Source organism: Mytilus trossulus, chromosome 2, assembly GCF_036588685.1.
Source record: "Mytilus trossulus isolate FHL-02 chromosome 2, PNRI_Mtr1.1.1.hap1, whole genome shotgun sequence".
NCBI classification, from domain to species: Eukaryota; Metazoa; Mollusca; class Bivalvia; order Mytilida; family Mytilidae; genus Mytilus; species Mytilus trossulus.
The window spans coordinates 48,782,842-48,927,020 of record NC_086374.1 but is presented as its reverse complement, the minus strand read 5'-3'; the positions used below and the strand labels follow the sequence as shown (position 1 = coordinate 48,927,020).

Genomic DNA, 144,179 nt, shown 5'->3' with positions numbered 1-144,179 from the left:
AATGACATGCTCCTTACATCTGTCACGATTTCCCGCGAAAAAAGCTTAACCAAAATGAAAGGAAAACTACATAAAAAAACGATGTCCATGCCACAATTTTGTACAGGAATATAGAGTAGGTTAATAAAAAACAATTTACATTTATTTTTCATAGAATTCGTTTTTCATTTGTTTTTTATTCATTATAAAAAGATCTATTTTCTGACCATCATGACTGGTGGTAAATATTCATACAAAATTCCATTGATGTCGAAAGGGATGGCAAAAAATGAGGTTTCCTGTTGAATAAAACCCCAAATTATTGCAAATTATTTTAAAGTAATATCTCACAAACAAATAACATAATTGCCGCAGACTGAAAAATCACCTAATTGACAGCAGATCAATTTGATTTACATCACATGATTTTGACACCATTGGAATTTGAATGTGAACAAAACAAGGTTAGTAGGTTCAGTATGGGACAGCATCGTACATTGAGTTTAATACTGAGAAACAATTATGAGTAACCAAGCTTGACAATGCATGGTAATAAGAAATCGAAGCTAAGTCTACAGAAAAAGTAAGAAAAAAATGTCCTTAGGTGAATGACTTATCATCATAGCTGGATATAATTTCTTACAGAATAAGATTCTGGGTGCTTCTATATTAAAAAAGTAAAAGGAGAAAATAGGGTCAGCATCTTATGACATCATTATAATGACACATGAGGATGTGATATTCAACCTCAAAATATCCTTAAAAAAACTTTACAATTCAAATCTTTTATCTCAAGGTGAAACGGAATTAACTTGAAACGAGTTAGCAAAATTTCTAAAAAAAATATGGCACCTGTTTTGAACGAAGTTGGCTAGCTTTTGGTGGTCTTTTACCAATGTAAGTTACTTCACTCCAATCAGCTTCTGCCATTGTATAGTTGTTTTGTGTATGATTTGGAATAAAATGTAGTGGATAAGGGTGTCTTTAACTGTTTTTACGCGTCACTAACAAACTGTTGTGAAAGAAATGTGATTGCAAATATGGCGTGGAATCCTACTTTTGGTGTTTTGTCGTAAAAGACAAACATAATTTTATTTCATTTCGAATACAATTTCATTGTATTTGTATGTTACTGTTTTAAAATATCAAATACTGGAATTATTCACACCTATAAATTAACACTGATCCTAATTATGTTTTACGACTTCCGGAAATTGGTCTGGAAATCCACAAAAAGAAAAAATTGTCATCGACTCAAAAAACACAAACACAGTTTTCATACAACAGACATCCTTTAAATGTACTGAGGTTATTTAAGTTAATTCACCAAATTTCAGACCCATGCAATGAATATTTATAGTACTACATCAATCTAAAAAGACGAAAGTGAAACCAAAGTTGTGAGAGAAATTTTTTATTTTCACTGAAATTATCAGTGAAATTTATAATTGTGTTGCAATAGTTACATTGTGACTTTGCCTATCCAAACCAAGTTGACAAGAGATTTTCAGTTCAGCATATTCCTTTATGTTATCATATAAAACTTGACTATAAGTATGCAAGATGAAATTTGTTATGCATATGGCAGGGAAGTAAAAATGGTATTTGATACACCTTATTGCTATTTGTCCGCCATTACCCACATCAGTTCCCTTAAAATACTGACGTCTTAATAAAAAATATCTGAAGCCACAATTGAAAAGCGATTGTTGTATGATGTCAAAAGTTCAAGTGGGAATAACAATAAGGTGTATTCATCAACCTATTTGATACACCTTATCTCTATTCCCAGCTCTCCTGAGAATCTGTTCTGCTTGAACTATTGACGTCATACAGCAAATACTACTCTGTTGTGGCGTCAGATGTTTTGTATTTTGGCGTCAAAATTGTAAGGAAACCTGTGTGATGTCTGGCCAGTAAATAATCAAGGTAATGGCGGACAAATAGCGATAAGGTGTATTCAGAAGTATGGAGCTGTTATTTCCTTTCAGTAAACATCAGGGCTCATGTTAGCTGGAAACTTGTCTCTTTTCTGACCACCACTTCACTTTACTTACCCTTCAAAAGGAATAATTATCTGCCCTGTTCACTCACTCACTTTCGTCAGGAATTTACAATTTTTTCCCAACATTGACCAAGTCAATGAATCAGCATTTTTTTTATTTTATTTATAATGAAAGCGTGAACCCTTCCAGAAAAGGAATTTAGAATACCATAATGTTTAACACTTGTACAGAAGGAGTGGTTCTATCCTAGAACAATCAGAGAGTGGAACATCTTGCCCATCTGTACTGTCTCTGCCCTGAGTTCTGAATCTTTCAAGGCTCAGCTCCGTCATTAAATTTTAAGATAACATGTTTTTATTTGCATCTGTATACAGTCAAGGTTATAACTCTATAGGGTTATTGGAGAAAAATAAAATACATTTGATATTGTGGACTGAAAAATCAAAGTACTGTGATAACATTATGTATGTTACATGTTTCAAAGGGAAAATATGCATCATAAGTTTTGTTAAAATGTATACAAATTACAATTTCTATTGATATTACTATTGTCTTTATCTATCTTAGCCATAAAAAGCAGAGATTGGGGACTTTTGAGTACTTCTGGACCAAACAAGGTTTTAGGTCTGTTATTATGAATGTAGGAAAAAATGGTCTAATCTATATAAAAACTTGAAACACTTATGAACCACATCAACAAACCACATCAACAGAACATCAAATTCCTGACTTACAAATGTAGGACAGGTGCAATCAAATGTAGTGGGTTTTAAACATTTTAATAGGTACCAACGTTAACCTTCACCCTTATAATATCTGAAACAATAGTGTAACATCATGACATAGAAAGACACTATAAAATATCAATACTAGTAGTATGCTTTGCTCAAAAACATGTGCATTCTTGTTCATCATGTTCATGTTGTATGACTTGAATGCTTGCAATTAATTTATTCTTTTTGACTTTTAGGAATTGAAGATGATGGATGTTACAATTAAAACACTTGATGGACAAAACAGAAGTTTTAGTGTACCAGAAAATGTATGTTGTATTACAGAGTGGTTGATATTTTCAAAACTTTGGAAATGGCCATATTTTGAATAACCCCATTTATAAATAAAAAAAGACCACAACATTTTTTCCGAGTTTAGAACATGCAATAGTATATATTAGGATATTTAAGTTCTGTTTGATTGTATACAGTATCAGATATAAAAAAAACAAATGTTACTCATTGCTTTACATTTTACATCTGTATCTAAATGTTTAATATGTTATAGAAACCTAATTGGAAATTGAATATAAATATTTAGTATGGAATCTAATGGACAATTGGTAATAAGTATTTATAAAAGAAATCTAATGGGCAATTGTACATTTTTTAGCGACCTTAAAACCCGATGGTCTTATTCAATAAATGTGTATTAAAGATTTCTACACAGTTCAGTATATATATATATATATATATAAATTTGATATTTTGTGATACATGTAGTGGTTTTATGTAATTTGCAAAAACTCTTTTATCTTCAGACAACAGTTAAACAGTTTAAAGAGAAGATAGCAGGATCAATAGTAAGATATTATAGCTTAATAACATCATGTTGTATACTGTAAATTCAGAAAATTATTTACTATTGCTTTTTCTTTTAAAAATGTACAAAATTGTTTGATTAATTAATATTGTGATTTGAGGAAAATCTCCATACAGATAAATGTATCACATATCAAAATGCCAGTTCTTATTTGTGATATTTACCCCGTCGCATTATTAGCATCAATGAATACCTGGTAAAAATTTCTGAATTTACAGTACATTATTTGTTCATTACTTTAACATGATGGTAAGGGTAAAAATATCTAACTAGCATGTCAACACTAAGGTTGTGAGTTAAATCCTGCATGTGGCTGGTGCATTCAACCCAACTTTTATTGACTAGGATTGTCAGTTTTCATACAGAAGGTCAGTGATTTTATCTGATCTCCTTCACCAATTAAAAATGACCATCAAGAATAAGCCAATAATGATAAAAGTGGCATTAAACTAGTTTTAATTAATCAATTCTAAAAGCTGTTTACGGGTATGCAAGTATCTAGCACAAATATAAAAAAAAGAAGATGTGGTATGATTGTCAATGAGACCACTCTCCACAAGAGACCAAAATGACACAGAAATTAACAACTATAGGTCACGGTATGGCCTTCAACAATGAGCAAACCACATACCCCATAGTCACCTATAAGAGACCCGAAATGACAATGTCAAACAATTCAAAAGAGAAAAACTAACGGCCTTATTAATGTACAAAAAATGAACGAAAAACAAATATGTAACACATAAACAAACAACAACCACTGAATTACAGGCTCCTGACTTGGGACACCCACATACACACAGAATGTGGCGGGGTTAAACATGTCAGCATAATCCCAAACCCCCCCATACCTGGGACAGTGGTACATGTATAACAGTACAACATAAGAATGAACTATAAAAATCAGTTGAAAAAGGTTTAACTCATTAGATGGACAAAGATACAAGTGGACATGGTCTGGTACTTGTACATCCCAACAACAAAAAAGACACTTGGTACAGATCTGTACAAAAGGTTCCATAGGCCCAAATATATTTTTGAGACTTGTTGTTTTATATGCTTTGAGGGAATGTTCTGGAGGATCATTTATATCTTAAATGCCTGCAATGTTGGGGATGTGGTACACCATTAAGACTGTCCAGCTCTTTCTACCTTCAAAACTAGATACTTGTTTATATACGTATTCCTGAAGCATCTGTGTAACTCACTGCTCTTATATTACACAAATGTAGCCAGATAATATGTAATAACTGTATATTAATTTTGAGATAAACACTGCTTAGGAAGAATGAAATTCAGTATTGAAAATGGACATATTGTTGATGTAGTCTTTATGATAAAATTACATGTACATCTTTTTATGTTGACAAAATTTACCCTTTCCTCCATAATCACACCTTTTGACACAACCCCCTTCACTCCATAATGACGCCTGTGTAGTGGCTTAGTTGAAATGTGTTACCAATAAAAAAAACTTTATCAGACTTAAAAAATTTGTCTCTAATATAAAAAGGATATTCACGACAAGATCTGACTGGAATTTCATTGATGAAATATTCCTTTTCGCAATGCATTAATTCTTTAAACCTTAACTTTTTTTTTAATAAGAAAAAATTCTATGCGAATCAAGTATGTAAAAAAATAAATCCATAGATACTATGAAGATAGTGTTTTAGTGATGCATAAAGTTGTAGTGACCGATTTGTTTTTGAAATTATCAGTTTATCAATTATACAAGTAAATATTAATATGGAAGGACTGGGTTAAACTGAAATTCAATTAAAGTTCATGTTAATTGCTGACAAAGACATTGTTATTGATTTATATACCAAGTCTTTATTATACCCCACGCAACAAAGTCCCCACGCAACAAAGTTGCGTAGAGTATAATGTTTTTGTTTTGACCCGTCTGTCCGTCAGTCCTGTTTTTTGTCATCCCAACTCCTCTCAAACCACACAACAGAATTTCACGAAACCTATTTAGATGAAAAGGATATATTATGTAGTTGTGCATATGGACAGGAAATTACGATTCAATTTTTTTTCTAGGAGTTACGCCCCTTTGAACTTATTTACTTCAATATACTACTGCAACAGTTTGTCATCGCAACTCCTCTGAAACTACTCAACAGAATTTCATGAAACCTTTTAAGATAATAAGGACATACTATGTGCATATCGACAGGAAATTAAGTTTCAATTTTTTTTCTAGGAGTTACACCTCTTTGAACTTATTATTATTTTTTCTTACACTTATTTAATCTTCAATGACAATGTGGGGACGTGGGGTATGTGAGCCTGCTCACTCAGGTTCTTTAATTTTTCAGAATATTGATGTAGAAACACAGAGACTAATTTTCCAGGGACGTGTGTTGCAGGATGAAAAACTGTTAAAAGATTATGGTAAGACATTGTATAGATATAATTAGATGTTTTACCACTGTGTTTAGTTTAATGGAAATGCAATGAATATACCATTTATTTATGTACATGTTGTACTATGAAATCATAATTCATTCTTTATGGGTTGTCTTTATTTAGCTGAAACTAAATGAAAATTAGGGTAAGATCCTTTTTTTTCAAAACTTATTATGCCCCACCTACGATAGTAGAGGGGCATTATGTTTTCTGGTCTGTGCGTCCGTTCGTCTGTCCATCTGTCCCGCTTCAGGTTAAAGTTTTTGGTCAAGGTAGTTTTTGATGAAGTTGAAGTCCAATCGACTTCAAACTTAGTACACATGTTCCCTATGATGTGATCTTTCTAATTTTAATGCCAAATTAGAGTTTTTACCCCAATATCAGGTTCCACACAACATTGAAAATGATAGTGCAAGTGGGGCATTAGTGTACTGAGGACACATTCTTGTTGTTATTGTAATCGTGCATAGTTCAAATTGAAATGTATATAAGATAAACACATTAATTTTCAAATATGGTGTTACATTTGTTAAAAACTGGTTTTTTTGTAGATGTTCATGGAAAAGTTATACATGTTGTTCAAAAGCCGCCGCCTAGTGCAAGACCATCTGGAGCTAGTGCCACATCAACAAGTACACCAACACCTGGTCCTACCCCAGGTCCACCCAGAGGTGATGTCAATAGCTATGTCGTTGGTTCATTCACAATACCATCAGACGTAATTGACCCTAATCAAGTACAGGTAAGTCTTAGTCATTAATTATTGCTGTTATTTTTGAAAAATATGAAATGACAGGTCATAAATTTATTGCATATAAGAGGTTTTCTGGAATTCTCAAAAACAAAAGGATTTATAAAAAACAAAAAGAGTAGAGGAAATATGGAGCAACAAATCATATCTTCTTTTCCTTAAAACACAAAAAAATCATTTTACTAGTTGTATAACTTTCTATGAAATTTCACAGTATTTGATTTTTTGACATCCTGCTTACAATAGTAGAAAGACATTTTAATTTCCAGTCTGTAAAAATAAGTAAGATGGTGGTATGATTGGGGGTGAGACAACTCTCTACTATAGACCAAATGACTTAGATGTTAACAACTATATATCACAAACAATGATTCAACAATGAGCATAACACATACTATGTCTGTCAGTTTGTTAGTCACACCTGTATCAAGTTTAAGTAGTTTACCATGAAAATGTGATCATATCAACTTGAAACTAACACATGTTCATTATGATGCCAACATTTTAAGATATATTTTTTGCCTAAGCAAAAATTGTTTATGAAATAAATATATAATTTTTTTTAATTTAAGCAAATTGTTCAGAATGCTGTTCAGAACATGGGAGATATGGGTAGGAATGCCAGAGTATCAACAAGAGCTTCAGTGAGTATTTACAATGCAATAGCATTTGAATCAAAATATGAATAAAATATTGAATCAATCATATCTATTTTTTAAAAAGAATTTAAATGCTTTCAGTATACTTTTTTTAAAGAATTTTGAAGGGCAAATCAATATTTTCAGTAAACATTATGAAACTTTACAGTTTAATATTTGTCCATGGACAAGAAATGTTGAATGTTAATGTCTATATTTATAAATTCATTAATGTCTTCTATATAATTACAGAATGATGGTTCTTCAGTTGATGTCCACATACATCTTGGTCAAGTAGGAGGTCCAGCAAGAGTGGAGAGTGAATCACAGCTCCGCATCAATAATGCCAGACGCATGTTACAGATGGCCAGGGAACAAATAACCAGACTTGAGGTCTATATTTTTTAAAAGTGCTATTTTAGTTCTGTATATAATAAATAGGACAGATCTATTTGACATTAAAATTTGAAATTATATTATATTTATCCTAAGCGACATTTTTAAGAAGTTAGTATTTTTATTTTCAAAGGAAATTTTTCAAACACCCAAAAGACCTGCTGTATAATATTCGGATTATTTGTACAGTTAATTATCCCTTCATGGTTTTGAATTACTCTTACAAATAATGATTGAGAAAAATTAATGATAGAAAATGACATTTTAGAACATATAGATAATTTGAGGATTTATAGAAAAAGGTTTTAAAAAAAATCTGATAAATCTTGATACCTGAATAGGTCAAAATTTAAGATTTTTTATATATAGATTTTTTATTTGTGTATGCTATTTTTTATGAATTGTAAATCATTCTTTGTGTCATAGTTTAACTTATAATTCAGTGGTTTCAAACTTGCAACATTAAAAAAAATATTTGAAAGATTGAACTTTTGTTTAATTTTGTTTAATTTTATATTTTTGATATCATCAAAGGATATTTTATAAAAAGGAAAATTAAGTTACAACACAAAACCAATATAACTCCAGATAGACAGAGACTAGAGTACAATTTAAAATCACAATTACTTGAACAAACAACACTTATTAGTAGAGACTAAGTAATACAAACTAAAACAAACCCATTTTTAGAAGGGTAAACATATTTTTGTCTGGATATTTTTTTAAATATTTATTTCATATTATTTATATTCGTTGATGGATAGATTTGTTTACTAATGATATAAAGTTTGAACTGATGGTAGAATAAAATTAATCATCAAAGATTTATTTTATATTTTCCCCAAAAATAGAATATAGGACGAGCTCCTGGTGCCAGTGAAGAATCTAACACAGATAGACCAGCCACTATGGAAGAATCTGAATCAGAAACACCAAGCACATCTACCCCACCAACAGACAATGATAGGGAAAGAGATTCCGAGGATATGGAAACAGAGGCAAGTACCCCATCACAGACTGCTGAAGCAACAAACAGTAGCCGGACTGAAGGAGGAACATCACAAGAAACTGGGACAACCACAACAGAGACACCTTCATCTACTGGTAGTCAAGCAACAGGAGGTCAAGGGCAAGGTCAATCTCATCCACCTGGTTTAATGTGAGTAAACTTTTATACTAATGTTTTGTATTCATTGAGGTGGTGTTAAACACTTAGTAAAGTAAAGGTGTTTTATATGGGGAAATGTGATATGATATGTGTCAGTCTAATACTGTGTCAATAAAAGAGTTAAAGATTCATTTACTTTAAATCAGAAATTATTGCGTGCCTTTGTTGTTGCAATTTTTTCATTTGAGACTAAAAAGCGACATTAATTTTTGAGATATGCAGAAAAATCTTGTTTGATTCATATAAATTATTTCAAGTTGGGAGTTTTAACTAATTATTACAATATTAATTATAACACAATCACATTTTTGGCAATAATAAAAACATTGCAATAATAACTGAATTTACAGTAGTCACATTGCAATATAAAGACTGATGAATCACACTGTATTTTCAAGAAATAAAAACTTTTTCTTCTTTAATATTTTACATATATAGAAATCATAATTAGAAAATCTTAAAACAATTCATTTCCTTGCATATTATTTTTCAGACGACCTCCGATTACTTTAGTAGCAGAAGTTTTACAGGAAGTTCTAGAGGTTAATCAGAGATTACAACCTTTCCTAGAAAGATATCAAACAATAACAAGAGAAGATAGGACCCTTGAAGGACAGGTATAACTTTTTTTTAAAGTTTTAAAGCATTATGCCCATTTAAATGATGAACAGGTACCAATTTTTTTTTAGGAGTCAGCAACATTTATTTATATAGTCAGCTATAAAAGTGACTACGTGTGATACAATAAAAAAACCAATGCCATGAATTATGACAAAACAATAAAAGAAAACAAATATGACATGCAGCAACCTCTTTTAGCAAGGATAACTGTATTGTATCTAAGATCATTGAAATTACTATCACAAATCTATGCATTGAGATATTTTCTACTTTGCCATGTATTTGGTTATATATAGATTTCATGATTTGCAACTGTAAGAATTTCAGATGACTTTGCCAAGTTTTTTAGTATGTTAAGTTTATTCTTATTCTTTTGCATTTGCTTATTCATGTCTGTTAAATTTTTATTGTAAACATTTTTTTTACTAAATAACAATGCTGAGAGCATTCCAACAGGTAAACTGTGGATTTACCTCCTCAAAACATGGCATCCTCCAATCAAAATTGTTGTTACAAGCACATTGCATTAGTATCATTATTATATTTTTACAGGCTTTAACAGAAGCACAAGAATTATGTAATTTAGTTGGAGAAATTCTTCATACCATCAGTCACAGTTACCATAGTCTGAGTGACCTTATGATTGACCTTAGTCAGCCTCCTCCTAGACACCTGTATGCTGCATTCATTTCACAGCAGGTACCAACTACAGCAGTTATTCAGCAGACTATACCAGTCAGAGTAAGCCAAAAACAAAAAAAGGACATATGCAAAATTCTAACAGTTAATAGTATTAGAGACCTGCAGTCTTGAGAGAAAAATGATTTTCAAAATTTATTTTATTTTATATTATCTTGAGAATTATTTTTTTTATGCCCCACCTACAATAAGAGACGAGCATTATGTTTTCTGGTCTGTGTGTCCTTCTGTTTGTCTGAAGTCTGTCCCGTTCAGCTTTTGATGAAGTTAAAATCCAATAAACCCAAAATTTAGAACACATGCTCCCTACGATATGATCTTTCTTATTTTAATGACAAATTCAAATTTTTACACCAATTTAACAGTTCACAGAACATAGAAAATGATAGTATGAGTGGGACATTTGTGTACTATTGACACATTTTTGTAATTTCATATTTTTACTCTCTGGAAATATCTTTGGTTAAAAAATCCATATAAAACATGGTTCCAAAAAAAAAAAAAGTAGTATATTGAAATTAAGGAAGTTTTAGTTACTAACACTAAGAAAAATAAAAAAAATGTGTATGTTTACTTGGGATGACTGGTAATAAAACAATTAACAAATTATAAGATTTAATACTTAATTTCTGACAAATACAGAGAACGTCTTGTACACAATTATTTGTTGACTCTATATTTTAGGCACAGATTAATATTGGGCCAGCAGTTCAGAGAACGTCGGGTACCCAATCCAGTGTTCCTACAAGTACAGGTGCGACACAGTCAAATCAGCCTGTAACCAGTTCAACTGGTACCCAGTCAAGTGTGCCAACAACATCAGCTGCAACATCAACAACAGCTGAATCTCAAGAACAAGTAAAAAGTTTATGACTTGTCTAAAACAAATTGTTCTATTCAATATTTGTATACTTTTTTCCTAAACTCACAGTTTTAATAGTTGCTAAATTTCAAAACACCTATTTTCCGACTGATACTTTTTCCTGGATTGAGATAACGCCACAAAGCAAATATCTTCATGTCTCAATGTTCTTTGATGCATTTTTCTTAAATGATCCAAAGTATGGGGTGATATATTAATAAAATTGTAATTAGAAACTCCACTATTCTAATCATAAAAAGCAATTTTCTAGTTAGTGCAACAGATAAAGATACATCCAACTGTATACAAAGACATTTTTAGCTCACCTGGCCCGAAGGGCCAAGTGAGCTTTTCCCATCACTTTGCGTCCGGCGTCCGTCGTCCGTCGTCGTTAACTTTTACAAAAATCTTCTCCTCTGAAACTACTGGGCCAAATTGAACCAAACTTGGCCACAATCATCATTGGGGTATCTAGTTTAAAAAATGTGTGGCGTGACCCGGTCAACCAACCAAGATGGCCGCCACGGCTAAAAATAGAACATAGGGGTAAAATGCAGTTTTTGGCTTATAACTCAAAAACCAAAGCATTTAGAGGAAATCTGACATGGGGTAAAAATGTTTATCAGGTCAAGATCTATCTGCCCTGAAATTTTCAGATGAATCAGTCAACCCGTTGTTGGGTTGCTGCCCCTGAATTGGTAATTTTAAGGAAATTTTACAGTTTTTGGTTATTATCTTGAATATTATTATAGATAGAGATAAACTGTAAACAGCAATAATGTTTAGCAAAGTAGGATTTACAAATAAGTCAACATGACCGAAATGGTCAGTTGACCCCTTTAGGAGTTATTGCCCTTTATAGTCAATTTTTAACCATTTTTCGTAAATCTTAGTTATCTTTTACAAAAATCTTCTCCTCTGAAACTACTTGGCCAAATTAATCCAAACTTGGCAACAATCATCTTTGGGGTATCTAGTTTTAAAAATGTGTCCAGTGACCGGACCATCAAATCAAGATGGCCGCCACAGCTAAAATAGAACATAGGGGTAAAATGCAGTTTTTGGCTTATAACTCAAAAACCAAAGCATTTAGAGGAAATCTGACATGGGGTAAAAATGTTTATCAGGTCAAGATCTATCTGCCCTGAAATTTTCAGATGAATCAGTCAACCCGTTGTTGGGTTGCTGCCCCTGAATTGGTAATTTTGTGGAAATTTTGCTGTTTTTGGTTATTATCTTGAATATTATTATAGATAGAGATAAACTGTAAACAGCAATAATGTTTAGCAAAGTAGGATTTACAAATAAGTCAACATGACAGAAATGGTCAGTTGACCCCTTTAGGAGTTATTGCCCTTTATAGTCAATTTTTAACCATTTTTCGTAAATCTTAGTTATCTTTTACAAAAATCTTCTCCTCTGAAACTACTTGGCCAAATTAATCCAAACTTGGCAACAATCATCTTTGGGGTATCTAGTTTTAAAAATGTGTCCAGTGACCGGACCATCAAATCAAGATGGCCGCCACAGCTAAAATAGAACATAGGGGTAAAAGGCAGTTTTTGGCTTATACCTCAAAAAACAAAACATTTAGAGCAAATCTGACAGGTGGTAAAACTGTTAATCAGATCAAGATCTATCTGCCCTGTAATTTTCAGATGAATCTGACAACCCATTGTTGGGTTGCTGCCCCTGAATTGGTAATTTTAAGGAAATTTTGCTGTTTTTGGTTATTATCTTGAATATTATTATAGATACAGATAAACTGTAAACAGCAATTATGTTCAGCAAAGTAAGATTTACAAATAAGTCAACATGACCGAAATGGTCAATTGACCCCCTAAGGAGTTATTGTCCTTTATAGTCAATTTTTAACAATTTTCATAAAATTTGTAAATTTTTATTAAAATTTTCCACTGAAACTACTTGGCCAAGTTCATTATAGATAGAGATAAATGTAAGCAGCAAGACTGTTTAGTAAAGTAAGATTTACAAACACTTCACCATCACCAAAACACAATTTTGTCATGAATCCATCTGCTTCCTTTGTTTGATATTCACATAGACCAAGGTGAGCGACACAGGCTCTTTGGAGCCTCTAGTTATTAAATACATGTAATATTTTTTTTAGTTCGATTGTAAGTTGTTTGATTTCAGAAATAATCAATTATACTTATGCTACAATTTATAATTGCTTCCTACAGGCACGTGGTCAAGAATCAGCACAACCCACTGCTGGAACAACAGGTTCACAACCAGTTAGTACAGAGAATGGCACTACACCTATGTTTATTGAAATGGGACCGGAAATTGTTTCTGTCAGCAGTGTAACAGCTCAAATAGTAACAGAATCAGAAAATCCAACAACATCATCAGGAAATACAGGTAAAAGAATGTTTTATGATGTTCTTCAAACATTTTGAGTACACACAAGAGGTAAAATGCATATATATTGTATAAAACCTGATAGGAAACAATTTTGTTAGTTTGGGGTGTCTTAATAAAACTACCACATCATATGCTTTTTATGAATGAGATTCCTGGAGGTCAATCAGTGTACATGACATCATTAAACAATCCACTGACTGTGGCGTTCGAACATAAGCATTGTACTAAAAATGTACTTAGGTGAATTGAAACAACTATAAAGGACTTCTGATGAAGTTATCCATTGTTGGATACTTTGAAAAGTCATTCAGGCCACCATGGTCAACATTGTGGTCTCTATAATTTGCAGACTTACCAAGAGGCATGATATATCCCTTTGTTAGAATTGGTTAATAAGCCACCCATATCTTCTTAGTCTGTCACTCTAAAAACATCTGGCTAAAAAGATTGAACTTTAGATTGTTAAGCTTAGCCTCATTTAGTCTGTCACTCTAGAAACATCTTGCTAAAAAGATTGAACTTTAGATTGTTAAGCTTAGCCTCATTTAGTCTGTCACTCTAAAAACATCTTGCTAAAAAGATTGAACTTTAGATTGTTAAGCTTAGCCTCATTTAGTCTGTCACTCTAAAAACATCTTGCTAAAAAGATTGAACTTTAGATTGTTAAGCTTAGCCTCATTTAGTCTGTCACTCAAAAACATCTTGCTAAAAAGATTGAATTTTAGATTGTTAAGCTTAGCCTCATTTAGTCTGTCACTCTAAAAACATCTTGCTAAAAAGATTGAACTTTAGATTGTTAAGCTTAGTCTCATTTAGTCTGTCACTCTAAAAACATCTTGCTAAAAAGATTGAATTTTAGATTGTTAAGCTTAGCCTCATTTAGTCTGTCACTCTAAAAAGCTAAAAAGATTGAACTTTACTGCTTAGATTGTTAAGCTTAGCCTAATTAATCAAGGATTTTGATTGTCTAATAATCTTTTATCACGATTGTTTCCCTTGTGGAAAAATTAGAAATTGTGAACCAACAAACTTTTCAGTGTAGATTTTCACAAAGTCTATTTAAGAGGTATTTTTAAGATGGAGGAATTGGGACAAGCAGTCAAAATCATGTTGTTCATCTATTCATTTTGACAGGAATGGAATGCAGATGTACATTCTTTTAATTTGTTGTCTGTAATATATTTCTTATAAATTGAACAATTATTGAATATATTAACAACTACTTATTCTTTATAAAATTTTATGATTTAGGCACAACTACAACACACCAGATACTACCAGAAGGTGCTGGACCTATTACTAATGATCTGATCAACAGTATTGTTAACTCAGTTCTCGGAGGAATTGCCAGGGGAGGTAATATTGTTAAAAATTCATTCAATCTCATCTCAAATTAGGCACTTAAAAAAATTCAAACATCATCAGAAATAACATTTAACTATAATTGATTTTATTGATATCAATGTTTTGAAGAATCCTTGTAGCTCAATTTTTTTTTTACTTAGTTTATGTATTATTTAATGAATATTATAGATCATTAAATGGCACCTAATGAGTAGTGAGTTTTGATCAATTACTTTTGTTTTACTCCATACTTATTACCATAAATTAAGAAGAATGGTTTGGTTCTTAGGAAAGCTGGCTTTTTAAAACTTTTAATTATTAATTCCAAATGTAATACTAATTGTAATTTAATCAACTTGCAAGATTTTTGTGGATATAATTTATGATAGTTTATCATCTTCAACAAGTTTGTTTTAAGGTTATGATATAGAAAATGTAGTAAAATAGTTAAACATGTGTTTCTGTAACATCCAATTGCATGAATTAATGAAATTAAATTATATAAGAAGAGCCAAAAGAAAAGGCCTTGCACAATTTTTAAATGTGTATGTAAAATTGAACATACCTAAAATGTTCACTTTTTAAAACAACAATTTAAAACTATCATTATTCAGGCCCAAGATTTGGTGGACCCTCTAATGCAGTACAGATAGAAATTGGTCAATCTGGTCAACCAAGAGCTCGATTTGCCAGATTTCCAAATGGTTCTGGTGTTGGTAGAATGAATGTCCCATCAGGTTTCAGTACGACAGCAACCCCATCAACAAGTGCATCAGGTACACAAACAAGTAATGCTGAATCAAACTCTTCTGGGACCCAGACTGGAACATCAAACACATCTGAAACACAGACACAAACACCAGGAAGACCCAGAACTACAGCTTTTGTTATGCCTGGTGTTCCTGGAGCTGGATTACCACCAGGCATGAGTATTGGTGGAATGCCTGGATTGCCTGGCATGCCTGGTTTGCCTGGGTTTCCTCCTTCTGTGGATCGACATCTTCCCTGTTCATCTCGGTACTTCTTCAGGCTACAAAGAGATGAAGCCAGAAGAAACAGACCATCAAATGGAGAAAATAATCAGGTGAGATGATGGAAATTTTTATATATCAATAGTCATTTGTGACAATTATAGATGCTTAACAGTCCTTTTCCCTGTATCATACATAGCAGGGTTTAAGCTAGGATTTTGAGGGATTTAGTCACTTTAGCGCGCTATTAAAATTTACCTTTTTTGTGTAACAGAAAGGAATCAAGGATGTATATTACTAGCTTCATCTTTGATTTTGTCAGATTTTAAAGGCCATTGTAGGCATGATTAGCAGTAATTGTATGGTTTGTCTGTATTGGCTCTTATTATGAAAAATTCTGACATCATGGACATGCGATCCGGAAATTTATTTCAATATTTCTCTTCATAGATATAGGAAGATGTGGTGTGAGTGCCAATTAGACAACTCTCCATCCAAATAACAATTTAAGAAAGTAAACCATTATGGGTCAATGTAAGGCTTTCAACATGGAGCCTTGGCTCACACTGAACAACAAGCTATAAAGGGCCCCAAAATTACTAGTGTAAAACCATTCAAACCGGATAACCAATGGTTTAATCTATATAAAAAACAAGAAACGAGAAACACGTATAAATTACATAAACAAACAACAACTACTGTACATCAGATTCCTGACTTAGGACAGGTGCAAACATTTGCAGCAGGATTAAAGTTTTAATGGTACCAAACCTTCTCCGTTCTCCCTTTTTCTGAAACAATAGCATAACATCACAACATAGAAAAACGCACGATAAAATATCAATTGGCAGGCTTAACTCAATCAAAAAACGTAAATTATTACACTATGAACAAATAAATTTGATCTGCGATATCTGAATGCAAATGCACAGCTAATAAAATATTAGGGACAAACATTCAAGCCAAAAAGCAAACAAATAAGTCCAAACAAAGCCAAGGCAAGACACCACTGCGAAATATTTAACCCTTTAAAATAATCACTGTTGAAAAAAAAAAACGGTTCCAGAAGACATTCCTGATCAACAAAAGATAGACTCATTTGTTTGAAACAAGGAATCACAGCAGAAATTAACTTGCAATGGTTGCAATGGTTATCTCACTGCATAATTATTATCCTTATAAAACGTCTAAATCAGTATTTAGAAATCACCTTTCACACATGCATAGCACACAGTACAGGAAGAACCTGTTTGACTTGTGAAAATATTTTCTGACCGTTTTGATTAAAGTTCTATATTTTAAATGGAATTTGTCAAAGTTTTTGATGAAAATTTATATCAAGTATTATGAAAATGAGGTCTATTTACAAATCTACAACAAACTAACTTCAATTGTGATCGTTTGAGAAATATTGAAATTTAATGCGAACTGTCCAGGGAAAAACAATTTTGATCAAACGACAAAACTGTACTCCTGGTTGATGAAATGCCAACTGACTGATCTTCCTGGTGGAAAAAATTATGATGGTCAATTATGAGGTTCAATTAACGGATTAGTGACCCATCCAATGGCGATAAGCAGATTAGTGTAATCACAACTTGTAACACCTGTTGCAAATGTTAATTACCTGGAGGTCATAAACTTGTCAAAAACATAAAGACAGGTAGATTTATAGTATTTTAATACGAAAACATTTTTACACTTTCAAAATTTAAGTGACGAAATTGATTTGAAATACTTTCATGAATGCGAAAATCGTTTCGTAAAATACATAAGTGAGGAGCGCTAGCAAAATCACTGTAAATAGACTTCAAAAGTATCTGCATGTTTGTAAATAATTTTTGTTTCTTTAATCTGTTGCTAGCTACTACTTTCAGAATTTCTCTTCAGTTCCTTGAGAAATTTAGCAAAAATTATTATTGGGAAACTAATCCACCATTCTGCCTCTGATGAAGGTCCTTTATGGACCGAAACCGGTCAGGCTATCAAACATCACCAGGCGCTGTTAATTATGTGTATTGGTATATACTATATTTTTATGCTTTTACATTTTTCTCACTGATACACATAGTTAATATGGCTTCTACTAACAAAAGCTCCATGGAGCTAATGTGTTTAGAGACTACTTATGTCAGTACACCTTTCCTATATTGCCTATTATTGGGAAACTAGTTGAATGAAACCTGTTAAATAATTTTGGAGGTTAACTAACATGGCAACCCACACATAAAGTAGTATATTAGGTAAAAATGCAAATATCGTCTAGTTTCTTGAAATCTGTTAAAGATAAAGAAAATATGACAAAAGGGGGAGGGGGGCAAAAATGTTGATAAGTTCATTATGTACATATTGTACATGTTGACCATATCGACATGATAGAAGTTATTGCCCTTAAATGATATTTTTTTTATTTTGGCTATTACCATTAATATTTTAACAAATAAAAGGAAATTGTAAATTGCAGAAATAATCACCAAGTGTATTTTTTCTCTTGTATCTTAAAAAGGATAAGAGATGCGGAAAGATTGGTCTCACATTTTGAAGAAAATGAAAAACAACACAAGATCTACAAATAAGTCAAAGGAATCAAATCATCAAGAATTTATTTATGGTGTTGCTGTAACCTTTTTTTCTAATTTTTTGTCGAGCCTGCGACTTTAGTTGCAGAAAGCTCGACATAGGGATATTGATCCGCCGGCGGCGGCTACGGGGACGGCGGTGGCGGTGTTAGCTCACTTCTTAAAAGCTTTATATTTTATTAGGTGGAATACCTGGATGCTTCATACTTTGTATATAGATGCCTCATGTTACGAAGTTTCCGTCAGTCACATGGCCAATGTCCTTGACCTCATTTTCATGGTTCAGTGACTACTTGAAAAAAAAGTTAATATTTTTTGTAATGTTTAATTCTCTCTTATTAGTAGTCATAGGATAACTATATTTGGTATGTGCGTACCTTGCAAGGTCCTCATGCCTGTCAGACAGTTTTCACTTGACATCGACCTCATTTCATGGATCAGTGAACAAGGTTAAGTTTTGGTGGTCAAGTCCATAACTCAGATACTATAAGCAATAGGTCTTGTATATTTGGTTTATGGAAGGACTGTAAGGTGAACATGTCCAACTGGCAGGTGTCATCTGACCTTGACCTCATTTTCATGGTTCAGTGGTTATAGTTAAGTTATTGAGTTTTGGTCTTTTTTTCTTATTATATATGCAATATTTAACTATATTTGGTGTATGGAAATATTTTATGATCTAATTGTCAGTTGCGCACGTTTTATTTGACCATGACCTCCTTTTCACGATTCATTGCTCATGTTGCTCAGTGTTAAGTTTTTGTGTTTTGGTCTGTTTTTCTTAATGTATAAGCAATAGGTCAACTATTTTTGTTGTATGGAAGAATTGTTAGCTGTACATGTCTGCCTGGCATTGTCCATCTGACCTTGACCTTATTTTTATATGGTTCATTGGTCAATGTTTAGTTTTCTTGGATAATGTTAAGTTTATGTGACAGTTGTAATAAAGCTTTAAATTTAGGACTATCTACAAAATATCAATGATTAGTAAAGAAGGCGAGACATTTCAGCGTGTGCACTCTTGTTTAATATTTAGCGGTACCATATGCATTTAGCCGTTATCTTGGAAAAAAATGATAGAAAGTTCAAAACTTGGTCCATTGAAATTTATTAGCTAAACAAGATTTTGGCTCAGTTTCCATTTTACATATATTTGTATTGCATCGTATCAATTTTATGTAAAAATGCCAGGTGAAAGTTAAATCTCCATGGACTTTAGATTGTGCAAAAATGGGTAAATATATTTCATGGTGACTAACATTTATTGTTAATATTTTGAACAGTGCTAGCTAGATACAATTTGAAACTGGCATTTATCAGTAAAATTCTGTTACAGACAAGTTATGTTTTGAATGCAGGTTCTAAATAGTTTTGAAACTTTAAACCAAATTTGAAGAAAAATCTTATTATTAAAAAAAATTGCTATTATTTTCAGGAAGAATACATTAATAATATGTTGAGTGGTTTTATGCAACAACTTCAACAAGAAACTAATCCTCACCTTCATCACCCAGCACCCAATGGTTCTAATCAACCACCAACAAACACAACAGCTGCCAATCAACAACCGTCAACAGCATCAAATGGTGCCACTGCTCCAAATCAACAACAGCCAACATCTAACCCTGGTTCAGGGCCAATACCTGCTATGAACAATAGTGGGTCAGCTGATCCTTTTGTACAGGTAATATATATTCTCTTGTGAGTTTACAAGTCTTAATTTCACTTTTAGCAAAAATTAATTTATTCAAGCTTTCATGCAAATTTTCTTATAAATTGTAAGTTTCGATTTAAACTTTGTATAGAGCTCTTCAAACAGTTACTTTGTATTCATTTATTTTCATAGGAACCAATGCAATTATTGTGGATTGAGGAAACTTGCATTTTCATGGATATTTAAAAACTTGTTGATTATCATTTACAAAGTCTTTTCATAAAAATTCTCTAATACTGAATTACAGTATTATAATTAATCAATATTATACAGATATATTTGAATCTATCTTAATACTACTTGGAAATGTATTTTGAATACTTTGAATGAAGAAGATTTTATGATGTCAAAATTGTGCTAAATTGTACCAAAAATTATGACTTAAATGCAGAATTTCCTGAAATCCTAAAAGATAATTGATAGAATTAAGGAAATTGATAGATACTTTGAAAACATCATTTTCAATACTGTAAATTCAGAAATGATTGCATGCATTTATTATTGCAATTTTGTCATTTTATACTTAAATGTGAATTTAATTTTTGCCATATTAAGAAAAGTCCTGTTTAATTCATATAAAAAATTTCAAAATGCTTGTTTAAATTATTGCGCTTATAACCGTTGCATTTTTCGCAATAATAAAAACATCGCAATAATTTCTGACATTTACAGTATTTTTATTATTCTGCCCATTTTAGATGTTACACCAAGCTTCATCACAGATGCCTGGTGTTATTGGTATACAGATACAAGGAATGCAGGATGGACAGCCTGCCTTCTCTACAATATTTGGCATGCCACCACCTGGACAGAGAAGGCCACCAGGAAATCAGCCACCTCAGACAGGACCATCTGCTGGACCTCCAGGAGATCAGAATTTTGCCACTATGTTGAGAGATTTCCTTCAGACAGCTTCTGCAGTAAGTATTTATTAACATAATAATCAGAATCAAGGTATCCTTGATTGACCAACTTTGTAATCATCAGTCATCTTTGTTTCAAAATTTTTAAATTTTGAATTGTTTTTAAGCAAGCATTACACAATAAACATGCTTTATTTTTGTATTAAATGTATACAGTTTTGGTACTTTTTCTCAGGTTCTTTTTTTAACATTTTTTTGTGAGAAGTGAGATAGGTTATTGCAGGCAATGCTTTATAGCCACTTTAGATTTAAATCAATAACTTATACATTTAAATTTCAGCAACAGAGACCAGCTGCACCAGCATCAAGTACAACAAACACAAGCAATAATGGTACAACTGCCTCCTCAGAACAACCTGCAATGACTGACGAGGCATTTACACGTCTTATCTCTGGTATTGGTAGTATGGTATCACAAACAGCTATGGGACAGCCACCAAGTCAGACTATTTCACAGTTTTTGTCATCCTTAGGGGAGGGCTACAATACAGGGGAGGAAGGTAATATTTTTTATACATGTTCCTGTCTGAAAAATGCTTAATTGTATCCATAGCTAATACTGTTATTAGGGATTAACCCCTTACCATATAAAAGAAAGCATCTAAAATTATATTTTGCATCTCATTTCACACTACATTTAAAAAGAAAGAAAAAAAAGAAAGTAACAGTCCTAGTCAATTAATATTGGAATCTAATGTAAATCTATTTCACTTTCCTTGGAGATATGAAGATCTGTTCACTCAAAATATGACTTTTTGAGGTAGAACTTATCTTCATATCTCCAATAAAGACAAAAGAAATCAATGTTTTATATCACTACTTTCTTTGACTTTTTAGAAAATAGAATACATTTGTCCAAGGAAGTATATTAATTATAAATTATTCATTACAATAAGGGTTGCCCGGAAAATTTATTTTTCTATCTTCAGGTGTGTTTATAAATGACCTTTTTAACTGTGTGTCAAGACACTTATCCCTGCCTGATTTACTGCAAGTCTTTTCTGGAAATGCTGCAGCATTAAACCGTTTACGAGCACCATTACAAGAATTTATAAGAGGTCGAATATTAAACGATGGTGAACCCACAAGAGAAAATATAGAAGCTGGTGTTAACAGGCTTATAGCTAATATGACAAGTGAACTGAAGAGTGCAGAGGTATGTACCTGTAGCAAGTACTTCTGTCAGATTACTTTGCTTTACATTAGATATAAAGACAATATATTTATATATATTTATGTAAAATTAAGGAGAGAAAGAAAATAGGCTGTATTTGTTAACCTTAGTTATTCAAATTTTTATGCCACACCTACGATAGTAGAGTTTTTGGTCAAGGTAATTTTTGATAAAGTTGAAGTCCAATCAACTTGAAACTTAGTACATATTCCCTATGATATGATCTTTCTAATTCTAATGCCAAATTAGAGTTTTTACACCAATTTCATGGTCCATAGAAACATAAAAAATGATAGTGCCAGTGGGGCATCCATGTACTTTGGACACATTCTTGTTATTCATAAGTTTGAATATATGCAGCCATTTGGATTTATACCTTAAAGGTTACTGATTGGAGTATGATTCTTGAGCAGTTTAATTGTATATATCTGAAAATTAGATGTAGAGAATTAGTCAAAAATGCTGGTGTGACGTTGAACTCCAACTGCAGTTGTTATTGGCTGGACTAAAAAGTCAACCAAATATTTTGAACTTTGGCATACAGAAGCTTAAGTTTATGAAAAAAGGAAAAAAAATCAAAAATTGTCTTACATGATTTAAGTGTACATGTCTGTTAAAACCTGTTGTAATTTTCACAATATATTTTACTATATGATACTCCATTACAGGAAGTGACAGAAGTAAAACCAGATATAGATTTTGCTGCCACATTAAGTAATATTTGCAGAGTACAACTGACAGCCATTTTAAGTATGATTATGCAGACACGAGGTATGTCTATCTGATTTAAAATGCTTGTAATGTTTTTAAAGTTTCTAACTGTGAACTTCAATTTATATTATAATTGCTTCCTTTTAGGAAAATTTGTTTTATTTTTGAAAATGAAACATTCGTAATTACAAAAAAACACAGTATAAGGCATAATATATAGAAATTACATAAAACTTGTAAATTTATGATTTTTTTTTTTTATATAAGAAAATATATGTTCTGTCAACTATCAACCAAATCAATTGTTTCCCTATATATTTAACAGAATTAAAAATTATTATTATTTGCTGGATTGAAAGAAGTAAGAAACCTACTTATAGTAAAATGTTGTCATCTGGGCTGATGGCTTTGCCAGCAAGTTAAAATGAAAAAAATTCACATTGTTCTTTTAATTGAAATATCAAATTCAGGCTATGTGCATGTGTGAAGTGTTGAAAACAACTAGAGCAATTAGTCAGGATATCACATTTTTGTCGAGCCTATGACTTTAGTCGAAAAAGCCAGACATAGCAATCCTACATTCCGTCGTCGTCCACATCCACAAATATTCACTCTGTGTTTAAAGTTTTTGAAATTTGAATAACTTTCTCAAGCTATACTGGATTTCTACCAAACTTGGACAGAAGCTTTTTTATGTTCATAAGATAGTATCCAGAAGTAAATTTTGTAAAAATAGAATTTTATTTTTTCTGTATTTTACTTTAATATAAATGGACTTTCTTTTCTGTCAGGAAACATTACATTCACTCTGTGGTTAAAGTTTTTAAATTTTAATAACTTTTTTAAAATATCCTGGGTATGTACCAAATTTGGACATAAGCTTGTTTATGATCATAAGATAGTTTCTAGATGTAATTTTTGTAAAAAAAAAAATCAATTTGTTTTTTTCTGCATTTTTACTTATAGATGGACTTAGTTTTTCTGCCAGGAAACAACACATTCACTCTGTGGTTAAAGATCTTAATTACTTTCTAATATATTTTGGATTTGTACCTATCTTGGACAAGCTTGTTTATGATCAAAAGCTAGTATCTAGAAGGAAATTTTGTTGAAATTTTGTACCTGTGTATCTATTTTTTACTTATTAATTGACTTAGTTTTTCTTCCAGTTAACATTACATACAGTCTGCAGTTAAAATTTTTAAAACATTTATTAGATTCATAAACTATCATGGATTTTTACCAAACTTGGACAGAAGCTTCTTACAATCATGACAATCAAGAGATAGTATCAAGAGGAATATTTTTATTGATTTTTTTCTCATTTTTGTTAAGGCTGAGATTAACAGCAAAAGTAGGCGAGACACTGATTTTCGCGGAACCCTTACAATTTGATATAAAGCTACAAATTTAAATAGTCAATTGAACATATTATTTCTTTTTAATAGGTGGAGATGTGCAGTTTGGTGCCAGATTATATGAGATGTTAAGACAAGCTTTATCTGAAAGTGTAGTCCTTGCTAGATATTGTTTAGTTGGAGGAATGCCAGCCTTGAGCAGACTTGTACAAAATAGACTTGTAAGTATAATCTTGGAGTATATAAGTATATCAAATATGCATGTTGTTCTAGCATCTTGCCTTGTTGAAATAATACTTTTCATAGACTTTCATGTTTCAACATAGCAAATTTTTACCATATGAGCGATTCAGGCTACTTGCTGTAAAATCAAATATTATGTTTCTTTAAAAGGTTGAAAATAAATCAATTATTTGAGCTTTGCAAACAGATGCACGCTTATTCAGACTTAACACAACAAATGTCATTTTGCAGGAGAACCTAACAAGGGGAGTTAATCCATTAATTCAACAGTGGATGGCCAGTACAACTACAGCACAGCTTAATTCATTTGTACCTTCAATAAGGGTGACAGAAGAGCAAATCATGCACTATGTTGTAAAGAAAGATAAAACACCTAGTCGAGAAGCTCCAATGGAAACCAGTCCAGTTGTCCAATCTCCTGGTGCTTCTGCAGTTGAATCTCCACAGGTATAGATGGTCTCTATTATGTAATGAAATCTTAAATTTGGACGGACACTAGAAAATTGATTAGGATATGTTGTGTAGGTAAAGAAATTCAGGCTTGTATCAGGTCAGTTAAGGACCTGTCATAGAGTATTTTGGAAGGGTTCTTAAAAATGTGAAAAAGGTGGTACTTTATCAATTCCATGAATGTAATTTCCACTTAAATCATAGTTCATTGACTTTGAATATTGTACATATTTTACAATTTATAATATTGCTATTGTAATTTCTACATTTGCATTCACTATCAAAGGAGTTGATTCACCAACTAAATATTTTTGCCTTCAAAATATGATAAATTTTCACTTTAATAATGAAGTGAACATTTGATTAAAACATGTCTTAAAATGTCAAATTATTCCAGTTAAAGCATGTTTTCATTAGTTGCATCATCAATGAAGTACTTGAATAACTCAAGTTTATTTGAAAAACACCTTTACAGGGCCATTTATTGGGGTTACTGGCTTTTCTCCTTACAAACAGTAATGACATATATCTGTGTCAACATTTAATTATTTTAAGTTACCTGCAACAATAGATCAATTAAATGCATGAGTTATAAAATGTAACTACTATTGTACATGACATTTCATGATAAATTATATTACCAATGCATGGGGAGCAATAAAAAGCTTAAAGATGTAAAAGTACATGGTAGGCTAATCAACCTAGTGAGAAAAAAAAATTGGTTGGGTTAAATTTGTTTTGAGGTGTTCCTTGGTTGGTAATTTTGTTTGTTTTTTCTTATCTAGTCAATGGAAGTTGAAACAAAACTTGACAGCAAATCATCACCAAGTGGTGCCGCTAACGTTGTTAAGAAGCCAGTTTCCTTGACAACATCACCAGGAGCAGCTGCTGTTGAGGAACAGGTATCGAATGGGGCCACTGGAGGGGAACCATCAACTAGTTCTGAAGGAGATACTTCTTGGCAGAAAGAGATCCCAGATGTATGTATTTATATATATTACTTATTGTATATCTTCACTTATATGTCATATTTTGAAATGTGTTTATTTAAAAATTGATGTAAATTTAGATAATTGAAAAATAAAAACTTTGGTAATTTAATATTCATACACTTTGTAGCGATGAAAACTATTTGAAAAAATTAGGACATATTTATTTTTTCTTGCATAAAAAATGGTTTGTGTTATTGCTCTGGAAGAGTGTGTCATTCATATTTTGTTCTATTATCTTTGATGGTAGGCAAATTATTAATAAAAAAAATGCATGACCATTTCTAAAACTTATGTCTTAATTTTGACCATGTATGTGTTTTAGGAATGGGTACCTATAATAAATGGTGATATAAAGAAACAGAAACAACAAAAACATCAACCTCCTTTTAGTGATGCTTATTACCAAGGAATGCCAGCTAAACGAAGGAAGGTAAGTCTTAGTAACAGTTATTATTGTTTAAGTATCTATCATATATAAGTATAACTTATGTATGGTCTTATGTAGTCTTTTTACATTTTATTTAAATTTGGCTTAACAGAGATATTTGAAGCAGCCAGTTCATAACACTTTTACAAAATAATTTCAAATCTTTGCTGAAGGTGGTACCTAACACTACAGGGAGACAACTCTGTAAAATCAGCTAAACGTTTTAATTACGTTGTACTGTTAAGGATATATTAACCTTTTCAGTAATCAAAATAAGTGTTTGTCAAACTTCTATGTAACCAGTGTATTTTTCTGATAAAACGGTTGGTTCAAATTTTTTGAAATTTTTATATTTTTGTCAAAGTAAATACTTTGTCAAAATTTTATGAAAATTAAACGAGCCAAATTAATTTTAGTTAAAGTGTTGGGTACCACCTTAATCAAGAAACTCACAGTAAAAAAGATGTACTCATATTTGAACTTGTCTTTTCACAGCTAAGATGCATTATAAAACTTCTGATTTTTCTTCCAAGTACTTAATATTTTGTATTTTAATTTATTTTATCTAGAAAGCACATGCTGATTTATCCGTATTAGGGCTGATTTGCTCATATCATTTAATAAACCATTTTATCATAATATTTTTTTTATGTTTTTAGTTAAATCAACCATTTGATGCATCAAATCCTGCATTAGATTTGACAACTTCAATAAGAAGAGCTGTGGCGTCTGCAGGTGTTGAACCAATCAGTAGTATTGAAAATCTAACTAAAGAAATTGAAGATAATCCTGAATTATTGACTGAATACGAGGAACATACAAGGAACTCAATCATTGACAGACTTCAGACAGATTCAGACTTTGCTCCCGACAGATTTCCAAAATCTCACGAATATTTTAAGGGAAATAATAAAAAGTGATAATATTGATGTGGAAATAATGACTAGTGATTTTTCATCTTTATTTATGAAATAAATTGTGTAAAAAAAAAATGTTGGTTATATAAGTACTGTGGATTCATTTATTTTAGTGGGTACTAATTTTTGTGGATTGAACAAAACTTACACTTTGGTGGACAATTATTTTCATGTTTCTGTCAAAGTCTGCATACAATCCAATTAAAAATTTGTAATTTGTTACCAATGAAATTCACAATAATTGGTATCCAACGAAAAATAATGAATACACAGTAATAGTTTTATGTACATGTATATTGTTTAAACTGGTATGAAAAAATATGAATATACTGGGTATTTTATAATTCGATATTTTGACATTGGAACATGATCGGTAATTTTTATGTTTTATTCAAGAATAATGTTTTTATGAGGTATTAAAGGTTTCATGGTTTGTAGATCCCATGTAAGATAAAGCTGATATGAGACATAACTGTTATTTGTCATTAGTCATTCATCCATTGCAACCTTTAATACAATTAATTGATGAGTTTTAACCAATGTTTACGTAATTCATGTTTTACAATGTACTGTTTTAGAATACACCTTTAAGTCCTGCCATTCAAACTGTACAGCATCATATTGTGGTATGAAATAGAGATTAATCTTTAAAGGTGTCAGGGGCCTCAATGGCCAAGTGATCTAAGTACACTCAGCTCCAACTGTAGATTGTGGTTCTCTCTGGTTACTCTGGTGTCAGGGGCCTCAATGGCCAAGTGATCCAAGTACACTCTGCTCCAACTGTAGATTGTGGTTCTCTCTGGTTACTCTGACGTCTTCCCTAATTAAAACTGACAGCACAAAATACAATCAGCAAAAAGAATTAACAAAGATAGCTTCATCAACGGAAACTAGAAAAAGTATCTATAAAAGAATTTCCTCATTTTTTTACTAATCAACTTTATGTAACACATTTAAAGGAGAAAAAAATTAAATAAAACTGAACTGCTTTTTTAAGATGCCATCATGTATATTAACTATTTATATAAATTTCATAGTTTCATAAAGTGAAAACATATAAATAGCCTAAAACCTTAGATAGCATTCATATTTGTTAATTAGTTTGTATTACTTTGTATAGATCTGCAAACTTCAACATCTTCGAATAATGCTGCTTTCAAAAATGTCAACTGGTTGATAGTTTATGCCCTTTAAGCAATGTACTCTGAAGGAACCCTCCAATTTCTCACTACCATGATGTGCTCATTTAGTTTTTGAATTAAAATTGTCTTTGCATATTTTTATATATTCCCTATATGCTAGGTTTTAGCAAAAGGTATAGCATGGTTGAGTTCGAGCATTCCATTGAGGTTTAAAGTGTGATAGAGTATTTGGTTCTGAAAATCATTATCACAATTTGAAATAAGAAACTGACCACACCTTCACCATAAGGACTTGGGTGTTAATACCAATATATAACACTGCCATGTAGTTAACATGGATATCCTTTATCTTTTAAAACATTATTGAAAAACTGTATTCATGATTTTTAATTGGATATCAAATTTTATGGATTATGTCAGTACACAGGAACTTCAAATTTAAATGTTTCAAAGAACTTCATATTTTTAAAGAAATGTATGCAGACTTGGCAAAACAACGAAACAAATATCCAGGAAAATGAGTTTTCCTTAATCCTTGAAAATAGATACCCATCAATCCATACTAGCTTATTTCAAAGGGAGAATTTGTTTATATATTTATATATATTGGCCATAATGAGAAGCTAAACTGATCAATTTAAATATCAGAAAGTTGATTTCAAGTGTAAATCGCATGTAAGAATAAGTACTGGTAAACGATTTTGTATTTTGAATTACTTCCACATTGGGAAATATGTATTATAGTAATTTAATGTGTAGCTGTCTCTGTTTATTTTTGTGTACTGATATGATAAACTCTATTTGTAATAAGAATTAGAGTGAATCAGAATTCTGAAATTGTCCTCAACAGAGCTTCAAAATGATCCCAAAGGTTTATGCCAAACCTTTTTCTTTTTTGCACCTTTGCAAGAAGCAGTTTGTTGTATTGATTTGAAAGAAAATTTCATTATAAAATTTCCTTCTTTTTACTTAAATGCTGAATAAACCCTACTAGTTGTAATTTTATGTGATATTCTAATGTAAAGATAAGACTTATCCATTTTATATATAATGCTATGTTTACAGATTAATTTCTGCTCATTTCAAAAGGAATTTAATTATAGTAGAATATGAATATAATTTTATAGTGAAACCGGTTTTGTTGCCTAAACAGAAATTTCTTACAAATATTAATAAAATAAAATTTTAACTGTTATCATGTCATTTTCGAACATATTTTAATTACTCTGGTTTCAATTATTTCGTGTACACCTATTTTTGTTGATTAAGGGGAAAAAAATTGTGGATATTAAATTTGATTGCTCTATCAAAGTCTGCATACATGCTTTTATAACTTCATTTAACATTTTAATTCATGGTTAAACTATAATCCAGAAATCCACAAACATTGGTATCCCACTTACAGTAAAGAAACCACAGTAACCCCAGTTAATTGTATGATCAAAAGTTACAAATGTAAATTGAAAGCACATTAAACAGCATTGAATCTTAATGCATATATATTTTATACAAATCCATTGTCTTACAGTAAATATCATTGATACACAGTTGACACTTCTAATGAAATGGACTCAAAAAGATTCATTTTCTTAATTTGTCAATCATATGAAAACCTCTTTAGATAGCTTGTTTTACAATCTAATTTTGTGAGATGATGTAAGCAATTAATCTTGTTTTGCATGTTTGTGCTTTAAAGTGGTCACAAAAAATAGAATTCAAAATTAAGTATTTATGTGAAATATGATATCAATTACCTGAATAAAACTTTTCTGATTAAACATCATTCACATTAATATAACATTTACCTCTTTGGCTTTATAGAATTATGACAGGAGTTACATCTATCTAAATTATGGATTTTTTTGAAGAATGGACAAAAATTCAAAAGACTATTGATTGTGATTTTGCAATAATAAAAACCTTTCAATAATTGCTAAATTTACATTATTTCAAATTTCAACTTTCAAGACCATTTTAGCTTATATTTCACTAATGTCTCACTTTGTAACATCATTCTGACACTCCCTAAGTTCCGTCTGGAAACTGCATCCCTCTAAGTTCATTTTAAATAATATTGCACTGTGTTACAACAACTCATGAACTGAATACTATACCACTTTGTAATTCATTCTGAATACTATCCTAATACTTCATAATTTCATTCTGAATAATACATCTCTTTATAAGATCATTATAGTATGTATCATTTTTTGTAAGTTTTTGGTAGTTAAGATCTTATGTTACAAGTTCGTGTATGTGTACCAATTATTTTACTTTGTAACTTTCTGCTACCATATGACTCATTTATTAGTTCATGCTAGCAAACAGATAATTTTATAAGTTCATCATTTGTTAAGTCTCATTTGTAAGCATTTGCTGACCAATAAATCACATTGTAAGATCATGCTGAGCAATATTTCTTTTGTTAATATAAGATGGTATATATCTGATTTTGTATGCTAATGCTAGACCCTAGGTTCCAGAAATACACACAGTGAAAGTATTTCTTTTGTTGTCCCAATATTAATGTATTGCATTGCATATTAAAGGCATATACATTTAATCTTTCAATTCGGTTTCTCAGTCTCAATTTCAATATTATTTAGAAGACAGAGGGAAAAAAAGATTGTTCATTCCAGCTGAGATGATATCATTGATACTAGAACTGATATAAATCAGATTTTTTATAAATGTCTGTAATTCATATGGTTAATCATGCAGGGTTTTAAGGTCAAGTCCAAAAAGATGATAGTTATCCTAGAAAATTACAATGTCTGGCATCTTGATACATCTAAGAGAGATATTTTCTGGTAAAATAGAACATTATCACAATGACTTATGGAGAACAGTTCCTCCAAAACGCTTGTTAGTTATTCTTTCAGTCTGCATGTGCATGATGTGAGTACAGTGCTCAACAGTTTCCTAAAGTAGACCTCATGGTCAATTTGTGGCATTCACCACTGAAATGCAAATGATTGTATGTAATTGACACCTGAAGACACTTATTTCAGGTTAGGAATGACTCACTGGAGTTGGCAGTATTCTTTTATCCATTGGAACTATGTGATAACTCCGGAGTGGAGATGGTGCAAAATTCTGAGATGAAATTATATGTATATATTAAATGCTTGTGCTAGTTATTTAATAAAATTTGGTACACTGTATTGACATCATTGTTGATTCCAACATATTTTCAAATGCTATTATTTGAATTCTTTCCTTGGGCAAGTAAGAGTTCTGATACAATGCCAGTATGATTGAAAAACAATAACACTCAAAGGTGGGATTATTAATTGGAACTAACTCCTCTCTAATGCAATCTTAATTGATCAATTGATCAGTCAATATTATCCCCTGTGTAACTGTGTTACATAATTGAATAGAAATTTCGTTACACAATCATTTTACGAGCATTTTGAAAAAGTTCATCTCTACATACAAATCTATAGTTGAATTAATATCTCTACATACAAAATATGCGACGATAAAATCTTAGCTATATGAAATTCGATTGGGGTGTTGAGGTGAATTTTTATCCTAGGCGTTATATAGACGTAGTAACTCATTAAAATGTGTAGTTTACTTGCTATATAACTTAGCCAAAAAAGAGGGGAGAAATATAGCTAACTCACTATAATGATTTAAAAGAAATCTACCTTCCGAAACTAACTCGGATGTGGTGAAGACTCCATAAGTCAGTAAGTCTTGTGTCTTATCTAATTTGAGTTAAACACACAAGAAAAGATATATTAGTTGATTTTGTCGGATTTTCCGGTTTGTTTTTTTTTGTCTAAAAATATGAATTATATTAATTCCCTTTAAGAAAAAAGAATTGTTTTAAAATTGGAAGATCTAATGTCCGAAATGTAGTTTGTTCACATTTTTTTGTAATTCTTTGTGCAACGTTGCTACGACACAACATTCATATAATACAGGAGTCGGGGTCAGTGGCGAATTTTTACCCATATTTTTGTTATTTTATTAACAAACTTTCAACGAACTGGCTCAAAACCTTGGTAGACGGTCGTTTTTCATACATAACTACATACAACCAGTCTACATACATATGTAATTCAACGGAGTTCACATTTTTATCATTTAAAGCATTTGACATTAATGGCATATCTGGGACTAATCTAAATTATTCACAACTCTTATAGGCTCCGTGTTATTAAGATCTTGACATACCTTCAAAAATAGTGGAATAAGTTACTTTTGGAGTGTCAAGAACTCGTTGGAAGCACTTGATAAATTGCATGCTTATATTGGTGATTTTGAATCTGTTAAGTTTTGATTTTTCTACCCTGTATACCACATTGCCTCACATTCTCATTAAGAAAACATTCACCCACCTAATTAACTGGGCATTTAAAAAGTCAGAATGTGAATATATATGTTCAAACTCTTTTAGGTCATTTTTTAGCAGCAATATAAAAAAAACTATGTCAATTGGACATGCTTTGATACTACATATGCCCTTGAAATTTTACTAGTAACATTTTTGTTCACTTTGGAGAATCCGTATATCGTCAGGTTATCGAAATTCCAATGGGGACTAACTGTGCACCACTTATTGCGGACCTGTTTTTGTATTGCTATGAGTTACAATTTATGACAAAAATCAGCAAAGACCCATCGAAACAACATCTGATAAACAAATTTAATAATACTTTTAGATATTTGGATGATATTTTGGCTCTCAATAATGACGACTCCAGTGTGTACACTAAAGAAATTTATCCTGTTGAACTTACTATAAATAAAGCTAATACTAACAATGACCACTGCCCTTTCCTCGAGCTTGATATCTATATCACTAACGGAAAGCTTAATACTAAAATTTATGATAAAAGAGATGATTTTTCATTTCCTATCGTTGATTATCCATTTTTAGATGGTGACGTTCCCTTGTCACCATCTTACGGTGTTTATATATCTCAACTTGTACGATTCGCTCGTGTGCGTAACAATGTTTTGATTTTTACAAAAGAAATTTATGTATGACTGAAAAATTATTACACCAGGGTTTTCGATATCACAAACTAGTCAAAACATTTACTAAATTTTATCATCGGTATAAGGACATCATTCGTAAATATAGCTCGAGGTATACGTCTAAAATGGGACGGATGAAGCAATGTCTGTTGGTTTTTTAATTTCTAATTCAGGAGAGTAAATCAATCCGAATTCCGAGGCACATTCAAATTCGGAAGTCCCCTATCAAGCGGCAAAACCAAAATTTTCTACTTATTACTACATCAAGATGAATAAAATGATCAAAATGAGAACCATATAAAAAGCGAAGACTTATGTTTTGGAAGAGGTATGATTGCAGTTGTAAATTATCTTTTTCAACACCTAGAAAATATATATAGTACAGAAACTAAGACATACGTAAATGCCACAACACTTTGCTTTATATAACGATCAACTAGGTATGTTGAATTTACAAGTTTGTTTAAACAGAAGAATTAATAGCCATTCCGTAGTAACTGAGTTAACCTCCTGTTCGTGTTGCTTGATCTCTAGTTTGTCGTGAGATGGTCAATAATATTGGCCTGCTTCTTTATTTTCGTTTTTTTTATTCACCATGATAACGTTTTGTTTTCTTTCACTTGTTCATTTTTCTTATTGCCGGTTGGGTTCTTTATTACCATGTTTTAAATATTCAACATAAGCATTGTCAATCAATTATGCAATGTTTAACTGTTTTGATCTGAGCGTCACTGATGAGTCTTATGTAGACGAAACGCGCGTATGGCGTATTAAATTATAATCCTGGTACCTTTGATAACTATTGAAGTTGTATAAAGACCAACAATGAAATTAACCATGATTCTTTAGATTCTGAAAGGGCGAATTGTCGATTGCTATCAGCGAGGATTACAGAGTGTTCTCTTAATGTTTGCAACATTTGTTATCGAATTTAAATAATTTAATCGAAAAGTAATTTAATAAAGTAAAAACTATTAAGGATTTATAAACTATACCAATCCTTGAAACTCTGTAGATATCGTCTTTTGATGACATAGCATAAAAAACATATATTACATTTTCCTTTAAATAAATTAACTCAACATCCTTTAATGTTTGGTGAAAGACATCAATAGTTGACCAGATGTGTTCCTTTTCTAATACTTTGCTTCGTTATGAGAATGCACACATACATAAAGTAATGGACAAATGTTACAACCCAATCCATCCTGGATAGAAATAATCCGTGTAATTCATTCTTTTCTCCAAACCTGATCCTGGTTTAGCTGGCCATTTGAAGTATGTCACTACTCCACCAGCCAACCATCCAGACCACCAACCAAAGCTTATAATTGTATGGTTGCAAGATTCCAATGTTGCCATGTCAACCTCAGCTCTGTTTTGTATGAATTCTACAGATATATCAGAAGGCATGTATTTTTTGGCCCAAGCTATTTCATTAGATGCAACTATAAATATAATATTTGTATATCTGTCCTTGAAATATTTGACAGCTCTTATCAGATATTCCGGTGAAGCAACATTCCTATCTCCTCTATTAACTAAATCACCTCTTCGTATATGGACACCTACTAATGTTGTATTATAGCTAGGTACATAGTTGAATTTATGGAGGATTTTGATTATATTTCCCCTAACGTTATTCACAATTTCTGCACGAAACGTGAGTTGCTTTTTCAATTCCTTAATAAAAGGAAAGAAATATTTCCACGATTGTAAGTAATGCCGTAATCTAAAACTTTCTTTTTGATTAAAATTTGTCAGATTTTTATCATGTGTAGCTGACATTCTTTCGCTTCTTACTTTAAAACTATTGCAAACGCTTGTATCTTTCCTCACTTCAATAGTGAGCTTGAATATTCTGTTTATTCTGTCATTTTTGTTTAGAATGACAGTCATATTTTTAGACTTTGCCTTCCGAACGTAGAAGCAAATTGAAATATATTATTTCCCAAACGCTGCTTGAAAACGGGACATAACGCTCCATTGTGTGTCAACATGTCGTTTTTACGACTTGTTGAAAGTCCTTCATTTTCGAATGTTATTTTGTGTCTTTCATAGGGCATGGTTTCTTTGTCCTTACGCATTACGTATTTCGCTATGTGCGAACTGTTCCCTGTTTCTAAGATCAATAGAATCGGAAATTTTCCACAGAGTTGTATACCACTCACAATCAATATGTTTATATGACTCCTATAGATATAGGAAGATGTGGTGTGAGTGCCAATGAGACAACTCTCCATCCAAATAACAATTTAAAAATTAAAGCATTATAGGTTAAAGTACGGCCTTCAACACGGAGCCTTGGCTCACACCGAACAACAAGCTATAAAGGGCCCCAAAATTACTAGTGTAAAACCATTCAAACGGGAAAACCAACGGTCTAATCTATATAAACAAAACGAGAAACGAGAAACACGTATATATTACATAAACAAACGACAACTACTGTACATCAGATTCCTGACTTAGGACAGGTGCAAACATTTGCAAACATTAAACCTACATAACCTGAAAAACATTATACCTACATAACCTGAAAAATATATCTTGACATGTTTTGACTTGTAAGGTTATTATACTGAGTTTCGTATCTCTTTTTCGTGAATAAAAAAATTATTACCTTTTCAATTTAAATGACTAGTGGTGTTATGCTTATGTTAACCTTTATCTTTGCCTTTATTTTTGACAGACATCAAAATCATTTAATGATAATTACAAAAATGTATGAACGACTTTTTTGGTTTAACGTCAAATGGCAAAATATTACGAACTTATATCAGGACAGGAACATAATAATTATGGTGAAGTGACAAGGAACCCTGCTTTGTATTAAACCGACATACTGAACCGAATTTTAAATTGCAAGTTTACAAAGCGACATTTCGAAAGAAGGCATCATGCACCCCTGACAAATCGTTCAAACTCTGTGCCGATACGTCATTGCATTTGCCCAATCAACCAGGTGAGATTTTCTCGTCACTTAACGTCCGTCGTCCGTCGTCGTCCGTTAACTGTTTCAAAAATCTTCTCCTCTGAAATAACTGGTCCAATTTTAACCAAACTTACAATAATCATTGATGACAACTACACCTGCCAACCAACATGGCCGCCATGGCTAAATATTTAACATAGGGGTAAAATGCAGTTTTTGACTTACATCTTTGAAGTTAATGCATTTAGAGTAAATTTGGCAGTTGGTAAAAAGGTTTATGAGGTTGAGGTCTATCATCCCTGAAATTTTTAAACGAATCAGACAAGGTGTTGTTGGTTTGCTGTCCCTGAATTGGTTATTTAAAGGATATTTGCAGTTGTTGGTTATTATCTTGAATAAACTCATCATAGATACCAGAACTAAATTTAGTTAATACGCTAGACGCGCGTTTTGTCTACAAAAGACTCATCAGTGACGCTCGAATCCAAAAAAGTTAAAAAAGCCAAATAAAGTACGAAGTTGAAGAGCATTGAATATTGTTATATATAAAGAGTTATACTGTAAGCCGGAATAGTGTTCAGCAAAGTTCGATCTAGAAATAGGTGAACATGATCAAAATTGACAATTGACCGCTAAAGGAGTTATTGACCTTGAAAGTAAATTAAAAAAAAAATCGACAATGTTTGTGATCTTTTTCAAAAATATTTCCCCGCTGAAACAACATGGACAAATTCAACCAAAGCTTGCCACTATCATTCTTAGGGTATGTAGTTTAAGAAATATTATCAATGACCCCTGCTTCCAACCAACAAGGCTGACATGGCTAAAAATTGAAAATAGGGGGGAAATGCATTTTTAACTAAATATCTATGAAACTAAGAGGTAAACTGTAAGCAGTAATAATGTTCAATAAAGTTAAATCTTCATGAAAGTCAAAATGATCAAAATTGACAATTGCCCCTTAAGGAATTACAGTCCTTTCAATTCAATTTTTAACAACTTTATGATTTTTTTTAATATTGTACAAAAAATCTTTCACTCTGAAAAAAATTCAACCAAACTTGGCCACAATCATCATAAGAATATGTATGTTAAACAATTGTGTCCGTTGACTCTGCCTGCCAACCAACATAGCTAACATGGATAAAAATAGAACATAAAGGTAAAATGAAGTGTAAAGCTTATATCTTTTAAATTAAAGCAAAGGTATGTAGTTGTATTATTTCATGAATCAATTGTAAATAAAAATATCAGGTGAGGGACACAGCCTTTATTCTATTTTTCAAAATGACACAAATTGAATGATCACAAATTGAATGATCACAAATTGCCCATGAACATGCTTGAAGGTCAAATTTTCAGAATGACCTTGACCTTTGTCTATATCATGAAAAACTCTTTTGAAAATAGTACACTGATAGAATAAAATTGAGAATGGAAATGGGGAATGTGTCAAAGGGAATACAACCCGACAAAAGAAAAGAATATAAAAAACCCAACCGGAGGCCACCAATGGGTCTTCAAATAAGAGAGCAACTTACGCATACGGAATCGGGCTTTATTTGGTCCCCAAACAATAATGTGTACTAATTCAGTGAAAATGGACTTCCTTCTAAACTCCAAAACATATAAATAAACTTCAAAAGTGGAAAATGTTCTAGTAAATAAACTCATCATAGATACCAGGACTAAATTTAGTATATATGCCAGACGCGCGTTTCGTCTACAAAAGACTCATAAAGTAACCGAGGGGCATTTGTTTAGTACATTGTACAAGTATTTTAATGGGATCAGGTTTGGATATAAGGGGATTATATCTTTCCCTTTCGAAGAAACCTCTGTTAACGGTTGTTATATACCTCTATTTCGTATTTCTGGTAACCAGAAATGTCAAACATAACTTATCCTTTATTTTGCTATTTTACGGGACTGTACACTTTTCTTATGCTTGTCGGCGATGAACAGTTAATGTTGTCTGTCATACACGTGGTTGTTTGATGGCAGAAGAATAAAATTGAAATTAGTTAAAGCGTGACTTCAATCTTATGATCCCCCCAAAAAACTATAAGGATTGAGGGAGACACCCGACATAATAAAGGACTTATAAAGGCTTTTATCTGTAGATATTTATTTTATCTGTACTATTGTTGGTGAACATAATTGCAAAACACGTGGAAGTAGATAAAATGAACAACTACTAGCCAAAATCAGCTTCACAAGTTTTCATTTTGATTACACGTCTGTAATCTTGAGGGAAAGTAAACCCAGATTTTTGAAAAATAAAGTTAGTTCAGGGACAGAAAGATAAATTATTAAGTGGTGGTTCAAAGGTTGTGCATCCTCGAACAATCAACTGCAGTACGTTAAAGACAATTTTGGACTTAAATTACAGAGACACCTTCAAATATTACTTTACGGTTGGCTATGAACGAATGATCTCAAGTCAAAAGATGATAAATTTCTTTCTTTAAAATCAAGAGATAATTCAAATGTTAATCAATTGACAAAAATTTACAAAGAGATTCATGCTTTTATATAAGATATTCCGACTGTAAAGCTTGCCTTTCTAGAATTACTGAACTATCAAATTTTTCATTGGAATGCCTATTAAATCATACTTCTCCTGCACTGTTAAAAAAATACAATAACTTATTGATTGAACAAATTGTTGCAATAAACAGCTTTATCCGTGCATCCAACAATTTCCCACGAAATTAATCACAAAATCAAAAATTGTACAAAAAGGTCGGCCTGTATTAAAGTATGAACAATTTGGGAAACTTAGAACATATACTGTATCGCCAGTACTTCCTACATGAACAGTGCTGTTTCTTTATTTGTTTTTTACACAGTAAGCCATCTCATATTTTGGTAATTTGTCCTAAATGATTAGTGATAGAATGTATCGCCAGTTTATTTTTAATTGCCTTTCAATTTAAAATGTACATATAGTAAATGTGGCATAAACCTTATTTTCTACCAGTTATGAGATTGTCGAACAGGAAATTTAGAGAATCAGTTCAATTTACTTGTTTAGGTGATGATTGCATCGCTAAACAGAAATACCAATTTGTTTAAAATTAAGCAACGATTTCTTGCTTTAAGGTGGTACCCAACACCTGAACTAAAATTAATTTGGCTCGTTTAATTTTCTAAAAATTATTTACTTTGACCCTTTGACAATATATTAAAATTTCAAAAAAAATGAAACGACCGTTTAATCAGAAAAATATAGCAGTTTGACAAACACTTATTTTGATCATGGAGAAGCTTAAGATTCCCTTTACAACACAGCGTAATTAAAACTTTTTGCTGATTTTAAAGAGTTATCTCCCTATAGTATAAGAAACCACCTTAAAGAGTGATGATTGCATCGCTAAACTGAAATTAATCTTCGTTGAAAAATTAACTTAGCTGGGTAAAGTGATGATTGCATCGCTCAACTTATATATACTCCGTAAAGCCATACCCATGTGTGGACTTTTGAGGAAGAAATATATGTTCTGCTGTTTTGGTTGATGATCACATCGATAATTTGCATAACAATCATAACGTGGATTTAGACAGTTGGATTTATGAATTGATTTCAAACTATGGACTATACAGAGGACATAATCTTCTTTTTTGACGTTTGTTTGTGATGATAGCATCTATAATTGAATTGACATTTAATTTTGGTTAGTTAAATACAGAACTAAAAAACTTTTATTTACTGTTATTTTCGTATTTTATTACGATTGATTTTTAAAATTTGTTTTAAAGGTCCCCCAAGACAATAAAAAGGATTGAGACCCACAAAACGATGAGCAAAATATATTCTAAGATATTACTCGAGCCATTTGGTCTTTTTGCAATGACATCAGGTACAAATTACTATGGCAAAGATCATAAGGTGAAAGTTCAAAGTCATGTCCTTTATAACGAAATTTGTGTTTTTCAAGCCTTTTTAGAATTTATATGTGTTTTAAAGCATTTTAATGCATTTTATGTCTATTTAAACATATATTTTACAATATGCAAAGGAAAAACATATCACAGACAAATGAAATTACATCTCGTTTCAGATTAATTATTTTTAATATCTATATCGTGTGCATTTAATTACTAGTAGCTTTGGAAAGAGTGACTTACATGCAAACTGCTTTCTATTCACGTTCAAACAAATATTCTGAAAAACATAAAGTTAAACGTAAATTAGGAAATCAAACTGTTTTCTGATGACAGTATTCCCAATATTATGGATGGCACCTTCTCATACATATCTGAGGCATGTCGTACCTTTCTTTAATAATTAAATACACTGTTATTGGACTTAATATGATGAAAACTGCCTATGCAATATAAGGTGTAGGCTCGGCCAATACAGAATAACTCGGCCAATATAGACTTTTTTCTGTATTGGCCGAGTTTTTTCTATATTGGCCGAGTTGACAAGTGCAAACGATTTTGAAGATTTTTTTTAATTCTGCCGACCGTTTTCTGTTTGAAGAAGTAGAAATAAAAATAATAACATGATAAAAGATCGGTCTTTCTTCTTCCAGTTGGAATACCCTCGGAGTGGATTCGAAAATCCCGTGCGGATCCCTGTTTAGTCAACGTTTCATCATGATCTAATGCGGTGAAAAGAAACCAGTTGAAAAACAGTTGTTTTGAAGACACAGTTGTCATTAGTCATCTTAAACATGCTGAAAATGACAGTATGGCACACATTTCAGGCTAAAGACGGTTTCATTCATTTAAAAAGTATTTTGAAAGCAGACGATAAAATTTTTGCAGGTTTGGGGAAAGAGTACATTATCACAAAGTTTATTTCTTGACGACCTCATAATTTCACGATGGTACACATTGATTTTATAATTAGTTTCTGCATAACACATGCAATGGCAGTACCTTTCCAATTACTATTTATGTGTTGCGTCTAAATTTAAGTTGTAACACTTTATAGTGACTGAAAAGGGTAGAAAATTCATCAGATGAGAAAATACTAAAGACCCCTGGAAACAGCACCAGATCATTATCTATTGCATCTGATAAAAAGAAACAAATGAGATTTGGATAGTTCCACTTCAAGGTACAAAAATATTTATCTCTTTTGAAATGAAATTAAAAAAAATATTGTAACACTGTAGTTAATTAATAAAGATACCAATATGTGCAAGCCTCGGACCAATAACAAGGCCAATACAGAAATACTTACGTAATAATATCATAGTATTATATAATTAGTGTTTAATATAGGTCAACTATATTTGTAATACGATCAATGGCAATCGTGCGTCCCGAATCAGCTATTCCATGATGATATCGATATAGTCAGGATATTATTAGTTTTTTTACAACCCTCATCTGTATGACGTCACGTTGTCGATAACAGTCACGGTTACAAAAGCGTTATCAAACCCCCATATTTTATTTTATGTCATGTCACGTGAAAAATATCTACTGGACGTATATAAAAATTATATATGACTTACATTTTTCAGCATCACACAACGTTAAAACAAATATTCTGAAATACATAAGTTAAACGTAAATTCGGAAATCAAACTGTTTTCACATGACAGTATTCCCGATATCATATGAGTGGCACTTTCCCATTCATATCTTAGGTATGCCGTACATTTCTTTATCATATAATTAGTGTTAAATTTAGGTAAACTATATTTGTAATACGATCAATGGCAATTATCCCAAATCAGCTATTCATGATGATATCGATATAGTCAGGATTGTTTTAGCTTTTTTTACAACCCTCATCTGTAAGACGTCACGGCGATAATCTGTGTTATGTCATGTCACGTGGAAAACATCTACTAGACGTATATAAAAATGTGGATATGCATTATATGATGATATAAATTTTTCAGCATCCAAAACGTATCGACCCTCATCAACCTAATCCTTCGAGCAGAGCTCTTTGGATTATATTGGTGTCTCGGGTTGATACGGATGTAGTATTTAAAAAGCCATTTGATTTTCTTTATTGATATCATTTTAGAAGATTTGGTTTATATATGTCCATCCAAACACTATGAACACTATCTGATTTATGTTAATGTTAAAGATGCAAAAACAAGTAGAAATAATATCAACAAGCCTACAAATTCTGATCTATTTTGATGAATATTCTCATTTGTTATAAAATGCAATTTATACATTATGATCATATTTTTAACCACCTCGTGGAAAGTTGAAAAAGATAGATTTGGCTATTACTGTTTGTCCTTTTTGGTAAAGGGCCCCTCGTGTGTTAATGTGATGTCATTTTAGCGATATTTTTAACATTGCCATAACATCAGGGGGTTGGCTAGATGTACAACTAGGTTCGACCTAGTATTTCTTGTAAAAAGAGCCTAACATCAGGGGGTTGGCTAGATGTACAACTAGGTTTAACCTAGCATTTCTCGTAAAAAGTTCTATACCAAGTCGCAAATAGTTCATTTCTATCTGCTTTGGCGTTTGATTTTTGTTACATGCAGTTCAGTGTTTCTTTTGCTCCGTTATCTTCCCCATTTGAAATTGAAAAAAAAAATCGTTTAAAAGAAAAATCAATAATGCTTTTCAACATAAAATTGGTAGCATACGCTATGAATTTATTACCTTGGAATACCATACGACATATTTTAGTAAAAGTGAAGAAAAAAGTAAAACATGCTTCACTGAGGAACAAGTGGTCAGTTTGCTGGAGTTTCTTATTGACACCATGCATGTATTTGATGAATTTGGAGGTAGACTTTTTAAACAAATTGTTGGCATTCCGATGGGAACGAACTGTGCGGTTCTCCCTGCCGACCTCTTCTTATTTTCATATGAATCGACGTTCCTTCCGACACTTGTCAAAAAGAAAAAAGACCAAAGAAACCAGATATTTAATTTCACTTTTATATATATTGATGATGTTTTTTCCATTTACAATTCAAACCTTTTCGAATGGATTCCATTGATATATTCCCCAGAACTTGAAATTAAAGAAATAGCAGACACGGCTACCGCTGCCGCGAATTTAACATTCATGATCATCTCAGTACCAGAATCTATGACACACAAGACGATTTGCAATTTCCCCTACCCCAGTAGCTATATATTAACTTCATATGTATATGGGGTGTACATTTCCCAACTTATTCGTTATTCATCAGAAGGCAACAAGGCCTTTTTGATGAATACCGGTACCAACTTCACAAATAATACACAATGCTCTTGAAGTATATATTCTGGGTACTGACGTTGTTTATTATCTTAATAACGTGTTATTCTATTCTTCTATTTATCGTTATAATTATTTCTTTTGCTGTTTAGTCTGGTTTTATATCCATTTGACTTGGCTTAGTAGTTGTACATCGCGTCATTATTTTATTGTTCTATGATAGTTCTCGTATGATTGTCTTTCATTTTCGCTAATGTGCTTCTTTGATACATACATGACGTGGCTCTGTACTTTTACATTATTATTCCGTTATTGTGTTATTGTGTTATGTTAAATTTGTGTATTCTTGTCTTTAATGTTTGCTTATATGCTTGATCTCTCTGCCCTTTTGTGCTTCTTCGTTACATATTTGTTTGTTGTTATAGTGATTTAGAGTATAAAACAATGTTGACTGCTGTACCCCTATTTTTGACATTTGTACCTACTATGTCTGTTTGTTTTGTTCGCACATCATTGTCAATATAATGGAATTTATTGCAACTGTCATTCAAGTGAGAGGTTGAGCTAGCTTTAAAACCAGGTTTAATCCACCGGTTTTTTTTTATAAGAAAATGCCTGTACCAAGTCAGGAATATGACAGTCGTTATCAATTCAATTGATGTGTTTGAGCTTTGGATTTAGTCATTCTTAATTCTTCATATCATATATGTCTGTTATGTTAGTACCACCATACCTTATTTTTTGTCATTTTTAATTGTTCCTGTCGCTTTTTGTGTATATTCATGTTTATTGTCTGAGAATATAAGAGAAATTATCAAATAAATCAGGTTTTTGGATAATGCTTTTTGAAATATATTTCGTAATACTAATAAAAAATAATATCTATTCACAACGTAAATAAGTTTACCCTGAGACTTCTTTGTGTTAGAACTTAGTCTCAGGTTTATCTATAATCGCAAAACATGTTTTATGAGATATCGACCATCCCCCTATATATCTAACCAATGTAGAAAACTCATACATTCATCACGACGCACACTTAAAATCAGTTAGAAAGAAATTTGAGTCCGATGTCAGAATAAGAAACAGAAAAAATGACAATTAAACATAATTTAACAAAGTAACAAACGCAGTTAGTGTCATGCGTGTTCCAGATATCAAAGAAACTGATTGATGGATTATGTTTTCGTCATTTTAAAGTGGTTTAGTATAACACCATCATAAAATATGAAAAGAATATTGCATAAAACAATTGGTAAGTGGGTGATAAAAATTCAGCTAATAGCATCTGTCTTTAATGAGGGGCCAATTCTTTATCTATAGCTATTACATAATGTGACCTGCCATGACATTTGCAGGCTTATGGAGGTAGAATATCATTGTTAGAAAAATCATAAACATGATAAATATCGAGATTCAATGAAATACGTATTGTGAAGAAGAGATAAACACTTTCCTTGGCTTCTGTTGTGCGGACGCCGAACTATACATCATATATCTGTTTTGAAGAAGTTTTAGTTTATCGTTTGAAGTGAAAAATATTTAAATCTTCAATTTAAATTGATACAAAAAAAGAAGAAATTTCTGCTCTAAAGATTTCCTTTCATAAATGAAGTCTCAAATATATCCATAATAAATGCACCGTATCAAATGCATATAAGAGAACACCTACTTATAAACTGTTACGCGTCGCATACTATGCAAAGAGACATGCATAATAAATCTTAATTGAAAAAAAAAGGAATTCTCAAAGCTTACTTTGACAAATTTTTAAATATATTTCAACAAGTTTAAGTTGCATGTTCTAAAATAGAGCTACAAACAAAACAAAAATGTTCTGCTCTAAAGACTTTCTTTCATAAATGAAGTCTGAAATATATCAATAATCAATTCATCGTATTAAATGCATATTTGCGAATAACTCATAAACTGTACGCGTCGCATACTATGTTTAAAGACATGCATAATAAATCTGAATTAAAAAAATAGGAATTCTTAAAGTTTACGCTAAATTTTAGATTTTAAACTAGTATCATTTCAACAAGTTTAAATTACATGTTCTAAAATAGAGATAAGAATTGTTTGTATTGTAGTTAATATAAGTCTTTGATATTTTATTTAAATACGCTATTGAACATCATGCACTAAGCGCCAATAAATACAATAATTTTCTGTTTTATAAATTAGTGCCTTTAATAAATAAAAGTCATCATAGAACAGTCTCATTTTCATACCGGTCTTCAAAATGAACATCATGCACTAAGCGCCAATAAATACAATAATTTTCTGTTTTATAAATTAGTGCCTTTAATAAATAAAAGTCATCATAGAACAGTCTCATTTTCATACCGGTCTTCAAAATGAGACTGTTCTATGACGACTTTTATTTATCTTCAAAATGACTTGTTGCTTTTACAACAAATATGTCATAATGACATGACTAGATCTTCTAGATAAATATACAAAACAAATTTTAGACAATGTACCCTGTGTTGAATATCCAGCTAGAAATCATTACAGAAAATGTTATACTTACTGTTTCTCATGAAAAAGGACAGCAAATAATGCAAATCCTTTCTGAATAAAATTATCATAATGGGACTCAACATTATTATTATTTCATAATTTTCTCTTCTTTTTTTTTTTTTTATCTATATAACATATCTTTATGTATAAGGCCACACCAATTTGATTTCTTGTTGGTTTTTTTTCAGAACAGATTTTTTTTTTTTTTTATATTCCCGCTTCCCGCATCCGGAAATGTAATTATGTCTATTTCCTGCACCGTTTTTTGTTGTTGTAAATATTATAAAAAAATATCAACATTTGTTTTTAAAATCACAAGTCTAATCTGTATATAACGATTTCAAACATAAAAGCACCCCACCGCACTGTGAGAATATTTGATTTAGCATGAAACCTGGAAGTGCTCCGATATAAATTTATAACAGCGGAAATACCTGTAAAGAACAACAATTGGTTGTTTTCCCCCTTACGTGTATTCCCTATCAAAAAAATGTTCGTTGTTAGAATAAAGTACAAAGAACTTCTGAAGGATTTGCCTTCAACTGCAATTATTTTGTATGCTGGCGAAACAAAACTATCCATAGCCGCTGCATGTTTATGCACTACACCTGTCCTGATTAATTCAGGGGCCTGTCGTTTAGTACTAAGACTACTATAACACATATATACTGTGTTATAGCACGTGTTGGTTTAATCTATTCATATCTTTATTTATGTTTACATTGCTTATATGGTCATCTGAGGTCACACCGATAGTTAATTAGATGGCGTCTGGACTAAAATACACACGAATAGAACCTATATATTGTCTACCCCATGCTCTGTAAACTGTTTATTTTAGACTTTTGATAGTTTGGATAAATGTTTAGATAAAAAAGAAGATAAGGTATGATTGCCAATGAGACAACTATCCACAAAAGACAAAAATGACACAAATATTAACAACTATAGGTCACCGTTTAACATTGTTATAAATCAAATATGAGAATTTGAGTCAAATCGGTGACCATGAATTTGACAGCTAGTGCCCCTTTAAACATTCCTTCATTTGTGTCATTAGTCAGAGAAATATCTTGAGATGAAGATGTGCAAAATTATTGTACCAGTGCAAACTATTAGATCAAATGATTCTTTTATAATCATATTAATAGGGCATTAAATAAGAAGTAATATGAATCGTCACGCTCAACCCCACGCGAACAGGACGGATCTAGAATAGTATTGATTCTGTCAAGATCATGATTAAAAAAATAATGCGAAAATAACAGTTAATAAAAGTACTTTAGTTCTGTATTTATTTAACATTAAAATGACAATGCAATGATAGTTCCTATCATCACAAACAAACCTCACAAACAAGAAGACTATGTCCTTCTGCAAAGTTCATAGTTTGAAATCAATTCATAAATTCAACTGTCTAATTCCCGCAATGATTATTATGCAAATTATCGATGCGATCATCAACCAAAACAGCAGAATATATATTTCTTCCTCAAAAGTCCAACCATGGGTATTGCTTTACGGAGTGTATATAAGTTAAGCATCAATCATCACTTTACCCAGCTCGCAAGTTTAGAATTTTTAAACGAAGTGTAATTTCATTATAGCGATGCGTTATTTCTGTTTGCGTAGCGATGCTATCATCACCAAAACAAGCAAATTTAACTGATTCCTTAAATTTCATCTACGACAATTGCATAGCTGGTAGAAAATAAAGTTTATGCCACATTTACTATATGTTCATTTTAAAATGAAAGGCAATTAGAAATAAACTGGTGATACTTTATCACTTATAATTGAGGACAAATTACCAAAAAATGAGATGGCATATTGTGTAAAAAATAAATAAAGAAAAAACACTGTTCATGTAGGAGGTACTGGCGATAGGTGTCCATATACGAAGAGGTAAACTGGCTTATAATAGACAAGGTTTTAATGTGGCTCCACCGGAATATCTGATAAGAGCTGGTATTTTGCAACCATACAATTAAAACTGTTGGGAGCTTTGGTTTGTGGTCTGGATGGTTGGCTGGTGGAGAAGTGACATACTTCAAATGGCCAGCTAAGCCAGGCTCAGGATTGGAGACAAGAATGAATTACACGGATTATTTCTATCCAGGATGGATTGGGTTGTAACATGTGTCCATTTATTCATCTATATGTGCATTCTTATAACACAACAAAGTATTTGAAAAGAAACACACCTGGACAACTAACGATTGCTTTCACCAACCATTAAAGGGAGTTTGAGTTCAGTTATTGAAAGGGAAAGCTCATACACGTTTTAATTATGTATTGTACCATACCAAATTTTACCAAATCACGATATCTAGATATATACATGATTTCAAGGATTTGTATAGTCCATAAGTTCCAGACCATACAAGTATTTGGACCGTACGCGTACGGTCCGGACCGTATACGTTTACTCGTACGGTCCGACCATACGCGTACGGTCGGACCGTATGAGTATTTGTGCATGATCCAGTTTGAGCTGACCATACATGTTATGGGTTATATAGGTTAAATTTAAACAAACGTTTATCACATTCTCATTTTTTAGTTTTACAAGTTTTTATTATTACAAAAAGATTGATAAAATGAACAAAGGAACAATTGAAATTAAATATTTGTTCCATTGTATATCTGAATCCTGTTTTGGTACTCTCGCTCAAGGTGACACTTGCTACCACAAGTAACGTTATATTTTTTACATTTACATGTTTTCAGTTCATGCATTTTCCTTTGCATCTGCATTATTCGTTAAGATGCTAAATATTCTAAAACAATTGTCCTCCCAAATTATGTTTACTTCCGATATCAGTGATTATAATTTAATTAATGTATTACTGATCATTATGCTAAATATCTTTAACAGATTTAATTAGCGTGAATTTTTTATAAAGTTGAAATATAAAGTTTTTATTTCAATTACAATTGAACTTTTTTATAATAATTTGAGAGTTAAGCTATATTGATCTGTTATATGGATTTGTAACTTATAAATTTGACCAACTCTTCTTGATATTAGTCAAACGTTACGCATACGGTCCGACCGTATGAGTATTTTGTAAAAGTACGCATACAGTCCAGACAGTACGCGTACGTACAAATACTCACACAGTCTGGAACACATACAAACCTTTGACGAATTTTACTCTGCTAGAAATTGTTTTTCGATTAAAATTGATTTATTCTATAACAAATGTAGCAAACAAAAATAGTTTTAAATACAATTGCTTAGTTTAGTGTAAAAATATTTTATTATTAAAAAATGACAAATGGATTAGACAAAAGTTTTTCAACTTAATAACGTCATCTCTAAACAATTTTTATCAATGGCTATATAGATTTATTATACTGTAATAAATTTGTTGGTCCTTATACAACTAAAAATGATTGCATAATAAGTAATTTTGAATATCTAAAAATTGGGAAAAAAAAAACCCAACTTGCAATACGAAAACGCATCAAGTAAAAGAGACATACTCATGTCAAATAAGAAAAATGAAGACAAGGAAGCAAGCCAACAAACCACTTCACGAAAACTAGAGATGAAGCAATACAAACAGGAGGTGAATTAAATTAATACATAATGGCTGTTTGCTCTCAAGTTAAAACAAAATTGTATATTCAACCAACTTATCTGATCGTTATTAAAAGCGAAAAATACAGGCGTTTGTGGCACTTACGTATCTCATAGTTTCTGTACTATGTTTTACGACTTTTCTAAAAAAAAACTATACGTCTTCCAAAACTTTAGTCTTTGCTTTTCAGATGATGCTAGTTTTGATAATTTTCTTTTTCTTGATACAGCGATAAGTAGAAATGTTTGGTTTAGATGATGGACTTCCGAATTTGAAAGATCCTCGAAATCGGGTTTGTTTTACTCATTTATATATCTAGAAACTATAGAACAAAAACAATAGACATTGCTTCCTCCGTCAATTTTTTAACCTATATCTCGAATTTGACTAAGCGGTCATCTCAGTACTAGAATATATGACCTACTTATTCGGTATGCAAGAGCATGTTACTGCTACTCAGACTTTATAAAACGTCATTGTTAAATGAGCAGAAAGTTGTGGAACCAGGGATGTGTTAAAGAACGTTTCAAATGTCCAGTTTACAAAAAAAAAAGATATCATAGGAAGATACCAAGATCATGTTGATAATAAATACGTATCCCCTTGTTAAAATCTTCATACATTTGTCTTTGTTCATTTCTGGAAATACTATTTTGGTGCAGGTCTTTACTTGTGCATCTCGCTAATGTGTTGTTGTATTGTATTTTGTTTTGTTTTTTTGTATCTTGTATTTCATTTTTGCTTATGTGCTTTGCCTTTTTTTTTGGACATGTTTGTTGATTCTATAGTGTAAAGCTAGATATAAAATCCACCATGTTTTTTCTTAAAATGTCCTGTACCCAGTCATAAATATTGCAGACGTAATCAAATAGTCTGTTCCTATGTATACTGACATTTTGGTTTGTTGCAGTTCAGTGTTTTTGTTGTTTCGTTAATGTGTTTTCCTCCATGTTAGCATGTAATCCGGATTTTTTTCTTTCGCTAAATAGATGTATGACTATTGAACAGCGGTATACTACTGTCGCCTTTATTGATTTTCTATATATCTTTATTGAAAACAAGTATGTTTATCCATAAAAATTTAAACCACAAATGAAGTTCGGAGATTAACAAAAATATCTGCAAATCGAATCTGATGTTATATTAGAATGTTGGGAATGTATCTGGCTTAAATCTATGTAGTAAAAAGTTACTACTTTTTTGTGTGTATTATACCGACACAAGAAGTTTTTTTTATTTCATTTGTTAATGAGACATTAACCAAACGACACAGAGCACCATATGACATCCAGAAGTCTGTTTTACCGCCACTGTAATGAACTTTTGTTTACATCTGTCAGGAACCTAATGTTAGTAATTTTCGTTTGTTGCTGTGGTTCATAAGTGCTTCTCGTTTCTCGTTTTTTATATAGATTGGACCGTTGGTTGTCCTGTTTGAAAAGTTTAACACTAGTAATTTTTTGAACCCTTTATAGATTTCTGTTCGATGTGAGCCAATGCTCGTGTTGAAGACCGTGACTTAGAGGGAAAGTTGTCGCATTAGCACTCATATCACATCCCTTTATATCTATTTTGTGTAAACTACAGCTGTTATGACATTAGGTTTGACATTTTATTTTGTTAATAAGTGCTCCTTATTCTGTTCAATCTACTTTATATCATGTAGCCAATAATATTGTTGTATTTACTTCGTTTTTTTCATGACGATACAACAATTAGTGAACAAAATAGTTCATACAGTAAATAATATATTGAGAGATTCATCACAAAGGTTTTTAAAAAAATATATTTATCTCCCTTTGAACTGTAACTAAGGCACTTATTGTCATATTTCGTGGCACATCGGAAAGTATTGGTGTAGCAGTAAGTGCATCGGACTACTAACACAAGGGTTCCTGGTTCGATTTCCGGTCCGGGGAGAAATTAATTTCGCCTCGCCCTTGACAACATTTGCGAGTATGGTCATGAGGAATCGACGATAGTCCTTCGGAAGGGGACGATAAATGACTGATCTATGTGAAGAGAAAGACATATATTTTTCACTTAGAATACACCCTTGTAGATTTCGACAAAGAGTATGCTAATGCCGCCAAAAGGCAGCACTCGAATCTGCAAAGTGGAATGTGATTCTTATAAGCTGCAATAACTTTTTTTCCCAATCCACTATACACAAATATGTTTAAACTAGACTAAACTAAACGAACGAATTTGCAGCGTAGATAAACTACTATGAAAACAAAAGCATATTATTAGTAAAACATTGTTAAGAGCTTTCCTATGTACTCAATTCATAAATAAGATATAAAACTTAGAAAACCAGACTTTGTGCATGGTGTTTCTGAAATTTGACGATACGCTCATCTGATTTCGAATCATGTAGTCTTTTTCTTCTACAGACTGAAAGTATGCCCGTTTCGGAGTATTTTTGTAATTTTTTTGTAATTTTTATAATCCTGGTACCTTTGATAACTATTGGGGAAATTGGCTGTTAACGACGGATCGTTGAGTGTCTCTGTTGAATGTTTTCATTTTTTTTCTAGACTCCGAATAATTATGTATCGACAAGTAATATGGGTCCCCGTCAATTGTCGAATGCCTATGTTGAATTATAGATGTTAATTTGGTTGATTGATAGCTTATTGACATCTCCCCATTGATCTCTCGAAATATTTTCCGATGTAATTCTATCTGATAACCTTTCATGTGTAACAGTAATCATTTTGTGTAGTGTGTTGCCTACTGGTGTGTGTTGCCTACTGGTGTGTGTCGCGCTGTTATATATACATGTGAATCTATGCTCTCTTTTTTTGTTTTAGGTATATGACGTACAGCAGTGGTCGGTCTAGTGGGCGTATAGCGTGTACCCCATTTGTTTTATAACAACAAAAATAAAAACACCCCTTCAAAATATCCATGATCTGTGTGTCACTGTCAAGTGACAGATTTTGTTACCTATTCATCGTATCCTTAAATGCTTCACTATGGATAACTAGACCATTGACCTTATTGGTACATAGACAAAACGCATTCCGATAGTATTGTATTTGCTTGCAAGGTAATATTTAACATGTCAAGCTCTATATCACACTGAGCATAGAAAAGTGTTGACAAGATATTACAGATACTATCAAAGGCCTTGGATTTGGAAAATTTCTATCGTGTCCAAATTTCATTTCTTATATTGACCTTTAAAACGGATTAATTGAAGGTAGTATCTTAACGTGGCATATTTTATCTACGCAGTTTGTTTAGAATACATAATTAACCTTTTTTTTCACATAGACGTACACTTGTACTGATACATAACAATTGAGGAACAATTCCCGATGAAAAGCGGAGAAAAAGATTATAATCAAACTCTTTCTGACATCTGATATTTGTATGTTTATATGTACCCTACATCATCTATTTTTTATTGAAGGAAGTATCTTAACGAGGCAAATTTTATCTTCGCAGGTTTTTTGAAAATACATAATTCAGATTTGTTTTAAACACAGACGTGCACTTCTACTGATATATAACAATTGAGGAACAATTCCTGATGAAAAAGCGGAGAAAAAGATCATAATTAATTTTTTTGTGCAATCTAATATCTTTATCTTTATAATGTACCCTACATCATCTATTTTTGATTTCAATATAGCCAAATATGTGAACTTATAATAAACAACTGAGGAAGTATTCCTGATCGGGAAAAGTGGAGTAAAGATTTAATCTGTGTTTATGAACTCTATTTTGCTTTTAAATGTTGGCATATTTGATTGAAGCTTATATGCTTATTGTGTGAGTATTTCTCATTTTGAGGGCTTTCACAGAGAAAAAATATCCCAAATGCTTTAGAATAAATAACCTATCAATTTGAGGACATTTTTTATATTCAAAATGATGAAGAAACATATTTTGTTTGATTAATTATAATCCTAGAAACAGTCTCAACAAAAGTTAAAAGTCAAACGTTGAGCCAAACTGCATATTTATCCGAACCAGTACGAAACATCGTAGATAATGATATTATGGCAATTGATTTTAATTAAATGAGATAATCTTATTGTTTTAACGCAAATTAGACAGCAATTGATAGTCAATGACTGAAATAATTATAAAAGACACCTAGAGGTCAATATACGGTTGACAATAATGCAAAGTGCCTATCTTTAAAATATTTATGTCAAGTTGTTTATCGCACGAGGACCTTCAATAGTTATTAATAATTAAGATAATCCCAAATATAGACCATTAATGTGAAATGCTTTCTATGATAAAAATGTGAACTTCGTTGAATAACATAATGCATGTAGACTGGTTGTATGTATTTATGTAGAAAAAGGAAAATCACTCCAAAATTTCCTTAATCAAACGGCAATATCAAAAACTCAAACACACCAAATGAATGGATAACAACTGTCATATTTCTGCTACAGGCATTTTCTTATGTAGAAAATTATGGATTAAACCTGATTGTATGGCTATCTAAACCTCTCACTTGTATGAAAGTTGCATAACATATAATTATTTTGAAAACAAACAGACAGTGTATCTACAAAGGTAGAAAGGTAAACAAACAAAGGATATTAAACAGATATATCATATCATGGAGGTGAATTTGCTACAAATACCAGTCAAGGGACTGCGAAATTACCTGAGCTGGCCGGCGAGAGAAATTTTGTCCCAAGACTGATATTTTCGCAAATAGCCCTCAATTACAGGATATATCTGTTTCATTAGGGGAGGGTTGGGATCCCGCTAACATGTTTAACCCCGCCACATTATTAATGTTTGTGCCTGTCTCAAGTCAGGGGCCTGTTATTCAGTGGTAGTCGTTAGTTTATGTGTTACATATTTGTTTTTCGTTATTTTTTTTTTATATAATCGAGGACGTAAGTTTTCTCGTGTGAATTGTTTAACATTGTCATATTGGGGCCTTTTATAACTGACTATGCAGCATAGGCATTGCTCATTGTTGAAGGCCGTACGGTGACCTATAGTTGTTAATATCTGTGTTAACTTTTTCTCTTGTGGACAGTTGTCTCATTGGCAATCATACCACACCTCCCTTTTTTTATATTTACCTCAATTTGTGTATTACATTTTACAAAAAATATCATATAAAATCTTTCTAAAAACTTAAAGAAACTATCATGATTCGTCCGCTTTATAAATTACAGCTCTCAAGTAGTCTCTTAAAGGGACACTTGCTGTCAAATTTATGTTCACTGATTCTTATCAAATTCTCATATTTGATTTATAACAATGGAAATCATTTTTCCAAAGTATTGAAAGTCAAAAGAAAACAATAAACACGGCCCAGACATGAAAATACGTAGCTTCGTTCCGTGTGTATTTGAGTCTAGACGCCATCTAATTATTTATCGAGTTCACCTTTATAGTCATCCGATGTAAACATAAATATAGATATAAATAGATTCAGCAAACACGTGCTGTTGAATTATTCTTGGTCTATTAAATTTCATATTACAGATAAAAAATGATTTACCTTTGTTTTACTTTCAATTTTGACATTCTCTTCTTTTAAATCATTTTACACATATAATTTACGTGTTATTTATCTCAAGCTAAGGTGTTTAATTAAAGTTCACATTAATACGGATTCAATAAAGTCGAATTATTCACTTGCAAGTGAAAAATACATAATCAATGTTTTTTTTCCTTTTTATTTTGACAAAATTGAACCTTATTGGCTACTAAAAGGGAATTTATTTTACAATTTGTATTTCATTATTGATATAAGCCAAAATAATATATTAGGTTTTTCATATATCTCGTAGCTAGTGCCCCTTTAAAGCTTGGTGACTATATTTGTATGAATTGAAAATGATAGAATATTTTTATTTCAGTGTATGTGTGTGATGGCATCTATCCCATTAAACATGAAATTAAGGATAACACAAATACATTTCAATAGTTGTATATCATTAACTTCGGGAATTGTATTGTAAAAAACCTCTCTGTCTTTAAATTACAAATGTTAAATTCTACCGTAATTTGATTTTATTTAGAAATAAGACACTGCTGTCCCTTTGTCCTACCAGTAAGTACGTACATTATCACATTCGCTGGAGTGTTCTATTATTTCTTCATTTTTGTTTGTATATCACCAATAAAAAAATACGGTACAAAAGGTTAATGAGATATTTCAACAAAAAATATCATTAGTTAGGACTGTTTTTTTTCTAAAACATCTTTGATATTTTAACTCGTAAAATTTGAAACCATTGTATAAAAAAAATAATAATCGTTTGGTTCGTTTGATTTCAGATTTTTCAGAATTAGTTAGAATCCGTTAATGACGTCAAATTTTTTTGATTTCCTTTGAACCTTATATTATTCACGACATGAAAAAAACGACCATGCCTGATGGACTCACGTAGAAAGGATACATCTTTTTGCAGATCATTCGAAAAGAAGGAATAAGTTTGCCTGCATTTTGATATGAAATCGTGAAAGAAACATTTTCCACCACCACATCTCGTGTAATATAATTCAATTTTATTTTTTTTAAAAACGCTTGGCGAACTTCGCATTTTAAATTTGAAAATGTAACTGTCTTCAGTAGATATATAAATATCGTATCACACTTGATGCAGTGATAGAAACTTGAATTAAGAAATACTACATAATTGTATCCTATACATTGTTGTATCAACTTCTCAAATTTTGTTTCTCCTTTTTTTTTTAAATAACTCTTAAAAAAATCAAATTCTAACACGATATGATTCTATTTAGAATAATACTGGGTTTTTTTCAACCAAAATTGCAAACAGGCAAATCCCTTCACGGAAACTTCCTACTATTTCTTCATTTTTAAAATTTCATTTTATTTAGAAATGCTAATACAACACTCGAAATGAATGAGTTATTCCTTTAAAAAAATCATGATTAAGGAAGGTTTTTTCCAAAACATCCTTCAAATTTAAAATTCCGTCTTCCTTTAAAAATAATAAATACATTTTTAAAGGTAAAAATTGTAGATTGTAAAACTGATAGGTTAATAACATTTTCGCATCAAAGCACTGATGATATATCCGTGACAGTTTTATACCCGTTAATTATAAAACCATCATAGTAACATGAGTATTACAAGTACACGATAAAACAGTAAATTATACAGTCAAATCTTAAAATTTGTTTTCCATATTATTACTTGATTATATCTATCATCGCGAAGATATATCCATACAAACCATCTTCATTGTTATATCATTTTAATTTTATTTATTTTATTTAATATTTATTAAAAGATCAGTCTACTATCTGTATTGTAGTAACATACATGTACATGCATTGATCAAAATAGTCGTATTGATAAAAATATTGCAACGCTTTCCGCCAAAAATTGATCTCATGAAAATATGGAGATATAGAAAAATTGCTATGAGGCTACTATCCACCAAAGTTCAAATGATCTTTTCTAATAGAAGAACACCCTTCCTACAGTGGGAAGTTCGTTCAGTTGTGTGGGATCAATGGAAAGCTACACGGTACGGTTTATTAGTTTATGATAATGACCAGGGGCCTGTTTATCGAAGCTCTCTTAGGATTAGGACGTGTCCTAAGACCAACTTAAGACACATCTTAGTCCTAAGTGGGTTTATCAAACATGTCTCAACTTAGGAAAATCCTAGGAATTGTCCTAACTTTAGGATACCAATTTAGTTGTCTTAAGATGGTCTTAGGATGGTCCTAACTTTAGGATATATTCAATTTCGTCTTTTATTCGTTTTCACACGTATTATTGTTTTTAGCAGTGGCAAAATAGTTGAAATTCACCGTATTTATTTGAAAAATGCACGAGATTTGCCTTTGAACTGTTTTAAATATTGAAACCTTGACACTTCGAATTCAACTTGCTCAAAAACTTGTAATGATTTTTACCGATTATATATCTTGCTTACAATTAGTTTCTTAAATTTTTATATCATACATGTACGTAGTTATTATTTTTGTCTAATGTTTTGTTTTATAAAGTTTAAATGTACATATATTATACAATAATCTTTTATTATCTTTAATGTAACATTCATAATTAGTTTCTAAATAACTATATTTTTAAAAAAAACACAATATTTTTGATAAAATATGATATCATATTTTATTTTTTCATATCTTATTTGTATTTTCTTTTCCGAAAATACTTAGGACATCGGTTAGGACGTCCTAGCGTCCTAGCGAGGTGTTTTAAGTTTACGACAAAAGTTATGATATATCGTAACTTTGGACACTTTCGAAAACATATCTTACGACTATGACATGTCATAAGACCATCATAAAACATGTCTTAGTCATAATATACTTTCAAAAATCAGGCCCCAGAGAACTTACAAAGAACAATTAAGAAAAAACGTGCAATTCAAATTCTAGTTTGTTCTGTCTGTACAGTCTCTATGATGTCAACAATATAACTAGAAACGTAGGCATGAGCGCCATATCCATGAACGCAATAACAAGTGGTGCTGGAATATTGGTACACATGAACGGGAAGTTCATTCCAAATAATTGCCAAAATCAAATAAAAAATTATCTCAACACTGATAAGTGTACAATGCAGCGAAAAAAAGTAAAATCACAAAAATACTGAACTCAGAGGAAAATCAAATCGGAAAGTCCCTAATCACTTGGCAAAATCAAATGACAAAACACGTGAAAAACGAATGGACAACAATTGTCATATTCCCGTCTTTGTGCAGGCATTTTCAAATGTAGAAAACGATGAATTCAACCTGTTTTTATAGCGATAAACCTCTCACTTTTTACGACAGTCTCATCATATTCCGTTATATTTACAATGAAAAGTGAACTAAACATATAATTGTATCATCCATAATGAAACATCTAGACATTCACGATTTACTATATCCACTGCAGCATGGTTTTAGATCAAAAGTTAGCTGTGAAACACAACTTTTAACTTTTACACAGCAAATACTCGATTATATGGCAAACGGTTAACAAACTGACGTAGTTGTCATGGATTTCTCAAAAGCGTTTGATAAGGTGGACCACCAAAGACTTATCCTAAAACTGAAACGAATGGGAATAAATAACAAAACAACAAATTGGATAGATAGTTATCAAAAGTACCAGGATTATAATTTTATACGCCAGACGCGCGTTTCGTCTACATAAAACTCATCAGTGACGCTCATATCAAAATAGTTAAAAAAGCCAAATAAATACAAAGTTGAAGAGCATTGAGGACCTAAAATTCCAAAAGGTTGTGCCAAATACGGCTAAGGTAATCTACTCCTGGGGTAAGAAAATCCTTAGTTTTTCGAACAATTCAAAGTTTTTTAAACAGAAAATTTATAAAAATGACCATAAAATTGATATTCATGTCAACACCGAAGTGCTGACTACTGGGCTGGTGATACCCTCGGGGACGAAACGTCCACCAGCAGTGGCATCGACCCAGTGGTGTAAATAGTTATCAAAAGTACCAGGATTATAATTTTATACGCCAGACGCGCGTTTCGTCTACATAAGACTCATCAGTGACGCTCATATCAAAATAGTTAAAAAGCCAAATAAATACAAAGTTGAAGAGCATTGAGGACCTAAAATTCCAAAAAGTTGTGCCAAATACGGCTAAGGTAATCTACTCCTGGGGTAAGAAAATCCTTAGTTTTTCGAAAAATTCAAAGGTTTTTAAACAGAAAATTTATAAAAATGACCACATAATTGATATTCATGTCAACACCGAAGTGCTGACTACTGGGCTGGTGATACCCTCGGGGACGAAACGTCCACCAGCAGTGGCATCGACCCAGTGGTGTAAATAGTTATCAAAAGTACCAGGATTATAATTTTATACGCCAGACGCGCGTTTCGTCTACACAAGACTCATCAGTGACGCTCATATCAAAATAGTTAAAAAAGCCAAATAAATACAAAGTTGAAGAGCATTGAGGACCTAAAATTCCAAAAAGTTGTGCCAAATACGGCTAAGGTAATCTACTCCTGGGGTAAGAAAATCCTTAGTTTTTCGAAAAATTCAAAGTTTTTTAAACAGAAAATTTATAAAAATGACCATATAATTGATATTCATGTCAACACCGAAGTGCTGACTACTGGGCTGGTGATACCCTCGGGGACGAAACGTCCACCAGCAGTGGCATCGACCCAGTGGTGTAAATAGTTATCAAAAGTACCAGGATTATAATTTTATACGCCAGACGCGCGTTTCGTCTACATAAGACTCATCAGTGACGCTCATATCAAAATAGTTAAAAAAGCCAAATAAATACAAAGTTGAAGAGCATTGAGGACCTAAAATTCCAAAAAGTTGTGCCAAATACGGCTAAGGTAATCTACTCCTGGGGTAAGAAAATCCTTAGTTTTTCGAAAAATTCAAAGTTTTTTAAACAGAAAGTTTATAAAAATGACCATATAATTGATATTCATGTCAACACCGAAGTGCTGACTACTGGGCTGGTGATACCATCGGGGACGAAACGTCCACCAGCAGTGGCATCGACCCAGTGGTGTAAATAGTTATCAAAAGTACCAGGATTATAATTGTATACGCCAGACGCGCGTTTCGTCTACATAAGACTCATCAGTGACGCTCATATCAAAATAGTTAAAAAGCCAAATAAATACAAAGTTGAAGAGCATTGAGGACCTAAAATTCCAAAAAGTTGTGCCAAATACGGCTAAGGTAATCTACTCCTGGGGTAAGAAAATCCTTAGTTTTTCGAAAAATTCAAAGGTTTTTAAACAGAAAATTTATAAAAATGACCATATAATTGATATTCATGTCAACACCGAAGTGCTGACTACTGGGCTGGTGATACCCTCGGGGACGAAACGTCCACCAGCAGTGGCATCGACCCAGTGGTGTAAATAGTTATCAAAAGTACCAGGATTATAATTTTATACGCCAGACGCGCGTTTCGTCTACATAAGACTCATCAGTGACGCTCATATCAAAATAGTTAAAAAAGCCAAATAAATACAAAGTTGAAGAGCATTGAGGACCTAAAATTCCAAAAAGTTGTGCCAAATACGGCTAAGGTAATCTACTCCTGGGGTAAGAAAATCCTTAGTTTTTCGAAAAATTCAAAGTTTTTTAAACAGAAAATTTATAAAAATGACCATATAATTGATATTCATGTCAACACCGAAGTGCTGACTACTGGGCTGGTGATACCCTCGGGGACGAAACGTCCACCAGCAGTGGCATCGACCCAGTGGTGTAAATAGTTATCAAAAGTACCAGGATTATAATTTTATACGCCAGACGCGCGTTTCGTCTACATAAGACTCATCAGTGACGCTCATATCAAAATAGTTGAAAAAGCCAAATAAATACAAAGTTGAAGAGCATTGAGGACCTAAAATTCCAAAAAGTTGTGCCAAATACGGCTAAGGTAATCTACTCCTGGGGTAAGAAAATCCTTAGTTTTTCGAAAAATTCAAAGTTTTTTAAACAGAAAATTTATAAAAATGACCATATAATTGATATTCATGTCAACACCGAAGTGCTGACTACTGGGCTGGTGATACCCTCGGGGACGAAACGTCCACCAGCAGTGGCATCGACCCAGTGGTGTAAATAGTTATCAAAAGTACCAGGATTATAATTTTATACGCCAGACGCGCGTTTCGTCTACATAAGACTCATCAGTGACGCTCATATCAAAATAGTTAAAAAAGCCAAATAAATACAAAGTTGAAGAGCATTGAGGACCTTAAATTCCAAAAAGTTGTGCCAAATACGGCTAAGGTAATCTACTCCTGGGGTAAGAAAATCCTTAGTTTTTCGAAAAATTCAAAGTTTTTTAAACAGAAAATTTATAAAAATGACCATATAATTGATATTCATGTCAACACCGAAGTGCTGACTACTGGGCTGGTGATACCCTCGGGGACGAAACGTCCACCAGCAGTGGCATCGACCCAGTGGTGTAAATAGTTATCAAAAGTACCAGGATTATAATTTTATACGCCAGACGCGCGTTTCGTCTACATAAGACTCATCAGTGACGCTCATATCAAAATAGTTTAAAAAGCCAAATAAATACAAAGTTGAAGAGCATTGAGGACCTAAAATTCCAAAAAGTTGTGCCAAATACGGCTAAGGTAATCTACTCCTGGGGTAAGAAAATCCTTAGTTTTTCGAAAAATTCAAAGTTTTTTAAACAGAAAATTTATAAAAATGACCATATAATTGATATTCATGTCAACACCGAAGTGCTGACTACTGGGCTGGTGATACCCTCGGGGACGAAACGTCCACCAGCAGTGGCATCGACCCAGTGGTGTAAATAGTTATCAAAAGTACCAGGATTATAATTGTATACGCCAGACGCGCGTTTCGTCTACATAAGACTCATCAGTGACGCTCATATCAAAATAGTTAAAAAGCCAAATAAATACAAAGTTGAAGAGCATTGAGGACCTAAAATTCCAAAAAGTTGTGCCAAATACGGCTAAGGTAATCTACTCCTGGGGTAAGAAAATCCTTAGTTTTTCGAAAAATTCAAAGGTTTTTAAACAGAAAATTTATAAAAATGACCATATAATTGATATTCATGTCAACACCGAAGTGCTGACTACTGGGCTGGTGATACCCTCGGGGACGAAACGTCCACCAGCAGTGGCATCGACCCAGTGGTGTAAATAGTTATCAAAAGTACCAGGATTATAATTTTATACGCCAGACGCGCGTTTCGTCTACATAAGACTCATCAGTGACGCTCATATCAAAATAGTTAAAAAAGCCAAATAAATACAAAGTTGAAGAGCATTGAGGACCTAAAATTCCAAAAAGTTGTGCCAAATACGGCTAAGGTAATCTACTCCTGGGGTAAGAAAATCCTTAGTTTTTCGAAAAATTCAAAGTTTTTTAAACAGAAAATTTATAAAAATGACCATATAATTGATATTCATGTCAACACCGAAGTGCTGACTACTGGGCTGGTGATACCCTCGGGGACGAAACGTCCACCAGCAGTGGCATCGACCCAGTGGTGTAAATAGTTATCAAAAGTACCAGGATTATAATTTTATACGCCAGACGCGCGTTTCGTCTACATAAGACTCATCAGTGACGCTCATATCAAAATAGTTTAAAAAGCCAAATAAATACAAAGTTGAAGAGCATTGAGGACCTAAAATTCCAAAAAGTTGTGCCAAATACGGCTAAGGTAATCTACTCCTGGGGTAAGAAAATCCTTAGTTTTTCGAAAAATTCAAAGTTTTTTAAACAGAAAATTTATAAAAATGACCATATAATTGATATTCATGTCAACACCGAAGTGCTGACTACTGGGCTGGTGATACCCTCGGGGACGAAACGTCCACCAGCAGTGGCATCGACCCAGTGGTGTAAATAGTTATCAAAAGTACCAGGATTATAATTTTATACGCCAGACGCGCGTTTCGTCTACATAAGACTCATCAGTGACGCTCATATCAAAATAGTTAAAAAAGCCAAATAAATACAAAGTTGAAGAGCATTGAGGACCTAAAATTCCAAAAAGTTGTGCCAAATACGGCTAAGGTAATCTACTCCTGGGGTAAGAAAATCCTTAGTTTTTCGAAAAATTCAAAGTTTTTTAAACAGAAAATTTATAAAAATGACCATATAATTGATATTCATGTCAACACCGAAGTGCTGACTACTGGGCTGGTGATACCCTCGGGGACGAAACGTCCACCAGCAGTGGCATCGACCCAGTGGTGTAAATAGTTATCAAAAGTACCAGGATTATAATTTTATACGCCAGACGCGCGTTTCGTCTACATAAGACTCATCAGTGACGCTCATATCAAAATAGTTGAAAAAGCCAAATAAATACAAAGTTGAAGAGCATTGAGGACCTAAAATTCCAAAAAGTTGTGCCAAATACGGCTAAGGTAATCTACTCCTGGGGTAAGAAAATCCTTAGTTTTTCGAAAAATTCAAAGTTTTTTAAACAGAAAATTTATAAAAATGACCATATAATTGATATTCATGTCAACACCGAAGTGCTGACTACTGGGCTGGTGATACCCTCGGGGACGAAACGTCAACCAGCAGTGGCATCGACCCAGTGGTGTAAATAGTTATCAAAAGTACCAGGATTATAATTTTATACGCCAGACGCGCGTTTCGTCTACATAAGACTCATCAGTGACGCTCATATCAAAATAGTTAAAAAAGCCAAATAAATACAAAGTTGAAGAGCATTGAGGACCTTAAATTCCAAAAAGTTGTGCCAAATACGGCTAAGGTAATCTACTCCTGGGGTAAGAAAATCCTTAGTTTTTCGAAAAATTCAAAGTTTTTTAAACAGAAAATTTATAAAAATGACCATATAATTGATATTCATGTCAACACCGAAGTGCTGACTACTGGGCTGGTGATACCCTCGGGGACGAAACGTCCACCAGCAGTGGCATCGACCCAGTGGTGTAAATAGTTATCAAAAGTACCAGGATTATAATTTTATACGCCAGACGCGCGTTTCGTCTACATAAGACTCATCAGTGACGCTCATATCAAAATAGTTAAAAAAGCCAAATAAATACAAAGTTGAAGAGCATTGAGGACCTAAAATTCCAAAAAGTTGTGCCAAATACGGCTAAGGTAATCTACTCCTGGGGTAAGAAAATCCTTAGTTTTTCGAAAAATTCAAAGTTTTTTAAACAGAAAATTTATAAAAATGACCATATAATTGATATTCATGTCAACACCGAAGTGCTGACTACTGGGCTGGTGATACCCTCGGGGACGAAACGTCCACCAGCAGTGGCATCGACCCAGTGGTGTAAATAGTTATCAAAAGTACCAGGATTATAATTGTATACGCCAGACGCGCGTTTCGTCTACATAAGACTCATCAGTGACGCTCATATCAAAATAGTTAAAAAGCCAAATAAATACAAAGTTGAAGAGCATTGAGGACCTAAAATTCCAAAAAGTTGTGCCAAATACGGCTAAGGTAATCTACTCCTGGGGTAAGAAAATCCTTAGTTTTTCGAAAAATTCAAAGGTTTTTAAACAGAAAATTTATAAAAATGACCATATAATTGATATTCATGTCAATACCGAAGTGCTGACTACTGGGCTGGTGATACCCTCGGGGACGAAACGTCCACCAGCAGTGGCATCGACCCAGTGGTGTAAATAGTTATCAAAAGTACCAGGATTATAATTTTATACGCCAGACGCGCGTTTCGTCTACATAAGACTCATCAGTGACGCTCATATCAAAATAGTTAAAAAAGCCAAATAAATACAAAGTTGAAGAGCATTGAGGACCTAAAATTCCAAAAAGTTGTGCCAAATACGGCTAAGGTAATCTACTCCTGGGGTAAGAAAATCCTTAGTTTTTCGAAAAATTCAAAGTTTTTTAAACAGAAAATTTATAAAAATGACCATATAATTGATATTCATGTCAACACCGAAGTGCTGACTACTGGGCTGGTGATACCCTCGGGGACGAAACGTCCACCAGCAGTGGCATCGACCCAGTGGTGTAAATAGTTATCAAAAGTACCAGGATTATAATTTTATACGCCAGACGCGCGTTTCGTCTACATAAGACTCATCAGTGACGCTCATATCAAAATAGTTAAAAAAGCCAAATAAATACAAAGTTGAAGAGCATTGAGGACCTAAAATTCCAAAAAGTTGTGCCAAATACGGCTAAGGTAATCTACTCCTGGGGTAAGAAAATCCTTAGTTTTTCGAAAAATTCAAAGTTTTTTAAACAGAAAATTTATAAAAATGACCATATAATTGATATTCATGTCAACACCGAAGTGCTGACTACTGGGCTGGTGATACCCTCGGGGACGAAACGTCCACCAGCAGTGGCATCGACCCAGTGGTGTAAATAGTTATCAAAAGTACCAGGATTATAATTTTATACGCCAGACGCGCGTTTCGTCTACATAAGACTCATCAGTGACGCTCATATCAAAATAGTTAAAAAAGCCAAATAAATACAAAGTTGAAGAGCATTGAGGACCTTAAATTCCAAAAAGTTGTGCCAAATACGGCTAAGGTAATCTACTCCTGGGGTAAGAAAATCCTTAGTTTTTCGAAAAATTCAAAGTTTTTTAAACAGAAAATTTATAAAAATGACCATATAATTGATATTCATGTCAACACCGAAGTGCTGACTACTGGGCTGGTGATACCCTCGGGGACGAAACGTCCACCAGCAGTGGCATCGACCCAGTGGTGTAAATAGTTATCAAAAGTACCAGGATTATAATTTTATACGCCAGACGCGCGTTTCGTCTACATAAGACTCATCAGTGACGCTCATATCCAAATAGTTAAAAAAGCCAAATAAATACAAAGTTGAAGAGCATTGAGGACCTAAAATTCCAAAAAGTTGTGCCAAATACGGCTAAGGTAATCTACTCCTGGGGTAAGAAAATCCTTAGTTTTTCGAAAAATTCAAAGTTTTTTAAACAGAAAATTTATAAAAATGACCATATAATTGATATTCATGTCAACACCGAAGTGCTGACTACTGGGCTGGTGATACCCTCGGGGACGAAACGTCCACCAGCAGTGGCATCGACCCAGTGGTGTAAATAGTTATCAAAAGTACCAGGATTATAATTTTATACGCCAGACGCGCGTTTCGTCTACATAAGACTCATCAGTGACGCTCATATCAAAATAGTTAAAAAAGCCAAATAAATACAAAGTTGAAGAGCATTGAGGACCTTAAATTCCAAAAAGTTGTGCCAAATACGGCTAAGGTAATCTACTCCTGGGGTAAGAAAATCCTTAGTTTTTCGAAAAATTCAAAGTTTTTTAAACAGAAAATTTATAAAAATGACCATATAATTGATATTCATGTCAACACCGAAGTGCTGACTACTGGGCTGGTGATACCCTCGGGGACGAAACGTCCACCAGCAGTGGCATCGACCCAGTGGTGTAAATAGTTATCAAAAGTACCAGGATTATAATTTTATACGCCAGACGCGCGTTTCGTCTACATAAGACTCATCAGTGACGCTCATATCAAAATAGTTAAAAAAGCCAAATAAATACAAAGTTGAAGAGCATTGAGGACCTAAAATTCCAAAAAGTTGTGCCAAATACGGCTAAGGTAATCTACTCCTGGGGTAAGAAAATCCTTAGTTTTTCGAAAAATTCAAAGTTTTTTAAACAGAAAATTTATAAAAATGACCATATAATTGATATTCATGTCAACACCGAAGTGCTGACTACTGGGCTGGTGATACCCTCGGGGACGAAACGTCCACCAGCAGTGGCATCGACCCAGTGGTGTAAATAGTTATCAAAAGTACCAGGATTATAATTTTATACGCCAGACGCGCGTTTCGTCTACATAAGACTCATCAGTGACGCTCATATCAAAATAGTTAAAAAAGCCAAATAAATACAAAGTTGAAGAGCATTGAGGACCTAAAATTCCAAAAAGTTGTGCCAAATACGGCTAAGGTAATCTACTCCTGGGGTAAGAAAATCCTTAGTTTTTCGAAAAATTCAAAGTTTTTTAAACAGAAAATTTATAAAAATGACCATATAATTGATATTCATGTCAACACCGAAGTGCTGACTACTGGGCTGGTGATACCCTCGGGGACGAAACGTCCACCAGCAGTGGCATCGACCCAGTGGTGTAAATAGTTATCAAAAGTACCAGGATTATAATTTTATACGCCAGACGCGCGTTTCGTCTACATAAGACTCATCAGTGACGCTCATATCAAAATAGTTAAAAAAGCCAAATAAATACAAAGTTGAAGAGCATTGAGGACCTTAAATTCCAAAAAGTTGTGCCAAATACGGCTAAGGTAATCTACTCCTGGGGTAAGAAAATCCTTAGTTTTTCGAAAAATTCAAAGTTTTTTAAACAGAAAATTTATAAAAATGACCATATAATTGATATTCATGTCAACACCGAAGTGCTGACTACTGGGCTGGTGATACCCTCGGGGACGAAACGTCCACCAGCAGTGGCATCGACCCAGTGGTGTAAATAGTTATCAAAAGTACCAGGATTATAATTTTATACGCCAGACGCGCGTTTCGTCTACATAAGACTCATCAGTGACGCTCATATCAAAATAGTTAAAAAAGCCAAATAAATACAAAGTTGAAGAGCATTGAGGACCTAAAATTCCAAAAAGTTGTGCCAAATACGGCTAAGGTAATCTACTCCTGGGGTAAGAAAATCCTTAGTTTTTCGAAAAATTCAAAGTTTTTTAAACAGAAAATTTATAAAAATGACCATATAATTGATATTCATGTCAACACCGAAGTGCTGACTACTGGGCTGGTGATACCCTCGGGGACGAAACGTCCACCAGCAGTGGCATCGACCCAGTGGTGTAAATAGTTATCAAAAGTACCAGGATTATAATTTTATACGCCAGACGCGCGTTTCGTCTACATAAGACTCATCAGTGACGCTCATATCAAAATAGTTAAAAAAGCCAAATAAATACAAAGTTGAAGAGCATTGAGGACCTAAAATTCCAAAAAGTTGTGCCAAATACGGCTTAGGTAATCTACTCCTGGGGTAAGAAAATCCTTAGTTTTTCGAAAAATTCAAAGTTTTTTAAACAGAAAGTTTATAAAAATGACCATATAATTGATATTCATGTCAACACCGAAGTGCTGACTACTGGGCTGGTGATACCCTCGGGGACGAAACGTCCACCAGCAGTGGCATCGACCCAGTGGTGTAAATAGTTATCAAAAGTACCAGGATTATAATTTTATACGCCAGACGCGCGTTTCGTCTACATAAGACTCATCAGTGACGCTCATATCAAAATAGTTAAAAAAGCCAAATACATACAAAGTTGAAGAGCATTGAGGACCTAAAATTCCAAAAAGTTGTGCCAAATACGGCTAAGGTAATCTACTCCTGGGGTAAGAAAATCCTTAGTTTTTCGAAAAATTCAAAGTTTTTTAAACAGAAAATTTATAAAAATGACCATATAATTGATATTCATGTCAACACCGAAGTGCTGACTACTGGGCTGGTGATACCCTCGGGGACGAAACGTCCATCAGCAGTGGCATCGACCCAGTGGTGTAAATAGTTATCAAAAGTACCAGGATTATAATTTATACACCAGACGCGCGTTTCGTCTACATAAGACTCATCAGTGACGCTCATATCAAAATAGTTAAAAAAAGCCAAATAAATACAAAGTTGAAGAGCATTGAGGACCTAAAATTCCAAAAAGTTGTGCCAAATACGGCTAAGGTAATCTACTCCTGGGGTAAGAAATCCTTAGTTTTTCGAAAAATTCAAAGTTTTTTAAACAGAAAATTTATAAAAATGACCATATAATTGATATTCATGTCAACACCGAAGTGCTGACTACTGGGCTGGTGATACCCTCGGGGACGAAACGTCCACCAGCAGTGGCATCGACCCAGTGGTGTAAATAGTTATCAAAAGTACCAGGATTATAATTTTATACGCCAGACGCGCGTTTCGTCTACATAAGACTCATCAGTGACGCTCATATCAAAATAGTTAAAAAAGCCAAATAAATACAAAGTTGAAGAGCATTGAGGACCTAAAATTCCAAAAAGTTGTGCCAAATACGGCTAAGGTAATCTACTCCTGGGGTAAGAAAATCCTTAGTTTTTCGAAAAATTCAAAGTTTTTTAAACAGAAAATTTATAAAAATGACCATATAATTGATATTCATGTCAACACCGAAGTGCTGACTACTGGGCTGGTGATACCCTGGGGACGAAACGTCCACCAGCAGTGGCATCGACCCATAGAGGCATGGTTATCACATAGATCACAAAAAGTGGTGGTTGACAGTCACACATCAAATAGTTGTCCTGTATTGTCAGGCGTTCCCCAAGGCTCTGTTCTCGGGCCATGTCTGTTCTTAATCTACATTAATGACATGCCAGACAACCTCAAAAGTAATGTTCGCCTCTTTGCAGATGACACTATTGTGTATCTAACAATCTCATCATTAGATGACTGTCACACCCTTCAATCAGACCAACATAAATTGGAACAATGGGAGCAAGAATGGCTTATGTCCTTTAACCCAGACAAATGTGAAATCATCCACATAACAAGAAAACATAAACCAATCATCTATAAATACACATTACATAATCATATTTTAAAATCAACAAACAAAGCAAAATATCTTGGCGTTTCCATCACAAACGATCTGACATGGAATTCTCACATAAATGACATCACGAACAAAGCAAATGCATCACTGAGATTTATTAAAAGAAACGTCAAAACTAACAGCATACAAACAAAAGAACTGGCTTACAAAACATACGTAAGACCAAAAATTGAATACTGTAGTGTCGTCTGGGACCCCTGGCAGAAACAACAAATACATAAAATTGAAATGGTACAGAGAAGAGCTGCCAGGTATACACTCAACCAATACAGCTATCTTGCATCCGTCACCATGCTATATAAAATTCAACACCAATTAGTCTCCATCCCAGTAAATACATACCTAATACCATCCAAAGAACATAAATTTATACAGCCATTCTCTCCCACAAACTATCATTTATATTCATTTTTTCCTAGAACAATAAGGTTGTGGAATTCCCTAACATACCAAGTAGCCTGTAGCCCAGACTTAGAAGCTTTTAAGTCTGGTGCAAAACCACATATGTATTGCTAAATCAAACCATGTTTTTATCTATATATATGTTACAGGCATTTTCTGAATTTAGGCATTTTGTAAAATGACTGAATTTTTAGGCATTTTCTAAAATGCCTAAAGTTGACAGGCATTTTGTAAAATGCCTAAAAAACCCTAGTCATTTTGTAAAATGCCTGAAATTTTTAATGAAAATTACACAAAATGCCTGGTCTATTTCAGGCAAATTGTGTAAATATGCAATACATGAATTAGATGATAGAAATATATTGTAAAACTACAAAAAAGTATTGATTTAAATATATTTAAGATTATTCTTTATAAATCTAGCCTGAAGGTTAAGTTTTTATGTTTTACTAGTTTTAGTGTCTATAATTAGAAACTCCAACAACTTTGAGTAAGTACTCACTCTGTATTTCATTAATGATCTTCTTTTCATCATGGCAGAAGGTTATGATGTTCTAACACCAGAACAAAGATTTACAAACCAATTAATTGAAAATTCTGATTCTAATCAGAAAAGTATAATATGGAACAGAGAATAATATGAAGCACGCGAATGTGACAAGGCATGCTCTGAATTTGTTTAAAGAAATGTGCGAAGAATGTCAACTCAAAAAAAGGAAAATTGCCAGTAAAGGTCTAGTTGTTAAGCCATTGATAAGTAAGGACTTTAACAGTAGAGCTCAGGTTGATCTAGTAGACATGCAGTCTATGAGAGATGGTGATTTCAGATTTATCATGCATTATCAAGATCATCTGACCAAGTTTGCTATATTGCGAGCACTTACATCAAAGCACGCATCAGAAGTCGCCTATCAGCTACTAGATATATTTTTACTTTTTGGTGCCCCACATATCCTGCAGTCGGATAACGGACGTGAATTTACGGCCAATATTATAAAAGAACTGAAAGACATGTGGGCAGATTGTACAATAGTTCATGGAAAACCTCGATATCCTCATTCACAAGGAAGTGTTGAAAGAGGAAATGCAGATATCAAATACATGCTGGTTATCTGGATGAGAGAGAACAACAGTAAAAAGTGGAATATAGGGTTGAAATTTGTTCAGTTTGAAAAAAACAACAGTCATCATTCTGGTAAAAACAGATCACCATACAAGGCAATGTTTGGCTGTGATGCTAAGATAGGACTATCATCATCATCACTACCTCAAGAGATTCTTGGTTCTTTGCAGACCGAAGAAGATCTGATTCAGCATTTTCAAAGCTCTGATAAGCCAGATGAAATAAGCAATGAAAGGCCAAATGAGTAAAGCTCTGATAATCTAAACCAACATGACGAGGAAAGTCAGCTAAATGCACCATCTAATCAATCTAAAACTCAGGAAACAGAATTAGATGTTCATGTGTGTGCCGTGTGTGAAAATCTATGTTTTTCGAATATTCAGTGTTCTACTTGTGCACAGTACATACATGAGCTGTGTTCAAAGGGAAACATATCTGATACTATCACTTGTCACCTGTGTTCAAACGAAGAGGTCATCAGAAATGAGAGAAGGCATGCATCAGAATCAATGACAAAACAAGCTGTCAGGATGAGAAATCTATCAGAAAGAGTTTTAACAGAGGTGGATATTGGAGCAAATGTGTTGGTTGCAATTCCCCATGTTGATCGAGGGAAAGGAGACCCACGTAACCTTATGGCTGTTGTTACCGGAAAGGAAGAGCATGGTTATAAACTTGGAATTAAAGATAGAATATTACGTGGACTTTACACCAGGAATCAGTTTGAACTATCTGACAGTAATTTTATATCTATTCATTGTGTAAATTATGATAATGAAATATCCTTTAGAAAAGCTGTCAGTAAAGTTTCTTTGTGTGATGGTCAGGGTTACACAAAATGTGGCTGCAGTGCTAGTGGTAAGACTAGATGTAACACTAAACGTTGCCTTTGCAAAAATTCAGGACAAATGTGTAACAGTCGCTGTCATCCAAACATTACATGCAGCAACAAATACTTGTCATCTTCAGTGTTTATGTAAAAGATTGATTTAATTACAATTATAAAACTTTTACTGTTTAAATTTCATGCAAATTTAATTATAGAATAAAATTATTTATTTGATATTTTTAGTCGTAAAATTTTGAATACATTCCATTCAGTTTTAGTCTTTTAGGCATTTTGTAAAATGCCTTACCATATTTTCAGGCATTTTGTAAAATGCCTGAAAAAAATAGTCAATTTGTAAAATGCCTAAATCATCCAGGCATTTTAGAAAATGCCTAAAAATTTCAGTCATTTTACAAAATGCCTAAATTTAGAAAATGCCTGTAACATATACAAAAATTTAAAAAAAAAAAGTTTTTTCTTGAAATTATTGTAAATATGTTTAGTTTTAATTTGTTTCCCTAGCATATGCCTTCTTGTAATCTTCAACATATTGAAGTTAAGAAGTATTATGTAGATGTAGATGTAGAACAACAGTCTCATCAAATTCCGTTATATTTACAACGAAAAATGAACTAAACGACAGTCTCATCATATTTCGTTATATTTACAACGAAAAATAAACTAAACGACAGTTTCATCATATTTCGTTATATTTACAACGAAAAGTGAACTAAACGACAGTTTCATCATATTCCGTTATATTTACAACGAAAAGTGAACTAAACAGACATGATAAATAAAATAATCAAAATATAGGTACAACGTTTTATAATTTTAAAAGAAACAATTTAACAGAAGTACACAAACGCATCTATCAAATTAAAAACACATTCACTGCTCCGCATGTCTTACGTCAGAAAATTAATACCTCACATAGGAAGAAATATTGTCGTTCAATGTTTATACAAAAAAAATTAAAAAAATGATATTGGCAATGTAAGCATACAGTGTTAAAAACTCAAAAGTATGTTAGAATTAGTTTCAGAAATAGACCGAGATTTAAAATAGTCCAAAAATTCTATAGAATTTGTAAGAATCCACCATAATGGTTAATTCCAATACGCGATTAAATAATTTAGATTTTTGTGGTTCAACGTATTTTCTAATTTATAATAGAAATATAACATAATGACATATTATAGAACCATAACATACTAACGTGGTCATGTTATAAGAACCAAAGAAACACAAAAAGTCCCATATTCGAGGGTTGGCCGTAAAGTTTGAGGACAATATCAATAAAATATTATTTACCCGCCCGAAATAAATAAAACAAGTAGATAACTATTTTTATGATTTCCTGATGAAGTGTACAAAATTTTGTTTCAGTACCTGCTTAAATACTCGTATTTTCATCAATTTAAAAATCATAAGAAACTCTCACCCGGAGCACCAAAACAAATAATTCCGACGTTGCGTCGTTAGACGTCGTCAACATTTTTTTTTCGCAACTAAGTCTACTTTCAAAGCATAACATCTTTTTTTACCAGACATCATCTATTTTCTCAAACTATTTTGTTTTCATCTTAAAGATTATGTGCATTACTTCCTGTCATAGTTCAGGTAAATCGTCGAACCATTGTCAACGGAGAAAATATTCTATATGCGGGAATACCGCAAAATCCATTGGCGCTAAGTCAGTGATATACGGAAGATTTTTAAGACATTCGATTCCAAATAAATCAATTCTTAGATGAGTTTTTAGGTAAGTGTTGATCGTGGAATTGTTTTAGCAACTGTTGTTTAGTTTCCTGGTCGTAGTAATTAACCAGCTTTCGCTGTTTCTAATTATTCTGTCTAGAAATCGTATGCCACCATGAAGAACTTTTTAATAAATCGATTTAACAATTCCATTCGTTGTGTTAAATGTTTAGCTGTTAGAAGTCGTGGTACCCATTTAGCACATACTTGATTTATATTTAAATAATTTGCTGAAATGTGGTGCGCTGTAGAATCTAGAATGTCATATTTTTCTGCAACTTCGCGAACTGATACTCGTATGTCACTGTTGATAACGTTCAGAACTTCATCTTTTGTCGCATCTGATTCCATGAAAGTAGACTACCCTCCAGCTTATTGTCTTCAAAATTGTCTCTTCTGTCCCCTAACCTTTTGTGCAACTTGAATACCAATGAAAGACTTACTTTGCTATGTTTCTTAGACTGTTTTAAGAAATTGGGTGTTTATGTTGGCGTGTTTACGATGTCTACAAAAAACTTTATAACCGCCCGCTGCTCCACCCTTACCGTAAATAACCTTTTTTCAGAGATGCCGATTCTGGATTCAATTCTTCAAATTAAGATTTCTCAGCCATTTCGAAATTTTGACCATACAAATGTAGCAGGCTTAACGTCAAGGCTATTTTTTACGTAACGGTGTAAGTTTCTTGTATTTTTGGGGGATTTTGAAACTTAAAATAACAAAAAATTTAGAACACCAGCCTGCATTTAATGTGACATTTTCGCAATGCCCCGGGTCCCTATTGCTTATATTTATATGAAGTCACTGTTATTTCGCTTTTTAAAATTGGACAAATATTAATGTAGCCTAACTAGGATACAGTTCAGGATTACAAATATGCAGAATTGAATTTCCCTGAAATGCTAGTTTTACGCATACTTCAACTTTGTCAACGAACTTTAAGGACAACCGTCGTATGGAACACACCAGCCAAAATGAAGATTAATACAAACACATTGATAAGTACCGAGCCACAACAAATGGGTATCAAAGAAAACAATCCAAACAATAAAAGTAAATTAATAATAGAACTAAGACAAAAGAAAGGACAATATAACACGTTTTTAAGATGATCAACAACGACAGTACGCAGAATCTATACATCACGACCATCATGTATACTTGTGAAGTTGATACTGAATATTTATCAACGAGGTCTTGGTACCGTCCGATGAAAAAAAAACTTAGGCAAAGGAACCCGTGACTGTTGTTTCGTTAATTAATCTTGAGTTTAATTTCCAAAATATACTATCGCAACAACAAAAATGTGATGCGACTTTTTCCATTGGAAATCCGTCGTCTTTTAGATCTCCCTTTATTGAAATATTGAATGTGTACAATAAGTATGAAAAGATTGGTCGAGAAAAAAAACCCGATACGCTTGAATCAATTGTGTTATGTACGGACGGACTAATTACGTTACAATATCCTCTCCGCTTTGTTGTTGCGAGGTGAAAATAAATGAAGGCATGGTATTAAAAAGATGGTGTAATTTCTATATGTACAAACTATTTCGTCTATCACCATCACTGATGAGATGTTCCGATTGATAAAATCTGTCTTAGAGTTGTCACTGGTTCAGATCGAACATATGTGCATGCAAAACAAGCATCTTGGTGTAGGGTCTAAATAGAGCACAAACGACATTTTCCAAGAGACCAAAAAATTAAAAAAGTATATTTTGAAAAAAAAAACATATTTGACTAGCAGGTCGAATATCTGGTGTCCTTAGGGTGGTATGGGTGTCTTTTGACATTTTCGATTGTTAAAAAAAAACAGAGAATCTGAGGTCCCGATTTTCTATCAAGTTAGCAAAATATAATTCTGAAATGCAGACAACTAATGGGAATTTTCATTTAGAAGAACGAATCCATAAGATTATGTTTAAATGTTTAAATGTTGTTTATACAAGTGTAGATAGTCATTGATTTAAGGAATTGAAAGGGTATTTGAAGGCCATATATTTTATCTCAATTTCGGATAGACTCTTAAATTTTGAAAGAGTCGAAATAAGATGAACAGATTATATAAACCGCAAGACAAACCTTCAACAAGCCCAAACAAAATAATATAAAAAGCCTACTAGTAAATTGAAAACAACGTTCAAACCTATGATTGTGTTGTATGAGAAACGTATTTTTTATACGTGTGCATGCAGGATCTAAAAAGTTTTTCAAAAGACCATAAAAATGAAAAATATACAAAAAAAAAAAAAAAAAAAAGAAGATGTGGTATGATTGCCAATGAGACAACTATCCACAAAAGACCAAAATGACACAAAAATAAACAACTTGTCTAATTTAACAAAACATATTTGACTAACAGGTCGAACAATTGATGTTCTTAAACCCTGCTCACTGCCACTGGTTTTTCCCAAACAAACGGATCACAAGATGTATCAAAATATATCTTACTATTACCAAACAGTAAACTTGTGGAAAAATATGATACTCCCCAATCATGAGGTTCAAAAAATTGTACACCATATTCGGATTTCGAAACTTTTGTCTCTTCAGTGATGTTAGGAATAGAAACAGTTTTTAGGAGACTTCACAATTTATATATATATTGAATTGTGGCAAAATTTCTTCATGAAAAAAAATTTAAAAAACAATACGTCAGTCATGTTTCATAAATGTTTATGAACATAGTAATGATAATATGATTAACTGATTTTAAAGTTGTTAGTCTTTTACAATGTACGTATTACATAAATATAAAAGTTTCGCTACATCAATTCTTAGAACAGTGATTTAACCGACATGAAGGATAATCAAAATTCTTTCTTTTATGGGCTTTCGTGGGTCTTCCATTTAAATTCACAGCCAATAACAAAAATACATTTTTCAAAATATGCTAATGTTCCAGTTCTCTTCAATGATAAAATAAGGAAAAACAACTCTCTTGCAGGACTGCAGCCTCGACCAACGGATAAGTTATGTTGAAAACAATCCTATTGTTCACTGTGCATTTTAAACGAAATAATTGTTGAAATATTAAGTAAAACAGTCATGGTTAGTGGATGAATATTTCTATCATATACATATACTAAACATATCTAAAACCTATAAATTTTATAACACTATACAAGTACTCGGAAGCTAAATAACAATATACATAGATGTTCAGTAGCAATATTATAAAATGCAATTTAAAATGCTTGATTTGCTTGCACTACTGTTTATACTGCAGGTTGAGAAGCACCTCTCCAATCCAAAAAACTGAAGACTCCAGCGACAAGAATAATGATCGAAGCTAATATCTCAAAAACAAACGCGAATCCATAGCTAGATGATGGAAATTTAGCACCATATATAATCACACCAAGAAGGATACCCCCGACTGAAATAAAGAATTAGACAAATCATTTATTTATAATATTCTGCATCTTATAATAAATCTATGGAGAGAAAAAAAATATATTATATATTATTTCGCCTTTTTAGAATCGAAAAACTATTGGTAAAATGAGTAGTACACTAAAATGAAAATACCGTTACGTCACTGTTTGGATGTCCTTTCTTTATGACGTTTTAAACCAATCACAACGTTTCAGTGATCGATTTTTTTTAAAATATCACACAAGATGTAAAAAGATTCTAAAACGGCGTGGCCAAATGAGGTAATTTGTTTCATAGTGTTGTTGGGTTATTGTCACACTGACGTATACACAACATTTCCGGTTTCTATGTCAAAATGTACAGACTCCACATAGAGCTTGTTGTGTTGTAATGTATATGATGGTCTGGGTAACTTTTATAATATAGAGAGTAAGTCGTCAATGCAGCAGTATAAAAGGGGCGAATAATAATAAAGGAAATAGGTCAATAAAAATAGGAATAGAGAAAAACGGTGTGCTAAGATATTATATAAGAATAGAGGATATTCATTTCGTCAAAATCAATTGATAAAAAATAATACAAAATGGCATCAAATCAAGGAATACAGAAGTGAAGAAACCCCGATTCAGACCCTCGTTTATAATTTGGTCGGTAAACACAATTCCTAGTTGACAAACATACATTTACAGTAAACTTGAATTATGCGCAAAACGGATTTACTTATGAAGTGAGCTTGAAAAATTTCCAATCTTAATCTAAAGAAAAAAAACAAAATGGGGAAAGCAGTTCGGTGATCGCTTTATTTTGGTTAACGTTAACGTTTTGCATGACAATACCATTGAAATAGTCAGAATGAGACTAAACGTTGTGTTCACAGACAATTTCCCTCATAATCGTTTTAGGTATTAATGAGAAAAAGTGACAAGTGCCTGTGTTTCTGTTGCTTTAAATACATCAATGTGAAATGTATGCCTTGAACATCATGGACTTCAAAGATATAACAATTTGAGCTAAAGCTTTGGTTTATTACTCTAAATTTGGTTTTAATTACGAGAAATTATCTTAAAAAAAGATTTCTATTTTACCCATAACTAAATACACTAATTTGATATATTTGATATGGACTGGTCCTAGATATTAAACCTCACGCAATTCAAAAAATAGTATCTGTCTACCTGTTAACATTTTCTCAGGTTAATCATGTCATATAATGGAATTATAAATGTAAAAGCAATTGCTTAAGGAGGTAGTACATAGAGTAAACGTATTATAAATGGGTGATGGACACTCTGAAATTAAGAAAAGTATAAAAATAACTATAATTATTTGTTATCTTACACTTATTGGTAATGATTTAATATTTTCGGTTTACGTCGACCAAAACATTTTCATTGATTACAGCTATTTGAACATGATTAACAACAATGTTTTAATATCCAGTATCGTATCTCCCATTTTAACTGTTGAAAAAAAGCTTCTTTGAACACTGAACGAGGTCGTATTTATTTATCAGTGTAACAACGCAAGATCTAATTTGCCAGTTCTTACTTTCCGCAAAATTTTCATTATATTAAGAATATTTACAATTTTGAAATGACGCATTCTTTATAAATTTCGAGAATCGTTTAATAGCATGTATTTCCATCCTTTGAAAAGGTAATTATTTTGAAGAAAACACTTTTGAATTACGCCTATCTACGAAAGGTGTGTTTAAATCACATTATACTGTTATTACTGAACTAGAACTGTAAATTGATATATGATGTATGTGGATTTATTTTGCAAAGGTTCAACCTTCGTCATACCCGTTAACAATTTTTCATATATTCTAAAAATATAACAGTAACAACCTGACGCAAACTGCAGCAAACAGATGAAAATGGAAAATATCTTCTGCTCTTTCATGACTGTTAATTTTAGTCCCATAACGATGAGTGCACCAAGTATTGCAAGAAAGGCAAGTGTTTCGAAGGCTTCCACTGCCTCTAACCATTCTAAAAGCAAGAAATATGCGTGTAGATGTTTCGATTTAAATTTAGACTTGTACACAGCTTAAAAGTAACGTTTATCACGTTTAAAAATTAATCAAAACTATGAACAATATACTTACTTCAATTGAATTTGAAGCAATTATGTTACTAAAAATTGACAGTTAAGAATGGGTTATATTACAGAATTTATTTTAAACTGATTACAAAAGGCTTACAATAGGAAGTTTAAAGCAAATAAGACGATCAGAAATTATATTGATTTCTTTGAGATAAAGTTTTTTTCAAACGTTTGGTTTTTAGACAATGCATTTCTTTCTAAAAAAAAAAGTAGCTGATAAATGAATGCAAACCTGGATTATATCCACTACCAACAAAGTCAGAACAAATGCTGCCATAACATGATTTCCAAATTCCAGAATGACCATTTCCTTCCTTAACCCAGTACGGTGCGCCGTAACCGATCAAATGTACAATAAATCCAATAGCAGTCAAAATTGCTGATACAAGAGCAAATTTTGATAAACCGTCCAACAACCCCATTGTCAGATATTGATGGCGTCCGCACAAAATAGGTTAAATACCTGAATGATTTTGTTCAGTAATGTATACCTTTTGACTGGGTATAAATAGAATAATAAGTAGTTTATATTCCTGCAACTATTTCAATGAGACGTAGTAGAGGGGAAAAGTTGTATCTGAGTGGACAATTAACTTATTCCACGAATATCCAGTTAGTAAGTGTTGTCGAAAAAGACAACAGACAATAAATTGCGAGGGTAAATCAACTATCGTAATATAATAGCAGAAACCAAGCCATACTGTTAAACGTTTACTTCCGATGATAAATATTCTGAAATGCGAATGCTACGTCCCTCACTGACGCCCATCCTAGATATAAAAAATAAAACGTAAAAGAGTAAAAAACAGATTTCCAAATGACAAGACGAATAGACTTATTTTAAAATTCGTCCTTTTTATATTTAAATGCTGTCCTAAAATATATACAACATACATATACAACGTGTGCATGCAAAACATAATTCTGTCAATAGGGTCTAAATCAACACAAACAAAACTTTTCATAAGATCAAAAAAGTGAAAACCTATGTTTTAACAAAACATATTTGACTTAAAGGTCGAACAACTGATGTTATTTATGTTATTCTTTTCCAAGTCACAATTTTGTGAAAGTTAACCTTTATAGGTCAAAGTACATGACATTTTTAAGTATCAATAGTAATGAATGTAAATTGCAATGTTTGTTTCGATTGTACTTCTATTAAGCAGGTACAGAAGTGCCTCTCCAATCCATGAAACTGAAGACTCCAGCAATAAGAAATATGATTGCAGATATAATCTCAAAAACAAATGCATATCCATAGCTAGATGAAGGACTTTTGGCACCAAATATGATTACACCAAGAAGGATAAGACCAACTGAAATAAAAGATTTATATAAATTATTATTATTCATATGAAGAAAATAGAAAACAACTTAAAAATATTTAACCGTGGCAACTCTGTTGATTTAAAGTAAAGAAACTAAGGAATTTGGGCAACATCATTGTTTGTACACCGAAATAAAAATAATGCTAGGTCATTGGTTGAATTTCCATTGTTGGTGGCGTACTAAACCAATCGATGTACGTTTTTTATCATAATATTAGGTCGATAAGATTCTGACACGGCGTGATTACTTGATGAATTTTGATTCATTGTATTGTTCTGGTGTGGTCATACAACTACTCCCTTCTTAATTTACACATAACTGATTACACCAATTTGATATGAACTTACCATTAAAATGTATTATTCAAGTAAACATCAATTACTTAAATTTGTCAAATGTTCGGACTCCTTGTTTTTATTCCTTCCATACAGTATAAAATAGTATTGCCCCATATCACTAACTTTAATTTTATATGAGAATTATACAGCTCATTTTAAAAAAATTAATCAGAATCGATTTCTTTTCTAATAATTTGAAAAACCAAAATATTAGTTTTATTTCCGGATCATCCTCATCACGCCATTTCGTTGAGTTGAATATATTGAAATGAAGTTTAATACTTATCTAAATTTTGAGCTTGTTTTGAACATTAACCAATGTCCTTTTGATTAAAAGTAAAACATTTGTTCGGTGTCTCTACTTTGCTTAAATGGACAAATTTTCTAGTTATTTTCATCATTAACAATGATAAGTTGGATTTGCTAGTTCTTTTTGAAAATGTTTACATTATCAAAAAGCACATTCTCTAGAAATTTTGAAATGTAGCAGATCACGTGGGTTCATCCGTTTAAAAGATAATTATTTTAAATGGAATCATTGGTGAATTATGATTTACGCCTATCTACACGCTTCTGTATTTTAAAGAAAACAAAGCATTATTAAGTTTTATTATATAGTAAATTGAGTTACTAATTAGTTTGCGATAGCTTTACAAAAGACTGTATCGTAGCAAGAACTTATTTTAAATATTTTGCAAAACATTTTAAATAAACAGACAAAAACTTCTTTTTATTCACAAAAATTTATTTAAAAGTAATATGATTAAACTGAAAAAGTTGGCTTCCCAATTCAACCTAAAACGTCAGCAGTGAATAAATGAACTAAAAAATTATCGACTTTTCTATTGTTAACATAAAAAGTAACCTTATTTGATTATTCAAAGGCTGGGCTCGTTAACCTCGCATTATCTTAGTTAGATACTTTATACGGAATAATAGAAAAGACCTTGATTGGGTAAAATATCAGAGTAAACTAGAATTAATTTACGAGAAAAAAGACCAAAAATACAGTAACACAAATTACATAAAATGACTCAAAGCTAAAACGATTTATTGTAATGTGGTGTATTTATTAGAATACAGAACTCAACAGCATTACATGTGTGTCGACTGGACAGCTTTGGTATGTGCAAATATATAAACTTTTTATAGTGTCTGTTGAAAGTCAGTTCAATCGAAAGAAACAAAATATATGTCAGTGTTCATCAGTCAACTAGGACCTGTTATCAATTTTACGTCTAACTTAATACTAGTATCACATATACACAATGGAATCACATATAAATCTAGTGGCATATTCAAGCACTGTCAAGATGAACTATACAACAAAACTTTAAAAGCATGTTTTATCTACAGAAATGCTTGTAATCTTATAACCCTAGTTTTGTCACCTTTACATCATTATGATCATACAATTAAACCTCTACTATTAAATATGACAGTGAAATATGGGGAATGCTTCGTTTTGATTCAGTTGCTTGTTTTTGGTCAGGATTCTTCTTCAGAAAAAGCTTATAACCAATGTGAAATCAAGTCTTGGTGTAAACAGAAAGTCAAGTAATATAGCTGTGATGTTAGAGCTTGGTATATTTCCTATATATTTTACTATAATTTTATCAATGTTGCAGCATTGTCAAAGACTGAAAGGTTTGAAAAAAGGATTATCATTTGATGCATTCATATGTTGTAAACAATTGCATATTTCTATTGTAAGTACATGACACTCAGGTATGGATAATATTACGAGAGATTGCTTTACCAAATTTGACCAAATAATTGGTTCTTTATGTCAGTATATTAACAATAAACTATGTGAAAGTTATCTTAAATTTTGGAATAGACTGGAGGATCAAACAATTAACTCTGAAAAGGGAGTTCTTATTTTTCTCTACAGGATTTTAAAAAAAGACAGTCAATTTGTAAATTAAGAATTAGCGCTCACAAAAATTTACAGACATATATTAAAAAAAACATATAAACAGATCAGAGCGGTTTTTTTTTCAAATTGCTCACTTGGAAAAGTTGAAGACGAGCTTTATTTTTTGTAAGAATGCCCACGTTATGATAATCAAAGAGAAATTTTTTTCAAGCCATTTCTAATAATTGTTTTAAACTTAAAAACTTATATATTATCTTATAAGTATTTATGACCAAAGAAAATGTAACTCTTATCGGAAAACTGAGCTGTTATATTGGTTACTGTTTTGAATTAAGGTGATCAGGTATATGAATATCGACACTTAGGCAAGTAAAAGATTTGAGAATGAATGCATATAATGTATTTTCATTCTTTTATTCACAATATATATATGTAGTTTTGCTCTGATTTTGACTAATGCTAATATAATAGATATATTATACTAGATATATTATACATGTACTCTGTGACTACAATTGTTGTTGTTACCCTTATTATGTCAATATAATTTTATGCCCTTTATGGTCCCTTTAATTAAAATGAAAAAAAATATTCTATTCTATACAACCTGAAGCAAACTGAAATATAAAGATGCCAATTTGCAATATCTTCTGTTCTTTCATGACTGTAAATCTTAGTCCTATAACTGCTATCGTTGCTAGACTGGCTAGAAAGGCAAGTGTCTCAAAGGCTTGAACTGCCGCTAACCATCCTAAAAACAAACACTGTACATGTAATTATTCACAATTTTAAGTTAATACCATTTGGGTTTTGTTAAGTTTACGTAAATGGCTTATACGCTTGAAAGTACAGTGTATCGTCCCGAAAAAAACAATATACTCATCTAATCATGCAGATCTGAAGCAAAATTTCAAAATGAGTGAATTATATCATAGAAATTCAAAGAAATTCAAAGAAACTAAGACGAAAAGAAAATCGTCATTATTTCTTTGAGATACAGTTACTAGTATTAACGAGTTAAATTAATAAAGGAATACAAACCTTCGTATGCTACAAATAGATCTTTGAAAGTCTTGCTAACTGTGTTATAACACTGGCTGCCAATACATAATTTCCAAAGTCCTACATGAAATTCACCACTTTTTAACCAGTATGGTGCTCCATAACTGATCAAATGTACAAGAAATCCAACAGCAGTCAAAATTGTTGATATGAGAACAAATCTCGAAATTCCTTCAAATAAACCCATTGTCAGATGTTGATTGCGTCCGCACCATATACTTTGAAAGCATAAATAAAGTTGTTCAGTTGATATTTATACTATCTATGCTATAAAGCTGAAGGAAGCGCGAAAAAAAATACTTCCTTATACATGGGTTTTGTAATAATTTCTTTGCCGAGTTTTCCGTTAATGACAATAATAATTGAAGAGTTGTCCTGTTTGTAGAAAAAAATGTGTTATTTGAAGTTGCAAATACCTTGCACTGAAGTTAATCACGACAAAATAAAGAATTACTTAGTCTGCAAATCTGTTCCGATAACTGGTTTGATATTTAAAGGCAAAATTAGTGTTTCAATAGTTACTACTTAAAACAGCTTGCTTAATGGTATTTTCAGTATATATTATTAGAATCCAATTAAACAAAAATAGACAACCGATGCAATAACATAGTCAATATATCCGAATGTTGAAATTAAATGATCTGGTATCTATTGTTTTCTTGTTTTCCTGTTTTTCGTTTGTTGTTTCAGGATAGCATTGAAAATATCAGAAGGATTAGCCTAGCTAGCTTTTGTCAATTTTATAATAGTTATGAATAAATTTCGACATCAACGATGCACGTATAAGTCTTGACTTTAATCTACGACGACTTACAAAATGAATGCATTTCGTCGGACAGACTGACTGGGTGGGCGTTCAACTATTTATTTCATATATCAATACTTTATTTATAAACGCATGAAAAGAATACCAAGCAACACCAATGATAAAAAAAGAAAAATCTAATGTAAGTATCTTTAATTAGAAATATTTCTGATTAAAGATATCCTTCAGTATGATTTATCATGTAAAATAATCATCTAAATATATTCTAATTTTCAAAAAGAAATAATATTTTGTTAATATCAAAGTAAAGAAGAAATTTTATCAATTTCAAATTAATGAATATATTGGATGCAATGTGGGCACTCCTCAGTTCAGAATCATGGATTGTAAGCAGGTCGGTCCATTTTTCAATAATTCAATACGGATTCAAAACTACAATGTCATAACTATATAGTAAAGAAGGTTACGTCTTCAAAGTAGAACTGAATTGAAACTTTTGTCTGAATCATCCAAAAAAAACAAGGTGAAAAAAACAGTCAAAATAGTTTTGTTACAATTTGAAATGTAACACTTTTGACACCATTTCAATGGAAACGAAAAGAAGGATGTGGTATTCCCTAAGCAAACAAAATAAGTATATGCACAACAACAAAAATCACGTACAAAAAAAGAAGGAAGTAGACAAAACGGAAGAACAGGAATAAAATAGTGTTCCTTTTCTTTTTTATATATTTTTTAAATTGAAAATATATCTCTGTTAGAAATGTTGACCAATGAGATTTAAATACACTAAAGTGACATAGCTGTGGCGATAGCTGATGCAGTTTATTCTCGTCCCAGTCGGCAGTGTTTACGTAGAACAAAATATTTTAATCTTCATTAAGTTTCAAATAGTTTTTCTTAAGTATAGATTCTCTCTCTATCAGCTCCTCAGCAAAACGAAAAATGAACACAAAAGTAAGAAGCTTAGTTTCATTGATCTACTATTAAATCTTTAAGACATATAACTTTTAAAAAAGCAGGGAAAACAAAGAAACATGACTTTTATTCCAGTTTTTCAATTTTGTACAATTCCTTCCTCGATATTCACATATATTTGGAATAACTTGTTTTTCGTGTCCAATAAGGAAGCAGATATTGACGATTGTCCTTTACTTTCCGTTTCTTTTTTGTTCTTTCTTTTGTTTGACTGAGTAGCTTATATTGTTTGAGAGAATGTAAAATAATATGGTATTATAATGAAATGACTTTCATGAAGTTAAGATAATGGTACTTGAGTAAATATTCCTTTTCATTTCCTTGAGGAAGATTGAAAAATTATCCTTATACGCAAGCTATGAAGGACAAGAACGATACAAATCTTTGCAATATCGCCATGTATTGGTAAAGAAAGAAGGTAGAACGTTAGGTATATATTGCTTAAGGATGTATTCTTCTGACTTTTCAGACTTGTTCAGTCTCGTTGAAATCTAGTTCTTGAATTATTTCCAAAACAAGAGATACAAGTGGAAAGTATCAATGAATTTTAAAAATTTTATAATCAAACATAACTCTGTGAAAAAATTGTGTATTTACAAGGAATGATATTTGAGTAATCCAGTTTTCAAATTTTACGACCAATCAAGTTTTTCAATCAAGAAAAAAAGTTTAATTCTAGAAATGTTTGGCTCCTCAGAGGTGCACATCCTTAAATTATATGTTTCACAATGTTAAGAAAGAAATGTTAAGGTTTAAGTGCTGTTCAATTTTATATTTGATTGGACGTTCTATCAGTTTAGATTCGACCTTTCATGAAAGTGTTTGTCAAGTGTACGTTAATGTTTGTCATGTTATTTTTAAGTCCTATGGGCCTCGGTAGACGAGTAGTTTCATTAGTTTCTTCTGTAATCACTATCCAGTCAAAACTGAGGTTGTGAGTTCGAACCCCGCTTGTGCAGGTGCTCTTGACCATAACCTTAATTGACTAGAATATTCAGTTTTCCTATCGAAATTCTGTGGTATTCTCCGGGCACTCCGGCTTCCTATACCAATAAAAAAAGGCCTCCCCGTTAAAGCTAAAATGCGGTGCTTAAAAATGGCGTTAAAACACAAAGTATGACCTGAATGAGGTCATCCGAACTAATGCTTTTCAGGCGGAAACCTAGTTGAAATAGAACAAAAGAATCGAAACTCTTTGTTAAAGAAGGCGATAAACGCTTTAATACTGTTATGTTAACTATAGATCAAATTCTTGAAGTTAATAGAAACAAATAAACTGAAACGACAATTTTCTTCTCAACTACAAAGTGTTTATTTTAAAAACACTATTTGCATAAGTTTTAAATTTTTCTTTTGCAGAACAAAATGATATCAAGTCGACGTGGGTATCTATCAAGTTGGATGTAGAAAATGCATAACCTCCGATTTAAAAAAAAATTACCACAGACGGAGAACATATCAATCTATTAGTTCAGTAATTTCGTGTCTGCCCTTCCATTATGTGACTCAAGAAAAAAATCCCCAAAAGGGGTAACAATTGTATTGAAAAGAAAAAATCGAGTGCACCTTTTTATGTTAGGGCGTGTTTGTGGTGTATATTTTGTCTTTAAAACGTACAAAGCAAAAGTATTTGATATATCATCTCGCTTCAGATTCTATCATTTCTATATATTTAAGCTGCAGGTTGACTGTATAACAAACAAAAAATCACACTATGAAAAGGATGAAATATATATGGGTCAAGTGAATTGCCTATCTAATGAATCACAAAAACAGAGTAGCGAATAACTACATGTATTATTGTTTTGCTATAAGAACGTGACGACAGTCTTTTAAGTTGGATTGGTGACTAGGGAATAGAAATATGGTCACTTGGTCTTCTCCCGGCCGGCAGTAAAACGCTTGCCGAAGTTGGGCGCCCGTTTGGCTGTGCGGCATGTATCAAGTTCGCAGTCACGTCCGGTCAGATTGGGAACGTTAAATCCGATGCCTCGTGTAAGGAGAGTGCCACGCTCTTTGCACGTTAACAACCCTCGCAACAACTCTTGGGGTTCCGTAGGTGGCCTGTTGCGAGGCAAAATTTCTGTCCCTACCTATAGTATTTATTGTGAACTTGATCGTGTCCTTAATATGCGTGAAATATTTGCCACTGGATGTTAAGCAACCAACAATTAATCATTTGAGTTGGATGATGGAAATGCATGTCCTAGCAAAAATGTAATTGTTTGTGTTTGATAACTAGGGTTTATAATCTTCAACCACTGAATATTTTTAGTCTGCACTTCCACGAAAGATTTAATTAGAATTTTTTTAATGTTAAGGAATTTTCGAAAATGCTACCTGACAACCGATCAGACAATAGTTTTAAGTTGAAGAAATGCAGACGAAAATCATAAACTGATGCTAATTTGCTAGTAGATACATTTGTCTTTAAAAATACAACTGACATTTAAAAGAGGGACGAAAGATACCTAAGGGACAGTCAAACTCGTAAATCTAAAACAAACTGACAACACCATGGCTAAAAATGAAAAAGACAAACAGAAAAACAATAGGACACATGACACAACATAGAAAACTAAAGAATAAACAACACGAACCCCACCAAAAACTAGGGGTGATCTCAGGTGCTCCGGAAGGGTAAGCAGATCCTGCTCCACATGCGGCACCCGTCGTGTTGCTTATGTGATTACAAATCCGGTAAATAGTCTAATTCGGTAGGTCAAATTCATCGTAAGTAATGGTGCTATGTGAATAAATTTATCGGTTTTCAAGAGCAAAATTGGCAGCGCGTCATCTCTACAATGGCTTCCAATTTTACGATTGTGAAAATGAACTGTCGTAATGTGGAGATAATTTTGACGAAGAAGAATCCTGACTGTTTTGTTGCACACAATGTTTGACTGCGTGTATTATAAATAAACTTGTAGTAGTTTCTTGATGTGCTTTACGACATATAAATACACAAAAGTGATTGTTTTATCACTTCATTGTATTTGTTTGGCTTTTTAACTATTTTGATCTGAGCGTCACTGATGAGTCTTATGTAGACGAAACGCGCGTCTGGCGTATAAAATTATAATCCTGGTACTTTTGATAACTATTCAGGATGTGCTCGTGTTTTGTGTTTTTTTAAAGTTTATTCGTTGTACAAAGTAGCATTATTCTAAATTATGACATTTACAACTATAGGTTACCGTACGGCCTTCAACAATGAATAAGGTCCATACCGCATAGTCAGCTATAAAAGGCTCCGATATGACATTCTAAATTATTCAAAGGAGAAAACTAACGGCCTTATTTATATAAAAAAAAAATGAACGAAAAACAAATATGTAACACGTAACCAAACGACAACCACTGAATTACAGGCTCTTGACTTGGGACAGGCACATACATAAATAATGTGATGCCTTTATGATATTCAAAATCTGTGTGACTCAACACAATGATAAATAAAGGCAAATGATGTATTTTGCTATTCAATAGAAGTAATGAATCGATAAATGGAAAACAACCGGGTCATAAACCAAAACCTGAGGAAACATATCAACTTTAAGAGGAAATCAACAAAATCAAACACCAATTTACCAAAAAACAAACTATTTGACAACAACTGCCATGCCATATTCTCTTGGCTTGGTACGTGGCATTTTAAGGGGTAAAATGGTGAGTTGAATAGGTTTGATGACTAGCCAATTCTTCGCTTATATGGCAATGTTACAATACCTCTAAAATGACAACAATACTTGACAGGAATTCAGAACAAGTAAACGCAAGAACACTCAAGACGGAGAAAACCCATAAATAATTAACCTTATATTACATTAAAACATGTAAGCCACAGAATGAAAAATAACGGATACCTTCCATGAATTAACGACATTATGCCAGGACACAACAATAGAATTATAAACTGTGCGTCGAACGAATATGTCAACGCCACTAAAAGTGATGTATTGGTTGTGACGTTTATCTTATTTCATTTAAAATTAAAAAAAAAAATAATAATTTGTTAAAATTTTCGACTTTTGATTAGCATAATTACAAGTTAAAAGTTCATGTAATGTTATTTTCTTATATTTATTAAGACTTGCTTTCATGGTGTTTTTCTCAAATAATATTATAAAAAGAATGCTTTACTTTGGTTTCCCCCTGTACCGATGTAAGGAATTGGGCGTGTATGAATACATATCCTATAAAGGAAAGACAAAAGCTTATTCTTTAGAAGAGTTTCAATAAAAAATTCCATCGAAACTTCAAGTTAAGTTAGACAATTATTGAATAAGTGTTTGATATACGGAAAAGGTTTGACGAATGAACAAGATATGTATTCAATATTATTTTTGAAGTTGTTTAATATAATGACGGTCGAATCTTAATGACAAAAAGCATATGATTATACAAACCATAATTTTGCTTATTTGTCGCAATCATGTTGTTTCATTTTTGCTCAAAGTAGTTTCTGAATAATCAAAACGATGAGTATAACACGGCGCCACATGGATTGATCTCAACCAATGAAATGTCATAAATTTTGTGAAACATGGAATAACTTTGTATTTAATATGAATGAACACATGTTACAACCCAATCCATCCTGGATATAAATAGTCTTTGTAGTTTATTCTCTTCCCAAATCCAGATCCTGATTAAGCTCGCCATTTGAAGTATGTCAATTCTCTACCAGCCAACCAACCAGACCACCTACCAAAGCTTCCAACTGTTATAACTGTATGGTTGCAAGATGCCAATGTTGCCATGTCGACCCCAGCACTGTTTTGTATAAATTCTACAGATATTTAAGAAGACATATATTTTTTGGCCCAACGCTTTTCATTAAATGCAACTATAAATATAAGATTTTGATATCTGTCCTTGAAATAATTGACAGCTCTTATCAGATATCCCGGTGAAGCAACATTGAAATCTCCGACTATTAACCAGTTTACCTCTTCGTATATGTAAACCTACACATGTTGTATTATAGTTAGGAACATTGTTAAATTCTTGGAGGATATTGACTATATTTTACATAACATTCTTTTAAATTTCTGCACGAAATGTGAGTTGTTATTTTAGTTCCTTTATAAAAGGAAACAAATATTTCAACGATTGTAAGAAATGCCGTAATGTAAAACTTTCATTTTGATTACAATTTGTAAGATTTTCATCATGTGAAGCTGACAGTCTTTCGTTCCGGTTATACAAGTCCGGGAATATCGTATCAATTGTCAGATATATACTCCGTATGAAGGCGTTGCTTGAATGAAGCTACATAGAAATAAAAATTTCTCAATTGGGAAGCTGAAATCATCACTTTTGTGGTAAAGTTTTGTTTTCAACAGACCCTCATTGACATTTTCTAGATGTAAGTCAAGATATGAAGCAGACTTAACTGTATCTGTTGTATCCTTTAACTCTAGTTCGAAAGGATATAAAGTATTCAATAATGAACCAAACGTTATCATAATAAAGTTCCTATCTCTAAATTCAAGTTCAGTGTAGATAAATGGAAAACAATTTGCTCAGGTAAAAAAAAAAATTTCTTCATTAATACATTAATGATTTTGTTTTTCAGTTTTGACTTTCAGAGAGAAAATTCGTCTGGACTTTTCATTTAGAACTTTTCTCTTCAAACCAAGGGTAACTGGGGTAAAGATATAGTATACTGTCGGTCTTTTCATTAAACCCTTCCTACAGCTGGATGATCGTTCAGCTGTGTATGATATATACATACGCAGCCTAGTCGGTTGGTTAATTCCGATGCTTTGTATATAGAGAGTGTCACCCTTGCTGTACTGGTCCGGAAATGGCCAGTTGAAAAGATAAATTTCTTTCCCTGTCCAATATACTTTCTTTTTCCAGTAGCAGTCCAAAATTTCCCATCTTTCATATCCGTCGATTCCTATGACAGGACCTACCTCTTTCATATTGTATTAAATAATGATTTGTTCCTAAGAGGGATAACTAAAAACGTGGGACGACAAATTCTTGTTTGGGAAGACGACGGTAGCCTGTGCTGTTTTAACAGCCTCTATAATGTCAACAAGCTCACAATGAACGTATGCAGTAGAAAAACGAACGCCATACGCAAGCGGTTCCGAAATATTGTTACACAAGAACTCGCGTGTAGATTATTCTAAATCGCTGCCAAAACCCCATGAAGTATTATCTCAAAATTAACAGGTGTAAAATGCAAATACTATCGCAACAAAGAAAATGAATGAACTGTTAACTAAAATTGTTAAAATCGGGACACTGCTTTATATTCTTTTTATTTATTTCAGCTTAAATCGAGAAAAAATCACGTATGATGTGCTCACTTTTTGAAAGTTATTTCAACCACCACCTGTCTCAGCAACTGCTTTATTCGTACATATATATTTAATGAATTTCTCGCTACATTGAAGACCTGTTGGTAACCTTCTGTTGTTGTTTTTTTTTCTATGGTCGGATTGTTGTCTCTTTGACACATTCCCCATTTTCATTCTCAATTTTATTTATACTTAAACAAATTTACTTTCTGTTATGTATAATATGGCGTAGTGATAAGTAGAAAGTACAGATTCAAGCCCCAGTTTAGGAGGGAGTAAAAAGTAAAATCACAAAACTACTTAACTCAGAGGAAAATCAATTTGGAAAGTCCATAATCACATGGCAAAATCAAAAACCAAAACGCATCAAAAACGAATGGACAAGAGCTGTCATATTCCTGACTTGGTACAGGCATTTTCAAATGTAGAAAATGGTGGATTAAACCTGGTTCTATAGCGCTAACCCTCTCACTTTAATAACAGTCTCATCAAAAACCGCTACATTTACATGATGCGTTAAATAAACAGTCACAATTAATAAAATAGTAAAAATATGGGTACATCAGTCATCATCGTATAACAATTTTAAAAGGAACAATTTAACAGGACACAAAAACATCTACTATCTACGAACACATGGATTGATTTGAGTGTCTGACGTCAGAAAAATTATATACGTCACATAAATTTGTCGTAATGATTCAGATCTACTCTAAACAATATTAGGTTAATTTTTAATTTTTCAAAAATACCCCCTAGCTGACTGGAATGATGTTTCAAATAGTTAACTCAGATCAAAAGTATGACTATTTTCGAAATGCTTCAAATGTTAACTCAGAAAAATTAATAAAAAATATACTATGAAAAACAGTTTAAAGTTTGAGTAACTCCAACATTGATTTAGAGGTCTCCTATTAAATTAAATGGTCTCCAGTCAGCTATCTAAAATAATAAATGTAATATCTCATTTTTAAAGCAACATGTTTGATATCATGTACTTATTTTTAATAAATTATTGCACCACAAGAAAAACGACAGCGAGTAGTAACCATATTGATACATTAAAGAATTATAATAATATAAAAAGAATTTAGAATGTTAATAATAAAAGAAAGAAAAAAAAATAGATTTAAGAAATTAAAGATATACAAATTGAATATATGAATGATATAGAAATAAAGGTGCATATATTACAGATTTAAACTGGTTAATCGACAAAGCATTTTTAGCATTAGTATCTAATTCGTTCCAGAGTTTAACAACAGAAGGTATGAAACTTTTATAATATGAAACTGTTCTGCACCTTGGTATGGTATAATTCTGAGAGTCTCTCCTAAGATTGTAATCATTCGGTGTGAGAAAACAAGGTTCTAATAAATCTATCATATAGCTTGGAGAAAATCCAATTTTTATTTTATAAAATGTAGTAAGTTTATGCTTCTTCCTTCTGTCTGATAAATTTTAAAGACCTATTTCAGTGTATAATTTTTTAAGAGAAGTTGTACGTCGGAGACCAGTTATAATACGAGCAGCTTCAATTTGAACACTTTCTAATAAGTTAGATTCTTGTAAAGTACAATTATTCCATATAATGTTTGCATATTCTAGAATAGGGCGAATAAATGCAGTATAAATTATAATAAGTACATTTCGATCCAAACTATATTTTACTTGTCTTAATAAATGTAATCTAGAACATGCTTTTTTATAAATTGCATTTATATGTAATTATCAATTAGCCTACTCTCAAAGTTGAGACCTAGGTGACAGTGACTTTTAACTTCTTTTATTTGGTCCCCTCCAATGCCAAAGTATAAAGGGGGAGGATTGATATCTTTTCTAGAAAATAATAGGGTTTCTGTTTTAGAGGGATTAAAGGTTACAGCCCAGTTTTCGGCCCATGTTTTAACTCTCCCAAGATCATCAGTCAAAGACATAGAAACAGTATCATAGTCATCATCAATAATGGCATATAAAGAGGTGTCAATTGCAAAAAATCTAATATGATTACTCATATATTTTCCACAATATCATTAATATAAGTTTAAAAAAAAAGAAGAAAGGAATGAACCCAGTACCAAGCCTTTGGGGTACCCCAGGACTGGTACCTTTTTGAGATGAATAAAACCCATCAGTTAAATTACTATGGATACCAAAAACTTTCAATTTATATAGCAAACCATCATGCCAAACTTTGTCAAAAGCTTTGGAAATATCGCAAAAAATAAAGCGAATATCTTTTCCTTGATCAAGATTGGATATAATAGTATCATATATTTCTGCTAGTTGATTTACTGTTCTATCACCTGGCTGAAAACCAGATTGAAATTTACATAATAAATTGTGATCTTTCAAGTTATTAAACATATGCTTGAATAAAACTTTCTCCATAATTTTGGATATGATACTTGTAAGCGAAATAGGTCGGTAATTAACTGGATCATGACAACTTCCCTTTCCCTTAAAAATAAATAAATACTTATAAACATAACAATAATAATTTAACTGACTGATGTTAAAGTTGTTAGTATTTTTGAGCTTTTTTTATGAGCTTTCATGGCTTAATTTAAAACGTAATGTCTTTTAAAAAAAAATGAAAATATTGGGGTTCTCTTTAATGATAAAACAACAAAAGGATATTTTTTTCTTGCAGGCCGTAGCCACACACCAAAGAATATAAAATCCTATCATTCACTATGTTTTTGAAGGGAGTTCGCTATTAAGTTTTAAATTAATAAGAAGTATAAAAGAATCAAAAATATATATATATAGGTCAATGTGTTTTGTTGTCGAGATATCAGCAATTGAAGTTTTGGCGGGAAAATGTTCTCTCTTGATTTTATATACCTTTACCATTGACAAGTTAAAGTTCTCAAAACCTATTAAAGAATAATTACAATTTTTATGAGAGTTTTACTGATGACTTATCATTATACATTTAAAAGATATATATTATAAAAAGAAAAATGGGGGTCAATTTGAAAAAATAGTTATGGTATTAAAATAGATAAAACCAGAAGATTCCGAAGATCTGACAAAAATCCAAAAACTTGACATTCAACCTAACGTCCTTGAATGACAATAATTTGGTATATAAAGATTGCATTTGTTTCTAACATAACCGATACAAAAGGTTCAGCGAGCACACGTATGTTTCCAACATACGTTTGCAAAGTTTGCATAAAATTTGACAAACTATACTCACTAAAAATTAGTCTACATTTTGTCGTTCGTCGTTTCTTCGAACATACGCTGCATTTCCTTCAAACTTTAACATTGAATCAATTTTCTATTCATATTTTGCCAATTAAAAAAAGGATTGATTCTGAGGAAAGAAAAAGAGGTATAATCTTGAGTGTTATAACTCAAAACAATGACAACAATTACTCAAATTTAGGTATATTAGGTGTATGTTCTCCTTTTTTTCAGTGCTGCTATTTTACAATCATCTGATGATGACGAAGAACTGACAATAAAATTAGACCTGCACAGAAGTCATGTGTATCTAAAAAAAAATTCTTTAGAAGCTATTTACCCGCTTAATAAGTTTGTTTACGTTTTTGACGGTTCAAACAGGGCCAGTAAACAATGATTAATCGATGAATTTGTTTCTAGTTTTGTAACACTTAACAAACTATAGAAAACAGCACACAACGTTTACAAAACTTTTTTGGAAGGAAATGCACTCTTGTAAAACATTCATGGTTAGTTGGTGAGTATGTCTATCTCTTACAATTAACCTAGTTTGTAATAGTAGGATTAACATTAACAGTGTTTTTATTTTAACAATATATAGTACTCGGAAAAAACAATATACACGAAAGTTAAGTAGTAATATCAATAAATGCAACTTGCAATTCGTATTTCGATTGTACTATTGTTTAACTGCAGGTAATGAAGTGCCTCTCCAATCCAAGACACTGAAGATACCAGCAACAAGAATCATGTTCGCAGATATAATCTCAAAAACAAACGCGAATCCATAGCTAGTTAAAGGGCTTTTGACACCATATATGATCACACCTAGAAGGATAAGACCAACTGAAATAAAAGATTTGTATAAGTTATTTATTTATTCAAATAAAGAAAAAACAAAACAACTTTAAAATTAGTAACCGTGGTATCTCTTTTGATTTGAAGATAATTTCGCCTTTTAATAATTTAAGGAATATGAGCAACCTAATTGTGTGTTCACCAAAATGGAAAAAAACGGTACGTCATTGGTTGAATTTTCATTGTTGGTGACGTTTTAACCAATCACAAAGTTTTGAAATACGTTATTTTTTATCTGAATGTTACCCAGGTCGATTAGATTCTGAAATTGCATTCAATCTTGATGCGTTATGATTCATTGTTATTGTTTTGCTGTGATCATTCTGGGTGACGTATAAGCAACATTTGTGGTGTGTATTTGGAAATGAAACCAATCTACATAAAGCCTATTGTATTGTATTGTATGGAGTTATGGATTGGGGTTTATACAAAATTAAATACTAGTAAGTTGTAAAAAAAATAAAATGAAGGGAAATAAATGGGAAAAAAAGAATAAAGAAAATATGCCAATACAACTGAAAAAGAAGAATAATCAAAAGAGAAAATAGAAAATTGAAAAAAAAAGTATGGAAGACAGAGGCTATCAAAGCTACCATGATTATAATTAAGTACGCCAGACGCGCGTTTCGTCTACATAAGACTCACCAGTAACGCTCATATCAAAATATCAATAAAGCCTAAAAAGTACAAAGTTGAAGAGCATTGAGGATCCAAAATTCCAAAAAGTTTTGCCAATGAAGAACCCAGTTTAGACCATTTTTTATAAATTGGTCAGTGAATACATTTAAATTACTAGTTGCCAAATACGGAACATTTTATTTATGTGCACAAAGGATTAACTTAATCAATTACCTTATAAAGTTATCAACCATCTAAATCTATAAAAACTAAACAAATGTGTTAGTCAGTTCGTTGATAGCTTAACCTCTGTTCACTTATTAAGATAATGTTATGATACTGTTTATGTGATCATCCCAATTTAACCTAAACGAAAACAGTTAGTTAATGAAGTAAAATATGACCAATCTGCCAATGTTTAGCATGAATAGTTATCAAAGGTACCAAGATTATAATAAAGTACGCCATACGCGCGTTTCATCTGCACAAGACTCATCAGTGACGCTCAAATCAAAATATTTATAAAGCCAAACAAGTTCAACGTTGAAGAGCATTGAGGATCCAAAATACCAAAAAGTTGTGCCAGAAACGGCTAAGGTAATCTATGCCTGGGATAAGAAAATCCTTAGTTTTTTCGAAAAATTCAAAGTTTTGTTAACAGGAAATTTATAAAAATGACCACATTATTGATATTCATGTCAACACCGAAGTGTTGTCTACTGGGCTGGTGATACCCTCGGGGACGAAAATGTGAAAAACAATCAGAGCAACTAAAAACTAATTTACAAGTAAAATACAAAGCTTAAAGTAACACAAATCACGAATAAAAACTCAAAGCTCAACAATGTTAATTGTAATTTGTGTATATAGTGAATACAGAGCTTTTTCAGATCGAAATATATGTATAAACTTTTAAGATTGTCTGTTAAGTGTTAGTTCAAACAAAAAAATACATGTCAGTGGGGTTTTTTTTAACTAGAAAGGATCAGTAAGTAATTTTTTCGACTATCTAAATGTTACATATACAACCTGAAGCAAACTGAAATAAAATGATTCCAATTGGCAATATCTTCTGTTCTTTCATAACAGTAAATCTTAGTCCCATAACGACTAACGTTGCTAGATTGGCAAGAAATGCGAGTGTCTCAAAGGCTTGGACTGCCTCCTCCCATCCTAAAAGTATTAAAATATGTACGTGAAGTTATTTTCAGTTTTTAAAATACGACAATTGGGGGGTCTTTTTTAGTTCTATAATAGATATCTCATATAGATAACAAGATATCTCATATATTTTACAAGATATCTTTTTTTCATTTTGATATATATCAATAAAAAAAAAAAAAAAAAAAACTAAAGTGTTTTCATTTTTCGTTATATATTTTACAAGATACCTTATAGATATCTCATAAACTATATATAAGACATCTTATAAAGTATATAAGATATCTTATTAAGTTTTTGAGATTTCTTGAGTTAGAATAAATAGTAAAACGGCTTGCCATATTAAAAAACTTTTAAGAAAGATTATGTCTGGTTATGAATGGAGAAAATCAGGAAAGGTATCAAAAGTCATAGGGACAGGGCAATTTTTGTTAGGCCCTACCTCTTTCCCCCAAAAATCCTTCTTTTTTTTTTCTTTTTTTTTTTTTTTATTAATTTCAATAATATTTTCGTTTTGCTCTAGACCGCGGTAGGTAGGTATAGTATCTGGCTAGGATCGTGGATTCGGTCCATTTTTATTTCGAGTGTAGCTTAGGCTTTTTCAAATGATGAAACATGCGATAAGTTCAACTAACTGCTATTTCGTAATTATAATAGTGTTTTTCATTACTGCCTATCTTATATTAAAAACTAAACATGTTTTAATCAACAAAGAGGCACAATGTCCTTGAATTTAACCAAAGAATTCAGTGTTTGTTATTGTCCGGTTATTTTTTCGAGAGCCACTGTGAAATCGTCCGTGTTTTAAACAAATGGCCCGGTTTTTTTTATACAGAAAATTTAAATAAGAAAAATCATATTGTAGACTTTAAAAGATGACTTTTTATAATTTATAACTGTAATTAAGTGAAAGACAATATCTTATATTCCCAATAAATCATCAAAAGCATATTTTAATATAACGTGCTTCTTTCGCTTGTGAACAAACCCATGCTTTAAATCCAATTAAATTTGATCAAATTTGTTTGCACATGGCTTTTTTGCGTATATTGACTTTTTCAGAATAATGAATTTGCTTACCCTTCCGGAGCACCTGAGATCACCCCTAGTTTTTGGTGGGGTTCGTGTTGTTTATTCTTTAGTTTTCTATGTTGTGTCATGTGTACTATTGTTTTTCTGTTTGTCTTTTTCATTTTTAGCCATGGCGTTGTCAGTTTGTTTTAGATTTATGAGTTTGACTGTCCCTTTAGTATCTTTCGTACCTCTTTTACTAAATTATCATGCACTTAATATATTTCCTTAACTTTAAAACACTTTCAAACTCTTAAATGATGCACATGATGTTAGTAATTCATTTATTATGTCTGTAATGTGTTGCATTCCGAAATTGAAATATTCGACATATATATACGACAACCGTTTATGCTCCTCCCTCTAAAAAATCACAGTGCCAACTGTTTGCTTCTTTACTAACAAAAACGGAGGTTCATGAAAGAACTACGCAAACACTTTTACACTAATACTTATCGAACATAGTAATTACCTTAATTGTCCTATTCAGAATGGAAATAATTGATGCAAGCTATACTTTATGGTAGTTTTAACATAGGTAGGCATTATATTCTTGTTATTTTAGCCTTCATTATTGCTCGGGCAAAAATAATCACAAATATAATGCCTACCTATGTTAAAACTACAATAAATATAAAAAAAAAAAGAAGATGTGGTATGATTGCCAATGAGAAAACTATCCACAACAGACCAAAATGACACAGACATTAACAACTATAGGTCACCGTACGACCTTCAACAATGAGCAAAGCCCATATCGCATAGTCAGCTATAAAAGGCCCCCATAAGAAAATGTTAAACAATTTAAACGAGAAAACTAACGGCCTTATTTTATTAAAAAAAATAACCAAAATAAAAATATGTAACACATGAACAAACGACATCCACTGAATTAACAGGCTCCTGACTTGGGACAGGCACATACATGTGGCGGGGTTAAACATGTTAGCGGAATCCCAAACCTCCCCCTAACCTGGGACAGTGGTATAACAGTGCAACATAAGAACGAACTATAAAAATCAGTTCAAAAAGGCTTAACTCATCAGATGGACAAAAATACAAGTGGACGTGGCCGGGTACTTATACATCCCGACACAAAAAGACACAATAAACAGATCTGAGAGTATAAGACGGTAAGTTCAAAGCCACTAACAACTTAAAAAAATCATGCATCAAAGACTAAACTATCAATCCGTACACTTCCAACATCCAATGGATTTAGTGTTAAGACGTCATAAACAGTCAGAGAAAAACATGACTTGCAAAAAATGATAGAATTAGTGCATTCTTTGCTCAAACGTAGTTTAGATTGATATATGTTCAAAAATATAATAAAAATGATATGATAGGTCACCGTGCTTTTTCTCAAGCTACAGGTTGTGACAAAATGACACATTTTGTATAGATTATACAGGAAAAAACATCATTATGTGATTAGAATCAAAACTAAATGATAGAATTGTAACATAAAATACGTCAAGATAGCTTTACTAAAAAAGCTTTGAGTATATCGAAAGAAAAGATAGGGTCACCATTCATTATTTCCGGCTAAAATACAAAATACAAAATGGCAACATTCCATTTTAATGTCTTCAGAAAATGCACTTTTGAGAGTTACCTCCCCTTAAAATTACAATTTAAAAACATTAAAAATCAAGCAAAAATAATCAGACCTTGTACAAATATTTAATATTCATAATTTATAATCTTTTATTTTTTTTTCTTCTTTAAAATGCAAATAACATTAAATATCTACATTCCTGCATCAAATTTTGCTAGCTTTATTGAAATTCTTGCCTTAGATTCCCTGCTTTTTACAATCAAAGAAAGACGCCCATACCACATTAAGTTACATTAGGTTGTTGACATCACGAATATATTATGTACATGCAATTTATAAGATGTGAAAAAAATATATACAAATGAACGATAATTGTTTATAAAATACAAGTGTAAATACACCATTTGCCTTAAAAGTACTTCATTTGAATCTTTATTTTATAGTTTATAAACGTTAATAAACCAACCCATAACACTTTTAGCTACAAAAAATGTGTATAATCACTCGATAAAACAAGGACGCACTCGAAAAAGCCCGGACTGTTTATCTTTTTTTATATATAGATTCCAAGCATTCATTTTCGTCGACATTTGCATTGGTATGTGTATGAAAATGGCTTTATTCTGTATTTTGGAATAAAATCATTGTAAGGCTAAATTCAACTTTTTTTTTTAACGAAAAACAATTTCAGAATGATAATATATATTTGTCTCAAATTCTAACATAACTTTATAATCTTGTATACTAAAGTCAAGCTTCTATATAACGTCTCATCAGAAAAGAAGTCTGTTTGTTTACATTTTTGATCATGTTCACTCGAGAAAAGTGGTCACTTTCGAAAAGCCCGATCAAATCACTCGAAAAAACAATCCTAGCCAAACACTATACCTACCGTGTAGACTGTAAATGATGGACATACTATAAAAAAAGTGTATTTACTATTTACTAGTTCCAAATTAATTATCGACGGTGGTCACTGATATATATTATATAGAGACTTACTTAATATATCAGTGACCGCAGTGGATAGTAAACTTGAAACTGATAAAAATGCAAATACTCTATATTTATAGAGGGGGGGGATAGATTAGCTATATCCGATATCCCAAAAGTGCAATCCTTTCAATCCATTGCTCAAAATCAAAGTCACGTATACCACATTTTCATATGTCATATATATGTTTTGCCTCCAATATCACGTTTATACTAAAATTCTGCGCGAAATGAACAAAAGTTTCCGTCAATAACTTTAGAACTGCATTATCGGATTTAACAGTTGATACTTTTATCGGTAGATATGAGTGTTCATATTTCTCTTTTCCTTATTATTCAATAAATATAGCCGTCCATCTTTTTTCCCTTGGATTCACTTTTTTCTATTTTATACTGATATACATGTAATATATGATTTTAAAAATTAAATTCAAATGTTTTGATCAAATACCCATGTATTTTAGGACGTTTCTTTAAACAGTGTTGATGGTAAAGGATCTAGAATAGTTACATTTTATTGTTACTTTTGTTTATTGTTACTTTTGTCAATTGTTTCTTTTTTATTGTTACATTTGTTTATTGTTACTTTTGTTTATTGATATTTTTGTTTTTTGTTTTTATTAGCCTTACCTATAGTCTTACGAAGCATTTGACGACTGAATAAAAAACACAAACAAATATGTATATTGATAAATTACATCAGAAGGTATAACATGTACATCATCACAGTCGGAACTTGTTTAATTACAAAGATTTTTTTATAGATTTTACAACAAATATTTTGTGCTTCAGAAAAATGCATGACAATTAGGTAAGGCTAATTTTTGTTTTCATTTAATAGAAAAGCGCTTATTATATGGCAAGTATGCAAATACAAAAATGTTCCTTGTTTAGTACCTTCAATATTTTTCTCTACAATATCTTCCATGCATATGTATGCAGCATACTTTTCATATACCGAGTATTTATGAATTTTTGAATTAGTTTGTTTCTAATATTGCGGAATATGCCTTATTTTATTCCCCACTTTGCAGTCATTCTTTGGATAAGTATTTTTTGTAAGACGCCACATCAATTTTATTTCTTGATTTTCGGGCTTTTGGCCAAACTATTAGGGAACACAAATCCATGTTTGTCAATGAACTCACCGTTACTTAATTTCATAATACACAAAGAAACCCAACCTTTCTCTATTCTTATATAGCGTTAAATGTTTTAAGGAGGTCATATTGTTATTATTCAAAATTAAATTTGTGTTGTTTATAGTTTTTTTTTGAGATATCGAAATTTCAGTGACAGTCATAAAGTAACTAATATGAAAAAGAAGATATGGTATGATTGACAACGAGACAACTTCCACAAGAGACCAACATGACTCAGATATTACCAAAAATACGTCACCGTACGGCCTTCAATAATGAACAAAGCCCATGTCGCATAGTCAGCTATAAAAGGCTCCGAAATGACAATGTGAAACACTTTAGACGAGAAAACTAACGGCATTATTTATCAAAAAAAATATTGAACAAAAGCATTGTATAGTATGTATGGACTAAACAAATTTAACACTTTCAAACTCCTGAATTAAATAGAATAACACACGATATTTGTTTTTAATTCCTAAGAACTGTTAATAATATATGCATAAAAAGCAATGTCATAAGATGTTGGAACGTTTCGTAAATAATTCGTCGCCATAATTTCATTATATGCTATCAGATATATGTTTTTAGTGTCAATATCAATAAAAGACTTTCCAGTTACGATTATCTTTTCATTTTTAAATACCATAATTACGATTATCTTTTTTTCCGAGTTACGATTATCATACCGAATTTTTCGACGGCAATTTTCAAAGCGCTTGGACAATTCCAGTGCACCTTTACGATTCAAATATGATGTAATGGTATAGATAAACCTTGCAGCTGAGTAACTATTGACAAAAGCATGCTACATTTAAGAAAAATGAGTGTAAAGATTTTACATATATCTGCCATCGCCATATTGGGATAATCGTAATTGCAGTTACTATTATCTCTTTAATACCAGTGATTTATACTATTTAATCTATGAAGCGCGAAAAATAATTACTAAATTGTACATGGTTTTTGTAATAGTTTCATGACCGAGTTTTTCCGTTCATGACAATAATAATCGAAGAGTTGTCCTTTTTGTAGAAAAAAATGTGTTATTTGAAGTTGCACATACCTTGCACTGAGGTTAATCATGACAAAATGAAGGATTACTTAGTCTGCAAATCTGTTCCGATAACTGGTTTGATATTTAAAGGCAAAATTATTGTTTCAATAGTTACTACTTAAAACAGCTTGCTTAATGGTATTTTCAGTATATATTATTAGAATCCAATTTAAAAAAAATAGACAACCGATGCAATAACATAGTCAATATATCCGAATGTTGAAATTAAATGATCTGGTATCTATTTTCTTCTTGTTTTCCTGTTTTTCGTTTGTTGTTTCAGGATAGCATTGAAAATATCAGAAGGATTAGCCTAGCTAGCTTTTGTCAATTTTATAATAGTTATGAATAAATTTCGACATCAACGATGCACGTATAAGTCTTGACTTTAATCTACGAGGACTTACAAAATGAATGCATCTCGTCGTACAGACTGACTGAGTGGGCGTTCAACTATTTATTTCATATATCGATACTTTATTTATAAACGCATGAAAAGAATACCAAGCAACACCAATGATACAAAAGGAAAAAATTAATGTAAGTATCTAGAAATATTTCTGATTAAAGATATCCTTCAGTATGATTTATCATGTAAAATAATCATCTAAATATGTTCTAATTTTCAAAAAGAAATAATGTTTTGTTAATATCAAAGTAAAGAAGAAATTTTATCAATTTCAAATTAAATTAATGAATATATTGGATGCAATGTGGGCACTCCTCCGTTCAGAATCATGGATTGTAAGCAGGTCGGTCCATTTTTCAATAATTCAATACGGATTCAAAACTATATTGTCATAACTATATAGTAAAGAAGGTTACGTCTTCAAAGTAAAACTGAATTGAAACTTTTGTCTGAATCATCCAAAAAAAAAAACAAGGTGGAAAAAAAACAGTCAAATAGTTTTGTTACAATTTGAAATGTAACACTTTTGACACCATTTCAATGGAAACGAAAAGAAGGATATGGTATTCCCTAAGCAAACAAAATAAGTATATGCACAACAACAAAAATCACGTACAAAAAAAGAAGGAAGTAGACAAAACGGAAGAACAGGAATAAAATAGTGTTCCTTTTCTTTTTTTATATATTTTTTAAATTGAAAATATATCTCTGTTAGAAATGTTGACCAATGAGATTTACATACACTAAAGTGACATAGCTGTGGCGATAGCTGATGCAGTTTGTTCTCGTCCCAGTCGGCAGTGTTTACGTAGAACAAAATATTTTAATCTTCATTAAGTTTCAAATAGTTTTTCTTAAGTATAGATTCTCTCTCTATCAGCTCCTCAGCAAAACGAAAAATGAACACAAAATTAAGAAGCTTAGTTTCATTGATCTACTATTAAATCTTTAAGACATATAACTTTTAAAAAAGCAGGGAAAACAAAGAAACATGACTTTTATTCCAGTTTTTCAATTTTGTCCAATTCCTTCCTCGATATTCACATATATTTGGAATAACTTGTTTTTCGTGTCCAATAAGGAAGCAGATATTGACGATTATCCTTTACTTTCCGTTTCTTTTTTGTTCTTTCGTTTGTTTGACTGAGTAGCTTATATTGTTTGAGAGAATGTAAAATAATATGATATTATAATGAAATGACTTTCATGAAGTTACGATAATGGTACTTGAGTACAATCCCTTTTCATATCCTTGAGGAAGATTGAAAAATGATCCTTATACGCAAGCAATGAAGGACAAGAACGATACAAAGCTTTGCAATATCGCCATGTATTGGTAAAGAAAGAAGGTAGAACGTTAGGTATATATTGCTTAAGGATGTATTCTTCTGACTTTTCAGACTCGTTCAGTCTCGTTGAAATCTAGTTCTTGAATTATTTCCAAAACATGAGATACAAGTGGAAAGTATCAATGAATTTTAAAAATATTATAATCAAACATAACTCTCTGAAAAAATTGTGTAATTACAATGAATCCAGTTTTCAAATTTTACGACCAATCAAGGCAGTATTTTTAGCCAAAATTTTGAGAAAATGGGTTAGGAATACAAAAACTGATTTTACAAGAATCATGTACATCCCATATTAATTTGGTCTTTTCAAATTTATTAGATATGTATTTTTTCACTCATTTATAACAGAAAAGTTGAAATAATATGCTTTTTATTCTTAAAACTGAGAAAAGTCACAAAAATTGACAGCATGGTAAATTTTACACAAAAAGCGTCAAAATATGATAAAACTTTCTTATATTAACATCTACCTATAGTTTTTTAAGTGAAATTTATTCAGATTGTTCCACTTCATCTTTATAGAAAGTATAAACAAAAGTTTAATTGTGGAACTGTGATTTTTTTTACGATTATAGCCCAAAAATAGGTAAAAATCGTTGAAAAATGCAAAATTTATCAAATTGGAAATTTTCAAAGGGTCGTAGCAAAAAAAGAAGTGCACCACCATATGATTTTTTCTTCACCAATTATTTTGTTACAGTGTTATAAACCCAAAAATCAGGTTAAGAAAAAAAGTTGAATTCTAGAAAATTTTGGCTCCTCAGAGGTGCACATCCTAAAGTTATATAAGAGGGACGAAAGATACCAAAGGGACAGTCAAACTCATAAATCTAAAACAAACTGGCAACGCCATGGCTAAAAATGAAAAAGACAAACAGAAAAACAATAGTACACATGACACAACATAGAAAACTAAAGAATAAACAACACGAACCCCACCAAAAACTAGGGGTGATCTCAGGTGCTCTGGAAGGGTAAGCAGATATATGTTTCACAATGTTTAGAAAGAAATGTTAAGGTTTAAGTGCTGTTCAATTTAATATTTGATTGGACTTTCCATCAGTTTAGATTCAACCGTTCATGAAAGTGTTTGTCACGTGTACGCTAATGTTTGTCATGTTATTCTTAAGTCCTATATAGGGGCCTCGGTAGACGAGTGGTTTCATTAGTTTCTTCTGTAATCACTATCCAGTCAAAACTGAGGTTGTGAGTTCGAACCCCGCTCGTGCAGGTGCACTTGACCTTAACCTTAATTGACTAGAATATTCAGTGTTCCTATCGAAATTCTGTGGTATTCTCCGGGCACTCCGGCTTCCTATACCAATAAAAAAGGCCTTCCCGCTAAAGCTAAAATGCGGTGCTTAAAAATGGCGTTAAAACACAAAAACTTAAAATCTAATCGTTAGTCCAACTATAGTATTGATCTTCTGTAGCAAGAGAGATAACTTTAATTCATTTAAGTTTGAATTATACACCATTCACTTCTAATTAGTACTGTATTTTATAATTGCAATAGAAAATTAGAGCATACCTTTTGACGAGTATGACCTGAATGAGGTCATCCGAAGTTATGCTTTTCAGGAGGAAACCTAGTTGAAAGAGAACAAAAGAATCGAAACTCTTTGTTAAAGAAGGCGATAAACGCTTTAATACTCTTATGTTAACTATAGATCAAATTTTTGAAGTTAATAGAAACAAATAAAACGACAATTTTCTTCTCAACTACAAAGTGTTTATTTTAAAAACACTATTTACATAAGTTTTCAATTTTTCTGTTGCATTGAAATGCAGAACAACATGAAATCAAGTCGACGTGGGTATCTATCAAGTTGGATGCAGAAAATGCATAACCTCCGATTTAATTTTTTTTTACCACAGACGGAGAACATATCAATCTATTAGTTCAGTAATTTCGTGTCTGCCCTTCCATTATGTGACTCAAGAAAAAAATCCCAAAAAGGGTTAACAATTGTATCGAAAAGAAAAAATCGAGTTAGGGCGTGTTTGGGGTGTATATTTTGTCTTAAAACGTACAAAGCAAAAGTATTTGAAATATCATCTCGCTTCAGATTCTATCATTTCTATATATTAAAGCTACAGGTTGACTGTATAACATAAAAAAAATTACACTATGAAAAGGATGAAATATATATGGGTCAAGTGAAATGCCTATCTTATGAATCACAAAAAAAGAGTAGCGAATAACTATTCTTTGTTTGCTATAAGTACTTGACGACCGTCTTTTAAGTTGGATGGGTGACTGGGGAATAGAAATATGGTCACTTGGTCTTCTTCCGACCGGCAGTAAAACGCTTGCCGAAGTGGGGTGTCCGTTTGGCTGTGCGGGATGTTTTAAGTTCGCAGTCACGTCCGGTCAGATTGGGGACGTTAAATCTGATGCCTCGTGTAAGGAGAGTGCCACGCTCTTTGCACGTTAAGAACTCTTGCAATAACTCTTGGAGGGGTCCGTATGTGGACTGTTGCGAGGCAAAATTTCTGTCCCTATCCAATATACCATATGCATATGCGTGAAATATTTTGCCACTGGATGTTAAGCAACCAACAATCAATCATTTAAGTTGGATGATGAAAATGCATGTCCTAGCAAAAATGTAATTGTTTGTGTTTGATAACTAGGGTTTATAATCTTCAACCACTGAATATTTTTAGTCTGCCCTTCCACGAAATATTTAATTAGATTTTTTTTAAATGCTTAAGACTTTTCGAAAATTCTACCTGACAACCGATCCGACAATAGTTTTAAGTTGAAGAAATGCAGTCTAAAAATCATAAATTGATGCTCACTTGCTAGTAGATACATTTGTCTTTAAAAATACTACTGACATTTAAGGATAGTAAATAATGGTGCTATGTGGATAAAATTATCGGTTTTCAAGAGCAAAATTGGCAGCGCGTCATCCCTACAATTGCTTCCATTTTTTACGATTGTGAAAATGAACTGTCGTAATGGGGAGATAATTTTGACGAAGAAGAATCCTTACAGTTTTGTTGCACACAATTTGTGACTGCGTGTATTATCAATAAACTTGTAGTAGTTTCTTGATGTGCTTTACGACATATAAAAACACAAAAGCGGTTGTTTTATCACTTCATTAGTTCAGGATGTGCTCGTGTTTTGTGTTTTTTAAAGTTTATTCGTTGTACAAAGTAGCATTATTCTAAATTATGACATTTACAACTATAGGTCACCGTATGGCCTTTAACAATGAATAAAGCCCATATCGCATAGTCAGCTATAAAAGACTCCGATATGACAATCTTAATAATTCAAAGGAGAAAACTAACGGCCTTATCTATATAAAAAAAAATTAACGAAAAAACAAATATGTAACACATACCCAAACGACAACCACTGAATTACAGGCTCTTGACTTGGGACAGGCACAAACATAAATAATGTAATGCCTTTATAATATTCAAAATCTGTGTGACTCAACACAATGATAAATAAAGGCAAATTATGTATTTTGCTATTCAATGGTAGTAATGAATCGATAAATGGAAAACAACCGGGTCATAAACCAAAACCTGAGGAAACATATCAACTTTAAGAGGAAATCAACAAAATCAAACACCAATTTGCCAAACAAAAAAACACTATTTGATAACAACTGCCATATTCTTGGCTTGGTACGTGGCATTTTAAGGGGTAAAATGGTGAGTTGAATAGGTTTGATGACTAGCCAACTCCTCGCTTATATGGCTATGTTACAATACCGCTAAAATGACAACAATACTTGACAGGAATTCAACAAGTGAACGCAAGAACACTCAAGACGGAGACACCCATAAATAATTAACCTTATTTTACATTAAAACATGTAAACCACAGAATGAAAAACAACGGATACCTTCCATGAATTAACGACATTATACCAAGACACAACACTAGAATTATAAACTGTGCGTCGAACGAATATATCAACGCCAGAAAAAAGTGATGTATTGGTTGTGACGTTTATCTTATTTCATGTAAAAAATTAAAAAAAATAATAGAAAATAAAATTTGGATTGAGTTTGTAATGGTGTTTTGTTATGTATTTTCTAACGAACACTCACTTTTTTAATGAAATTGTGTTTGTAATGATGGTGTATTTATTAGTGATTTCTTACTATGTCGGTTTTCTTATAAGTCAAATCTATGTATAACTAATCCTGTGCATATAGTTGCTTTAAACTAACTTTGACACCATTTTGCTATTTCTGTTTTAAGCTTACAAAATTTAGTATAGTTTATTTTTTACAATCTTTAAAATCTGGAACAAAGAAAAAGTCTACGTTTGTGTTTTCGAAAACTGAAGTTTTTTCTTATTTTGCTGACAATATAAGAACACATTTTACAATTTAAAACAATTGGTTTTAATTTGAAATCCTGTTCACCAGGAAAACAATTTCATTTAAGCAGCACGGTATTATTTACAAAATTTTTCTTATTGCATGCCATAATTTGTTAAATTATCGACTTTTGATTAGCATAATTACAAATTAAAAGTTCATGTAATGTTATTTTCTTATATTTATTAAGACTTGCTTTCATGGTGTTTTCTCAAATAATATTATAAAAAGAATGCTTTACTTTGGTTTCCCCCTGTACCGATGTAAGGAATTGGGCGTGAAGGAATACACATCCTATAAAGGAAAGACAAAAGTTTATTCTTTAGAAGAGTTTCAATAAAAAAATCCATGGAAACTTCAAGTTAAGTTAGACAATTATTGAATAAGTGTTTGATATACGGAAAAGGTTTGACGAATGAACAAGATATGTATTCAATATTATTTTTGAAGTTGTTTAATATAATGACGGTCGAATCTTAATGACAAAAAGCTATGATTATACAAACCATAATTTTGCTTATTTGTCGCAATCATGTTGTTTCATTTTTGCTCAAAGTAGTTTCTGAATAATCAAAAAGATGAGTATAACACGGCGCCACATGGATTGATCTTAACCAATGAAATGTCATAAATTTTGTGAAACATGGAATAACTTTGTATTTGATATGAATGAACACATGTTACAACCCAATCCATCCTGGATATAAATAGTCTGTGTAGTTTATTATCTTCCCAAATCCTGATCCTGATTTAGCTCGCCATTTGAAGTATGTCAATTCTCTACCAGCCAACAACCGTCCAGAGCACCAACCAAAGCTTCCAACTGTTATAATTGTATGGTTGCAAGATGCCAATGTTGCCATGTCAACCTCAGCTCTGTTTTGTATAAATTCTACAGATATCTAAGAAGACATATTTTTTGTGGCCTAACGCGTTTCATTAGATGCAACTATAAATTTAAGATTTTGATATCTGTCCTTGAAATAATAGACAGCTCTTATCAGATATCCCGGTGAAGCAACACTGAAATCTCGACTATTAACCAGTTTACCTCTTCGTATATGGAAACCTACACGTGGTGTATTATAGTTAGGAACATTGTTAAATTCTTGGAGGATATTGACTATATTTTACATAACATTCTTTTAAATTTCTGCACGAAACGTGAGTTGTTATTTTAGTTCCTTTATAAAAGAAAAGAAATATTTCAACGATTGTAAGAAATGCCGTAATGTAAAACTTTCATTTTGATTAAAATTTGTAAGATTTTCATCATGTGAAGCTGACAGTCTTTCGTTCCGGTTATACAAGTCCGGGAATATCGTATCAATCGGCAGATATGTACTCCGTATGAAGGCGTTGCTTGAATGTAGCTACATAGAAATGGAAATTTCTTAATTGGGAAGCTGAAATCATCTCTTTTGTCGTAAAGTTTTGTTTTCAACAGACCCTCATTGACATTTTATAGATGTAAGTCAAGATATGAAGCAGACTTAACTGTATCTGTTGTATCCTTTAACTCTAGTTCGAAAGGATATAAAGTATTCATTAATGTACCAAACGTTATCATAATAAAGTTTCTATCTCTAAATTCAAGTTCACTGTAGATAAATGGAAAACAATTTGCTCGGGTAAAAAAAAAATCTTCATTAATACATGTATAAATTAATGATTTTGTTTTTGAGTTTTGACTTTCAGAGAGAAAATTCGTCTGGACTTTTCATTTAGAACTTTTCTCTTCAAACCAAGGCTAACTGGGGTAAAGATATGGTATACTGTCGGTCTTTTCATTAAACCCTTCCTACAGTTGGATGATCGTTCAGCTGTGTGTGATATATACATTTGCAGCCTAGTCGGTTGGATATTTCCGATGCTTTGTATATAGAGAGTGTCACCCTTGCTGTACTGGTCCGGAAAAGGCCAGTTGAAAAGATAAATGTTTTTCCCTCTCCAATATACTTTCTTTTTCCAGTAGCAATCCAATATTTCCCACCTTTCATATCCGTCGATTCCTATGACAGGACCTACCTCTTTCATATTGTATTAATTAATAATTTGTTCTGGTCCTTAACATGGACGACTTTTGACATTGGACGTCAAGCAATGTACAATAACGTGTTAAAAAGCTAATTAGTTTATGATCATGATCATCAAATCCTAAGAGGGATACCTAAAAACGTGGGACGACAAATTCTTGTTTGGGATGACGACGGTAGCCTGTGCTGTTTTAACAGCCTCTATAATGTCAACAAGTTCACAATGAACGTATGCAGCAGAGAAATGAACGCCATACGCAAGTGGTTCTGAAATATTGTTACACAAGAACGTGTAGATTGTTCTAAATCGCTGCCAAACCCCAATAAAGTATTATCTCAAAATTAACAGGTGTACAATGCAAATACTATCGCTACAACGAAAATGAATGAACTGCTAACTAAAATTGTTAAAATCGGGACACTATTTTATATTCTTTTTATTTATTTCAGCTTAAATCGAGAAAAAATCACGTATGATGTGCTCACTTTTTGAAAGTTATTTCAACCGACAGCTGTCTCAGCAACTGCTTTATTCGTACATATATATTTAATAAATTTCTCGCTACATTGAAGACCTGTTGGTGACCTTCTGCTGTTGTTTTTTTTTCTATGGTCGGGTTGTTGTCTCTTTGACACATTCCCCATTTCCATTCTCAATTTTATTTATACTAAAACAAATTTACTTTCTGGTATGTATAATATGGCGTAGTGAGAAGTCGAAAGTACAGATTCAAGCCCCAGTTTAGGAGGGAGTAAAGATTCAGATCTACTCTAAACATTTTTATGTTGATTTTCAAGGCACTTTGTAAATACTATAAGGTCTGGTATTTCTTTATCATAAAAAATCCTATGGACAAGGTATAGTTTGCAGCTGTGACTGTACATAGACAAACAGATATGTCTTTGTTGTAGATATATATAAATGGTGAACAAAATTCTTCAAGAAAAAATTGAAAACAATACGTCAGACATGTTTTTCATAAATACTTATAAACATAATAATAATAATTTAACAGACTGATGTTCAAGTTGTTAGTTTTTTAAGCTTTTTTATGAGCTTTCATGGCTCTTAAGTTAAAACGTAATGTCTTTAAAAAAAATGAAAATATTGGGGTTCTCTTTAATGATAAAATAACAAAAGGATGTTTTTTTCTTGCAGGCCGTAGCCACACACCAAAGAATATAAAATCCTATCATTCACTATGTTTTTGAAGGGAGTTCGCTATTAAGTTTCAAAATAATAAGAAGTATAAAAGAATCAAAAGAAATATATATATATAGGTCAATGTGTTGCATCGGACTACTAACACAAAGGTTCCTGGTTCGATTCCCGTTCGGGATGAAAATTTCAGGAACTCAATTTTCGGCTCTCCCTTGACACCATTCGCGAGTATGGTCTTGAGGAAACGATGATAGTCCGTCGGAAGGGGACGATAAATGGCTGACCCGTGTTAAGAGAGAGCCATATCTCTTGCACGTTAAAGACACCCTTGTAGATTTCGAAAAGGAGTAGGCTAATGCCGCTACAAGGCAGCACTCGCACCCGCAAAGTGGAAAGGGATTTATATAAGTTGCAAAACTTGTTTCCCAATCCACTATAAATAAATATGTTTAAACTAAACTAATGTGTTTTGTTGTCGAGATATCAGCCATTGAAGTTTCGGCGGGAAAATGTTCTCTCTTGTTAAAGTTAAAGTTCTCAAAACCTATTAAAGAATAATTACAATTTTTATGAGAATTTTACTGATTGCTTATCATTATACATTTAAAAGATATATAAAAAGAAAAATAGGGGTCAATTTGCCAAAAAAGTTATTGTATTAAAATAGATAAAACCAGAAGATTCCGAAGATCTGACAAAAATCCAGATCATAACTCAAAACAATGACAACAATTACTCAAATTTAGGAATATTAGGTGTATATTAGGTATATTTTCTCCTTTCTTTCAGTGCTGCTATTTTACATTCATCTGATGATGACGAAGAACTGACAATAAAATTAGACATGCACAGAAGTCCTGTGTGTCTAAATAATTTCTGTAGAAGCTATTTACTGGCTTAATAAGTTTGTTTACGTTTTTGACGGTTCAAACAGGGCCAGTAAACAATGATTAATCGATGAATTTGTTTCTAGTTTTGTAACACTTATCAAACTATAGAAAACAGCACACAACGTTTACAAAACTTTTTTGGAAAGAAATGCACTCTTGTAAAACATTCAGGGTTAGTTGGTGAGTATCTCTATCTCTTACAATTACACTAGTTTGTAATAGTAGGATTAACATTAATAGTATTTTTATTTTAACAATATATAGTACTCGGAAAAAAACAATATACACGAAAGTTCAGTAGCAATATCAATAAATGCAACTTGCAATTCGTATTTCGATTGTACTATTGTTTAACTGCAGGTAAAGAAGTGCCTCTCCAATCCAAGACACTGAAGATACCAGCAACAAGAATCATGTTCGCAGATATAATCTCAAAAACAAACGCGAATCCATAGCTAGTTAAAGGGCTTTTGACACCATATATGATCACACCTAGAAGGATAAGACCAACTGAAATAAAAGATTTATATAAGTTATTTATTTATTCAAATAAAGAAAAAACAAAAAAAACTTTAAAATTGGTAACCGTAGTATCTCTTGATTTGAAGATAATTACGCCTTTTCATAATAAGATTTATTCCTATGAAAAATAAATCCGGTTATCGGAGGAAAGTGGGCTTACGTTTTGGGAGTTGTCCCGCTTTGCACACGTGGTGGAACTTGTTATGTATTATGAGTCATGTTAATTATTTTAACCTTGATAACTGTGACGTCATCATTCTTTCTTTACCACGTACGATACAGCAGAGGGAAGACGCAAAAAATTGGGTTCCGTATGAATGAACTAATGTTTGTTTCAAAAGTTACCCACCACTTAGATTAAAGACATACTCCTAAAATGTAGTTAATATGCACGTGTTAAAATGTTATATCATGTTTTTCGCTTTTCTGCTGTTTTTGTTCTATTTTTCAGGTTGAAACGACTGGTAGCTTATTCCGATAGTAATCCCAATCCTTCGTCATGGGTTCAGACAAAGACTCCGACCATTGTAATCCCAATCCTTCGTCACGGCTTCAGACAAAGACTCCGACTATTTAATGGCGAAAATAGCGACACAACATCTACAAATATATTATGCTTCTTATAATGGAATTATGTATCCGCTGAGCTTCTGTTTCCCAGGGCCAGCATCCGATATATTTTGGAAGCAATAATGTTAATAAGGATATTATATTGATATATAAGGAAATGACATTATAAGGAATAACAATAAGGTGGAAATAAGGAATAAGAATAATGTGGAAATAAGGAATAAGGAATGGACAATAATGTGGAAATAAGGAATAAGGATTGGACAATAATGTGAAATAAGGAATAAGGAATGGACTATAAGGTTTAATTATATATACTAGGGACTTGCCAATTATGTTTCTCGGCAGTCCCATTCTTTGTCAAGCCGTGGCCGTACAATTTTGTACTTTTGCCAAATAAATATTTCTTACTTTATATGTGTATGTCATTTGGCCCCACGTTGTCTCAGATAATTTAAGGTCTATGAGCACCCTAATTAATTGTTCACCAAAATGGAAAAAAACGGTACGTCATTGGTTGAATTTTCATTGTTGGTGACGTTTTAACCAATCACAAAGTTTTGATATACGTTATTTTTCATCTGAATATTACCCAGGTCGATTAGATTCTGAAATTGCATTCAATCTTGATGCGTTATGATTCATTGTTATTGTTTTGCTGTGGTCATTTTGGGTGAAGTATAAGCAACATTTGCGGTGTGTATTTGGAAATGAAACCAATCTACATAAAGCCTATTGTATTGTATTGTATGGAGTTATGGATTGGGGTTTATAAAAAAAGTAGATAAGTTGTAAAAAAATAAAATGAAGGGGAATAAAGGGGAAAAAAGAATAAAGAAAATATGCCAATGCAATTGAAAAAGGAGAATAATCAAAAGAGAAAATAGAAAATTGAAAAAAAAATAGTAAGGAAGACAGAGGTTATCAAAGTTACCAGGATTATAATTTAGTACGCCAGACGCGCGTTTCGTCTACATAAGACTCATCAGTAACGCTCATAAAAAAATATCTATAAAGCCTAAAAAGTACAAAGTTGAAGGGCATTGAGGATCCAAAATTCCAAAAAGTTTTGCCAATGAAGAACCCAGTTTAGACCATCTTTTATAAATTGGTCAGTGAGTACATTTAAATTACTAGTTGAAAAATACTGAATATTTTATTTATGTGCACAAAGGATTGACTTATTCAATGACCTTATAAAGTTATCAACCATCTAAATCTATAAAAACCAAACAAATGTGCTAGGCAGTTCGTTGATTGCTTAACCTCTGTTCACTTATTGAGATAATGTTATGATACTGTTTATGTGATCATCCCAATTTAACCTAAACGAAAACAGTTAGTTAATGAAGTAAAATATGACCAATCTGCCAATGTTTAGCCTGAATAGTTATCAAAGGTACCAGGATTATAATTAAGTACGCAAGACGCGCGTTTCATCTACACAAGACTCATCAGTGACGCTCAAATCAAAATATTTGTAAAGCCAAACAAGTTCAAAGTTGAAGAGCATTGAGGATCCAAAATTCCAAAAAGTTGTGCCAAATACGGCTAAGATAATCTATGCCTGGGATAAGAAAATCCTTAGTTTTTTCGAAAAGTTCAAAATTTTGTAAACAGGAAATTTATAAAAATGACCACATTATTGATATTCATGTCAACACCGAAGTGTTGACTACTGGGCTGGTGATACCCTCGGGGACGAAAAAACAATCAGAGCAAACTAAAAACTAATTTACAAGAAAAATACAAAGCTTAAAGTAACACAAATCACGAATAAAAACTCAAAGCTCAACAATGTTAATTGTAATTTGTGTATATAGTTGAATACAGAGCTTTTTCAGATCGAAATATATATATAATCTTTTAAGATTGTCTGTTAAGTGTTAGTGCAAACAAAAAAATACATGTCAGTGGGGTTTTTTTTAACTAGAAAGGATCAGTAAGCAATTTTTTCGACTATCTAAATGTTACATATACAACCTGAAGCAAACTGAAATAAAATGATTCCAATTGGCAATATCTTCTGTTCTTTCATAACAGTAAATCTTAGTCCCATAACGACTAACGTTGCTAGATTGGCAAGAAATGCGAGTGTCTCAAAGGCTTGGACTGCCTCCTCCCATCCTAAAAGTATTATAACATGTACGTACAGTTATTTTCAGTTTTTGAAATATGACAATTCGGCGGTCTTTTTTAGTTCTATATAAGATATCTCATATAGATAACATGATATCTCATATATTTTACAAGATATCTGTTTTTTCATTTTGTAATATATCAATAAAAAAAACCAAAAAAAAACCAAAGTGTTTTCATTTTTCGTTATATATTTTACAAGATACCTTATAGATATCTCATAAACTATATAAGACATCTTATAAAGTATATAAGATATCTTATTAAGTTTTTGAGATTTCTTGAGTTAGAATAAATAGTAAAACGGCTTGCCATATTAAAAAACTATTTTAAAAGATTATTACTGGTCATGACTGGAGAAAATCAGGAGAGGTATCAAAAGTCATAGGGACAGGGCAATTTTTGTTCGGCCCTACCTCTTTTCCCCCAAAATCCGTTTTTTTTTTTTTATTAATTTCAATAATATTTTCGTTTTTCTCTAGACCACGGTAGGTAGGTATAGTGTCCGGCTAGGATCGTGGTTTCGGTCCATTCTTTTCGAGTGTAGTTTAGGCTTTTTCGAGTGATGAAACATGCGATAAGTTCAACTAACTGCTATTTCGTAATTATTATAGTGTTTTACATTACTGCCCATCTTATATTGAAAACTAAACATGTTTTGATCAACAAAGAGGCACAATGTCCTTGGATTTAACCAAAGAATTCAGTGTTTGTTATTGTCCGGGTTTTTTTTTTTGAGAGCCACTGTGAAATCGTCCGTGTTTTAAACAAATGGCCCGGGTTTTTTTATACAGAAATTTGAATAAGAAAAATGATATTGCAGACTTTAAAAGATGACTTTTTATGATTTATAACTGTAATTTAGTAAAAGAAAATATCTTATATTCCCAATAAATCATCAAAAACATATTTTAATATGACGTGCTTCTTTCGCTTGTGAACAAACCCATGCTTTAAATCCAATTAAATTTGATCAAATTTGTTTGCACATGGCTATTTTGCGTATATTGACTTTTTCAGAATAATGAATTTTACCAAATTAACATGCACTTAATATATTTCCTTAACTTTAAAACACTTTCAAACTCTTAAATGGTGCATATGATGTTACTAATTCATTTATTATGACTGTAATGTGTTGCATTCCGAAATTGACATATTCGACATATATATACGACAACCGTTTATGCTCCTCCCTCTAAAAAATCACAGTGCCAACTGTTTGCTTCTTTACTAACAAAAACGGAGGTTCATGGAAGAGCTACACAAACACTTTTACATTTATACTTATCGAACATAGTAATTACCTTAATTGTCCTATTCAGAATGGAAAAAATTGATGCAAGCTATACTTTATAGTAGTTTTAACATAGGTAGGCATTATATTCTTGTTATTTTAGCCTTCACTATTGCTCGGGCAAAAATAATCACGAATAAAATGCCTATCTATGTTAAAACTACAATACATATAAAAAAAAAAAGAAGATGTGGTATGATTGCCAATGAGACAACTATCCACAACAGACAAAAATGACACAGACATCAACAACTATAGGTCACCGTACGGCCTTCAACAATGAGCAAAGCCCATATCGCATAGTTAGCTATAAAAGGCCCCCATAAGACAATGTTAAACAATTCAAACGAGAAAACTTACGGCCTTATTTTAGTAAAAAAAATAAAAAAAAAAAAATATGTAACACATGAACAAACGACATCCACTGAATTTACAGGCTCCTGACTTGGGACAGGCACATACATAAATAATGTGGCGGGGTTAAACATGTTAGCGGGATCTCAAACCTCCCCCTAACCTGGGACAGTGGTATAACAGAACAACATAAGAACGAACTATAAAAATCAGTTCAAAAAGTCTTAACTCATCAGATGGACAAAAATACAAGTGGACGTGGCCGGGTACTTATACATCTCGACCCAATAAACAGATCTGAGATTACTCGAAGTTATAAGACGGCTAGTTCAAAGCCACTAACAACTTAAAAAAATCATGCATCTTAGACTAAACTATCAATCCGTACACTTCCAACATCCAATGGATTTAGTGTTAAGACGTCATAAACAGTCAGAGAAAAACATGACTTGCAAAAAATGATAGAATTAGAGCATTCTTTGCTCAAACGTAGTTTAGATTGATATATGTTTAAAAATATAATAAAAATGATATGATAGGTCACCGTGCTTTTTCTCAAGCTACAGGTTGTGACAAAATGACACATTTTGTATAGATTATACAGGAAAAAACATCATTATGTGATTAGAATCAAAACTAAATGATAGAATTGTAACATAAAATACGTCAAGATAGCTTAACTAAAAAAGCTTTGAGTATATCGAAAGAAAAGGTAGGGTCACCATTCATTATTTCCGGCTAAAATACAAAATACAAAATGGCAAAATTCCATTTTCATGTCTTCAGAAAATGCACTTTTTAGAGTTACCTCCCCTTACAATTCCAATTTAAAAACATTAAAAATCAAGCAAAAATAATCAGACCTTGTACAAATATTTAATATTCATAATTTATAATCTTTTATTTTTTTTCGTTAAAATGCAAATAACATTAAATATCTACATTCCTGCATCAAATTTGCTAACTTTATTAAAAATCTTGACTTAGATTCTCTGTTTTTTTACAATCGAAGATGGCGAAAGACACCCATACCACTTTAAGTTACATTAGATTGTTGACATCACGAATATTTTATTTACATGCAATTTATAAGATGTGAAAAAAATTTATATACAAATGAACGATAATTGTTTATAAAATATAAGTGTAAATACACCATCTGCCTTGAAAGTACTTCATTTGAATCTTTATTCTATAGTTTATAAACGTTAATATACCAACCCATAACACTTTAAGTTACAAAAATGTGTATAATCACTCGATAAAACAAGGACGCACTCGAAAAAGCCCGGACTGTTTATCTTTTTTTTTTATAGAGATTCCAAGTATTCATTTCCGTCGACATTTGCATTGGTATGTGTATGAAAATGGCTTTATTCTGTATTTTGGAATAAAATCATTGTAAGGCTAATTTTAACTTTTTTTTAACGAAAAACAATTTCAGAATGATAATATATATTTATCTCAAAATCTAACATAACTTTATAATCTTGTATATCAAACTCAAGTTTCTATATCACGTCTTATCAGAAAAGAAGTCTGTTTGTTTTACATTTTTGATCATGTTCACTCGAAAAACAAGTGGTCACTTTCGAAAAAGCCCGATCAAATCACTCGAAAAAAACAGGATCCTAGCCGAACACTATACCTACCGTGTAGACTGTAAATGATGGACATATATATGCTATAAAAAAAATGTATTTACTATTTACTATTAGTTCCAAGTTAATTATCGACGGTGGTCACTGATATATATTATATAGAGACTTACTTAATATATCAGTGACCGCAGTGGATAGTAAACTTGAAACTTGTAAATACTCATCTATAGTAGAAATGTAATTTCAAAGTAAACAGAACTTTTCAAATGATTTAAAAAAAAGTCTTTCATCATAGATTTAAAGAGACAAAGTTTTTTTAATATATGTATGTCTCTCGTTTTTAGAACATACGTACTCGCCCCTTCTCCGCCAATGGAACATAAGTATTTTCCATGATACTAAATGGCTTCCAAAGCATTATAAAATGCAAGATATGGATGACTTTTTAAAGTACATAAATTATGTTAGTAAACTCTTCAAATAGCAATAACGAACTGCTTTTTGATTGGATGTACAGTACATTTGTCATTCAAAGAGTAAACAGTTTGATATTTGTCACTGGAAATTACAGGAAAAAAACAATCATTCAATTGATAAACATAAAATATACAACTCTGTTAATATGTCAAACGATAATCAATAAATCATTTAATCAAGAAGACGAACAAACCTTACAAAAGATACCTGAAGGAGAGTCAAACTTATAGATTGAAAATAAACTGACAACGCCATGGATAAAAAAAGTCAAACAGACAAATAACAGTACAGAAGACACAACAAAGAAAACTAAAGACTAAGCAACACGAACCCCACCAAAAACTGGGGTGATCTCCGGAAGGGTAGGCAGGTTCTGCTCCTACATATGGCATTTGATTAGGGACTTTCCGTTTTGAATTGTCATCTGAGTTCAGTATTTTTTGGATTTTACTTTTTATCAATGTCACGATCCTGTTAACTTCTGCAATAATCTTGAAATTTAATTAGATTGCTATCCACAATCAATGAAGTAATTAATAAGCATGCATAACTTAGTTTAGTACATATGTATGCATTGGTACAATAATTTTGATAACATCATAATTACAAGAACCTCGATACAGATAAATACACCCAATTAAAATGTCCTTTGAAGGACAAATTGATTGGAATCTAATTATTCTTAACATATTAAACAAGCTAGACAATTAGCTAATAACATAAAAACGGTTCCTTAGATTAATAATTGCATTGAATATTTAAAAAACTTTTCACGTAATTATAAAATATACTGAGTGCCAATGAAAACGCAACACTTTTGTTTTTCAAAAAAATCTTATAAGTTTTATTTTATTTATATTAGAACTTTGTATAGTTGGTTAAAAATGACTTTTAAAACAATTGTCGACAACTTTACGGTTGAGTGATTTTTGGAACAAATGCGAAGTAAGGGTTATTTTGAACGGACATACACCGAGTTCACCACTTTTCAACATACGCACCATTTTCACGATTTTGTCATTTAAAGCTTGGCTAATGTCATGAATTTTCCCGCCCTTACTGTTAGGAAACTGCAATAAACATCTGAGTAAATTCCAGGACTTTCTGACAAACAGCGACATGCAGTTTTTGACATGATCCAATGAAACCTTTCACAGCATACAATTACGAGAAGACTGAAGTTGTAGCCTCTACAATAACCCTTATCTTCCACAAATTCAACAAAAATGGATCATTCAATGATAAGCCACATCCGGGGTACGAAAAGCAAGAAATGATCCGCTAGACCGATACATTTGGTCTTAAACATATCCGATAATGACTCTGATGAATGTAAAAAGGTCACGAGAGTTCAACGGTGGTCATGGTAGATCCATTGGAGCAATTTCAGTAAAGCACCATTTGTGCAGAGATTTTTAAAGAGCACCAAAGTCTTTTCTTAGTGACATCTAAACGACCGTCAGACGTAAACATCGAATTCTGTAGACCAAAAATCATTCATTATGTACCAAAAACTGTCAGTTGCGGTTACATAGACATTTGACACCCATCTTGGCCAAAAGTCATGTGTTTCGCCCGATTTTGGTCCGATCGAGCAAGTTTTGCATCAGATTAGACATGGTTTTAGACGATGAAAACCACCACCAATATCATAAAGTCAGCTTGAGTTTGCTTTGCGGGACAAGTGGAATAACGTTCTTCGAGATCACATTGAACGTCCGGGATGATCAATTCCACGGCGATGTCGAGATTGCGCTGCACAACGGGGTTGTAACATGTTTTGTTAGTACTGTGAGTTGATGATTCGACATTGGATGTTTCGTTTACCTATAGCGTCTGAAAGATGACAACGAAACATTTTTGTTTGATATCGATCTATTGTTAGAATTGTTGATTTTCAAGAACAATTTATTTTGAAAGATTATCATTTCTAATATAAATTTAATTATTGAAAAACCAAGTGTTGCATTTTCATTGGCACTCAGTATATAAAAATAAATGTCGACATTAATGATTCCTGTATATGTCTTGGCTATACTTCATTAACAAATTACAAAATGAATGCATTTTGCCGCATAGATTGACTGAGTGGGTGTTTAAATATATATTATATATATCTATACTTTATAATAAATGAAATGAATACAAAACAACACCAATGATATAAAAAGAAAATATTTAATGTAATGATCCATAAATATTTCTGATGAAAGATATCCGTCAGTATGATTATGATATGAACTGAATCATATGAATGTATTCTGATTTTCAAAAACATAAGATAACCGATTTCATATATAAGATATTTTGTTAACATCAAAGAAAAGTAGACATTTTTATCATTTTCAAATTTAAGACGATATATTTTTAAGAATACAAGATATAGTGCAGACTTTGTAAGATATCTAACTCAGTTTATAAGATATTTTAAAAATTGAATACATATATATAAGAAATATTAAACACATAGTCCGTTTGACCCGGCAAACCTAATGCAAATACCAATCATTTATACCTGATATGCACGAAAGCTTTGCCATAGGGATTTTTTTTAAAATCAAAAGTGGGAGGGTGAGTTCTCCTCAGAACAAAACTTTTAATCTATAAATGCCTGCTTCCGTTTCCATACCTTGATTCATTGGGACACTGTCTTTCATTTGTACATACTATGGAAGACAAACGGATAGTTTTTACTGTTTCATACTGTTTCATACTGTTTCATACTGTTTCATACCACAATGGGTCAAAATCAGAGAAAATTAGTATCATACCCTCCATCCTTTCAATAGGGCACTATAAAATGTGGTATCTATAAAAGTTATTACCTGTCATTTTTTACATGTATTCATTAAATGGCTTATAATTTCGTTTACATATAATTATAACGTCATGGTACCAACATAGAACTTACAGAACAAAAATAGCTGCAGAAATCTCACACGTTGGTTTCAGAGTTATAAGCCAAAATCTACATTTAACCCCTATGTTCTATTTTTAGCTATGGCGGTTATCTTGGTTGGTTGGCCGGGTCACCACACACATTTTTAAAACAAGTTACCCTAATAATGATTGTAGCTTAGTTTGGCTTAATTGGTTCAGTAGTTTCAGAGGAGAAGATTTTTGTAAAAAATACCAAAATTTACGAAAAATTGGTAAAAAATGACTATTAAGGGCAATAACTCCTCTAGGGGTCAACTGACCGTTTTGATCATGTTGACTTATAAGCTCACCGGGCCCGAAGGGCCAAGTGAGCTTTTCCCATCACTTTGCGTCCGGTGTCCGTCGTCCGTCGTCGTTAACTTTTACAAAAATCTTCTCCTCTGAAACTACTGAACCAATTCAAACCAAACTTCATCTGATTGATTCCTAGGGTATCTAGAATAAAGTTTGTGTTTTTATTCCCATTTCATCCTAAAACATGGCCGCCATGGCTAAAAATAGAACATAGGGGTAAAATGCAGTTTTTGGCTTATAACTCAAAAAACAAAGCATTTAGAGTAAATCTGACATGGGGGTCATATTGTTTATCAGGTCAAGATCTATCTGCCCTGAAAATTTCAGATGAATCAGACAACCCATTATTTGGTTGCTGCCCCTAAATTGGTAATTTTAAGGAAATTTTACAGTTTTTGGTTATTATCTTGAATATTAATATAGATGGAGATAAACTTTAACAGCAATAATGTTCAGCAAAGTAAGATCTACAAATAAGTCAACAGAACCAAAATGGTCAGTTGACCCCTTTAGGAGTTATTGCCCTTTAAAGACAATTTTTAACCATTTTTCGTAAATCTCCATGATCTTTTACAAAAATCTTCTCCTTTGAAACTACTGGGCCACATTAATCCAAACTTGGCAAAAATCATCATTGATGTATCTAGTTTAAAAATTATGTTTTTGACCCGGCCAACCAACCAAGATGACCACAACGGCTAAAAATAGAACATAGAGGTTAAATGCAGTTTTTGATTATTACTCAAAAACCAAAGCATTTAGAGCAAATCTGAAATGGGGTAAAATTGTTTATCTGGTCAAGATCTATCTGCCCTGAAATTTTCAGATGAATGGGACAACCCATTGTTGGGTTGCTGCTCCTGAATTGGTAATTTTAAGGAAATTTTGCTGTTTTTGGATATTATCTTGAATATTATTATGGATAGAGATAAACTGTAAACAGCAAAAATGTTCAGCAAAGTAAGATTTACAAATAAGTCAACAGGACCAAAATGGTCAGTTGACCCCTTTAGGTGTTACTGCCTTTTATAGTAAATTTTTAATCATTTTTCGTAAATCTTAGTTAACTTTTACAAAACTCATCTCCTCTGAAACTACTGGGCCAAATTTTACCAAACATAGCCAGAATCATTATTAGGCTATCTAGTTTAAAAAATTGTGTTTTGTGACCGGGCAAACCATACAAGATGGCCGCTACGGCTAAAAATAGAACATAGGGATAAAATGCAGTTTTTGGATAATATTTCAAAAACCACAGCATTTAGAGCAAATCTGAAATGGGGTAAAATTGTTTATCAGGTCAAGATCTATCTGCCCTGAAATTTTTAGATGAATTAGACAACCCGTTGTTGGGTTGCTGCCCCTGAATTGGTAATTTTAAGAAAATTTTGCTATTTTTGGTTATTGTCTTGAATATTTACTATACTATATATAAAAATATTAATTTTCGCGAACCATTTAGGTCACGGAAATTCCAAAATATGGCATCAGTAAGGAGAGTTGTGCAAATAATGTGAATACACAGAACCCCCATCCAAATTATCTTTAGCTAAAAGTATTCATCATTTTCTATGTTATATGTACCAGCAACATTCCATTTTTCTATAATTTCGATTGAAATATTCCAAAATCTGAGTTAAAATCGATCGAATGCCCCAAATAAACATTGTCTGATTGGTTGAAGTACTGTGGCGTCAATTATTAGCATAATAAGCCTCAATGTAAAGAATAAGCCTCGATGTAAAGCATACGCTTCACATGAATAAGGAGAGTTTTACAAATAATGTGAATACACAGATCCTCCATCATATTTATATTTTGCTGGAAATGTTGCAGTGTTCATCATTTCTGTTTTGATTCTGCTCACAACATTCCATTTTTTCTATAATTCCGATTTAAATATGTGGAACCCGCAATAAAAATAGATGGCCTCAATCATCTGATAGCAACGCAAAAAATTCCGTTACCCTGAGTTCTACGATGTTACATTAGCCTGGGATCCGGCCCAATCTAGCTGCGCGTCGTAAGGTCAAGATTAGTCAGGATCCCAGTCTAAATTATGTTACATAAACCAACCAAATCACACATATGTACAGAACTTTGCGCTCAAATGTAATTCTTGGTGAAGTATACGGGTAACTTCGTTTACGAAAATTTATACACACTTTATCATTAACATATTACCTGGCTTTTGCATATGCACGTTTTTTTATTCTGAACTGTAGTCGAATTCAATTCTATACATTTTTTTTTACATGAAGCAATAGGAGTAAGAATATTAATTAGCGCTAATTTACCAGCATCACAACACAATTATTTACCGGTATTTTTGTGAAATTTCAGTTCTATAGGTTATCAATTAGAGAAATGTTGGTAAGTATATATTACTTATTTATGTTAAGGTTCTACTGATGTGCTTCTCTAGACCTTTTTGACGGTCCGTTTTATCCCATTTATCTCAATACTATCTCCGATGACAGGAATGTCAACTCGACCTATTCGTGTCGAAAGTGAAAATCCAATCTATTTGATGGAATAATTTCTTCTTCAACGGTTCATGCATTATTTTTGTATTTTTGATAACCAATCACATTCACGTTGCATGTTTGCATGAAAATGGTTATGTACATGTATTAGTGAATTGTAAGGGCGATGCAGCATGCGATGTCAGTGCGCGATCACGTGACATTATTATTTGTAAACAAACATGCTCCCCGTGTAACACGTCACGTGTCTGAATTATCCTTTCAAAGTGTTATGAATCTTTCAATCACTATTTTATGATATTTTTGTTTTTGTTTTTAGGTTTGCATATCAGTAGTCCAAGTGAATTAGAAATAGTTCCGAGTTGTGTGTGTGTTTTTTTTAATAGTCTATAGAATTAGAAGGTAAGTCTACATAAGTTATATTTACATGTAACTAAAGTCCAAAAAGATGACTCCACTTTCCCTCTATATTTAAAACCCGCTTACCAATTTAAACAGCATTTGCTCCCCTTTAAAGCTAATTTGCCCCTTCCCCGTCATTTCCCTTTAAATTTGCTCAAAAGTCATACTTATTGTCCATTTACATTAACGGCTGATTTGTGATTTTACCATCTTAACTGAAATTTTCATATTGAACACATTTGACCATTCAGTATGAGTTCCCATGTTTTTTGTCTTATATGAAGGATTTTTTAGGTCATGTTTTCCTAAACACCTTATTGCTATTTGTCTGTCTGGATTGTTAAAACCACAAAATCAGATAGGGATGAATATGCAAGTTTTCAACAATCCCGGAAATTACACTTTATTTAATTTTCGCTATTTAGTCCAATCTGGGAAAAACAGTCATACACTGTATGTACAACTTTCTGTTTGGGTCATGCGACTGAAAATAAAGGTTTTTTTACTAGAGAGCTGAGGGAGGAAAAACTTTAGAAAGCGATCATCAAGAAACTTTAATAGAGTATGATCCGGATCCATAATTAGTTTCAAAAACGGAAGTGTGCCATTTGGCCACAGACCACAATTAATTTCTCTATCATTTCTTTAGAACATTTTGTATCATTAAAAAAATTGCACCATGCACTTTTGTCAAATTTTTTGTGTGTCTCATGTATAGCACTAGTCCAAAAATATATCCAATATTCAGAAAGATTGAAGCAATCACTTTTACAAATTTAGCCAATATACATCCATACCCCTATGGACAAGTCAAGAGATGTTCCGAAAACTGTAAATATGACCTTTTTGCACTTGGCCTAATCACTCATTCCATATCAAAATGAGTTTAAATACAACATCCGAAAAATTATTTTACCTCTCATCTTTCATTTCCACCAAATAAAATCTGAAGAAATGAGTGGGGAAGGGAAAGAAAAAAAATTAAGGAAAAATACACTCTAATTAAAAGGAACTACATTCGTGAACAATGAAAAGCGGGGTCATTAATTGTGGTCTTGGGCCATTTGCAATATTTTTTGAAGCACCTGCTGTGCAAATTTCTTGGATTTTAACCTATTTGGAATATGACATTAATAAAATGTTTTACTGGCTTTCTATGCAAGAGGAAGCAAGAGAGAAAAAATATTATGTCATTTATCAGAAGCCTGTGTCAAAACAGGGTTGGTTGATAATTATTATTTTTTTTTTTTTTTTGAAAGATCCAATAAAAAAGTTAGGGTCGGGGCTAAAAAACAGGGTCGGTCAGGTTACCTGAAACACGGATCTTTTTTTTCTCGGCCCAAGGAGAGTTGTTCAAATAATGTGAATACACAGAACCCCCATCCAATTACGGTTATTTTTGGAAAACAAATTCGTGTGATTTGTCAAATTCAGCTGATTTTTTAATCGTCTTGAAAAAAGTGTACATTTTATGAGGGGGGATAATCCCGAGCTTAAAAACACCCGATCCTGGAGTCCCAATAAAGGTCCTATCCCCCCTCTTTTATGGTCATGTCTAAGAATTACTGTTTAATCTTCATTTTGCAAGAATACTTCAATAAGATACCCCCATTTCTACCCTCATACATGTATATGGACAGATCATATGTTATCCTATGTCATTTGAAATTGTGACGCCAGAATGCATTCCCCCCCCCCCCCCCCCCCCTTTCTTCATAACCACCATCTTGACCATCTTAAATGAAAAAGTTGAGACGTAAAACTATGCTTGAAACATGCGTGTCACTCGAACGACTTTAAAGTAGTCTCCCTGATCAATTACTTACATCAAAGTCAAAGGATAATTCAAGTTTTAAATCGGAGATTTTTCTTGCCCTTTAACATTTATTGTGACAACAACAGCTTTCTTTTCTAAACTATCTTTACATGGAGAGGAGACGTCAAAAGAGTTCTTCAAACACGTGAGTCGAAAAATGGTAAATAACTCCTGTATGTGACATTTAGTCATTTTTAGTGGAAGCCATTCAACCATATCATTTTGTCAAACAATTCAATCAACACCTTTATTAATTAGTCCTTCGTTGTGGATAGCTGTAAATTGCAATCAGCTGATAATTGATTTTCTGTCAAAATCTTAATGAGGTCAAGGTGAATTCCGAGTATTGTCTGATAAGTTAAAGTCAGAGAAACTCGAAAAAAGTAAATAAACAAGAAGGAGGAAATAAATCTTTCTATATATTTTTATCGCCACAAGTATTATTTTTTCGCAAATTGGGAAAATGGGGACCGCCAGCGGAAACCCTGTGTGAGGACACCCTATCAAGCTTGTGCTCGTGTTGTGTTAAAACATTTTTAGTATGCTGAAAAATACCAACATTAGGAAAATAAACAAATAATCAATATTGTAAAATATCATTGGTTGAAGAGCCAATGATTTACATACATGTATATACATAAATATATCATCCATAAAATACAACTAATTTAATTTACACCACAACTGTTGGAAAAAACCTTTATGTCTATCATGTATATAACTTATCTCATTCTAGTCCATTCAACTGACAGAATCAGTGTAAATTTCATGAATTCTTTAATATCATGGTCATGTATAATCAAGGACTATTCTTTTATATAGCAATATCTGTTAGCCATTTAGAGGTCTTTTGCATTTAAAGTTCAGTTTAAGTGGGCTTATTTTGGGAAAACGAAGTCAATTTCCAGATCATAGTTTACATTTTCTGTATATTTTGCTGTGTCAAAATAACCTCAATATCAAGGACAATATATAGACCCAAAAACCGTTTATCACATTCTACACATGAGATTTTAGCAGGAAAGACTGTGATTGGAGTATTTAACCATTGCAACTTTTTAATTTGATCTCCTCCACTAATTGAATTAGAATATTTATTGAAGGTGTGTCCACAATTTAGAATATGTTTATATATGTATAGAAATGATGTTGAACCTGTTTTATAAATTGAAAAGGTTACATTTTCCGCCTTATTTCAAAATCTAAGCTTGAACCTCTGCGGTCTTACAAAGTTGCCCCCTGCCGGGAATCTGGTTGTAATATGTACAACAATCAAAGATCAACCCACACTAAACTGAATGTAATTGAAAGACATCTAGAGGTTGATATCAGAGGCGGATTTAGGGGGGGGGCTGCTTTTTGAGAAAAAAATTTGGTTGCTTATATAGGGAATCACTGAATCATGACTTAAGCGAGCCCCCTCTTAGGTCATTCAGTGGGCCCCCACTTAAGAAAATTTCTGGATCCGCCACTGGATATACAGTATCTAACAGAAGATGAAAAAGGGAACAATATGGTGAATTTTAGAGATTTATATTATTTCATGTACATGCATTTGAAATATATCAGATATATTGTTTGATTTTTTTTAGTTCTAAGTTCCATGGTGACCTAGCTTCCATTTTAGAAATCGGATTTAAATGCTAGTCTATCAGAGGGATTTTTCCTTTTAATTGGTTGTAGATATGGAATCTTATTTTACAATGAAGTCAGATTTGAAAATGACTTTGGGAATGAAGATGTTGTAAAGACTGAATGTCAGTTTTAGTCTTATATACAAACATGTATGTACTTTATAATTTTAGTCTTGCATGTATATAATTATGTGTACAATACATATATCACTGATTCAGTGGCAATGGTAAATAGACACTGACAAGTCTTAGATCTATAATATTTTATAGTTTTGAATGTTTTGTCCATTGACTAAAACTAGGTGGAGGTTTGTGTGTTCTTATTTCCAACAGAGGTACACTCAACATATATCAATATGTGCATTACGCAAATTGATAGTTGCTAGATACGGAATGATTATACAACAAGAAAGTTTTAACCTGTGTATATATATATACTTAAAATATGTTAAAAAAATCATGTCTTTTTCAGGACTTCCGAATCCAACTATGTAGTATGGAATGTCGTTGAGATATGGTTTTGGTCAATGGATGTTAATGAAGGACCTTTAGTACAAAGTATATCACTGGATTTAGCTCTTTGTCAAAGTGTATTATTAAAGTACTTTGCTTTGAGCTCAGTTCATTGTTATGCAATTCATTCTTTGTGAAATAAAGATTTGACAGAAAACTCTCATGTACAAGCTAGATTTGTCAAAGTAGTACCACCTCTATTTACAATGTAAGTATTGGGGAGATAAAAGCATTCTATTTTGATTTGAACCAAACATATTATAAAAAAAAAAGAACAAATTTACCCAAGAATGCTACTCCCACTACTAGCAATATGATGCTAGGTTGTTTTAATACATCTGTAGACTGTACTGCCTACTTATGACTCGGTCCTGAGTGTAAATGGTCCTTCAACTATGTGGGAAAAAAATTATAAGGCCTATCTAGGCTTATCAATTTTGAAACTATATTTCATTGTACATATTTGAAATTTTTATACAACCACAGAAATTTTTGCAGTTGAAATACATGTAGGTATCCTGTCGTCGTCTTCCCAAGACGGATGGTTTCCAGATAATAACTTCAGTATAAGTAAAAAGGAAGCTTGGGATTGTTTTGGGGCGGTTATATATATATATAGTCCTTAAGGTTTATGAATAAGGGTTCTAAAGGTGCCAAAAACAAGCATTAATCTTGTGTCAGTACAAAAAGTTGTGTATAAGTATTTCAATTGTTCTGAAACTGTACCATAATATTTAATACCATAAGTAGAAGTTTGGGGTCTATTTTGTGGGTTATGGGGCAAACAGTCGAGGAATTGAGGGCCAAAAACAAACATTTTTGTAGATTCAAGACAATAAATTGGAGTTATCTTTCTTTGTCCAGAATGGTTGTTGAATTAATTAATATTACCTAAAACCATTGCTTTATGAAATCTTCTTTGAAAATTGGAGTTATCTTTCTCTGTCCAGAATAGTAGTTGAATCGACTTAAAATAATGCTATATAGATATACAATATACAATGCAAAATTCACTTTACTACCAACTGATAAATTTAAGCAGTCTTTAATAGCCATTCAGTGATTACAAGCACTTTGATTATCATTCTAGGGTTATCCCCTTTCACAAATGGAAAAATTTCTCAAGTTTGTCTCAACTAAATTTAGTGAAATGTGTATACAATGCTTATTACCGGTACCTCTAAACTTGGTTTAAGTTCAATTTTTAGCAGCTTCACTTTTACAGTTCTTGATTTATGTACCTTTATACATTATATGCTAGCGGAGGCATCATCACCATGACTGTATGACATTTACACTTTAATACTTTATGATGTATTAAAATCATGAGTAGTTGAATAATTACTGTTGCAAACTCCATTAAAAATTTGATTTGACATCATTTTTATACAACCTCAAAAGTTGAAAACTTTTTGGTTGTACATTGGTATCACGTTGGCATCATCGTCTTCATCCAAAGATATTCGGTTTTCGCACTCTAACTTCAGTAAAAGTAAAATGGAAATATATGAAATTTAGACAAAAGATTTTAACCATGAAAGGAAGGGTGGGATTGATTTGGGGTATTTTGGTCTCAACAGTTTAGGAATAAGGGGCCAAATTAGCATTGTTTTTGGTTTTTATACGACCGCAAATTTTGAAAAAATTTCCGTCGTATATTGCTATCACGTTGGCGTGGTCGTCTGCATCGTCGTTGTCGTCGTCGTCCGAACACTTTTAGTTTTCGCACTCTAACTTTAGTAGAAGTTAATAGAAATCTATGAAATTTTAACACAAGGTTTATGACCACAAAAGGAAGGTTGGTATTGATTTTGGGAGTTTTGGTCCCAACATTTTAGGAATTAGGGGCCAAAAAGGGCCCAAATAAGCATTTTCTTGGTTTTCGCGCTATAACTTTAGTTTAAGTGAATAGAAATCTATGAAATTTTGACACAAGGTTTATGACCACAAAAGAAAGGTTGGGATTGATTATGGGAGTTTTGGTTTCAACAGTTTAGGAATTAGGGGCCAAAAAAGGTCCCAAATAAGCATTATTCTTGGTTTTCGCACAATAACTTTAGTTTAAGTTAATAGAAATCAATGAAATTTAAACACAATGTTAATGACCACAAAAGGAAGGTTGGTATTGATTTTGGGAGTTTAGGTCCCAACAGTTTAGGAATTAGGGGCCAAAAAGGGACCCAAATAAGCATTTTTCTTGGTTTTCGCACCATAACTTTAGTATAAGTAAATAGAAATCTATGAAATTTAAACACAAGGTTTATGACCATAAAAGGAAGGTTGGTATTGATTTTGGGAGTTTTGGTCCTAACAGTTTAGGAAAAAGGGGCCCAAAGGGTCCAAAATTAAACTTTGTTTGATTTCATCAAGAATTGAATAATTGGGGTTCTTTGATATGTGGAATCTAACTGTGTATGTAGATTATTAATTTTTGGTCCCATTTTCAAATTGGTCTACATTAAGGTCCAAAGGGTCCAAAATTAAACTTAGTTTGATTTTGACAAAAAATTAATCGGTTGGGTTCTTTGATATGCTGAATCAAAAAATGTATTTAGATTCTTGATTATTGGCCCAGTTTTCAAGTTGGTCCAAATCGGGGTCTTAAAATTAAACATTGTTTGATTTCATTAAAAATTGAATTAATGGGGTTCTTTGATATGCCAAATCTAACTGTGTATGTAGATTCTTCATTTTTGGTCCTGTTTTCAAATTGGTCTGCATTAAAGTCCAAAGGGTCCAAAATTAAACTTAGTTTGATTTTAACAAAAATTGAAATCTTGGGGTTCTTTGATATGCTGAATCCAAACATGTACTTAGATTTTTGATTATGGACCCAGTATTCAAGTTGGTCCAAATCAGGATCTAAAATATTATATTAAGTATTGTGCAATAGCAAGTCTTTTCAATTGCACAGTATTGCACAATGGCAAGAAATATCTAATTGCACAATATTGTGAAATAGCAATATTTTTTTTTAATTAGAGTTATCTTTCTTTGTCCAGAATAGTAAGCAAGAAATATCTAATTGCCCAATATTGTGAAATAGCAATATTATTTTTTAATTGGAGTTATCTTTCTTTGTCCAGAATCAACTCAAATCTTTGTTATATTCAATGTATATTCACTTTTTACTACCAACTGATAAATTAAAATAATCTTTACTATTCAGTGATAACAAGCAGTTTTTTTTACATCTTAATATTTTATGATGTATTTAAATGAGTAGTTATTGTTGCAAACTCCATTAGAAATTTAATTGAGATTAATTTGGAATAAGGGAAAGGGGGATGTGATTAAAAAAATTGGGTTAAATTTTCTCATTTGAAATGAAAAATTTTGACATAAATTTTTTTTTGAGAGGATTAATATTCAACAGCATAGTGAATTGCTCTAAGAGAAAACAAAAAATTTAAGTTCATTAGAACACATTCATTCTGTGTCAGAAACCTATGCTGTGTCAACTATTTAATCACAATCCAAATTTAGAGCTGAATCCAGCTTGAATGTTGTGACCATACTTGCCCCAACCGTTCAGGGTTCAACCTCTGCGGTCGTATAAAGCTACGCCTTGCGGAGCATCTGGTTGCTCTATAACTTAAGTATTGGTAAACAGAAATCTATGATATTTTAACATAAGGTCTATGGCCACATAAGGAGGGATGGGATAGATTTTGGTAATTTTAGTTCCAACAGTGTAGGATTTAGGGGCCAAAAACAGGCCCCAAATAAGCATTTTTCTTGGTTTTTGAACAATAACTTTAGTATAAGTTAATAGAAATCTATAAAGGTTTATGACCACAAAAGGTAGGTTTGGATTAATTTTGGAGTTTTGGTCCCAAGGAATAAGGGGCCAAAATTAAACTTTGTTTGATTTCATAAAAAAAATGAATTACGGTATTGTGCTTCTTTGATATGCCAAATCTAACCATGTCCAAATTCTAAATTTTAGGTCCTGTTTTCTAATTGGTCTGCATTAAAGTCCAAAGGGTCCAAAATTAAAATAAGCCTGATTTTATTAAAAATTGAATTCTTGGGGTTCTTTGATATGGTGAGTACTTAGATTTTGATAATGGGCCCAGTTTTCAAGTTGGTCCAAATCGGGGTCAAAAATTATTATACTAAGTATTGTGCAATAGCAAGAAATTTTCAATTGTGCAGTATTCTGCAATAGCAAGAAATGTTCAATTGCACAGTATTGTTCAATAGCAAGAAATGTTCAATTGCACAGTATTGCACAACAGCAAAAAATCTCCAATTGCACAGTATTGTTCAATAGCAAGAAATTTTTAATTGCACAGTATTGCACAATAGCAAGAAATATTCAATTGCACAGGATTGTCCCTTTTTCAAATTGGTCTACATTAAGATCCAAAGGGTCAAAAATTGAACTTTGTTTCATTTCAACAAAAATTGAATTCTTCGGATTCAAACGCATTGATCTCAGGAATTTCTCCTCTGTCGTTCCCTCAATAATTGCATTAAACAGTTTCTAATCATTATTCATTCGAAACCATTTTATTATACCAATGTCTCACACACAACATAATATAGTATACTGTTGTCTATCAGTCCATCATCCACACTTCAGACAATAACTAGAAAACACTTCCCACTACTATCAAGAACATTTGTTGAAATGTTTATATCTATTGACATAAGCTCCACATCGATTTTATAAATTTTAGAATTTTCATTTCCATGTTATGAAGAGAGATTTTATCCTTAAAAAAGAGACAATTTTCCAATTTTGAACAATAACACTTGTTTACACTATTGACATTAGGTCCCTTTTGATTGTAATAAATTTCAGATTATACATTTCTGTGTTATGAATTTCTATATATGCTAAAAAAAAGAAGGGATTTTATAGTTTTTGGACACCTATAAGTGCAGGAGTTTCTGGGTACATTGAAAACCCATTGGAGGCCTTCAGCTGTTGTCTACTCTATGGTTGGGTTGTTGTCACTTTGACACTTTCCTCATTTCCCATCTCAATTATTCACATAAACACTTCCACATCATTTTATAAAACTTGGGTGAATTGTCTATGTCTGTTGACTTCAGCTACATTCCAAAATTTAAAACAAGATTAACAACTACAGGTCCCCAAATAGCCTTCAACAATGACAAAAGCTCATACAGCACAGTCAGCTATAAAAGACCTTAAAATGACAAATATAAAACAAATGAAATGAGAAAACAAATAGACTAATAATTGTACAAAACAAAATAGTTCAACCTTTAAGCAAGCTTAACAGGAATCAAGACATATCATGCGCTTACAGTGCAGCTATTTATTAACAAACTCCATATTCAAACACTCAAACAACTAATCCACAGAGAGGGGTGGAAGTTGAAGCCCCCCTTTTATCAGTCAATGCATTTGAATGAAGACATGTACACATCAACTCAATTTGTTAATACACATTTCCAGTCTAGCTTTCAATACATTTGTAACGACCTTTAACCCCACTGACAATTTGCGTCTGTGTCCATACTTGTATTATAGAAAGAGATAAACTGTAAAGAGCAATAATGTTCAGCAAAGTAAGATTTACAAATAAGTCAACAGGACCGAAATGGTCAATTGATCCCTTTAGGGAGTTACATTTGTATTACCCTTCATAGTAAATTTTTAACAATTTTCCTTAAATTTGTAAATTTTTACTAACATTTTCCACTAAAACTACTAGGCCAAGTTTATTATAGATAGAGATAATTGAAAGCAGCAAGAATGTTTAGTTAAGTAAAATGTAAAAACACAATTTTGTCATGAATCCATCTGCTTCCTTTGTTTAATATTCACATAAATGACATACACCAAGGTGAGCGACACAGGCTCTTTAGAGCCTCTAGTTTGTAGATCCAATTGATGAACATTATTGCTGTTTACAGTTTCTTTCTATCTATAATCATTTTCAAGATAATAAGCGAAAACGGACAAAATTTCCTTAAAATTACCAATTCAGGGGCAGCAACCAAACAACCCATTGTCTGATCCATCTGAAAATTTCAGGGCAGATAGATCTTAATTTAATAAACAATTTTACCGAATAACAGATTTGCTCTAAATGCTTTGGTTTCAGAGTTATAAGCCAAAATATACATTTGACCCCCATCTTCTATTTTTAGCTATGACGGCCATCTTGGTTGGTTTGGCGGGTCATCGGACACAATGTTTAAACAAGATACCCTAATGATGATTGTGGCAAAGTTTGGTTAAATTTGGCCCAGTAGTTTCAGAGGAGAAGATTTTTGTAAAAGTTAACGACGACGGACGACGACGATGACGACCGGGACGACGACGGAAGACGGACGCCAAGTGATGAGAAAAGCTCACTTGGACCTTTGGGCCATGTGAGCTAAAATAAAAAAAAAGGAAAGAAACTTTTAACAAAGATCTGTATGTGTATTCACAATATTTATTTTAAATAATTGTGATATCAATTATACTATAGCTACTAATATTATGAATAAGTTATATCTTACCAAATAGTGCTTCCCTAAACTATTAAGACTAACATTAGGGATACTAAGTTACAAGCTGTAAACTAAGTAAATTGTTACAGCAAATATGCAATAAAAATGATTACGTGTTTTTTTAAATTTTGTGATTTGACATTATGCACGTCTCCATCATACGCAAAGATATTAGAATATACAATACGTTCATAGTTTATATCAACAGTTGAACCATTCACTGAAAAAGTTAAATCTATGACAACATCGCCTTGAGACGTTCACCAAAAAAAAAATCTTTTAAAAAATGAGTAAGTCAAATTTATTACAAGCATCCATTTCTAAAACAAATGCATACTAAACATTTTTTTCAAGAAATAGGATCAAACATCTGTTGTTCGATTTTTGAGGTTGTGAATTTAAGCATAGTTGCAATTTTGGGTATTCATCAATTCAGAATCATGGATTGTTTGAAAGTCGGTCCAAGTCAATTTTTCATGATTCAATACGGATTCAAAAATACTATTGCTGAAACAATATAGTAAATAAAGGCAACAGTAGTAACCGCTATTCAAAATTCATAAATCGATAGAGAAAAAAACAAATCCAGGCTACAAACTAAAACTGAGGGAAACGTATCAAATATAAGAGAACTACGACACAACAGATACACCGAAATATAACACACACAGACACGACTATCATGTAACAATGATCATTTTCCTGACTTGGTACATGGCATTTTATGAAAAATGGTGGGTTTTGTGGCATGCCAAACCTCCCGCTTTAATGGCTATAAGAGATAAATGGGAGAAAATATAGGACAGAGAAACAAACGAATAATAGCCATCCAAAGGTAACAGGATAAAATATATTTTTAAAAACCAGACGCGCGCTACGTCTACACAAAACTATGCTCAGGTGTAAAAAGTTTGAAAGCCATAACAACTACATAGATGAAGATCGGCGAAGACCAAAAGTTCCAAAAAGTTGTGAGGCCAGTGTTATCCACCTGGGACAAAAACATCATTATTATCAAGAAGGATACGTCTACAAAGTAAATGCAGAATTGAAACTTTTGTCCTAGTATTTAAAAAAAAAACAGGTGAAAAAACTGTCAAAAAAGAAGCAATTTGGATAGCCTCACGATTATGCGATTTAAGTGTTACACTCTTGACGCCATTTCAACAGAAAAGAATGATATGGGTTATTCATCGAGGACACAAAATAAGGACATACACAGCCAAAAAAAACATAACAAGGAAGTAAACAAAATCGAATAACAGGAATACAACACTGTTCCTTTGCTTCTTATATTTTATTTAGAAGTTTTAAATATATTTCTGTTAGAAATGTTGACCATTGAGATTTTTAAAATACACTAAAGTGACATTACTGTGGTGATAGCTGGTGCAGTTCGTTCTCATCCTAGTCGATCGATCTAACAGAAACTATAAGAATTATATTTTAGAAAAACTTTTAAAAAAAAGCTACTTACTTTTATTCCTTTTCTTCAATTTTGTCGAATTACTTCTCCAAATTAACAAGAAAGGGGTTTTTAATTGTTTACATTTATTTGGTATTACTTGTATTGGTTTTGATTGATATGTCAAATGAGGAAGCAGATATTCACGATCCTCTTTTACTCTCCTCCTCTTTGTTGTTCATTCTTTTTTTTGCTGAGAAGCGTATATTGTCTTAGAAAATATATACTTATAGCCAATGGTACAAGTATTAATATCCTTTTTATAACATTGTGGAGGAAGATTGAAAAAGGTATATTTTTTCCGTAAACACTGTCGACAAGGACGAGAACAAACTGCCTCAGCTATCGCAATAGCTAAGTTTATTGTGTGTATTTAAGTCTCTTTGATCATCATCTCATACAGAAAATATAAGAAATAAAACAAGTCTTTACAATCGTGCATTGGATTGGAAAAGAAAGAACGTTGAACTTGTATATGCGAAAAAAAAACCAGTCCCGAAGTCAAATCTAAGTGTTGAAATGTTTGCAAATAAAGGCAACAGTAGTATACTGCTATTCGACATCATAAATCGATTGAGAAAAAAACATATCCGGGTTACAAACTAAAACTGAGGGAAACACATCAAATATAAGAGAGAACTACGACACAACAAAAACACAACATTAAAATGTAACACACACAGACACGAACTATATTATAACAATGGTCATTTCCCAGACTTGGTACAGGACATTTAAAGAAAAATGGTGGGTTAAACCTGGTTTTCTGGATAGCCAAACCTAATTTAAATAAATGTAAATCCGATCCCCGAGGAAATTCTAAACGGAAAGTTCTTAAGCAAATGACAAACTCAAAAACTCTAAAATATCAAACGAGTGGATCATTTCGGAAAATTATCTGTTTATAAAATGTAAACTATATGAAGACTTTCTACCGTAAGGCATAGATTGCTGTAGCTGTAGTTGCATTTCGCACAATGTTTAGAACGTAATTATGAAGTTTTGGTGTTGTTCAATTTTGTATCTGATTGGACTTTCTAACAGTTTTAATTGGAGCGTTACCGCAATTTTTTGTAACGTGGAAGATAATGTTTGCCTCCTTTTAAAAAATATAATAACCTATTTTCTGTAGGAAGAAAGACAACTTTAATTCCGATATCGTCCGGTAAATATGCTTTTATCTATACTTAAATCCAGAAATTGACAACGAGGGTCGGTTGAAAACAAAACTTTACGACAAAAGAGATGATTTCAGTTTCCAATCGTGAAATTTCCATTTCTGTGTAGCAACATTCCAGCAGCACCTGCATACGGAGTGTGTATCTCCCAATTGATACGATATTCCCGTGCTTATATTTCCTATTATGATTTTCTTGATAGAGGGTTGCTGCTCACAAGGAAGCTATTAAACCAAGAGTTCCAAATGGCGAAATTGAAATCATCCTTACGTACATTTTGCAGGCACCATCACGAATTGGTTGACCGTTATGGAATAACCGTTTAACCGGCAGTTGATATCGGATATGTTCCTTACGTCGTATCTACAATCCCCTTCCCCTTCATGAATGTGACCTACCGAACTAGACTATTTACCGGATTTGTTATAACATGGGCAAAACGACGGGTGCCACATGTGGAGCAAGATCTGCTTACCCTTCCGGAGCACCTGAGATCACCTCAAGTTTTCGGTTGGGTTCGAGTTGATTATGCTTTAGCTTTCTATGTTGTGTCATGTGCACTATTGTTTGTCTTTTTCGTTTTTAGCCATGGCGTTGTCAGTTTATTTTCGATTTATGATGTTGACTGTCCCTCTGGTATCTTTCGTACCTCTTTTACATTTATCTTGTATTTCATACTCTTTCTCTCAAAAGTAATGATTTAAAAACCAAATGCTTATACTCATAAAACATAAGGGTTTCTAAAAATTCTAGGCATAGCTGACTTTAGATTAATGTGGGTATTCTTTTAAAGTCCCATATATGGTAATATTTAGGTCTTGTGCGTCCTTGGCTTTTAAATGTACTGGTTTTGAGTGTGACTGAGGAACGCTAGTACATGAAAGCGCTTAGGACGCATAAAATCTTTAAATAAAGTGGGTTTTTTTATATACTCATAAATGATGCAAATACGAGGAGTTAATAAACGTAGATTCAGAACATTTGCAACTTGCATTGTATTGATAGCACACTTTTTAAAAACCTACACGCAAATTAAAGACCTATTGTAAGATATTTAATGACCGAATAGAAAGCTAGCCTGAATACTTAATGAAACATTTAGAAAGCAAAGAACCTAAACTCCCAAACAAAAGAATACGAAAAATATATCATAATAGTTTTGTTAATATTCTGAAAAGAGTGCTTTAATGAAGAAACTCACAATCAAAGTACTGCTTTTATAAAATGCTAGTCCTATAATATAAGACTTCGTAGGTCTAAATCAATTGCTTTCAAAGTTTTTTAATTGGATATCTTTTACAATAAATACGGTTCAACATTGATAGGAAAGAAAATCCGATATAAAAGCATTGAAAGCAGTATGTCCTTACGAAGTTTTACATTATAAGACTAACGAAATGTTTAATGACGTTTTTCCTTGTAAATATTTGTTCAACAAACCCCATTTTATCTGTTTATTTTTCGTCGGTAAGCATAATTATACCTTTTTGCCAGTTATTCTTTAACTGTTTACTTTTATCTCGTGCAATGGTTCTTATTCACTAAAGTTATTTGAAAACGTAAAAATAAATGGCATGAATGGGGGCGGATTAAAATATTATCAGAAAAAGTCATTTTATATCACATCCAAATCTACATACAGAATAAGATTAAATGGAGGGATGTTCATCTTACGAAAAACATCTCTGTACAGTTTCAAAATTTTATTGAATCAACTTGAACTAGTGGTTATTCCTAATGTTAAGGAAATTATCGAAATAATGCATGCACATATACATATACTAAACTGCGTCGTGATGCATCTTTTCTTCCTGTTTAGAACAATTGTGTAATTGTGGTATGGTAAATAATTTGTATTCGTGTCTTTTATTTTTACTAATGTGCTTTGTCTATATGTTATTTTGTGTTTCTTTGTTACATATGACGCGGCTCTATACTTAAACGTCCCATCATTGTGTTATTGTGCTATGGTATATTTTTGTATTCTAGTCTTTCAATTTTGCTTATGTGCTTGGTCTATATAAAATTGAGAAAGGAAATGGGGAATGTGTCAAAGCGACAACAAACCGCCCATAGAGTAGGCAACAGCCGAAGGCCACCAATGGGTCTTCAATGTAGCGAGAAACTCCCGAACCCGGAGGCGTCCTTCAGCTGGACCCTTTAAAATATGTATACTAGTATGTAGTGATAATGGACGTCATACTTAACTCTAAATTATATACAAGAAACTAAAAATAAAAATCACACAAGACTAACAAAGGCCAGAGGCTCCTGACTTGGGACAGGCACAAAATTGCGGCGGGGTTAAACATGTTTATGAGATCTCAACCCTCCCCTATACCTCTAGCCAATGTAGAAACGCAAACGCATAACAATACGCACACTAAAATTCAGTTCAAGAGAAGTCCTGTCATGTAAAACATTCTTAATTTTTGATCTTATCACATTTAACATGGAACTAGAAAACAAACTATTCGATTAGCTTATCCCCACCTTATTAACCCCGTCCCCAACCCTTGTTTAGAAAAATGCAAATGCATATAATTTGTATATAATTTTTGGCTGGCTTTTTCAACAGGACCAAAGTGTTCATACAGTTCAGTGGACAAAACGAAATTGCACAACCAAATGGCATTGCCTATGCACCAAAAATATATAAAAATTAAAATAGTCCTATTGGGGTCGTGCGTGTTTGTTCGTATGAATTTGTCGGGTTATTTCGAGTGTATAGATTGTGTTTTTCGTGTGAAAATGATGCAAGTTACCAACAACAGGCATTTTCTCGATGAGATGCAAAACCGAAGTTTCAATAAAATATAAAAGGTAATCAGGCTAGTATGCTTGATAATTTTCTTATGTATAACCCATCTGTTTTTAGAGATACATGTATAACATCCATAAAACAACTTGAATATAATATATGCTACCTGATTTGAGAAACGGGAAACTATAGAATGGATTCCTCTTAAATAATACCACATAGAAACATAAAATAATCTATAAGTCATGCTTTTTTTTAAAACATAAAATGATTTACATAGTTTGCCAATCAGTTGACAGTCGAGAACATTCATCCGACAACCCATAATTAATAAGAGGGTTTCTCAAAACAACCAGTATTTGGTTCCCACACTTAATGATCATGGTCTCCATAAATGTGCCATTAGCTTGCTCCCTCATAAGCTATTAAATATATGCTTGTGAAGATTTAATATGATTCTATGTTACTATTGGTTGCTATTTCTGTATAAAAAACAAAAATCGGTTTCATGATTTATCAAGGAGCGAGGTTTCAAGCTGATCTTCATTCTGTTTTGCTTCGAGCTGCACTGGTGAGCGTTGTATACATGGTATAGTAGAAATTCCCGTCTTCAGTATAGAAAACATCTCTGTATCTGTATGTTACTCAGTGCAGGTTCCGATCGTGGCGATAATATAAGTTACGACTTGGAAAGCAAATGTATAAGGCATCCTGTTTTTATGCATGGATTTGCATTCATGCAGGATGCACATCTTTTCTGTATTCTTGTTATCTTTCATATTTCTCTGATGGTGAATGGCAGCACCATATTCTAGTACCGATATAATCATGGCTAAGCAAGTTAATATCAAAATTTAAAAAAAGGGGGATATATAGAGAAAAAATAATATAATAGCTCAAGGAAAGTACAATAAAAAAGGTGGAAAAGTATGTAACACTAGAGAATAGGAGAGGGATTAAGCACTCTTTGGGCACTGGCGTTAGTTTCTTCTCAAGACACTGAGTGCACAGGTTGCCTTGCTTTGGTTTTCTTTATATGGTTGGTCTACTTTATGTCATCATCGGATAGATTATGACCTAGGTAATGATTTGTTTGGTCTTGTTCTAATATGTGATTGTACAGTTGGTGTTGATTTCTCGTGTTTAGCTTGAAGCTTGAAGCTCCTTGTGTGGCTCCTTGTGTGGCATTTTATTTGCATAAAATTTCATTCCCGCTGAAATCCAATACTTCCAGAGCTTACATATCTCATTATAAAATTGTATGGTCATTCGTAGTGTTGATTTCTCTTTAGATTTGGCAGTCTCATGCAAATAATCAAACTTGTGTACTGA

General features: G+C 32.2%; 7 protein-coding genes and 1 long non-coding RNA gene across 10 annotated transcripts in view; 3 read left to right on the top strand and 5 right to left on the bottom strand.

Moving 5' to 3' along the window:
- The window catches only part of LOC134707461 (endothelial differentiation-related factor 1-like), a 7,245-nt gene extending 6,182 nt beyond the window's left edge, over positions 1-1,063 (bottom strand). Inside the window, exon 1 of the mRNA XM_063567214.1 lies at positions 832-1,063. Coding sequence (XP_063423284.1) covers positions 832-909 — 78 coding nt within the window. The 5' untranslated portion in view covers positions 910-1,063. The remainder of the gene's footprint in view (positions 1-831) is intronic.
- A 119-nt stretch (positions 1,064-1,182) lies between these two features.
- Positions 1,183-31,629, top strand: LOC134707460 (large proline-rich protein BAG6-like). Of its 3 annotated transcripts, none has more exons than XM_063567213.1 (24): positions 1,183-1,279; positions 2,956-3,027; positions 3,520-3,561; positions 5,909-5,984; positions 6,551-6,741; positions 7,323-7,394; positions 7,641-7,781; positions 8,636-8,943; positions 9,446-9,569; positions 10,126-10,272; positions 10,957-11,130; positions 13,339-13,519; positions 14,774-14,878; positions 15,481-15,950; positions 19,852-20,100; positions 20,829-21,050; positions 21,334-21,553; positions 21,983-22,209; positions 22,896-22,998; positions 24,387-24,517; positions 24,771-24,986; positions 25,775-25,969; positions 26,304-26,411; positions 27,068-31,629. In XM_063567213.1, exons 2-24 carry the CDS (start codon positions 2,965-2,967, stop codon positions 27,326-27,328), a joined length of 4,026 nt encoding a protein of 1,341 aa, XP_063423283.1. In that variant the 5' UTR covers positions 1,183-1,279; positions 2,956-2,964; the 3' UTR covers positions 27,329-31,629. The 3 variants fall into 3 exon arrangements, with proteins under 3 accessions (XP_063423283.1, XP_063423281.1, XP_063423282.1); XM_063567211.1 differs by having other exon boundaries at positions 10,126-10,314; XM_063567212.1 differs by having other exon boundaries at positions 1,197-1,287; positions 10,126-10,314.
- A 3,024-nt stretch (positions 31,630-34,653) lies between these two features.
- On the bottom strand, positions 34,654-35,250 carry LOC134705817 (galactoside alpha-(1,2)-fucosyltransferase 2-like). The gene has a single exon (XM_063564534.1). It carries the CDS (start codon positions 35,248-35,250, stop codon positions 34,654-34,656), a length of 597 nt encoding a protein of 198 aa, XP_063420604.1.
- A 35,620-nt stretch (positions 35,251-70,870) lies between these two features.
- On the top strand, positions 70,871-71,554 carry LOC134705816 (KRAB-A domain-containing protein 2-like). The gene has a single exon (XM_063564533.1). The coding sequence runs from the start codon at positions 70,871-70,873 to the stop codon at positions 71,552-71,554; it is 684 nt and encodes a 227-aa protein (XP_063420603.1).
- A 261-nt stretch (positions 71,555-71,815) lies between these two features.
- On the top strand, positions 71,816-72,286 carry LOC134705815 (uncharacterized). Its single transcript, XM_063564532.1, has one exon. The coding sequence runs from the start codon at positions 71,816-71,818 to the stop codon at positions 72,284-72,286; it is 471 nt and encodes a 156-aa protein (XP_063420602.1).
- Positions 72,287-76,557: 4,271 nt separating this feature from the next.
- Positions 76,558-80,062, bottom strand: LOC134707459 (uncharacterized). The gene is made up of 3 exons (XM_063567209.1): positions 79,618-80,062; positions 79,127-79,270; positions 76,558-77,277 (listed from the first exon to the last, which is right to left on the bottom strand). The coding sequence occupies exons 1-3, from the start codon at positions 79,805-79,807 to the stop codon at positions 77,117-77,119; spliced, it is 495 nt and encodes a 164-aa protein (XP_063423279.1). The 5' UTR covers positions 79,808-80,062; the 3' UTR covers positions 76,558-77,116.
- Positions 80,063-80,546: 484 nt separating this feature from the next.
- LOC134705814 (uncharacterized) lies at positions 80,547-84,183 on the bottom strand. The gene is made up of 3 exons (XM_063564531.1): positions 83,976-84,183; positions 83,542-83,685; positions 80,547-80,704 (listed from the first exon to the last, which is right to left on the bottom strand). The coding sequence occupies exons 1-3, from the start codon at positions 84,181-84,183 to the stop codon at positions 80,547-80,549; spliced, it is 510 nt and encodes a 169-aa protein (XP_063420601.1).
- Positions 84,184-114,145: 29,962 nt separating this feature from the next.
- On the bottom strand, positions 114,146-117,139 carry LOC134707458 (uncharacterized). Its single transcript, XR_010105713.1, has 2 exons — positions 116,994-117,139; positions 114,146-114,428 (listed from the first exon to the last, which is right to left on the bottom strand). It is a non-coding gene; the product is annotated as an uncharacterized LOC134707458 (long non-coding RNA).
- Positions 117,140-144,179: the final 27,040 nt, after the last annotated feature.

What these genes read in the sequence shown, in the direction of transcription:
- LOC134707460 (XM_063567211.1), top strand. Translation starts at nt 2,965, where the DNA reads ATGATGGATGTTACAATTAAAACACTTGATGGACAAAACAGAAGTTTT. An exon ending in GAGTATCAACAAGAGCTTCA is followed by an intron (nt 7,395 to 7,640) that starts GTGAGTATTTAC and finishes ATATAATTACAG; the next exon opens with AATGATGGTTCTTCAGTTGA. An exon ending in AACATCATCAGGAAATACAG is followed by an intron (nt 13,520 to 14,773) that starts GTAAAAGAATGT and finishes TTTATGATTTAG; the next exon opens with GCACAACTACAACACACCAG.
- LOC134705817 (XM_063564534.1), bottom strand. Translation starts at nt 35,250, where the DNA reads ATGTCAGCTACACATGATAAAAATCTGACAAATTTTAATCAAAAAGAA.
- LOC134705816 (XM_063564533.1), top strand. Translation starts at nt 70,871, where the DNA reads ATGTGCGAAGAATGTCAACTCAAAAAAAGGAAAATTGCCAGTAAAGGT.
- LOC134705815 (XM_063564532.1), top strand. Translation starts at nt 71,816, where the DNA reads ATGACAAAACAAGCTGTCAGGATGAGAAATCTATCAGAAAGAGTTTTA.
- LOC134707459 (XM_063567209.1), bottom strand. Translation starts at nt 79,807, where the DNA reads ATGGGGTTGTTGGACGGTTTATCAAAATTTGCTCTTGTATCAGCAATT. An exon ending in TGGTAGTGGATATAATCCAG is followed by an intron (nt 79,271 to 79,617) that starts GTTTGCATTCAT and finishes TCTTGCTTTTAG; the next exon opens with AATGGTTAGAGGCAGTGGAA. An exon ending in TTTGCTGCAGTTTGCGTCAG is followed by an intron (nt 77,278 to 79,126) that starts GTTGTTACTGTT and finishes TCTTTATTTCAG; the next exon opens with TCGGGGGTATCCTTCTTGGT.
- LOC134705814 (XM_063564531.1), bottom strand. Translation starts at nt 84,183, where the DNA reads ATGGGTTTATTTGAAGGAATTTCGAGATTTGTTCTCATATCAACAATT. An exon ending in TCTATTTGTAGCATACGAAG is followed by an intron (nt 83,686 to 83,975) that starts GTTTGTATTCCT and finishes GTTTGTTTTTAG; the next exon opens with GATGGTTAGCGGCAGTTCAA. An exon ending in TATATTTCAGTTTGCTTCAG is followed by an intron (nt 80,705 to 83,541) that starts GTTGTATAGAAT and finishes CTTTTATTTCAG; the next exon opens with TTGGTCTTATCCTTCTTGGT.